This window comes from Hemiscyllium ocellatum, chromosome 33 (assembly GCF_020745735.1).
Source record: "Hemiscyllium ocellatum isolate sHemOce1 chromosome 33, sHemOce1.pat.X.cur, whole genome shotgun sequence".
Taxonomy (NCBI): domain Eukaryota; kingdom Metazoa; phylum Chordata; class Chondrichthyes; order Orectolobiformes; family Hemiscylliidae; genus Hemiscyllium; species Hemiscyllium ocellatum.
The window spans coordinates 18585388-18729566 of NC_083433.1; the positions used below are offsets into that span (position 1 = coordinate 18585388).

At 44.9% G+C, this 144179-nt stretch overlaps 1 protein-coding gene across 7 annotated transcripts; it reads right to left on the reverse strand.

Annotated features, from left to right (window-relative positions):
* Positions 1-5396: 5396 nt before the first annotated feature.
* LOC132831370 (suppressor of cytokine signaling 1-like) lies at positions 5397-77157 on the reverse strand. Of its 7 annotated transcripts, none has more exons than XM_060849471.1 (2): positions 76517-77157; positions 5397-10405 (listed from the first exon to the last, which is right to left on the reverse strand). In XM_060849471.1, the coding sequence occupies exon 2, from the start codon at positions 10343-10345 to the stop codon at positions 9752-9754; it is 594 nt and encodes a 197-aa protein (XP_060705454.1). In that variant the 5' UTR covers positions 10346-10405; positions 76517-77157; the 3' UTR covers positions 5397-9751. The 7 variants fall into 7 exon arrangements, with proteins under 7 accessions (XP_060705454.1, XP_060705453.1, XP_060705456.1 ...); XM_060849470.1 differs by lacking the exon at positions 76517-77157 and adding an exon at positions 26677-27054; XM_060849473.1 differs by lacking the exon at positions 76517-77157 and adding an exon at positions 26486-26636.
* Positions 77158-144179: the final 67022 nt, after the last annotated feature.

The window sequence follows — 144179 nt, forward strand, 5'->3', positions numbered from 1 at the left end:
CCTCTGAATCTATGGCAATGACAGTGACGCGTTACCAATCCGAATACACAGCAGCGTTTGAAAAGATGCCGATCCATTGCTGCGCATTTGCCGAACGGTGGGTCATTTTGGCCACATAATAAGATGGAGCAGGAATTGGACACGAGGAGTGTGTGATGGATTGTCAATGAGGTGAGCATGGTTAAATACAGCAATAAAAGGCACATGACCTCACAACAAAAACCCTCCAAAAACCTTTGGTGCAGCTTACACTTAGCCACAAAAGAGAATGCAATTTAGCCCAAAGGGTTGCTTTTGGAAAGACTGGGAACAAAAAGGCCAAAATCTTTTCATATTAAATAAAATCAACACAATGGTGCCTCAGTACACAACTGCTCACACGTACTCAAACTCCCACAAGCACAAATAGTAGTCAAATGCAAATTTCTCCTGAGAAATGTTCTACCTCTTTGTTTAAATTTCACTTACTTTGAAAGACCACATAATGAATTCATCGTGATTCGTCATCTATTATCAAGAATGTTTCTGGATGCTCTCCTCCCTCCAATTGATACTACGACTTGTTTAGGATCAGGGCAAGAATGTTGAGCACTCTCCTCTCAATAAGAAAACTTGTAGGATTTGGCAAACAGCCTATACCTCGCACCAATGTCACCCATACACCCATTTTTACATTGACAAGAGGAAACACTGGGAAATAAGCCAGACAGTAGTAGTCTGATATCAGGGACCAGATTTTCATCTTGGAGGAAGGATTCAGGATTCAGGAGATTTCCAGACATTGTGATCCCACCACATTCATGATGTAGAAAAGGGACAGTCTTTCTTTGGTAATTGACCTGTTGCAGTTATAGAAGGGGACACAATGTCAAGGTCAGGCTTATCTCAATTCATTGGGCCACTGACCTGTATCTGATGATGAGTGAGAGGCCGTTAAACCTCTACCCTGCTTATCCCACCACACCATACCTCCCAACTCCCAAAACCATTTACCTTGTACCCAGAATAGACAGAACTCAGAGATTGCAGAGTCTTTCAGAAGCTTATAATACTGTGAAAATAACCAAAAATATCTCATATCTATTTAATAAAGACAATTTAGCAGTTAATAAATCTCAAAATAATCATGAATTAATTTTGTTTTAAAAAAAGCCATAATCTTCCTTTCAGATCATTAATCTGTGAATCAGTGAATTTTGAAAACTAGATTTACTCCCTGAAAATTGAGGGAATTAAATATTCATGATGGCAGGGATGGAGACAGGAATTCTGGGTCACACCCACCATTTCTAAACCCTACCAGTAAATTCTAGCCCATCGCAGGATGAAAAGGTCCAACTTGAAACCCATTATACCTCAATGAGGTTTTGAACATCTCAATATTCATCCACATTGGCTCAGCAGTTAGCACTGCTGCCTCACAGTACCAGGGACTTGGGTTAAGTTCCTGCCCTGGGAATTGCCTGTGTGGAGTTTGTACATTCTCCCCATGTCTGCATGGGTTGCCTCTGGCACTCTAGATGTGCAGGTTAGGTAGATTGGTCACGTTAAATTGGTGTGCAAAGAGGTGTAGGTTATGGAGTCATAGAGATGTACAGCATGGAAACAGACCCTTCGGTCCAACCTGTCCATGCTGACCAGATATCCCAACCCAATCTAGTCCCACCTGCCAGCACCTGGCCCATATCCCTCCAAACCCTTGCTATTCATAGATTAGGTGGATCATCCATGGGATATACAGTATAGTATGGGCGTAGGGTGGATTTAGTTGGGATGACCTTCAGGGAGTTAGTATGGGCCAAATGGCCTGCTTCCATACTGTAGGGATTCTATGAATAAATCCACAGAACAATTTTGTTTTAAGAACATTCCCTCACATGCTCTTCATGGGAATAGCACGGTGGCTCAGTGGTTAGCACAATGGCCTCACAACACCAGGGACCTGGGTTCAAATCCAACCTGGGGTGACTGTCTACGTGGAGTTTGCACACTCTCCCTGTGTCTGTGTGAGCTTCCTCTTGGTGCTTTGGTTTCCTCCCACAATCCAAAGGTGTGCAGGTTAGGTGGACTGTCCATGCTGAATTGCCCATAGTGTTGGGTGCATTAGTCAGGGGAAATAATTAGATTAGATTCCCTACAGTGTGGAAACAGGCCCTTCAGCCCAACAAGTCCACACCGACCCTCCGAAGAGTAACCCACCCAGACGCATTTCCCTCTGACTAATGCACCTAACACCTATGGGCAATTTAACATGGCCAATTCACCTGACCCGCACATCTTTGGATTGTGGGAGGAAACCAGAGCATCCAGAGGAAACCCACGCAGACACGGGGAGAATGTGCAAACTCCACAGACACAGTAGTGCTAACCACTGAGCCACCATGCCGCCCTTAAATATAGGGAATGGATTTCGGTGGATTACTCTTCAGAGGGTCAGTGTGGACTTGTTGGGCCGAAGGGCCTGTTTCCACTCTGTAGGGATCCTCAGTTAACATGCAATTTTATATATTTATAAATTTTCCCCTATTGAGCAGGATCAGAATATTCATTTTATTAAGATAATGTTACATTCAGTATCTGGGACTGGGATGATTTTTCTGTTTGCGTCTCACCCAGTGAGATAGTTGCAGTCTAGATCACAGCATCCAATTCTAGGTCATTCTAAGCAGGTATCTAACCAGTACAATAGTACCACCCCTCCCCCACTCCCCCACCCTCCCCTCCCCTCCCCCGGTAGCCATGGGGGATATGTTCCAGGACCTACTGCGAAAGCCCCAAACCACGGATAGGAGTGAACCCATTCATTTCAATCAGCTCCCCACAGCCAACCTACCCAATTTAATTGAGGGCAAAATTATGAGGTTCTCAAGATTATGGAGGCCACTTTGCCATGGTAATGGGCAGCTGTCCAGTTCTGGTCACGGGTCAAAAGTCAAGACCAAGTCAAGAACGTAGCTTTCTTCCAGTTTCCTGCTCTCTGGTTCCCTATAAAATGTTCAGGCCGCAATAATCCGTGGGTAACTGAAACCGCAGAAAATGATTCTGTGGATATGGGGGTCACCCATTTTCAGAATACTTAAATGAAACTTTACTCTTAAATACAGCCACATCTCCACTGTGTATCGAAATATGCTTTTCTTCCAACATCTATTTCAGATTTGTGGTTGTCTTTTCTCATGTCGAGCTGCAATATAACGCTAGGCTGTTACGGTGGCTCAGTGGTTAGCCCTGCTGCCTCACAGCACCAGGGAACCAGCCGTCAATTCCAACCTCGGGCAACTGTCTGTGTGGGGTTTGCACATTCTCCCTGTGGCTGTGTGTGTTTCTGCCGGGTGCTCTGGTTTCCTCCCACATTCCAAAGTTGTGCAGGTTAGGGTGGATCGGCTGCGGGATGGAACGGTCTTCAGGGTTGGTGTGGACTTGATAGGCCAAATGGCCTGTTTCCATACTGTAGGGATTCTGTGATATTACGACTGAAGAGCTATGAAAGAGTGTGCATTCGTATGGATCCTTTCACAACACTGCAGCATCCCAAAGCACTTCAATATCCAACACTGATACCCCCTTGTAGGAAAGTCTAGGACCGGAAGGCATAATCTCAGAATGAAGTGTTGCATATTTAAGGCAGAAATGAAGAGGAATTTCTGCTCTCAGAGGAGGGGAATTGATTAAATTTCTAACCGCAGAGGGCTGCCGAGGCAAGATCATTGAGTATGTGCAAGGCTGAGGCAGACAGATTTTTAAACAGCAAGAGAATCAAACATTGTAGGGAAAGAGGAGTTGAGGATTATCAGATTGGCCTCGACCTCTGACCGGAAAAGCAGACTCAATGGGCTGAATGGCCTACTTCGGCTTCTACGTTTTATGGTCTTAAGACACTTCTTAAAGTGTTGTCAATATTGCACTGAAGGGAAATGTGTCAAATAAGCGGCACAAGGCATTTCCCCATGGACTAAAATAACATAAAGCAATGATTTAAACCTGTGTTCAATAATTGGCTGAATAATGAATGGTAACAATATACCTGAGGAGATTAATCCCTTGCTTCTCTCTGAATAGTGCCCATCACATTTGACCTCCAGCTAATCAGAAAAACCGAGGGTTAGTCACACATTGCAACTGAAAGGCAACACTGCATTCCTTCAGTCCCTTGGGACTTCAAAATGTCATCTCGACAAAGTAGTGGTCTTGACTTTTGACCCATGACCAGAACTGGACAGCTGCCCATTACCATGGCAAAGTGGCCTCCATAATCTTGAGAACCTCATAATTTTGCCCTCAATTAAATTGGGTAGGTTGGCTGTGGGGAGCTGAATGAGAGCTGGCCAAATTAAGGCCTCATTAAAGCCTCAACGTTGGGATTGGGGCGACGTTGTTAGTAGTGGCCCGAATGTCAGAGATCACTCCTCAGTTCCAGTTCCCTTCGCTTCTTTCCAAAATGGCAATCAGCCTCCCACTTTCAAAATATATTTCCCCACAGCATGTGAGGGCCACTGACAAGGGACAACATTTGTCACCCGCTTCCTGTTGTCTTCAATCGGAATATTTGCTCAGCCATTTCATTTAGGAATTCTGTGGATCTGGAGTCACATAAAGGCCAGATCAGGTCAGTAGACTTCCTTCCTTAAAGGGTATTCATGAATCAGATGGGTTTTTACAACAGAGGATAGGTCACCTTAATGAGATTATTTTACAATTCCAGATTTTATTACAAGAAATTAAGCTCCAACCACTGTCATGGTGGGTTTTGACCCAAATCCTTAGGCCTTTTAGCCCAGCGACATTACCGCTATATGTGATAGGGCCCCAATTTCCATATTCAAAAGGTTTCAGTCATCTGAAGCAAGTCACACTGAGAGTAAGCTACTTACAAAATTGAGCAGGCCCCATCACCATACCAACAGGGGGCCCACCATCAATCTGTTTAGTTAATTGTTGCTCCATTAAAACCAGGCAAAGATGATGGACAATCCACCCACTCAGGTGGGGGTTTAAACCCAGACTTTCTATCGCAAAAAGTGAAGGTGTTTCCCCACTAAGCTCCTTAAGGTTTTGATCTGAATGCATACATTGGAGTTGAACATAAGATCATTCACCATGGAGCAGTCTTCTGAATCATGCCAATAAGGGCAAGCTTTTGCTTAAAGAGGAGAAACATTCTCTCTGTGCCTCCCCAGAGTCTTTATTCCAAAGAGCCTGTGGCATTGATGAAGAGAAAACACATTTTTTATAAAACTAAGTTAGCCACTCCACCATCTGCTTCACAGAACCCTTCCATTGCCCACCATCCACCATTACATCATCAGGGAGGACACACCCAAAACAAACCAAAGGCAGCGAGACACTTTAACACAAATATCTTTATTTGGTTCACAAATAAATATTCTGTACATGTGTTAAATCACACAATAAAACAGAGCAGCTAAGTTGCACTTGGTGCAAAGGGAAACTTAATTTGTAATGAATTACAAATACATGTCAAACAAAACAATTGTGTTAAAATATTTGTTTCTGTTTTTGAACAGCAGTATCTGGTTTACGCGAGATTCGTAGTGTCTTTTGTGGAATTTGTCACACAACGTGACGGTTCGGTTTTAATGTGGCGCCAAGGTGGGGGAGGGGAGTGCAAAATCAGAAGTCACATGACGCCAGGTTCATTTAAAATTCATCACCTGATGAAGGAGCAGCGCTCTGAAAGCTTGTGATTTCAAATGAACCTCCTGGACAGTAACCTGATGTCATGTGACTCCTGACTTTGTCCACACCAGTCCAACACCAGCCTCTCCACATCATCAAGGGGTATGGGAAAGGATTTACTTCTATTCATAAACATGAACAATTTTGGCCTATATCAGATTAGGAAACTTGGGTGCAAATGTTCTGGGAAATGGAGGGTACAGTTCAACATCATCAAAAGAATTGGGGCTGGGCGAGGAAACTGGCTTCCCAATGGGTAGGGTTGTTCAGATGCAAATGTCCAGTCAGCCACACGGGTGGGAGTAGGCCCCAAACCAGCTTTCAAAGTGAAGGTGGATGCTTGAAGAATAAAACTAATTAACAGTTTGAGAAAAGGCAGGGGAATAAGTTGCCAGCGCTGTCCAAGAACAGACACAGACACAATGGTCTGAATAGACTCCCTCTTTGCTGTATGATTCTAAGATTCTTACCGTTTTAGGCTCATTTATCCACCCAGTCGTCCAATCAATGAATGACCACGATTCTTTCCTGTCACTCCGGGCCTATGCTTTTACTACCTCTAATCTCCATCCGACAACAGCAGAGTCAAAGTTACAAAAGCAGAAATTGCTGGAAAAGCTCTGGTGGCATGTGTGCAGAGAAATCAGCATTTCCCTTCCTTGGAACTGGAAAGGCAGTAGCTAAGATCTATGCCGACTGTCCTATCTGTTTCTTTCTTACATCCGTGAATGAGAGGTGGTGTGTAGTGGTAAAATCACGGGACTAGCTAATCCAGAAGCCCTCAGCTAATGTTCTGGGGATGTTGGGTTTAAATCCCACATGGCAGATGGTCAAATTTAAATTCAATAAAATGGGAATGAAAAGCTAGCAACCATGTACCATTCTCAGTTATTGTAAAAATCCATCTGATTCACGAATGCCTTTAACAAAGGGAATCTGCTGTCCTTACCTGGTCTGGCCTAAATGAGACTCCAGACCCATCACAATATGATTGCCTCATTAGGGATGGGCAAGTCAGCATCACCCTCATCCCATGAACCAATAAAAAAATACTAACTTACAACTAACTAACTAACTAACCTTAACTAAATTTCACCTCCTCAAGTTACCCATGTCAGTTCGAACATCTTACCTCCAACTATTATTGAAGCTAGCTCAAATCAAACCTAAGGGACCTCATTTATTGAGGGATGCATTGGGTGACTTTGGCTAGCAATGTATCATGGAAGGAAGCAGCTCAGGGGGACATGGTTAGATAAGAATCCTGAGACCGAGCCCTATCGATACTGAGCAGGTTGATATATTTTCTTGCTGGCTCGTCAATAGCCATTATAGAGCCCAAGCAGTATGCTGTCTGATGCTCACTGGCTGACAAGTTGGGTGCAAAGTTGGGTGCAGTTTTGCTTGATGGATATAGAATCAGAATGAGCACATGGTTGCTGAGCATAAAAAACGAGGTCTTCAGGAAAGCCGAAGTTTGTGGACATTAGAGGGGGAATTTTGAAACTGCATTCTGATTGTGTGCAAATTTGGTATTTAGCACACAGAAATGTCACAAATAAAAAAGGAGGAACCACTATGTAAGCCAGACACTGCCCTTTTCAAATTACATGAAATTATTAACCATGCTGATAAAAAAACAGCAACGCCTTGGGACAACGATACAAACTTCTACAGTATCAAAGCACACGTCGGAGAGAATTCTCACAAGCTCTTCTGTTATTCTTTGGTGGAACGTGAGCTTTTCTGGCAAGGCCACTGTCTGTCGACCATCCCTAATTGCCCTCGAGGCTAGCCCGTCACCCAATAGATGCCAATCATTCTCTCTCAAGATTGGCACCTGCTCAAGAGCATAGCAGTTTTTCAGCAGTCTGTCCCAGGAGTGAAAAGCGTAGAAATGATCTGATGTTTCTATTTAAATAGAGGTCCGATTGATTCAATGTGACTGAATGTAGAAGGGACACATTCTCACCCTGTAGATATTGGACCCCAAACCGAAATTTTCTTCCTACCTGGATTTAGATCTGGGTTGAATGGGGAACTAACATCCATGGGACATCAGTTGAGTTGTCCATAGATCATATCAGTGCCAAATGATAGGCTCCTGCAGCATTGATCTAGGCTGTCAGAAGCTAACTAGCTGTTGTTGTTCACTGCAATTGGCAATTATCACTTCCATTATTAACCTCGAAATTCGCAATAAATCATTAAGAAAAGACTTGTTTCATAAAACCTTTTACTTTCTTTATTAAGAAATACTATTCAAATAAAACCTTTAGGAGCAAAAAGTTGATTTTGATTACCAGTGTAGAAGTGCTTATAAACCTTGCTTATTAACTGGAGACAGCAGAGGTTAGGATTAATTTTCTGCATAGATTCTAACTGGGGCTTGATATAAACTCAGAATCAAGATGGGGGAACAAGGCTAGCTTCATTGTGAGAAATCAAAACTGTTCGACAGACTTGAATAAACAAACCACGAGAATGCAACCACAGAGTAATATGGTGGAATCGAATAAGGGTTCCGGACTGACAAACAACAGAGATCACAGAGTAAGTTTCAGCTTGGAATCCAATCAAAGGGATGGTCCATTGAACTGCATGGTGACCTGAGCAGATTTAGATATTTTCATTGGAATAATTAAGAGGTCATTGGGTGATCTTGTCTGTACGATAGATTCCTTTTTCCAACAATCTACATTTGTGGCAATGTTTGCTTTCCCGTTGTCCAAAAGGCAGGTTCACGCTGGGGTGCTTCACCATGGGGATCAGGGTGGCTGACAAGGCAAGAGAGGAGTTACTTGCTTATCCAGGCCACCCTTCTTTACGTAATAGATGGAGTAATGAGTGCAGGTGGGTTACATAGGGCTGACCCAATTCACCCCCACCCCCCCAACATACTTTGGCCTTGTTGCAAGACGCTTGCAACACTCATAATACACAATCAACATGGATCACAGAATCCGGCAGTGTGGAAACAGGCCATTTGGCCCATCAGGTCCAGATTGATCCCTCTGAAGGGCATCCCTCTCAGACCCAGTCCCCTACCTTCTGCCCGTAACCCTGCATTCCGATGGCCAATCCACCTCACCTGTACATCTTTGGACTGTGGAAAAAAACCAGAACACCCTGAGGAAAACCACGCAGATGCGGGGAGAATGTCTGTGCGGAGTTTGCACAGTCTCTCAATGCTGGAATCGAACCCGGGTCCCTGGCGCTGTGAGGCAGCAGTGCTAACCACGGTGCTGCCCTAATGGAGGGATGGGAGAGGCAACAGTACAGTTGCGCTAACACCACTGGGCAAACAATTCTAAAGCTTACAGTGACACCCTGGAGACATGGGTCCAAAGCCCACCACAGCAGCTGATGGAACTGGACCTCTTCTGGTGTGGTGGTGTGTCCCCACCGCTAAGCCAGGAGGCCCGGGTTCAAGTCCCACCTGCCCCAGACCTGTGTCATGACAGTAAAGAACAGGCTGATTTGAAGATTAATGGGGCCTCAGTAACTCAATTCTGACCAGTCTCTCCTTCTGTACCAGAACGCTGACAAACTGCATTCTAACAAATCAGTTCACTGTTTAATTACATATTAAAATATAGATATGAATATATAACATTAAAGTAATTGACAAAAATTCTGCAAACTAATGCTTTTGAATAACTAAGTACTCCTCAGTGCTGGCTCCAAAAGGAACCACAAGACAAGGTCTTCTTTGTAAGAATGAAAATGATGTCTCCACATCCTTCAGAAATGATTGACTGAAAATTCCGACGTCTTTTCCCAGCCTCCTACCTGAGGCAGTGCTCGGGAGCTTGCTCGGCTCTCGATGTGCACTTTTCCTGGCTGCACACTGCCCGTATGCATCCACTGGCCAATGGCACTCCTCCGTCTGGGTCACATCACCAGGGCAAAGGGAACACAGCAACCGGGAGGACGATAGTGGCATCCCCAGGAACCCTGGTGCTCCTCGCTGGGTGTGGATGCACTCCTTCCTCCAAACTCACAATCTCCACCAGCGATCAATTCCAAACAGAAAATTCCGGCGGTCCCTCAGTTACAGTTTGAACGGAAATTCCTCCATGTACTGCTGCAGCCGGGGCACTAAAGGAAGTTGCCGCACGCTTTCAATGCCAAAATGGCCGATTATGTTCTTCCTGCACAACTGCTTCAGATTCAGGATGGGGTTTTTCCTCAAAGGTTTGGAAAAGACCACAGAGACTCCACAGTCAAACCTGAAGGGCTTCACCTGGGTGCTGTCCACACAGTATTCCAGAAGTTTCACCACGCAGTCAAAGCAGGCACCGTTGAACCAGAAGTGCTCCTTCTCAAACAGGATCCGCATGCTGACCGGTCCGTTCTCAGCCCGGACGCTCAGGCTGAACAGGTGGTTGGCCTGAGAGCTGTCCCGAACTAGGAAAGTGCCCACCGGTTCCATCATCAGCAAGGCGTGAGCCTGAGCTACAGTGAGCGGGCCCCAGTAAAATCCACTCTCGTCCAGGAAGCGCAGGGTCCTGTTGACAATCTCCCGCTCCCGGTTGCGGAAGGGGCGGAAGTGCGTGGGCTGGTCAGGCGGGCAGTGCTGGAATCGAGGAGGCTCGGGTCGTCGCGCATTCGCCAGTGCATCCAGTTGCGTGCTCCCACCGACCATCTCAGAGAGTCCGCCAACTTCGAAGGGACTCCATCTTTAACCTCCGTGTGGATAGAATTCCTGCGGGGAGTGGGGGGACGAGAAAAAGAGAACAAGTTTAACACAGAGTGAGATTGTGAACTGAACTATAGCCATGGAGAAGTGCAGCACGGAAACCTTTCGGTCCAACTCGTCCATGCTGACCAGCTATCCAAAATTACATCTTGTTCTTCGATAATGCGTTCTCGTGCAACCCCATGTCATAGAAACATTGCGGTTTAGAAACAGCACTTAAAGTGTCAGCGATTTAATTGTGTCACAGCCAATACACATTTTATAAGTTTGTACTTTAGAAATAGTGTCCCCAAATCATTAATCGCGTTACAGCGAATTCACGGTAACGAAACAAGCATTATAGCAGAACGACCTGTAATCTAGAACCATTTGCCAGCATTTGGCCTATATCCCTCTAAAGCCTTCTGATCCATATACCCATCCAGATGCTTTTAAATGTTGTAATTGCCCCAGCCTCCACCACTTCCTCTGGTAGCTCATTCCATACATGCACCACCTTCTGTGTGTAAATGTTACCCCTTGGGTCCTTTTTAAATCATTCCCCTCTCACTTTAAACCTATGCCCTCTAGTTTTGGACTCACTTACTCTGGGGAGAGGTCCTTCACAATTCACCCTATCCATGCTTTCACACTTGTGCAGACACTAGTTTGAGCAGAGGCTGTAATGAGGTCAGGAGCTCAAGGTCCTGGTGGAACCTAAACTGGGCATTAATGAGCAGGTGCTACTTGATAGCAGCGTTGATGACACCTTCCGTCACTTTATAACTAGCTTCTGCTGCCTCCTGCAAGTGAAAATAAATGGAAGTTTAAGAAGTAATGGTTCTGACAAGTCAAAAGGATCATCTCACTGATGGGGATAAGGTCCAATGAACTGAATTCCTAGTCTTTCCCTCCATCTAGAACACCAATGTTGTTTTCCTGTCTGTATGTGTGTTTTGGGGTGGTTTACAAGGGCGTTAGAGTTTTAACCACTAGAGTTGTAAGCCAATGGTTCATAACTGTTTACCTGTAACTGATATGTCTTTATTTTAATAAATATTAATCCTTAAATATAGAAACCTGGTTGATGTTTTTGTCAGCTTGTATCTAAAAGGTAGGTAAATTGGAGACTTTTGTGTGATTTTTATGAATTCCTTACATTTGAAGGTGACTCCAGGAATAGTAAGGTTTGATTTCCAACATTTTACCCCAGTGAGGTGCAATATACCTCCCAAACCTATGACCCTCTATCACCTCAGGAGACAAATAAAGCCACATGGAAACATTCCCACTATCTAAAGGTTTCCCTTTAAGACACACAACCTCCTGACTAGGGACTCCAATGCCACTCCTTCACTGGCTCTGGGTCAAAACCCTGGAGCTCACCTCCTAACCCACAGTGTCTCCCTACAACTTGCGGACTGCAGCAGTTCAAGAATATAGCTCAACAGCATCTTCTCAAGGACAATTAGGAAGATCTTGGTCCAACCAGTGGCATTCATTTCTTCATGAATGTTTGCTTTCATTCCAAATCCCATGATGGCTCAGCAGTTAGCACTGCTGCCTCACAGCACCAGGGACCCAGGTTTGATTCCACCCTTGAGCGATTATCTGTGTAGAGTCTACACATCCTCCCTGTGTCTGCATGGGTTGCCTCCTGGTGCTCCGGTTTCCCTCCACAGTCCAAAGATGTGAGGTTAGGTGGATTGGCCTTGTTAAATTGCCAATAGTAATGGAGGCTAGGTGGATTAACCATGGAAAACACAGGGTTACAGGAGTGGGACGTTCTTCAGAGTGTATGTGTGACTCAATGGGCTGAATGGCCTGCTTGTAGTAAAAAGTGAGGTCTGCAGATGCTGGAGATCACAGTTGAAAATGTGTTGCTGGTTAAAGCACAGCAGGTTAGGCAGCATCCAAGGAACAGGAAATTCGACGTTTCGGGCCAGAGCCCTTCATCAGGAATGGAGGAAGAGTGCTTCTTCAAGGAAGGCATCCTTGCAAGAGGATTCGCAGTAGGTTAAAATCTTCGAGTAAAAAGTGAGGTCTGCAGATGCTGGAGATCACAGTTGAAAATGTGTTGCTGGTTAAAGCACAGCAGGTTAGGCAGCATCCAAGGAACAGGAAATTCGACGTTTCGGGCCAGAGCCCTTCATCAAGATGAAGAGCTCTGGCCTGAAACGTCGAATTTCCTGTTCCTTGGATGCTGCCTAACCTGCTGTGCTTTAACCAGCAACACATTTTCAACTGAATGGCCTGCTTCCATTCTGTAGAGATTCTATGATCAGCAAAGAGCTGCACTGTCTGAGGAGCAGCCTTTTAGATGAGATGTTAAACAGAGGCTTAATCTACTCCTTCCGGTGGGTCTAAAGCAGCACAAAAAGCAGGGAGATTGGGGAATAATAGAACAAAGAAAATTTACAGTCCAGGAACAGGCCCTTCGGCCCTCCAAGCCTGAGTCGATATTGTACTGGATATTTTTACCTGAACAGGTATTGAAAAATAGACAATACCATTATTAGCAAACCAATTTTTGCAAGATCTTGCTATGTGCAAGTTAGTTATTGCATTTCCTATATTACAAAGCCAGCCACAGTTCAAAAGTAATTAACTCCCTACAGAGTGATACATAAAATACAAATTCTTTCTTCATGGCTGCCTTTATTTCAAACTACTACCTGCTGATTTCTATCATATTAACAGTGTACACTGACCTTCTGCCCTAATCCCTTCATATCTCTACTATAGATGCGCCCATCACCTTTCCTGGAACTCATTTCTCCCCTTTCCTCCAAGTTCTAACAATAGGAATTTAGTTCAAAACAATCCTTGTTCTTTGTATAATCTCACAAGACCTGCTCACTTCCTTTCTCCTGCAAGACCAGTTGTAGCATTCAGTCCTCGGACCTTCTGAAGTCCATTACTGCATGTTTCACAGCCCTCAATCCTCACACTTCGAGCCTCCTACTTTTCAATGTTGCTTTCTCTAGTTTTGTAGTCTTCAGTTGAGCAAATTATCGCCCAGTTCACCTTTGTCAATTCTTTTAACCAGCTCCCCGCAATATTTTGCTTTTCTAACGAATGCAGGCTGAACTTACACCATCGCAGGGAAGAAAAAAGACTTCTTGAAAATACCTTTGTAAAAAGAATTTTACTTCCATGTACGTGCTTAAAAGGTACAAAACTTAAATGGTGCCTAAGAGAGAGACAAAGTTTCTCCACTTGTGTTCATCAGGACTGAAATACAAGAAAGCAACTGAAAACAGTTTACACAGCCTGGGAAGAAGATGCTGATTTCCCTTTTTAGCAATTCTTTCCACGTGACTACATGACCAGAATTGCACTTAATACAAGAATACAATTTCCTTACACTGGCCATCAATCTCTCTGAAAAGCAGCACCCTTAAGTGTTTATTTTCACTGCAGTTAAATATTGTGCGTGACAGTGTTGTCTATAACTCTGCTGAATAAGAGTTTGTACATCAACATTGAACTGGAGCTGCCTTTCTCTCACTCAGTTATCAAGGAATTGTTGAAGTCTCCTGCCTGAAACTGAACTTGATGCTTTGGTCATGGATGATGATGGATAGTGAAGGGGGACGAGCTGAGAATAGTTCACAGGTCAGCGCAACATTGAGGGCCGAAAGCCTGTTCTGTGCTGTATTGCTCTATGTTCTATGTCGCATATCCTCTCTCTCACTAGGACAGCCTACCTTGACCTTCGTCTACCTGAGTCCCTGAGTGCAAACTCTTGCCAGTGCCTTGTTCCATCTAAATTCAATTATTCCAATGCAGTCCTGTCAATCCTCCCATCACCCATCCTCTGTAAATTTAGCCAAATCTTCGCTGCCCCCACATTCTAATATTCAGAGTTGAGAGTGTGTTGCTGGAAAAGCACAGCAGGTCAGGCAGCATCCGAGAAGCAGGAAAATCGACATGTCAGGAATCCTGATGAAGGGCTCCGGCCCAAAATGTCGATTTTCCTGCTCCTCGGATGCTGCCTGACCTGCTGTGCTTTTCCAGCAACACATTCACACTCTGATCTCCAGCATCAGCAGACCTTACTGTCTCCTACATTCTAATATTCAGACATATCATCCATCCATCATCGCTATGCTCAATGATGCACACTGGGTGCGCTTCTATTAACATTTTAAAGTAAATATGACCATTTCTCCAAGCACCTCCATCCCACACTGGTTTCTCTAAACCCTTGGTACCCTGCTATAGGAAGGACTTTCTTAAATTGGAAAGAGTACAGAAGAGATTTAGTAGGATGTTGCAGGAACCAGAGGGTTTGAGTAATAAGGAGAGGCAGGGACTGTTTTCGCCCTTAGAGCATTGCAGGTTGAGGGGTGACATTATAGAGGTTTATAAAACCATGAAGGGCATAGATAAAGTGAACTAGTGAAGATCTTTTCCCCAGGATGGGGGAGTTCAAAACTCAAGGGCATAGATTTAAGGTGAGAGGAGAAAAATATAAAAGGGACATGAGGGGTAACTTTTTCACACGTGTCTGGAACGAACTGCCAGAGGAAGTGGCAGATGCAGATTCAGTTACAACATTACAACAGTGACCAGCAGCCACTCTCCATCATGGGTTTGTCCTCTGGGATCAGAGTAGGAGCGTCAGTCGGCGACGGATGAGGACCGGGGCAGGCCTCATCTCGGACACGCAGGTCAAGGCCGCAGGGGCAAGGGTTGAGGTTCCAGGGCCTGGCTAATGTCCAATGTCAGGAGAGAGAGCCAGGGAGATTGTGGCCCAACAAACGGGTGGGAACTGAGCCCTTAGATGGGTGTCATCAGCTGGAGAGAACTGGACAAATTCCAAATCTCTTGCTTCAATTTCTTACTTTTTATTTAAAAATCCAAGATGGTGCCAGTGAGTGTTGAATCTTTGCACTTTTCACTATATTCCAGAACACGTGATAATAATAAATCCCAACATTAAAAAGACATTCAGACAGGTAGATGAATAGGAAAGGTTTAGAGGAATATGGGCCAAGCGCAGGCAGATGGGACCAGTTTAGTTTGGGAATATGGTCAGCAGGGATGAGTTGGACTGAAGGGTCTGCTTCCACGCTGGATGACTATGTGGTCTCTTAGATCACTACATGTGTAGCAGACAATTTACATTACTATTTGAGAACTAACCCTTGACTCTGCATTTCCATATCCTAATTAATCAACACGTTCAGTGAGATTAGAAGGTGTTCCTCGCACATTTCTTTCACTAAAGCTACTGGTTATTTAGGCTGTTATTATCTGCATTTCCTTGGACACTTGTGTTAACATTCAACTTTACACACAGTACGAGATCTGGAATGGTTTGAAGTTGCTTGAGAGACATAAAGCACACTGGAGAGGCACGATGAGGTAAAATAGGATAGAGAGAAAGAGAGAGACAGACAGACAGACAGAGACACAGAGAGAGAGAGACAGAGAAAGAGAGAGAGAGATAGACAGACAGACAGACAGACAGACAGACAGACAGACACACACAGTCAGTTACATAGAGGGAGGGGGGCACGATCAAAAAGCAAAAAAAGTTGAAAATCTCACAACACCAGGTTATAGTCCAACAGGTTTATTTGAAAGCACTAGCTTTCAGAGCGCTGCTCCTTCAGGTAGCTGTGGAACAGGACCATACGATACAGAATTTATAGCAAAACGACATATTGAACAAACCCAGATTGCTGTTAAGACTTTTATCTTTTTGAAGGGGTTGCAGGTGAAATACTTAACAGTAATTTTTGTTCAATATAATGTTTCAGTTGCATGACACTGTGATATTTTGCTATAAATTCTGTGTCTTATGTTCCTGTTCCACAGCTACCTGACGAAGAAGCAGCGCTTTGAAAGCTAGTGCTTCCAAATAAACCTGTTGGACAATAACCTGGTATTGTGCGATTTTTAAACTTTGTCAACCCCAGTTCAACACCAGCACCACCACAGAAAGAGAAAAGCCACATTTAGATTGCCACCCTTCCTGCCCCACCCCACACATGCCATGGTCAAATAACCTACCACCATTCAATGCCTGGAGATCTAGTTGGAGAATATCTAACTGGAAGTTACCAAGCATTCAACCAGACTGCAGCTTGAGAAATATCAGCCAGCAAACCATATTTAAAAAAAACACAAGCAGATGCATAGAGAACACCACTAAAAGACTCACCAGTCCTAAAACAGCTCGATTCCCATTATTGTTAAATACGTATTTTTAAACTGTCAGCATGAACTGTGTGAGGGAGATATCAAGGGGTTTAAAATGTGCCATTAATCTTATCGCATTTTATTGCTGCACAGCATCCTACTTTGTCCTGCAAGTCTAGCTCCACCCTGACAAGAGCACTGCATAGATAACATGTCCTGTCAAAGGTACAAGTGCAAATCAGAGGGGACCACATTTGCTCTGCGGGAGAAAGCTGCCACCAATTCCAAAAATACAGCCTTCAGTCTAAGCGTCACCAGCTTCCTTGTTTCACATTGCTCTTATAAGCGGGACCTTCATCGCTTCCTTATGACAAAAGCAGTCAACATTTTGAGTTGCATCTCAACGTGCTACTTAAAAGGTTTCAGCCATGGTTAGTTTCAGGGATACAAGGTTCATGCCAGAGATTCATGCGTAAAACTTGAGATGGCACTCCAGTGCAGTACTGAGGGGGTGCTGTGTTACTTGGAGCTGTTGCCCTTTGCATGAGATATCAAACTAACCCTTCTCAATTTTTCCCCCCCTCTCCTTCCACTGCGATCTCAGTTCAAGGCTTGAAACTTGCTGTGACCCCCGTCGTTAAGAACTGACAGTAAAGGAGGGCAAAACTACAGCAGTCTTCAAAAATCTTAACTTTTTTCTGACTTTGGTGCAGCAGGAATCAGTTTTCAAAATAAAAGCAAGGTCTTAAAGGGACCTCGCAGCTGTGGACAACTCGTTCAGAGCTCCATGGCAACCGTTGCTACCTCGGAGCTCATAACCCCATAACCTCAATCACAACCCCCACTGGGTCTGCGGTCTACCTTTTGGGAAGTCCTGTATTAAACCAAAGCTCAAATCAGCCAATAAAAAAAAGTCTTGTACATTATCTGAAAACGTGCAGGGGGAACATCTCCTGGTGCCCGGTCTGACATGTATTAAATCACTTAATCACGTTTACTGTTTGTGGGATCATGCTGTGCACATTTGGTTGTTGCCTTTCTTAAATTATTAATTGCATTTCAAAAGTGCTCAATTGACTGCAAACACATTGCAGTCAGTGTTCGGAGGTCATGAAACCTCCTATGTACAACCCAGCCTCATGCAGTGTGTTTAGTTCCAACACCAGCTATTTCCTTTCTGACTTTGGTAAGCAAGACTACAAACTAGGAATCAATTTCAACACAAATTCACCTGCACCACCACACACATCATTTACTGCAACCGATGTGGCCTCCTCTACATTGGGGAGACAGACCGCCTACTTGCGGAACATTTCAGGGAACACTTCTGGGACAGCCGCACTAACCAACCCAACCACCCAGTGGCTGAACACTTTAACTCCCCCTCCCACTCCACCAAGGACATGCAGGTCCTTGGCCTCCTCCATCACCAGACCAAAGCAACACGACGCCTGGAAGAAGAGCGCCTCATCTTCCACCTAGGAACCCTCCAACCACAAGGGATGAATGCAGATTTCTCCAGCTTTCTCATTTCCCCTCTCCCCACCTTATCTCAGTCCCAACCCTCAGACTCAGCATCGTCTTCTTGACCTGCAATCTTCTTCCTGACCTCTCCGCCCCCACCCCCTCTCCGGCCTATCACCCTCACCTTAACCTCCTTCCACCTATCGCGTTCCCAACGCCCCTCCCCCAAGTCCCTCCTCCCTACCTTTTATCTTAGCCTGCTTGGCACACCTTCCTCATTCCTGAAGAAGGGCTTATGCCCGAAACGTTGATTCTCCTTGGATGCTGTCTAATCTGCTGCGCTTTTCCAGAAACACACTTTTCAGCTCTGATCTCCAGCATCTGCATTCCTCACTTTCTCCTAATCAATTTAGACAAATCAGGACAATTCTGTACAGCACAAGTGAGCTCAATGCAAACTTGTACACAATTGTCAAACTGATTTAATGATAAGTTGTTACTGAGGTGATTGCTAGTGAGGCTACAGAAGTGAGCACTATTGACACAGAGGAGAGAGACCCCAAAATAAGCAGCTATTCCAGCTCCCAATGTATCAGAGAGAAATCCATCTTTTGGTTGAAATACGATATCAAGTTCCCATCAGTGTGTCTTTTGGATATAAAAGGCCCTGTGGCACTGTTTTCAGAATTATTCTCAGTTTCCTGGCTAATATTTACCCTTCAACTAGCAACATGGAACACAGATTATCTGCTCATTTATCTTTTTTACTGCCTGAGAGAGCGTATGTGCAAATTGCCTGCTGACTTTCTTCCATTACAATTGAGAACTGGGAAGCACGTTGATGGTCATAAAATACTTGAGAGCATGCTGAGATCATGACAGATCCTGCACTTGCAAATATTTGCAAACCCCAACATTTACAAACTGCCAGTTTGTTCCTCACTCTCTTTTGGAAACCAATACAAATAATGAACTAAATAAACCAATGATAGCCCCTTAAAGGGCAGTGTAACTAAATGCAGATATTCAAAAGCAAGCTTACAAGGTTGAATTTCAATGTTGTGCCCAGAACTGATAACACACTCTAACCTCTGCAGTGCTCATTGGAAGATGTTCATAGTGTCCAAGTTTGTGCAGGCTAGGTAGATTAGCCATATGAAATGGAGGGTTACAGGGATAGGGTACAGGGGTGAGTCTGGATGGGATATGCTTCAGAGGGTCAGTGAAAACTCGATGGGCCAAATGGCCTGCTTCCACACTGCAGGGATTCCATAAAGACCTGAGATGTATCCACACTCCACTGGCGTAGAGATATGTTTTTCAGATGAGTTTCAGGTTATTACCTCAAAGTCAGATGAGTTGGTAGGACCAACGAACATGAGACTTATTGGACACAAATAAATTGACTAGCTGATCTTGTACAATATGGCACACAGGAGTCAAAATTTAATTTAGTATTCCAACTGTAAGTGGGGTTAGCAAACATTCAGGAGAAAGTGAAAACTGCAGATGCTGGAGATTAGAGTTGAGAGTGCGGTGCTGGAAAAGCACAGAGACGTCATGCAGCATCTGAGGAGTAGGAGAATCAATGTTTCGAGCATAAGTTCTTCATCAGGAATGAGGCTCGTGGGTGGGGTCTGAGAGATAAATGACAGTAGGGTGGGGGAGAAGGTAGCTGGGAAAGTGATAGGTGGATGAAGGTGAGGGAGAAGGTGAAGGTCAATGGGAGGAGTGATGGACTGGTCCGGAGGGTGGTGCAGAGTTCAAGGCTTGGGACTGAGATAATGTAGGGGATGGGGAAATAAGAAAGCTGTTGTATTCCACATTCATTCTGTGTGGCTGCAAGATTCCAAAGTAAAATATGAGGCATTCCCCCTCCAGGTGTCAGGTGATAAAGGTTTGGTAGTGGAAGAGGCCCAGGACCTGCATGTCCTTGACTGAGTGGGAGGGGGAGTTGAAATGTTGGGCCACGGGGCAGTGGGGTTGGTGGGTGCAGGTGTCCCAGAGATGTTCTCTGAAACGATCTGCAAGAAGGCGTCCTGTATCTCCGAAGTAGAGGAGACTGCACCGGGTGCAAAGGATGCAGTAGATGCCATTGGTAGAGGTAAAGGTAAATTTCTGATGGTAAACATTCAGTAAATTAGTCAACATTCAGACTAGTTAAGGTGGGCATTTCAAAACACTAAGTTCTGTCCTTGAGTGATGACACTGAAGTCATGACATGGGCAGGCTGTATAATGCAAAGCTGATCAGCTGTGGAGGAATATGTTGACTCGGACATAGTGTCAACTGTTGAAAGTGTAACAAAAACAAAAAAAAATGTAGATTCAAATGAATTTTAGACAATCGTAGATAGCAAACAAATCTATCACTTTTTGAATTTGGATAGAAACCACACAGTCTCAGGGGTTTTAGTCCCTTAAACGTTTCCAATACTTTTCCTCAGCTGATATTAATTAATCTCGGTCTTTTTTGTTTCCTAAAATAGTCTCAATTTCTTATGGGCAACTAGAGTCTTCTAATGTTAAGGCAGAAAAGTTATTTGTGCAACGTGTCTGCTATTTCCTTATCCCTCCTTATAATCTCTCCCATTTCTGCTCCTAAGGCACCAAACTTTACAAATAGCTACTCTCTTCCTTTGTATATGCTTATTTGAACTCATTTTTAAAAATTATATTCCTGGCTGGTTTACTCTCCCATTCTATTTTTGCCCCTTTTTCTCCAACCTTTGATGCCTCTTTGCTGATTATAATACACTGCTTATTATAATTTGCTACTGCTCTTTACATTATAATACTTTTCCCTTAATCTAATATCTTTTACATTCTGAGGGATGGATCTTGCTTGCTGAGTTTCTCTTTTGATGGAATGGATTTTCATTGTATATCTTGAACTGATTTTGTTTTACATGTTACCCATAGTTCATTTACCACCACATCCCGTGACGAATCTACCTGAGCCAATTTATCATAATTGAAAATGCGTTGCTGGTTAAAGCACAGCAGGTCAGGCAGCATCCAAGGAATAGGAAATTCGACGTTTCGGGCATAAGCCCTTCTTATGCCCGAAACGTCGAATTTCCTATTCCTTGGATGCTGCCTGACCTGCTGTGCTTTAACCAGCAACGCATTTTCAACTGTGATCTCCAGCATCTGCAGACCTCATTTTTTACCCAATTTATCATAATGCCTACATCATTGGTTTTGTTTCAGTTCAGCATGTCTCCTTGTGTTATATCAGTTTCAAACTAAACATGGTATCCAATGATATTGTGATCACTACTCCCCACAGGAACATTTATTATGAAACTGTTAATTAATTCTGCCTCATTACACAATATTAGATCTAAGATAGATTCATCCCTGGTCATTCATAATTATTGCTCCAGAAAGCCAACAAAATAAATATTTCACAAGCTCATTAACTAGACCGCTCTTACCAAGTTGATTGTCTGACTCTACATGAAGACTGTCCACTACAATTATTGTAAGTTCCAATACTTTATTACTGAATGCTGTACTGTTAAGTGTTGCCCTAAGGGGCAACTCTTTCACACAGAGCGTGGTGCATGTATAGAATGAGCTGCCACAGGAAGTGATGGAGCTGGTACAATTGCAGCATTTAAAAGGCATCTGGATGGGTATATGAATAGGAAGGGTTTAAAGTGCCAAGCGCTGGCAAATGGGACTAGATTAGGTTAGGATAGTTGGTCGGTATGGAAGAGTTGGACCGAAGGGCCTGTTTCCGTGCTCTATGACTCTAGCTGAGTGATGGAAAAGCATATTCATAAAGTACACAGCATTAACTGCATTGAATGTGGAATCGTTTGAAACTAATTTTGCTTTTTAAAAATGGACAGTAGTGGCTGCGATGGGTCACCTGACTCTTGGTGTGGTCATCTTTGAGCCGACTGACTATCTCAAAAGGAAAAAGACTGCAGGTGTCACTACTCATCTCCTAAAAGGTACTTCCTGACTCAAATGGATCATTCTGAAACAAGACACTGTCTGAATGTCTCAGTCCCCCAGCTGAATGTTTGGAAACAATAATCTCGTTACGGGCAATTTACAAAAGCTCAGCACCATATCTGGTGAGGAACCAGATGGTAAGGCACCCCCACATTGGTCGCTCAATGAGTGCTGGTCTGCAGAAAGACACAACTTTGCTGCCCCTGCTGTTTTAGCACTTATTGAGGCACAGAGTGATATTGCACAGAAACAAACCTTTCAGTCCAATCAGTCCATGTCGACCATAATCCCAAACTAAACTAGTCCCATCTGCCTGCTCCCTTTCCTATTCATAGACTTACCTGAATGTTTTTTAAACGTTGTGACTGCACCTGCATCCACCACTTGCTCTGGAAGTTCATTCCACACATGAACCACCCTCTCTTGTTAAAAAAAAATTTAAAATCTCTCTCCTCTCCTTAGTCTTGAAATCCCCCATCCTAGGGAAAAGACAATGACCCAAACCCCTCATTATTTTATAAACTTCTATAAAGCCGCCTCTCAGCCTCCCACGCTCAAGTGAAAAATGTCCCAGCCCATCCAGCCTTTCTTTATAACTCAAATAGACAATAGACAATAGGTGCAGGAGTAGGCCATTCAGCCCTTCGAGCCTGCACTGCAAATCTTCCAGACCGGACAACATCTTAAGAAGGAATTAGCATCTATCCCTCAAGAGTCAGACACAGTAAGATCATGAGGTTCCTTTACGAGTCCATTTATTAGCAAGAGTGGTGGTGGCATAGTCATTGCGTTTGTGATTCAGAAGCCCAGACACTGCTCTGGTGTCAGGTGTTCAAACCAGTCAATTTGGAATATAAAGTTAGTCTCGGTATTGGTGACCATGAAACGTTGCACAAAATCCGTCTGGTTCACTCACGCTATTTAGGGTAGAAAATCTGCAATCCTCACCTGGTCTGGCCAACACCTGACTCCAAACCCATTTATGTGACTGAACGGCAAACCGCCCCTTGAAATCATCAAGCCAGTCACTCAGCTCAGGAACAGTTAAGGATAGACAAAGCTTTCTGACACCACAAGGGATGCCCACATTCCATGGAAGAATAAAGAAAAACATTAACTCCATGACCCGCAGAAAGTCCATCTATTGAAAGGTTCCTGCAAGGACTCTGGCGTACATCATCAGATATTGAACGTATCCAGCTTGCTTTTCCCACATGATGTTGTCTACGGCACTGGGGCCAGCACCAAACACTTTCCAAAGACATGCATTTTGAACTTTTTTTTGTAAAACTGCAATATTCCCTTTAACTAGATTATGCTCAAGTCTCAAAGAATGCGGGTAAGTGAGTGAAAAGCTGCGTTAAGATTTTCATGGTTATGAAACTCAGAGACTTGCTGCTGGTTTTCAAGTGGTGTACACACTCAGGTGAAAAATGAGGTCTGCAGATGCTGGAGATCACAGCTGAAAATGTGTTGCTGGTTAAAGCACAGCAGGTTAGGCAGCATCTCAGGAATAGGGAATTCGACGTTTCGAGCATAAGCCCTTCATCAGGAATCAGGATTCCACGTCGAATTCCCTATTCCTGAGATGCTGCCTAACCTGCTGTGCTTTAACCAGCAACACATTTTCAGCTACACACTCAAGTGGTCAGAAATATATACGTCTTCCTTTCCAACAAAACAAAACCATTCAGTATTGGGAGAAAACAGTGCATTCAAATGTCTCATACCTTTGCATAACAGGGAGTTAACAATCTACTCCCACCAGCATTTTCTGATTTTGCTTTAATTTAGTCATAGGATTAGATTCCCTACAGTGTGAAAACAGGCCCTTCGGCCCAACAAGTCCACACGACCCTCCGAAAAGCGACCCACCCAGACCCATTCCCCTACACCTAACACTATGGATCTCTGGATGAGGATGGCAAGCCCGACATTTATTTCCAACACCTAATAGCCTAAAGGACAGCTAAGGTTTAACCACATTGCTGTAGATCTGTCGGCCAGGTGAGCACAGCAGATTTCCTTCCCTAAAGGACATTAGGGAACCAGCTGGCTTTTTATAACAGCTAACATGGGCACCATCAGGCTAATTCTTTTTTCTAAATTCCAGATTTTTACTGAATTCAAACTGAACAAACAGCCAGGATGAGATTTGAACTCACATTTGCTGGGATTCCAGAGGTTACCCGTGACAGAATCACTGTGCTAACACTTCCCTCTGAATCAGCCCCGATTCTTGACTTGCCTCGTTTCTGCATGTACAGATTCAACTTTTGAGGCCACGCTGTTTATCACTGAAGTCTTCTTGCTACCAGAGCCAACCATCTTCCTCTGCCATTCTCTGTCTGTCTTTCTGAAACATTTACACCCCTGGAATATTTGTTTCCAACTTCAATCACAATACAACCACGTCTCTGTAATGGCGATTACATCTAAAGCATTTACCTCTATTTGCGCCTATAGTTCATCAACCACACTGTAGATCCTTCCTGCGTTCAGATAAAGAACCTCTAATTTCACTTTTAATTACTTCCTGCATTGGCCTTATTTGCTGATGCACAACTAGTGCTAAACTCTTCAGCCATTCCTGTTCTTAGCGTACATCGCTGCTCAATCATGTTGTCCTTACCCCTCTTCACCCGAACCCACTCAACACCCCCTGCATGCCCAGTCCCCACTACATGCTTGAAGCCCTGTCCATAGCCCTAGTTATAGGATCAGCCAAACTACCAGCTCTAGCCTGGTTCAATGGAGCCTATCCCAACAGAATTGCTCCCACTTCTCCAAGTAGCAATGCCAGTGCTTGTGGAAGCACCTCTTCCCCATCAATACAGTGGCTCAGCGGTTAGCCCGGCTGCCTCACAACGCCAGAGATCCAAGTTCAATCCTGTCCTCGGGCTACTGTCTGTGTGGAATTTACACTTTCTCCGGGTGCTCCACAATCCAAAGATGTGAAGATTAGGTGGGTCGGCCATGCCAAATCGTCCAGAGATGTGCGGGCTAGGTGGATTACCATGGGAAATGCAGGATTATAGGGTGGGTCTGGATGGGGATGTTCTTCAGGGGGTCAGTGAATGACCTGCTCCCACACTGTAGGGACTCTGACCCTTTGAGCTCACACTTTAAAGTTTCCAACACAAAAAAAATTGCAAAATCCCAGCTGCCCCACCGCCCCCCAACTTTTGGTTTTGCTTGATTTGCTGTGAAGTCGATGTCATTTCTTTTGACCACTTCTGGCATAATGAGACATTCGCCGAAACGTTTTACAGAAGTAAGCGGGCTCAAGGGCAGTTGTAATGGAAGAACTCTGAGTTAGTCACACACGCTGCCGGGTCTGCTGACACAGGCAACTCATTTCTCCCACTCTTAAGTACAGAGCACCGGAGCAGGCCAGAATGATCACTGTGACAGAATCCCTGCTGATTTCATGCTTACCCACTTGGCATTGTAAGCATGTCTTGCTTTGCAGCTGGATAGTAAATGAAAACCCTGGATGCATTCTTGCTCTTGCAACCCAACTTGAACCTGTTAACCCCTTAATCCCCTCACAACAAGCAAAGTAGCATATGTGCAGGCAACAGCAGCGTACTGAGTATTGTTTCATCATAACAAGGTGCTGCACAAACACTTTCTTATTTAACACTTCCTTTAAAGAAAACCAACCACTGACAGTGCTAGCAAAACAGATATTTTGCCAGGATTTTTCTTCCCCTCTGTCTCACCCCCAAGATTTTCCAGCTGCTAACAGAGGTGTTGCATGAAAAATATTGATTTAAAATCATAAAAAGTGCTTACTATGTTCCACATCCAGTACTAGAACTTATTCTGCATGAATATTCATCCTACTGTGCAGTTATACAGTTTCTTGCAGATATTGAACCCAACGAAATGAAATTGTGTTAGGTGCAATTAATCACAGAAGCCCTACAGTGTGAAAGCAGGCCATTCGCCCCATCGAGTCCAAACTGACCTTCCGAACAGCATCCCATCCAGACCCACCCCGTCTCCTGCAACACTCCATTTCCAAAGACTAACCCATCTAGCCTGCACATCCCTGGAGACTTCAGCAATGGCCAATCCGCCCTAACCTGCACACTGTGGGAGGCAGCTGGAGCACCTGGAGGAACCTCACGAGACACAGGGAGTGAACGTGCAAACTCCACACAGCAGTCGCCCGAGGCTGGGATCAAACAGGCGCGGTGAGGCAGCGGTGCTAACCACCGAGTCGCCGTGCTGCCCCCACCAAAACACTTCCATTCGTCAAAGGCAAATGTGACATTCATGCAGTTCCACTGCAGGCAACACAGTAGCATTCCTCACAAAACCAGGAGAGACAATGCAGGGGCTAGGACCCTGAGTGAAAACCTCTTTTAAATGTAGAGTCAACAAATGACTTCAGCAGTAATTACTGACTTAAGGAAAAAGTGAGGTGAGAAAAGAGCACACTTCACTGACTTGAGTGTGTCTCTAGATTTTCACGCCATACTCCTTTATTCCATGCCATTCATCTGCTACACACCTGGATCGTCCCTGGCCACACATATCTCCCGGTGTCTGATTGCGTTAAACCTCACACAGATGCACAATCTTTCTCACAGGCTGAGATTGCCACATGAGTCAAGACAGTGTTTAAATTTAAACACTGTGGTGGCGTTCCGTTTTCTGTTCTACTCGACCAGCGGTGTTAATTAAATATCAGGCATTACTCACTGTCTCAGAGTCTAACCAGGCTGCAAGTGCGGGTGCACAGACACAAGCAAGTCGCAGCAACTCCACCTCCAGCACCAGCTGAGTCCAAGTCCGAGAAAGCTCATTGTTTGCAGTGCAGGCGCGATCCAAGTCTGCACGCTGCTCTCCCCACACCAGCATGTGCCACCCACTGAGCGAGAGTCTCACAGCAGCCTGGCACCATGCCAGCTACCCGACTAAAGGAAGCGTACTACTGACCAGCATGAGTCAACCCTCTTATAACTCCCGGAATAGCAGCTCAGCACCATGACTGGTGGAAAAAAAAACGCAGTTCAGCACAAAGTTAGTAAGTACACTGCTCCCGCCAACCGTTAGCCTCTTGCAAATAGAGCTTATTGCCATCAAACAATCAGGTTAGATACAGGGGAGGCTGCCTAATCAAACCCTTACAGTTAGAGGTGAACTCCCTTGTCTCTTTCACAAGCCAAGCACCAGGGTTCACTTCTACAGAGATTACTTTGAAAAGGACAAGCTGTGCTGCATGTTTTGCTTCAGATTCTTTACAAGCTGAGGTTCTTGCTGTTAAAGGCCAGCAACTGTCGCCTTTCCCAAACTGAAAGTGGTGGTGAATTGTCATCTACAACTGCTGCACTCTGTCTGGACGGACTGATGCCGCCTGAGTGGTTAAGTCAAATAGGATGCATTCGAAGGGAAGTGAACTCTATGGGGCAGGAAGGAATGGGTTAATAGGGCAGATGACAGCAGGTTTGAGTGAAGCAGTTGGAATACTTTTGAAATACTGCATTTAGTTCTCTCCCTCCTGTCGGAAAGATGTGAAACTCGAAAGGGTTTAGAAAGGTTTACAAGGATGTTGCCAGGGTTGGAGGGTTTGGAAGAGGCTGAATAGACTGGGGCTGTTTTCCCTGGAGCGTTGGAGGCTGAGAGGTGACCTTATAAAATTATGAGGGGCATGGATAGGGTGAATAGGCAAAAACAATGACTGCAGATGCTGGAAAACAGATTCTGGAGTACAGTGCTGCTGGAAAAGCACAGCAGTTCAGGCAGCATCCGAGGAACAGGAAAATCGACGTTTCGGGCAAAAGCCCTTCATCAGGATAGGGTGAATAGTCATAGTCTATTCCCTAGGATAGAAGAGTCCAAAACTAGAGGGTATAGGTTTAAATGTGAGAAGGGAAGGATTTAAAAGGGACCTAAGGGGCAACGTTTTCATGCAGAAGGTGGTACGTGTATGGCATGAGCTGTTAGAGGAAGTGGTGGAGGCTGGTACAATTATAATATTTGAAAGGCATTGGGATGCATACATGAATAGGAAAAGTTTAGAGGGATACGGGCCAATTGTCATGTGGGACTTGATTAGGTTAGGTTATCTGGTCAGCACGGACGAGTTGGACCGAAGGGTCTCTTTCACTGCTGTTCCTCTCTATGACTATAATTCAATACAATTTCAAACTCAAGAGTGCCCCCTGCTGCATCTGTGTAATGCTACCATCCTCATGACTCTGAATGCAAACATTAGAAACTATTTTTAACTCATCAGTGGACACTATCACTGTTCAACCAATTATCTCCAAAGGAGGATTGAGTGTAGCCCACTACGGCAGCAAGGTCTCTCCCTTCTCAGCAATCTCGCTTCACCAACTTGCAGACAATTCTTCAAACATCATTAGCAATTGTGGACAGAACCAATCTGACTGTGGAAACATTCTCACTATATTCCATTGATAGACAAACAAACAAAGACTGAATGTGACTGTGTGTTGGTCTCATGCAAAAGGAGCTCAGATTCAGTTCAGCTCATCCTCCTTCCCAAAACGTGGAGCTGCCGATGTTGGACTGGGGTGGGAGAAAGTGAGGACTGCAGATGCTGGTGACCAGATTAGATTACTTACAGTGTGGAAACAGGCCCTTCGGCCCAACAAGTCCACACCGACCCGCCGAAGCGCAACCCACCTATACCCCTACATTTAACCTTTACCTAACACCACGGGCAATTTAGCATGGCCAATTCACCTGACCTGCACACCTTTGGACTGTGGGAGGAAACCGGAGCACCCGGAGGAAACCCACGCAGACACGGGGAGAACGTGCAAACTCCACACAGTCAGTCGCCCGAGTTGGGAATTGAACCCAGGTCTCTGGCGCTGTGAGGCAGCAGTGCTAACCACCGTGCCGTCCACAGGGTCGAGAGTGTGTTGCTGGAAAAGTACAGCAGGCTAGGCAGCATTCGAGGAGCAAGGGAATCGATGTTTCGGGTCATCAGGGTTGATGCCCAGAACATCGATTCTCCTGCTCCTCGGATGCTGTGCTTTTCCAGCAACACACTCTCAACTTGGACTGGAGTGGACAACGTTAAAAATCGCACAACAGCAGGTTATAGTCCAAAGGTTTATTTGGAAGAACTAGCTTTCTGTGTGCACCTTCTTCATCATCAACTCCTTTCCAAAAGGCTGCACAGGGAGGGGGGAGACTAGATTGAAACGTGTTAGAATTCAACTTGTGAATCCACCTTTACTTCAACACACACTATCACAAACTGGATAAAGACTCCAATGAAACTACTGATGCCTCTTGCTAAAAAAAAAAGGCCAAAAACTAACATCACAAATCATTAAGCCCTCAATCAAGCACTCCCACTGTCTAGCGATTGACAATTCCTAAAGATTACAGACACACTGTAATGTAGGCTAACCTGAAGTTCCAGGAAGGCAAGGAATTTACCAGCAACTTCGGCAAGGGAAAAGAAAAATTCACCACCGGAACGGCAATAGGGAACCTCAGCAACCTCCAGACAAAGCAACCCATCCCAGCGCCAGCTGTTCCCATGAATGGCTCACCCAGCAAGAACTGTTCACTTATTCTGAATAAGCAGGTCATCAGCTCTGTCAAAGTAGGGAGGAAGGAGAGAATCAAACAATCTTGGGATAAAACTAGCAGTGGTTATAGCCTTAAGGCTAAAGAGGACAGAGAATTGTGCACTCAGTGTCTTTTAGATACATTGTAGCTACAAGCTGTGCAGTGGACTATAGGCTGAAAATGATAGGGGAAAGAAAATTACAGTGTTACAGATTGTTTTTCCCCTAAGGGACAGCAGTTACAGTGTTTCACAATGGCTCAACACATATTGCACTTTAGCACTGAATTAATTCTCAGGGTGTGAATAAAGAAGGCACCTGTTTCAAAGTTCTGTTGGAAAAGTGTGACTTTCTTAAATAGCTGCCGTCTGTGAAAGGTGCACCCACATTACTATTAGGTCAGAAGTTGCAAGGTTCTGAGCAGCAGCAATTGAAGAAACTTTACCAACTTTTTTGCCAATACGTATATGAAAAACACCGAAATGTAAAACGAATCTTGAGCTAGTCTGAACTGTGGTCCTTCCATGTATTTTGGCAGTCCCAACAGCTATCATTCCACATAGCACCATTTCACCTTTGTCTGCACTTACCTACACCATATTTCAGTTCTGCTTGCATCAAGCTACCTATCCAGATATTTTTCTCTCCATCTCAAGAATTCCAGCCTTACATCAAAGCATTTGCAGCTGCATCTCCTGAACACATAAATCTAACAAAACAACAGACAGAGACAGCAGAAACATGGCAATACGATCACCTCCAATAGACAATAGACAATAGGTGCAGGAGTAGGCCATTCAGCCCTTCGAGCCTGCACCGTCATTCAATATGATCATGGCTGATCATTCCTACTCAGGATCCATTCCCTGCCTTATCTCCATAACCCTTGATTCCACTATCTTTGAGAGCTCTATCCAACTCTTTCTTAAATGAATCCAGAGACTGGGCCTCCACTGTCCTCTGGGGCAGAGCATTCCACACAGTCACCACTCTCTGGGTGAAGAAGTTTCTCCTCATCTCTGTCCTAAATGGTCTATCCCGTATTTTTAAGCTGTGTCCTCTGGTTCGACACTCACCCATCAGTGGAAACATGTTTCCTGCTGCCAGAGTGTCCAATCCTTTCATAATCTTATACGTCTCAATCAGATCCCCTCTCAGTCTTCTAAACTCAAGGGTATACAAGCCCAGTCACTTCAGTCTTTCAGTGTAAGGTAATCCCTCCATTCCAGGAATTAACCTCGTGATCCTACGCTGCACTCCCTCAATAGCCAGAATGTCTTTCCTCAAATTTGGCGACCAGAACTGCACACAGTACTCCAGGTGTGGTCTCACCAGGGCCCTGTACAGCTGCAGAAGCACCTCTTTGCTTCTATACTCAATCCCTCTTGTTATGAAGGCCAGCATGCTATTAGCCTTCACTACATGCTGTACCTGCATGCTGTTCCTGATGAAGGGCTCTGGCCCGAAACGTTGAATTTCCTGTTCCTTGGATGCTGCCTAACCTGCTGTGCTTTAACCAGCAACACATTTTCAGCTCGTACCTGCCTGCTTACCTTCATTGATTGGTGTACAAGAACACCCAGATCTCTCTGTACTGCCCCTTTACCTAAATTAATTCCATTGAGGTAGTAATCTGCCTTCCTGTTCTTGCCACCAAAGTAGATAACCATACATTTATCCACATTAAACTGCATTTGCGATGCATCTGCCCACTCACCTAACTTGTCCAGGTCACCCTGTAATCTCCTAACATCCTCATCACATTTCACCCTGCCACCCAGCTTTGTATCATCAGCAAATTTGCTAATGTTATTGCTGATACCACCTTCTATATCATTAACATATATTGTAAAAAGCTGCGGTCCCAGCACGGATCCCTGCGGTACCCACTGGTCACTGCCTGCTATTCCGAAATGGAGCCGTTTATCACTACCATTTGTTTCCTATCAGCCAACCAATTTTCAATCCAATCTAGTACTTTGCCCCCAATACCATGCGCCCTAAGTTTACTCACTAACCTCCTATGTGGAACTTTATCAAAAGCTTTCTAAAAGTCCAGGTACACTACATCTACTGATCTCCCTTGTCCATCTTCAGAGTTACATCCTCAAAAAACTCCAGAAGATTAGTCAAGCACGATTTCCCCTTCATAAATCCATACTGACTCTGTCCTATCCTGTTACTACTATCCAGTTGTGCCGTAATCTCATCCTTTATAATAGACTCCAGCATCTTTCCCACCACTGAGGTCAGACTAACTGGTCTATAATTTTCTGCTTTCTCTCTCCCACCTTTCTTAAAAAGTGGTATAACATTAGCCACTCTCCAATCCTCAGGTACCGATCCCGAATCTATCGAATTCTGGAAAATCATCACCAACGCATCCACGATTTCTCGAGCCACCTCCTTCAGTACCCTGGGATGTAGACCATCAGGCCCCGGGAACTTATCATCCTTTAGACCTAACAGTCTCTCCAACACCAAATCCTGGCAAATACAGATTCCCTTAAGTTCAGGTCCTTCAGTCACTGTTACCTCAGGGAGATTGCTTGTGTCTTCCCCAGTGAACACAGATCTGAAGTACCCATTTAATTCTTCTGCCATTTCTTTGTTCCCTGTAATATATCCCCCTGTTTCTGTCTTCAAGGGCCCAATTTTAGTCCTAACCATTTTTTTGCCTTGCACATACTTGAAAAAGCTTTTACTATCCTCCTTTATATTATTGGCCAGTTTACCTTCGTACCTCATTTTTCCTCTACGTATTTCCTTCTTAGTAATCCTCTGTTGTTCTTTAAAAGCTTCCCAGTCTTCTGTTTTCCCACTTATCTTTGCTATGTTATACTTTTTCTCTTTTAACTTTATATGTTTCTTAACTTCCCTCGTCAGCCATGGCCACCCATGCTTCCTCCTGGGATCTTTCTTTCTTTTAGGAATGAACTGATCCTGCAACTTCTGCATTATACACAGAAATACCCGCCATTGTTCCACCACGGTCATCCCTGCTAAGGTATTGCACCATTGAACTTTGGCCAGCTCCTCCCTCATAGCTCCATAGTTCCCTTTATTCAACAGAAGTACTGTCACTTCTGACTGTACCCACTCCCTCTCAAATTGCAGGTTGAAACTTATTGTATTATGGTCACTACTTCCCAATGGCTCCTTCACTTCGAGGTCTCTGACCAATTCTGGTTCATTCCACAATACTAGATCCAGAATTGCCTTCTCCCTGGTCGGCTCCAGCATCAGCTGCTCTAAGAATCCGTCTCTGAGGCACTCCACAAAGTCTCTTTCTTGAGGTCCAATACCATCTTGATTCTCCCAGTCTACCTGCATGTTAAAATCCCCCATAACAACTGTAGTAACATCTTTACCACAGGCCAATTTCAGCTCCTGATTCAACTTACATCCAACATCCAGACTACTGTTAGGGGGCCTGTAGATGACTCCCAAGAGGGTCTTTTTACCCTTAGTATTTCGCAGCTCTATCCACACTGACTCTACATCCCCTGACTCTAGGTCCCCCCGCGCAAGGGACTGAATATCCTCCCTTACCAACAAGGCCACTCCACTTCCTCTGCCCGTCAGTCTGTCCTTACGATAGCACGTGTAGCCTTGAATATTCATTTCCCAGGCCCTGTCCACTTGAAGCCACATCTCAGTTATCCCCACAATATCGTATCTGCCAATTTCCAAAAGAGCCTCAAGCTCATCCATCTTATTTCTAATGCTTCGTGCGTTCATGCACAGTATTTTTAATTTGTTACTGCTCTCAGCCTTCCCATCAACCCCTATTCCACTCAACCTTACATGATTCAACTTGGACAGACACTGTGATTTCTTTCTCATCACTGGGTTAAGGTCCTGGCATTCCCTGCTTAACATTGTTGTAGAAACACATTTCAGAATGCCTCATTAGCAGAACTTTCTAACAAGCACCAAGACATTACTTGACTGATGGTCAGAATATGGAGGTCCTTCATATACGCCCAGTCGGTCTGCACCAGCGCACACTGCCCTCAAAGTGCCCGGGTGGGGGGAGTAGAGACTGTCACACATCTCCTGTTGGAATGTGCCTTTGCAAAGGACGTTTGGAGAAAAAATGTAGTGATTTTTGTCCTGTGCAGCTCCATGATGCAGGACTTTGTGCTCTGTGTGTTCCCCGGAACACACGCAGAGACAAACATCGACTGCGCCTGGGGACCATCAACTCAGTGAACGAGGCTCTCTGGTCTGCCTGAAACTTGTTGGGATTTCCAGAACATTCCTGATGAAGGGCCTATGCCCAAAACATCGATCCTCCTGCTCCATGGATGCTGCCTGACCTGAAGCGCCAGACATTTCGACTCTGATCTCCAGCACCCACAGTCCTCACTTTCTCCAGAACAAGGCGCTGACCCAGACTGAGTGTTACAGACTGACACATTCCAAGGTCCAGGACTACATGCTGAGGGATGCTCTAAAGCTTGGGGCAGCTGCCACCAAGGCACAGTGGGAAAAGGCCACCATATGAGGTCTTCCTGCTGAAGTTAAATATATGTCCATTCAGATATCGGACCCTCCTAGTGCCTCAAATGCACATAATATAATCTGGTATGTGTAAGAGACTTATTTGGTTTATTTGGATAGCATCAAACTCCAATGTTTGTTTGTTTCCTTGAAATGCTATTGTATAGAATAGAACTGCGTTTGTGACTATGTACTCATAAAGAAATCTTCATATATAAAGTAGACCTTTGAAATAAAAAAACACATTCACCACATTATGAAGCCCCACCAACTGCACAGAGGCAACTGGGATGGCCGCACTCTCGGGTAAATGTTAAAATCAAGCTGGCTTCCACATTCATTGGTTGGAAGTTCCTGCATATTGCATGATCCCAGCTGATGGCAATATTGGACAAGTCAGACCCCAGAGTGAACCTAGGCCTGATAGACCATAAGCTTTTTTTTTGTTTATAGGGGAGGTCAGTCATTGAACAAATGCACAGGAGGCTGCCAATGTACTTTTAACAAAGTTTACTTCATGCAAGAAAAAGATCATTGAAACAAAATCATTAAAAAGTCAGAAAAAAAGTCAACCTTTTTACCCTAACAACAACCTTACAGACAGTCAATCCCCCATGAGGAGTCACCTCTATCACCATGCCAAAGCTTTCTGTTCAGCTGTAACTGGTTTCTCTCTTGGCAAATGTCTCTGCATTCACCTAATGCTATTTTCTTTCATTGACATTTCTCCCTGAAACTTTTAAACAAGTCGCTGTCACACCTCATTATTACAATATAACATGGGCTCATTAAACTGAAGCCTTACAACAGCCTTGCAGGATATCTTCCAACACCTTCTGCTTTTGGAGTTCTTGTCTAAACAACTGACATCTCTCCAGCTCTGACCAATGGGAGGCTACACCAACAGAGACTACAACTCTATTGTCATGGGATTCTCTCTGAGAGAACCTGCAATAAGATTTGGTGTGGAGATACTTTTAAATCGACCTGCTCAAAGATGTTATTACACACCTCTGGAACAGGTGGGACTTGAACCTGAACTCTTTGGCTCAGTCTACAAACATCTGAGCAATTATCTCCCCAGAGATAAAGTCACATGATTTATTGAAACTTCAGTTTAGCTGACTGCTCTAAAAAATGCTTTAACCTTTTAGAAGACAAACTTTAATAGAGTTAACAAAAGGTTAAAAAAGGTGAAAACTAAACATATTTTTCCTCTCTTTTGAATGTAAATTTGTAAATAATGAAAGCAATATTACAAGGCCCCAAACTATATACATATTGTATCCAACTGTCTGGTGTAACCCACACCACGTTCAAGAAAATTTTGTTGTGTGAGTCCTACATCCCCTACTCAAACCGGTCTAACTTAGAGGATGTGGTTAGATCTCTTCAGAGATGTTGTTACCCACCTCTGGAGCAAATGGGACTTGAACTTGGGCCTCCTAGCTCATAGGTAGGGGCATTGCCACTGCACCACTAAAACACCAACAAATAAAACCCTCTCAAGAAACTTTAGCAGAGCCCAAAAATCTGCATATCTAGGTCTGGGTCCAATTCATACAGAGGGCCTGTAGATTTTCAAAGTCTTCTGTTTGCCCTACCACACGTGAAGGTCAAAGGTCAACGCTGTTCTGAAAAGAGCAAGAAATCTTGACTGTAGTGTCCAAGATAATATTTATCCTTCAAGCAACATCAATCAAGCACATTTCATTGTTGCCTGTGGGATTATACTGTGCACAAATTGCCTGCTACATGAAAGCAGTGACCACAAACTTGAAAGGTACCTCAGACTAGAATGACTTTATGAGCTGTGAAAGGCAGTGTATAAATGCCTCTTTCAATTCACACTTATGCTCTGCCAGCCTTCATGGCTCAAGAATTGTCCACTTGGATAATTTGACATCTTGACGTCGTTCAGCTACCAGAAATGTTGTGCCCATTTTCAAAATGAGGTGTAAACTTTGAATTTATTGCTTCCAATTGTTCATGGAAATGCCACAGGAGGCAGATATTTCACTCTGGTAACAACAAGGACTGAAGATACTGGAAACCAGAATCTAGGTTAGAGTGGTGCTGGAAAAGCACAGCAGGTCAGACAGCATCCAAGGAGCAGGAAAATCGACATTTCGGGCAAAAGCCCTTCATCAGGAATACCTGATGAAGGGCTTTTGCCCGAAATGTTGATTTTCCTGCTCCTTGGATGCTGCCTTACCTGCTGTGCTTTTCCAGCACCACTCTAATCTAGACCCCAGATATTTCACCCTATTGCTTTTATCCTCAATATACTTTGAGTTTGAAAATCCAAAATTCATAATTGTACTGCCAACTTTTCGCCTTTTAACCAGAACTCTGACAGTCCCATATCCTGTCTATTTATTTGCTTCAGTTTCATACTTCAGTCCCAGTGACCATTCCCTTTAACAGGCTGCATGTGATTTGCTCTGTCATGCACTTTTATCAGTTTGGGGGGGGTGGGGGGGGAGTGGAGGAGGTGTTGCTGACCACAAAAGAGCATGACATTTCTGCTTGATACAATCGAGCAAAAAATGCCACGCTCACAGCAACATTTTCCAAAATAACTTGGCCAATTGCACTGCACAGGTCACATTTGCAATAACACTGGAGCTCAGGTGAGTAGTGGAACATGTCTATTCCTGTCCACAATTCTGAAACTCACCCTTCTCCCAAATACTGGGGAGCTGTTCCAGGAATTAGCAATGAATTTGATCAAAGGGAGAGGAAGTGGTGGAGGCTGGTACAATTGCAACATTTAAGAGGCATTTGGATGGGTATATGAATAGGAAGGGTTTGGAGGGATATGGGCCGGGTGCTGGCAGGTGGGACTAGATTGGGTTGGGATATCTGGTCGGCATGGACGGGTTGGACCAAAGGGTTTGTTTCTGTGCTGTACATCTTTATGACTTGATATGAGAACGAAGGCCTAAGTATCGGACACAGATCACTGAAAGTATGCAGAATGACACAATGAATAAAATTGAAAATAGCACAAGGCAAAACTTGGAGACCAGAGAACCAAGAATAATAGCACACTGCCCACATTCAACATCAGCAGAATGTGGTAAAGGATCTTAAGGCAATAAGCTAAAATGTGCTCTACACAATTTATACAAGTCTATGGAGGGGATGCAAAGACTTTGGTGTATTCCAATTAGGCCACACCAGAGCAGTGAGCACATGTCTAACTACTGTGACGCAAAAGGGCAAATGATCTTTAGAGTAGATTAGATTTTATTTGTCATGTCTACCATATACAACTGATACAGTAAAAAATGAGACAGCAGTTGGAATACTTCTGGATGAAATGAGAAGCTAAAGACAGAAAATTGTGGTCTGTCAGCCGACGAGAAGGGAGGCATTGCCTTTCTGAACAAGTTCGGAGGGATAGCCAACTGTTAGTTCAGGCATGTAGCTTACCAGGAGGTTTATTTTTGTTTGAACGGCAGGGAGAGATTTTGGGGGGGGGGGGGGGGGGGGGGGGGGGGGTGTCGAAGTTCAGCACTGAAGCAGCTTGAAAGCTTTGTCAATGGTGTTGGTGCCAGAGGATAGGGTGGAGGCACGGATAAGGTTAGATTCGGGAATTCACCGTGCAAGAAAGAAAGGATATAGTGCTAGAGGAGATCGCTAAAGATCGCAATGGATTTTTATCACCTTGAGGAGGGTTTGTAGTGGAGTTTCCTAGGGGAATGTGTTGGGACCCTTGCTTTTCCTGATAGATATTAGTGATCTAGGTTCATGGTGTGTAGGAAACAGTTTTGAAGGCTGCAGATCACACAAAACTTGGAAGAATGTTAGATATATTCTAATAAATCTGTTCAGGGATGTTGTTATGCAACTCCGGAGCAAGTGAGATGTGAACCCATGCCTCTAGTTCAGAAAGAGGCAAGCCCCCTTTGAAAAATTGTAAACCATGATGAGAATAGATTAGATTAGATTACTTACAGTGTGGAAACAGGCCCTTCGGCCCAACAAGTCCACACCGACCCGCCGAAGCACAACCCACCCATACCCCTACGTTTACCCCTTACCTAACACTACGGGCAATTTAGCATGGCCAATTCACCTGACCTGCGCATCTTTGGATTGTGAGAGGAAACCCACGCAGACACGGGGAGAATGTGCAAACTCCACACAGTCAGTCGCCTGAGTCGGGAATTGAACCCGGGCCTCAGGGGCTGTGAGATAGCAGTGCTAACCACTGTGCCACCATGCCGCCCACTGTAGAACTCCAAAAGGACAGACCTATTGGGAGAGATAAGTGGCAGATGGAGCTCAATGCAGATGAGTGTGAGGTGATACATTTGAAAGGAGGAATATTGAAAGACGATATAAAATGGGGGTGCCACACGGGAGGCTGCTGAGTAAGGTGAGGGCCCATGGTGTGGCTGTCTGGCAGAAGGCAGAGAGTTGGGATAAAAGATTCTTTTTCAGAATGGCAGCTGGTGACAAGCGGTGGTGTCCCGCAGGGTTCAGTGTTGGGGCCGCAGCTGTTCACCTTATATATTAATGATCTGAATGAGGGGACTGGGGGCATTCTAGCGAAGTTTGCCGATGATACGAAGTTAGGTGGACGTCAGGTAGTACTGAGGAAGTGGGGAGGCTGCAGAAGGACCTAGACAGTTTGGGAGTGTAGTCCAGGAAATGGCTGGTGGAATTCAATGTGAGCAAATGCGAGGTCTTGCACTTTGGAATAAAGAATACAAGCATGGACTACTTTCTAAACGGTGAGAAAATTCATAAAGCCAAAGTACAAAGGGAATGCTAGTCAAGGATTCTCTAAAGGTAACATGCAAGTTGAGTCCGTGATTAAGAAAGCAAATGCAATGTTGTCATTTATCTCAAGAGGGTTGGAACGGTAGCACCGTTGTGCTACTAAGACTTTATAAAGCTCTGGTTAGGCCCCATTTGGAGTACTGTGTCCAGTTTTGGTCCCCACACCTCAGGAAGGACATACTGGCACTGGAACGTGTCCAGCGGAGATTCACATGGATGATCCCTGGAATGGTAGGTCTAAAACATGAGGAACGGCTAAGGATCCTAGGATTGTATTCATTGGAGTTTAGAAGATTAAGGGGAGAGATAATGGAAACTTACAAGATAATATATGGCTTGGAAAGAGTGGACGCTATGAAATTGTTTCCATTAGGCTAGGAGACTAGGACCCGTGGGCACAGCCTTAGAATTAGAGGGGGTCAATTAAGAACAGAAATGCGGAGACATTTCTTCAGCTAGAGAATGGTGGGCCTGTGGAATTCATTGCCGCAGAGTGCAGTGGAGGCCGGGACGCTAAATGTCTTCAAGGCAGAGATTGATAAATTCTTGATGTCACAAGGAATTAAGGGCTACGGGGAGAATGCGGGTAAGTGGAGTTGAAATGCCCATCAGCCATGATTGAATGGCGGAGTGGACTCGATGGGCCGAATGGCCTTACTTCTACTCCTATGTCTTATGGTATAATTTTAAAAGGGGTGCAGGAGCAAAGCAGCCTGTGTGTATTTGTAAATAGATCATTGAAGACTGCAAGATAAGCTGAGACAGTTAAAGTATGCAGTAACCTCAGCATTACTAATAGAGGCATAAAAGTACAAGAAGCTGATGTTGAATGTGTACAAGACACTTGTTCGGTCTCACTTGCAGCCTTATCTACAGTTATGTACGTGGTATTATTGAAAAGATGTGAAGGCATTGGACAGAGTGCAGAAGTGATTTACAGGAATAGTTCCAAGGATGAGAAACTTATGGGCAGATTGAAGAAGTTGGGACTATTCACCTTTTGTGAGAAGAAAAGTTACAGGAGAAGGTTATCTCAGACTCTAATGGGATCTGGACCAGATGGACCAATGACTGAGAAGTGGGAGATGGAGTTTAATTCAGCTAAATGCGGGGTGCTGCATTTTGGGAAAGCAAACCTTAGCAGGACTTATACATTTAATGGTAAGGTCCTGGGGAGTGTTGCTGAACAAAGAGACCTTGGAGTGCAGGTTCATAGCTCCGTGAAAGTGGAGTCACAGGTAGATAGATAATGAAGAAGGCGTTTGGTATGCTTTCCTTTATTGGTTAGAGTGTTGAGTACAGGAGTTGGGAGGTCATGTTGTGGCTGTACAGGACATTGGTTAGGCCACTGTTGGAATATTGCACGTAATTCTGGTCTCCTTTCTTTCGGAAAAATGTTGTGAAACTTGAAAGGGTTCCGAAAGGATTTATAAGGATGTTGCCAGGGTTGGAGGATTTGAGCTATAGGGAGAGTCTGAACAGGCTGGGGCTGTTTTCCCTGGAGCGTTGGAGGCTGGGGGGGTGACTTCATAGAGGTTTACAAAATCATGAGGGGAATGGATAGAGTAAATAGACAAGGTCTTTTCCATGGGGTGGGGGATTCCAGAACTAAAGGACATAGGTTTAGGGTGAGAGGGGAAAGATGTAAAAAAGACCTAAGGGGCAACGTTTTCACACAAAGGGTGGCATGTGCTTGGAATGAGCTGCCAGAGGAAGTGGTGGAGGCTGATACAATTGCAACATTTAAGAGGCATTTGGATGGGTATATGAATAGGAAGGGTTTGGAGGGATATGCTGGTAGGTGGAACTAGATTGGGTTGGGATATCTGGTCGGCATGGACGAGTTGGACCGAAGGGTCTGTTTCCATGCTGTACATCTCTATGACTCATTCCTTCAGGACCAAGGGTGCTACATGGACGGCACAAACTGCGCAATCATAGCACGGGCAGCATTAAATGCATAAACACAGAACACACAAATTACAGTGTAATAAAAGAATAATTAACAGACATTGTTCTAGCAGCAATTTAAAATCATGCAAAGAATTTCAGATAGACAAGAGTCTGAACATACTGTGTTAAGGAACCTGATGGCTTGGGGAAAGAAACTGTTGCACAGTCTGGCCGTGAGAGACCAAATGCTCCGTTATCTTCTGCCAGATGGCAGGAGGGAGAAGAGTTTGAATGAGGGGTGTGTGGGGTCTTCCACAATGCTGCTAGCCTTTCGGATGCAGTGTGCGCTGTAAATGTCTGTAATGGAGGGGAGAGAGACCCCACTGATCTTCTCAGCTGTCCTCATGATCTTATGGTGTAGTGGGGTGCATCTCTACCTCTGGGCTACATGTTCCAGGTTCATGACCCATGCCAGGACTTGTTGGTCATGGAAGATACAACTGTCATTCTCTAAGCTCTTTCAGTGTGCCTGGTGGCAAGAATGAGAAACTCCCCCCAGTCAGCCACCCTGCAAGTTGCTGCTAGAACAATGTCTGTTAATTATTCTTTTATTACACTGTAATTTGTGTGTTCTGTGTTTATGCATTTAACGCTGCCCATGGGATGATTGCGCAGTTTGTGCCCTCCATGTAGCACCCTTGGTCCTGAAGGAATGAGTGATAGAGATGTACAACATGCGTCGCTCCAAAAGCTGGTGTGCTTCCAATTAAACCTGTTGGACTATAACCTGGTGTTGTGTGATTTTTAACTTTGTACACCCCAGTCCAACACTGGCATCTCCAAATCATCACCCTGCAAGTAGGCACCCTGTAGCATGGTCATCTCCCATCTAACTTCAGATTTATTTTAATCAACCTGTTCAGAGATGATTTGGAGATGCCGGTGTTGGGCTGGGGTGTACAAAGTTAAAAATCACACAACACCAGGTTATAGTCCAACAGGTTTAATTGGAAGCACTAGCTTTTGTAGCATCGCTCCTTCATCAGGTAGTTGTGATGATTTTTAACTTTGTTCAAACAGAGATGCTATGACAAACGATTGGATCAGGTGGGACCTAAACCTGAGGCTCCTGGTTCAGAAGTAGGGATATGACCACTGCCCCCCTCCCTCCCCCCAAAAAGAGTCTCCCCTTTGTTAATTGTATATTAATTGTACGCAAGTGAAGGTCATTGTTTGGGGTTCCATCTGCACAGATAAAGGGGCTCTTGTGGTGTGGTGGTACTGTGCTTACCTCTTAGTTAGGAGGCCTAGGTTCAAAGTTCCACCTGTTTCAAAGGTATGTAATGACATCCCTGATGAGGTTGATTAGAAAATATTTTCAGTACACAATAAAAATATTGTTCAATTCTACACTTGAGCTCAGTAGTTAGCACTGCTGCCTCACAGCGCCATGGAACTGGGTTTGAATCCACCCTCAGGTGACTATCTGTGTGGGGTTTACACATTCTCCAGAGTCTGCATGGCTTTTCTCTGGCTGCACTCCGGTTTCCTCCCACAAGCCAAAGATGTTCGGTGAATTGGTTATGCTAAAGTGCCTGTAGTGTCCAGGATTGTACAGACTAGGTGGATTAGCCACAGTAAATGAGAGGTTATGGAGATAGGGTGGATGGGTTGGTCTGGATGGGATGCTCTTCAGAGGGTCAGTGTTGACTCTATGGGCTGAATGGCCTGCTTCCACACTGTAGGGATTCCATGATTTGCAAATGTTGGATTTCACAGAGAGCTGGAGTGCATCATCCTACCCCACAGCACAAAATCTTAAGCTTCATTTGAACTTCTGATTTTGCTATGTGCCTCTTTAAGGCTCCCACCTCTTATTTTGATCTAACTTGATTAATTGCTTTTCAAAAAGAGTACAATGTAATGCTTATTGAGACTATGGGGTGGTTGTAATGATGGACTCTAAGTAAATGGAAGACCGTGCAAAGACTGGCTCCAGTTTGACCCTTCATAGCCCAACTGTCTGGAATAGAACAGCTAATGTAGCACCAGCGAGATGTCTCAGAATACACAGCTAAGTGTCCATCAAGAGCTGTATTCAAAACCACCAAGACACCTTCCATCTCCTACTTGTCATAAAATCATAGAGATGTACAGCACGGAAACAGATCCTTTGGTCCAACCCATCCATGCCGACCAGATATCCAACCCAATCTAGTCCCACCTATCAGCACCCAGCCCATATCCCTCCAAACCCTTCCTATTCATATACCCATCCAAATGCCTCTTAAATGTTGCAATTGCACCAGCCTCCACCACTTCCTCTGGCAGCTCATTCCATACACGTACTACCCTTTGCGTGAAACAGTTGCCCCTTAGGTCTCTTTTACATCTTTCCCCCCTCACCCTAATCCTATGCCCTCTAGTTCTGGACTTCCATACCCCAGGGAAAAGACACTATCTATTTATCTTATCCATGCCCCATATAATTTAGTAAACCTCTGTAAAGTCGCCCCTCAGCCTCCGAAGCTCCAGGAGTCTTAAATATATAGCCAGATCTTTTTCAACAAGCATTCTACAATTTAATTCCCTCAAACACTGCAGTTGATGCATCAGTGGAAACTTTTGATACAAGGAGTTAAAGACTGTTGTTTAGCAAAACACTTGTGTTAGTGTGGCCATGTGGTCTAAGGTGCTGGATTTAAGCTTCAGTCTCTTTTGAGTTGTGGGTTCGAATCCCACTGCTACCAAAGTAACAGGTGGGGCTGGCCAACCTTTGGAGGGCTTCTTGTGGCACATGAAGCATCTCCATTTCTGAGCCAGAGGACCTGGATTCAAATCTCACTCATTGCAGAGATGTGTAATAACGTCCTGGAATGGATTGATTAGAAAATAGTGATTTGTTTTATTTTAAATCAAGGAATTATGAAGGAAAGTCAGGAAACCTCAGCTGAGGAGATAACAAAATAGAACATAACGTGACTGAATGTCTCTCTGTTTTAAGTGTCGACAGATTTTGAGAGGTTAGACTCAGAGTACGCCATCTCCTGACAACACTGATAGCCACACCAAATGGCCAGTTGAGGTTGCTAGGGAACCAGCTGCAGGAAGGAGTTTACTTAAAGTGGGTTCGGTACTAACTTTCAGAATTGACACTTCTTTAACGCCTCCCTCCACCCCTTCCCACTTTAGGAGTTTCAAGGGCTATAGAGGCATTGCCTCCCTTTTCCCTATCAGCGTCACAGATGGGATTTATGATGTGAAGGTCCCAGCTCCGATTTTTTGGAGAATAATGTAATCATAATTAGGGAAGGATACAGGTCAAACCACATCTCCCTGGTGCGCACAGAGTCATAGAAATGTGCAGCACAGACCCTTCGGTCCAACTCGACCATGCCGACCAGATATCCTAAATTAGTCTAGTCCCATTTACCAGCATTTGGCCCATATCCCTCTAAATCTTTCTTAATTATATACCCATCCAGGTGCCTTTTAAATGTTGTAATTGTACCAGCCTCCACCACTTCCTCTGGCAGCTCCTTCCATACAAGCACCGCCCTCTGTGTGAAAAGGTTGCTCCTTAGGTCCCTTTCAAATTTTTCCCCCCCGTCTTCAACCTATGCCCTCTAGTTTGGACTCCCCTACCATGGAAAAAAGACCAGGGCTATTCACCTTATCCAACCCCTTCACAGTTTTATAAACCTCTATAAAAGGTCACCCCTCAGCCTCTGATACTCCAGGGAAAATAGCCCCAGCCTATTTAGCCTCTTCCGATATCTCAAACCCTCCAACCCTGGCAACATCCTTGTAAATCTTTTCTACAGGAGGATAAGTGCACGTGAAGGCTTTGCAAAATAACATTCCCCCCTCAACCTGAAGTAAAGTAATATTGAACCAACAGGAGCAGGTTTTCAAATAGTCAAATTTCAGATGGGGTGGAGGAGCAGGGAAGCCTGATGTGTGGATACTCAGGCTTTTGCAAAGAGGAAACAAAATTATACAAGGCCACAAGACAGGATAACTATACGCCTGCTGTTTTTTTTTAAATCTGAAGACAGATAGTGAGGACGCAATGAACTCCATACAGACAAAAGGCCATCAACCTGAAATGTTAACAATGTGTCTCCCCACACTACAGCTTCCTGGCCTTCTGACTGTTTCCAGAACACACTGTCTTCATTTCATCTTTAGATAGTGATATTTTAATAGTGATTAAGACTTAATCCTGCAGTGGTTTGGTTATTTTTTTAGATTCCCTACAGTGTGGAAACAGGCCCTTCAGCCCAACAAGTCCACACCGACGAGCAACCCACCCAACCCCATTCCCCTACATTTACCCCTGACTAATGCACCTAATACTAGGGGCAATTTACCAGAGCAAACCCACGCAGACATGGGGAAAATGTCCACACAAACAGTTGCCCGAGGCGGGAATTGAACCTGGATCCCTGGCACTGTAAGTGCAGCAGTGCTAACCACTGAGCCACCGTGCCGCTCATAATTGCTGTAGCTTTGGTCATTTTATGACTAGAATGCGATAAATGAAGAAGCTGTAGTGGCAATTGTCCAAGAGATTGCCCATAATGAAAAATTACTGACGTAAAAGAATGAAGACTCACCAAAACTGCGGGTTTGTACAGAAGAAACAACCCACAGGATTGTAAATGGGCCCACAACCAAATGTGGAGAAAGTGAGGATTGTAGATGCTGGAGATCAGAGTCAAAACGTATGGTGCTAGAAACGCACAGCCAGTCAGGCAGGCAGCATCAGAGGAGCAGGAGTCAACGTTACGAGCACAAGCTCTTCAACAGGAATATGCAGGTAGGGGGTGGGTGTGCGAGCCTGAGAGATAAAAGGGAAGGGGTGGCGCTGGGGGAATGTAGCTGGTAGTGTGATAGGTAGATGAAGGTGGGGGGGAGGGAAGTGATGGTGATAGGTCAGACTGGAGGGTGGAGGCGATAGGTGGGAAGGAAGATGGACAGGTGGGATAGTTCAAGAGGGTGGATTTGGGATAGGGTGGGGGGGGAGAGGAGATGAGGAAACTGGTGAAATCCACATTGATCCCATGTGGTTGAAGGGTCCCAAGGCAGAAGATGAGGAGTTCTTCCACCCGACGCCTCATCTTCCGCCTTAGGACCCTCCAACCACACGGGATCAATGTGGATTTCACCAGTTTCCTAATCTCCCCTCCCCCCACCCTATCCTAGATCCAACCTGGCTCTGCCCTCTTGAACTGCCCTACCTGTCCATCTTCCTTCCCACCTATCGCCTCCACCCTCCAGTCTGACCTATCACCATCACCACCACCCCACCTTCATCTACCTATCTCATTCCCAGCCCCATCCCCTTCCCATTTATTTCTCAGTTTTCCCCCCCACCCACCACCATATTCCTGATGAACAGCTTATGCTCAAAACATCGATTCTCCTGTTCCTTGGATGCTGCCTGACCTGTTGTGCCTTTCCAGCGTCATACTTTATGACTCTGATCTCCAGCATCTGCAGACCTCACTTTCTCCTCAAAAACACCAATAACAAGTCGTAAAATTAATTTGCATATGCAGATATTCACAAATATGGCTTTTGCTGTTCTGAGTGACTGAATGTGAGCTACAGTCCAGAAAGTAATCATCAGCATCAACCTTAACCCCACTCTCCATGATGGTGTGGTAAGAAGTCATATTTCTCTATTGATTTAAGAGTAAATTCATCAAGACACAAAGACCTTATTCAATTGCCAATTGAGCTGAGATTTCTAGAGTGGCCATTGTCATGTTTGGATCGAGGTGCTGTGTAACATGCACCTGTGTAACATGAAGGTAGTTCCAAATTCAAACAGGTGACAGTATTTACAAAATACATAAAATATCTTCGAACATTACAGAACACTTGTCATAGCTGGGAGAAGGCATAGTCTCTTTCCAGCTGTGTTCTCAATTAGGAATCAATCAGTCACTTGATTCAATCAAGCCAAACCAATTGAGCACTGTGCGAGGATCTGTAAATCAGACAAGATTAATCAAAAAGCCACGGTTGATGACTCCTCATTCCAGGCATCAGTGCCATGCAGGGGAAGAGGACAATGGCACCGTATAACTGAGATTCATCGCAGTCTGAAACACAAGTCGCAGGCGAAATAGAGAATGAAAACCACTGGGGAGACAGGCCGCCTACTTGCAGAACGTTTCAGGGAACACCTCTGGGACACCTGCACCAACCAACCCAACCACCCCATGGCTGAACACTTTAACTCCCCCTCCCACTCCGCCAAGGACATGCAGGTCCTTGGCCTCCTCCATCGCCTGACCATGGCAACACGACGCCTGGAGGAAGAGCGCCTCATCTTCCGCCTAGGAACCCTCCAACCACAAGGGATGAATGCAGATTTCTCCAGCTTTCTCATTTCCCCTCCCCCCACCTTATCTCAGTCCCAACCCTCGGACTCAGCACCGCCTTCTTGACCTGCAATCTTCTTCCCGCCCTCTCCGCCCTCACCTCCTCTCCAGCCTATCACCCTCACCTTGACCTCCTTCCACCTATCGCATTTCCAACGCCCCTCCCCCAAGTCCCTCCTCCCTACCTTTTATCTTAGCCTGCTTGGCACACCCTCCTCATTTCTGAAGAAGGGCTTATGCCCGAAACATCGATTCTCCTGCTCCTTGGATGCTGCCTGACCTGCTGCACTGTTCCAGCAACACATTTTTCAGCTCGGATCTCCAGCATCTGCAGTCCTCACTTTCTCAGAGAATGAAAACCATCCCCTGTTTTCTGTTGTCCCATCATTTAGAAGCTGCTGCAGGTGGGGAAAGGAATGAATTCGGGTCCCCATTTCAGGGAGCTAAGTTAATAGTAAGACAGAGGCAAAGCCATTTGTACTAGAAAGCAGCTAGACTAGATTAAAATCAGATTATCTAGTATAAAACCCAATGGTTGGCCACCCTTCGAGAATCCTGACCTTCATTAGGACCTGACAGTTGGTCTCAGAATCCAAACAATTGCACTTCATTTCGACTTCTCCCACGGCTGAAACCCGCTGTCCAATTTCATGCAGTGAGAGTGACTCCTTTTGGCAATATATTGGAGGCTGGAGTCTCCATGGAGCTACGATCCAGCAAGAGAAAAAAAGTACCAGAGGAGTTGTCAGCTAATTTGTGGGCAGTGAAATGCTGGCTAAAGGTGCATTTTATCAGAGCAACAAAACTACAGCACACCCAGCTACAGTGGGCCTCAGAAGTTAATCAATTAGCCTTGCATTTTTTTGAACTGGATTAATGCAGCCATTCAGAACTACATCGAGACTCATTTCCCATGGAATTCTCTGCCAGAAATGACTCTCATCCCATTATTCATTATGGAACTAAACCCAGATGCTATAAGTAAAAGAAAACTCAGTGGTTAGCACTGCTACCTCACAGCGCCAGAAACCCGGGTTCAATTCCTGCCTCAGGCAACTCTCTGTGTGCAGTTTGCATATTCTCCCTCTGCTTGCGTGAATGTGCTCCGGTTTCCTCTCACAGTCCAAAGATGTGCAGGTTAGGTGAATTGGCCATACTAAATTGCCCCTAGTGTTAGATGAAGGGGTAAATGTAGAGGAATGGGTCTGGGTGGGTTACGCTTCAGCGAGTCAGTATGGACTTGTTGGGCCGAAGGGCCTGTTTCCAGATTGTAAGTAATCTAATCTAAAGCAAATGCAACCCCTTTGTTTGTTAATTCTTTCATGGGGTGTGGGTGCCGGTGAGCATTCATAGCCTCATCCCAAATCACTTTTGAGAAAGGCATGATTTATTATTTTATTTAGCAAATGAAACTCCTGGAAATCACAAAGTCCCCATTTGCTGAATTTAAGATGGTGAAGCTTTTACTTAGTCTGGAGAGGGGGCATTCCTCTATAATGTACAGCATTGCTTACGTTTTTCCACAACTGCAGAAAGTGATCCTCTTGACGTCCCAAAGTTAGAGGCTGCAGGGACAACGGATCAGAGCTCACATCGCAGCAATGCCCCTCGGGAAGCAAGGGGACCCAATTTCAGAAGAAAATTAAAGAGATCTGGAGGAGCTCCTTTGCAGAATCCCAGCTCTACACCAGAACCAACAATCTCAACACTGAGCAACCCTCTGGCCTCTTGGCAACCAGGCAGGCTCTCCAAATCTTACAACTTAATATGGAGGGCTACATGTTCACTCAAGCAATTCCTCATCCGATATCATAGAGATGCACAATGTAGAAACAGACCCTTTGGTCCAACATGTCCATGCCGACCAGATATCCTAGATTAATGTAGTCCCATTGCCAGCACGTAGCCCATATCCCTCTAAACCCTTCGTCTTCATGTGCTCACTCAGATGTCTTTTCAATGCTGTACATGTACCATCCTCCACCACCTGCACTGTCTCCTCCAAACCTTACAGTCAAATCCTCATGGACTTCACTTGCCTCCAAAATTATGGAGGGAACAGATAAAATAGAAGCAGGAAGGTCATTTCCACTGACGGGTGAAACTTGAACTAGGGGGCATAGCCTCAAAATAAGGGGGAGGGGAGGGGGAACAGGTTTAGGCCTGAGTTGAGGAGAAACTTGTTCACCCAAAGGGTTGTGATTGTGTGAAATTCGCTGCTCAGTAAAGCAGTTGAGGCTAGCTCGTTGAATGTTTTTAAGGCAAAGATTTTTGAACAGTAAAGGAATTACAGGTTATGGTGACCTGGCGGATAAATGGAGCTGAGTCCACAAAAGGCTCAGCCATGAACTTATTGAATGGGCCAGATGGCCTACTCCTGCTCCTATGTTCTTCCTGTTCTTAAAAGTGGTGATGAGGCACTTTCTAGAATACAGCTGAAAAGCTCACTATACCACAAAGTGGAGGAGCTGGTGTTGGACTGAGGTGGACAAAGTTAAAAATCACACAATACCGGATTATATGGGTCTGGCCTATATGTTTATTTGGAAGCACTAACTTTTGGAGCGCTGCTCCTTTCTTTTTATGTTCGTTCACAGGATAAGAGTCTCATTGGCCAAGCCAGCATTTATTGTTCATTCCTAATTGTCCAGAGGGCAGTTAAGAGTTAACCACATTGCTGTGGGTCTGGAATCACATGTAGGCCAAAACGGGTAAGGTTGGCAGATGGGTTTTTCCAACAATGGATTCATGGTCTTCATTAGACTCTTAATTCCTGATTTTACTGAGTTCAAATTACACCATCTGCCATGGCAGGATTTGAACCCAGGTCCCCAGAACATTGCCTGGGTCTTTAGATTAACAGTCTAGCGATAATGCCACTCGGCCATTGCTTCCCCAGGATCAAAAGACACAGACCTTATAGCAAAAGGTTACAGTGTCATGCAACTGAGATGATATATTGAACCAACCTAGATTGCTGTTATAAGTTTTTCATCTATCAGAATGGGCTGTGGGTTTCGGTTCATTAATATGTAAATCTCAGGTGTCGACACATGGACACCAGCATTACATGTGAGAACATCACCCACCATGTACGCGATAGGAACTCATGTGACTCAGCCAATGTTGTCTATCTCATACACTGCAGGCAAGGGTGCTACAAAGGACAATTAAGAGTCAACTACATTAAGAAAGTTATATATAGGCCAGACCCATTAAAGATTAATCCCTAAATAGCATTAATCAGCTGTGCTGGGATTTCTGGATCATTATTTCAAGCCATTTGATCACTATTCCACTAATATAACCACTTCTTTTTTAACCGTACACTGTGCCTGGGCAACACATTTCACAATTCATAAGATTCAAGCTGCACACAATCACCAGTGTAGAATGCATTGAGCTCATTTCGTTTACTTTCAAATGTCATCAACTTGAAAGGTTCCACATATTGTGTTCATTACTCATTCTCATGAACTGCAGCCTCCTCCATTCCTGCTTGGCGCCCTGACAGAGCCACATCAGCTGAGCTCCACATCTCCAGCACGCTGATCCAGACGGCAAGCACACACTTAGATGATGGAGAAAAGAGGGCCTCTCCATCAGGATGTACCGAAATATGAAACATATTAGACGAGAAACAAGATCCTACCACTGGATGGAATGCAGAGTCAGCTAGGAAGCATTCCTGCAGATGTTCAAGGTTTCACTGAGCTGCCACATAATCACAGATGCTTATACCTCTGACCTTTCAGTTATTGCTCATTGCCTGTTTCACCATCAACTCCTTGAATTAATCTGCGCCTTTAGCAAAGATTGGAAGGAAAGGGGAAAAGAACGATGGTGAGGATTAGATGAAGGGCCCTGTGAAATAATAACCTTTCAAAGGTAATACATCTCCTTTGAGTGTTGTCCTAGCAACCACAGGGAACCAAGGCTGGGTCCTACCTGACCTGAAGAAGGGCTTATGCCTGAAACATCGAATCTCTTGTTCCTTGGATGCTGCCTGACCTGCTGCGCTTTTACAGCAACACATTTTCAGCTCCTACCTGACCATATGGCTGAATACTCTGCTGTGAGAATATTCTGCTTTTATTGAGCCTACCACTAAACCTTTCCCTGCATTGTCTCCCCAACAACATTTGTGAATAAGGAAGCAAGAGTGTTTGCTCTTCAGAGGGATGACACACCAGCTGGTGTCGTCCTGTTACAGACTTCCAAGTCAACTCTATGCTAAGATGGTTAACCTTGCTCATAGGTCACAACCAAATCATTGCATTAAGAATGAGAGAACCCTACTCAGTCCCTTGCTGAATCTATTGTTCAACGAGTTGGAATCTTAAATACCTGTTTTCACATTTAACTCATACACCTTCATGGCCTCCTATTGATGGCAATATCAAAATCTCCAATTGACGACAAGAGATCCACAGTCATAAAAAGGAGCAAATTCCAGATTCCCATGATCCTCTGCATCATTGGCCTATTGTGAACATTATGCCTTTCATTTTGGATTCCATTGCTTAGGCCCACCACCCCAGCACCACCATCACGATCTCCTCAGCCAAAACAAAAGAGGACTGTTTCTCTGTATTTAGAGTCATAGAATATACAGCACAGAAACAGACATTTCAGTCAAACTCATCCATGCCAACCAGATATCCTACATAAATTGAGTCCCATTTGCCAGCATGTGGCCCATATCCCTCTAAATCCTTCCTATTCATATACCCATCCAGATGCCTTTTAAATGTTGTAATTGTACCAGCCTCCACCACTTCCTCTGGCAGCTCATTCTATACACGTACCACCCTCGGTGTGAAAAATGTACCCCTTAGATCCCTTTTAAATCTTTCTCCTCTCACCTTAAACCTATGCCCTTTATTTCTGGACTCTCTCACCCCAGGGAAAAGACCTTGTCTATTTATCCTATCCATGCCCCTCATGATTTTATAAACCTCTACAAGGTCACCCCTCAGCCTCCGTTGATCCAAGAAAAATAGCCCCAGCCTATACAGCCTGTCCTTATATCTCAAACCCTCCAACCCTGGCAATATCCTTGTAAATCTTTTCTGAACCCTTTCAAGTTTCACAACATCTTTCCTCTAGAAGGGAGACCAGAATTGCATACGATATTCCAGTAGTGGCCTAACCAATGTCCTGCACTGCCGCAACATGATCCATCTACCAATTGCGTTCCTTTTAATTCATTCACAATATGAAGGCATTGCTGACTAAGCCAGCATCTATTGCAAATCCTTAGTTGCCCAGAGAGCAATTGCTATGGGTTTGGAGTCACATGTAGATCAGACTAGGCAAGTTTCCTTCCCTAAACGGCTTTACTGAACCTGATGGGTTTTTCCAACATGGTCACCATTAGACTTGTAATTCCAGATTTTTTTTTTAAAATGTAAATTCAAAATTCCACCATCTGTCCCAGCAGGATTCAAACCTATGTCTCCATGATATTACCTGGGTTTCAGGGTTAACAGTCCAATGATAATACCACTAGACTTTGAATATTAAATGTTATCGACACCTCAATTAGATCACCCCATAACCTTGTAAACTCCAGCCAAATTTAGAGTCAGAGAGCAATACTGCACGGAAACAGAGCCTTTGGTCCAACTCATCTGTGCCGACCCAATATCCTAAATTAGTCGAGACCCACTTGCCAGCATTTGGCCTATATCCCTCTAAACACTTCCTACTCTTAAACCCAACCAGATTTATTGGATTTGATGGAATTTGAGGCCTAAGCATAATGTTGAAAGATCTCCTGTCTATAATCTCTATTCATCGAGCATTGCTGGGGACTGACTGCATGGACAGCAGGCAAACCTAAAAGTAGTGTCTTCCTGTGATACCTTCCCCATTATTCACCCCTTCCCGCCAATCACCACAATATTCAGGCCCATTGTTGCTCATTGTTAGAGCAATAAACCATAAACAGTAATGGCTCTCAGTTTCACCAACAGACCTGAATACTCTGCCCCTGATACAGACCAGAGAATGAACGGATCTGCAAAGGCAATGGACTCGGGTCCCAACTCAAATAAAACAAAACAAGAGGCAGCTGAAACTTTTGCTGCTAACACCACACTGTCAGCTGTTGTGAGAATGCAAGATCGGAGCCCCAAACCCAGCCTTCCTGAAAGGAAACATGACAAACTCAAAAGGTCTCTGGAGACGTTAGCAGGAAGGCAGATTTGCTGAGGACATGAGAGTGCTTCTCTGAAAAAAAACCTCTGCATTCATGCCATCGCTATCTCATCTACAGTTCCCCTTAATCCGCTGATAAGCAATTACGGTATGACCTTTCATTAACTAGATAATCTCTTGATCTCTCCTCGCGGCCAAGGTTTACACTGTTCTCAGAACACGGAGATCTAATGTGCAAACGCAGTGACCTTTAGGAACATATGAACTAGGAGGAAAAGTAGGCCAATCGGCCCATCAAGTCTGCTGTGCCATCCAATCAGATCAGGACTGCGCTATTTGCATTTCAAATTCCAATTTCCTGTCAACCTTTAATTCCCTTGCTTAAAGGCAAGACCAGAATACGGAAACTTGGGAATTTCTGACCCTTTAACAGCAGCTAGTAATTTTACACAGCCTTTAACAAAGTAATTCTTTGAAGAGAGAAACAAGGTGTTTCACAGGAGCCTTATGAAGCAAGATCTGACAGAGACATGCAAGGCAATATTCCTGCAGATGGCCAAAAACCTGATTCAAAGAGACAAGCTGATAGCAGCACCTCGAAATGTGGCAGATAGGCTCCTAGGGAAATTCCAGAACTTAAGAGTCCAGGCAATGGAGGTTATGGGCACACGTGGTGAAATAATTAAAACCTGGGATGGTCAAGACAAGAGAGCATAGCCACATTGGGCAGGTTATGGGGAGGAAGAGGTTCACGAGATAGGGAAGATTGAGGCAAGGGAAAGAGTTGGGAAAGTAAGGATGAGAGTTTCAAAAACTGAGGCCATGAACCGACGTAGGTCAGCAAGACGAGAGCTTGTTGCAAGACAACACACAGGCTGCAGAATATGAGTCACAGAGACGTACAGCACAGAAACAGACCCTTCGGTCCAACTTGTCCATGCCGACCAGATATCCTAAATTAATCTAGTTCCGTTTGCCAGCACTTGGCACATATCCCTCTCAGCCTTTCCTTTTCATATACCCATCCAGATACCTCTTAAATGCTTGTGAATAAGCTCAAGGCCACGCACACAAGTTAAAGGACACGACTGAAACTTCATCACAACCGAGTTGCGACTTTCACTGTGACTGTGCTGTGAAGTGAGAAAGTTTGAAACACTCCACGCCTGTCCAGCAGAGCTCCCACCTAAACGCCCATATCAAGTTACCCACCCTTTACTACAAGTAGGCTTTGATGATTTCAGAACATCAGCATCACAGAAAATCTTGCATTTTTAATTGCGTCTTTCATATCCTCGTGACATCCTCACACACCCTGTAGCTCACCAAGTACTTTCAACCTATTTACATACATCAATGTCCCACAAGCAGCAATGAGACAGTTTCCAGTTAATCTTGTTCAATGGTGCGAATTGAGTGATAAGGGATGGCCAGGTTATCAAAAGGACTTCTTTCTCAACAAATTGAATGATGTTATCTATTACCCCACCAGAACAAACACACAGGGCCTTGGCTGAGCAGTCCCTCTGAATGCTGCGTCCATTCAGTGCTACATTCACATCTCAGGTTAGAGTGGGTGCTGAAGGTTGGGATCATGAACATAACATTCTGACTGAGAGCTAAGCCAAATTGCCAATTAAGCTTTCATCCTGGAACACTTGAAAGACATGGCTGTGCAACAAACACACACCATTTCTGCTGTTATTTTTCAAACATTTTACAAAGCCACTATTGAAGTTACTTATTATAGAACCATTGAGTCATACAGCACGGAAACAGAGCCTTTGGTCCAACTCATCCATGCCGACCAGATATCCGAAATTAATCTAGTCCCATTTGCCAGCATTTGGCTCATATTCCTATTCATATACCCATCCAGATGTCTTTTAAATGTTGTAATTGTACCCATCTCCACCATTTCCTCTGGCATCTCCATACACACACCACCCTCTGTGTGAAAACATTACCCCTCAGGTCCCTTTTAATTCTTTCCCCTCTCACCTTAAACCTATCCCCTCTAGTTCTGGACTCCCCCTATCCTAGGAAAAAGACCTTGACTATTCGCCCTTTCCATGCCCCTCATGATTTTATAAACCTCCATAAGGTTATCCCTCAGCCTCCGATGCACCAGAGAAAATAGCCCCAGCCTATTCAGCCTCTCCCTGAAGCTCAAACTCTCCAACATCCTTGTAAATCTTTTCTGCACCTTCTCAAGTTTAACAACATCCTTCCAGGAGAATTGTACGCAGTATTTTAAAAGCGGCCTCACCAATGATTAGAGTAGAGCAGTGTAGAATGGACTGGCGTAGCATAGAATAGTGTAGCTTTTTATTCGTCATTTCTCCCATATACAACTGATACAGTCAAAATGAGACAGCGTCCCTCCAGGACAGTGTGCTACATGGGCAGCACAACCTACACGATCGTACACAGCATAAAGTGCATAAGAAGTACAAAACACGCAAGTTACAGTGGAACAGAAGAATGATAAATAATATACATTTTTGTGGCAACAACACAAAATCGTGCAATGCATTTCAACAGGAAATGTCCTGTAAAACTGCAACATGACGTCCCAAACTCCTAAACTCAATGTTCTGACCAATGAAGGGGGCAAGTTCAAAGACTGAGGAAGCAATGGGCCAGTAACCCTGAGACACAAGCTAATGTTCTGGATTCAAACCCCACCATAGCACACAGTGAAAGCTGAATTCAGTACAATTTGATACAAAGTTAATGGTGACAATGTAACCATTGTCATAGAAACCCTTCCCAGCTCTTGAGGGAAGGAAATTCTATCCGTCTTGATCTGGCCCACAACCGACAGCAATGTGGTTGATGGTTAACTGCCCTCTGAAATGGCCCAGGGAGGCAATCTGTTCAAGGGCAACTGGGAATTGGCAAGAAATGTCAGTCTTGCTAGTGTCGCCACATCCCCACAGAACGAGTACAAAAACAAGAAAGCAACAGTGGATGAGGGGACGTGGAATTAGTCCCATTCACGAATCCACGATACCAACACTAACTGAAAGACAAAGGCACACCTTGATGCAGTCTGATAATCAGAATTAGCATCTCCCTTTCTGGTTCCCTGAGCCTCGCCAGTGTTGAAGGTACATGTGCCCGGGCCGTGTGAGATTCCAACCCCATGGCTCGGATTAGCAGCAACGTCCTCTGCACGATCCAAAACCCGCCACAAAGCTCTCCGCTGCCTCACTCATATAATCCTTCTCATGCACGAGTCATGCAGAAGAGCAACGACTGGACAGCACCCCGCTCGCATTCAGAGAGACTCACAAAAACTTGTAGGCAGCTTCCAAGTTCAGATTATTCTTAGAGTTAGTTGAAACAGTGTTTCTTTAAAACCTGCATGGGTAATTTTGGTCAGAGTCAGTGCTGTGAGGCTCACATGGTTACAGTTTTGCACCTCACACCCACTCACATTTGGGACTGAGTTACTGACAACATGAGACTTTGCCCTTTTCGAGACTTGCTATACGGACTCGCAATCCTAAATTTTAATTTGAGCTTTTGGTGTCTCATTAATAATCAATAAGCTGGAATTAAAGGTTCTGCTGTGTTTCAGCAGACATCATTTGACACAAGGGAGTTTTTTTTTAGATTAGATTACTTACAGTGTGGAAACAGGCCCTTCGGCCCAACAAGTCCACACCGACCCGCAACCCACCCATACCCCTACATTTACTTCTTACCTAACACTACGGGCAATTTAGCATGGCCAATTCACCTAAACTGCACATCTTTGGATTGTGGCAGGAAACTGGAGCACCCGGAGGAAACGGGGAGAACGTGCAAACTCCACACAGTCAGTCGCCTGAATCAGGAATTGAACCCGGGTCTCAGGCGCTGTGAGGCAGCAGTGCTAACCACTGTGCCACCGTGCCGCCCACAAGTTTGTGCTGTTTGGATCTCAACAGAGAGAGAGAGAGAGAGAGAGAGAGATACACAGTGGCTCATGCAAGTGAGTGATCTCCGAGCTGACAGAGAACATCCCCTCCGTCCAATGCCCAAAGGGATAACTACAAGATGAGGCCACCCAAAATTCAATCGTTCCTTCCCTCACGACAAATTTAGTTCACGTCCCCGGTGAACAGAATTGTTGACAACCTCACGAAACTCAAATTGCTGTGCGTCCTTCCAAAACCTCGACTTTACACCTCAATTTCCCCCCCCCCCCCGCATACAAGATTCCTCCAGCCCCCTTCAAACATCCTGCAAATTACGTGACAATTTCTAACCACACAAATTCGGTGTCATTAATAAAGATGGAGTATCCAATGGTGACTGGTGATTGAACCCGGCCCTCAGACAAGTCAGTTGGTTGTGGCTACAAAACCCACTCCAGCATGCAAAGACTCAGGTTTCCATCTGCATTAGTCCCATCTCTTTTGTTAGTTCACCTTAGAAACACCCTCTTCACACACAAATCTCCCACCACATGGCCCATGCGGCCACTGTATAGGTGTTGAGAACAAACCTTGCAAATTCCAGTCTCACTCTAGACTGATGTTTGAGTCCAATGCCCATGATCTAATATAACCATCCCATCGATGAAGGTAGAGTTCACATCTGTCTGATCATATGACACAGGAGTAGGACTTTTCCATTTGGCCATTTGAACCTGCTCCACATTTCAATAGAATCATCTGATTATGATCTCAATTCACTTCCTTTCCTAATGCCCCCCTCCCCTCTTGCCACACCCCCGCCTTGACTTCCCTATTAGAATCTCAGAATCCTACACTGTGGAAGTAGGCCATTCAGCCCATCAAGTCCACACTGACCCTCCAAAGAGCATCCCACCCAGATTCATCCCATCCCTGTAATCCTGCATTTCCCATGGCCAATCCACCTAATCTGCACATCTTTGGATTGTGGGAGGAAACCGGAGCACTTGGAGGGAACCCACACAGACACAGGGAGAACTTGCAAACTCCATACAGAAGTGAACCCAGGTCCCTGGCAGTGAGATGCAGCAATGAAAACCACTGAGTCACCGTGACCCCCCCATTTTATTCATCAAGAATCGATCTACAGCTGTCTCAAATTTAATGACCCTGCCTCCACCACTCTCTGGGGAGAGACAGCTCATGACCTTAGAGAAAAAGACTTCTCATCTCAATCTTAAATGGGAAATTCAAAGTCTATCCTCTAATTCGAAGAGTGAGTTAAGGGGACATCGTTTTAACATACACCTTTCACACCTCCTCAGGATTTTATAAGTTCAATATCACTGCTCATTTCTCTGACCTCCAATGGATACAGACCCAACCTTTCCCATTAAGACTCCCCTTTTCAAGCCAGTCCTTTGAACAGAATGGGAAAGAAATATCCCGATAATGATTGAGATCCCACAACACTGTTGGAGAACAGACAGTCCTGACAACACATCCCATTCAAAACCAACTCCACAGTAATAGATGGTCTATCTCACTCCTATTTTCAACTTGCTGCATTGCCAAATGATCACTGCACTTTTTCAAACAAGCACGTTTCATATATCACATGGGCGGCACGGTGGCACAGTGGTTAGCACAGCTGCTTCACAGCGCCTGAGACCCGGGTTCATTTCCCGACTCAGGCGACTGACGGTGTGGAGTTTGCACGTTCTCCCCGTGTCTGCGTGGGTTTCCTCCGGGTGCTCCGGTTTTCTCCCACGGTCCAAAGATGTGCGGGTCAGGTGAATTGGCCATGCTAAATTGCCCGTAGTGTTAGGTAAGGGGTAAATGTAGGGGTATGGGTGGGTTGCGCTTCGGCAGGTCGGTGTGGACTTGTTGGGCCAAAGGGCCTGTTTCCACACTGTAAGTAACCTAATCTAATCTAATATCTGTGGAAGCAAGTAACAAATGGAATCAGCTTTAAGACAATTGGTATGTGAAAAACAAGGAGATTTATTCTCAATGTAGCGAATTAAAATGAATTGGAAACATTGCCCAGCTGGATTTTAGAAGCAGAGTTACAGAAACTTGCCATAGGCAACTGCATGTATACTTGGAAGCAATGAATACAGCTCCAAAGCAGCCTCGAAAGCTCAACACTCATCCAGGACAAAGCAACTTGCTTTGATTAGCACCACATCAACATTCACCCCCTCCACTGCCAATGCATTGGCAGCAGTAGGCACCATCTACAACTTATACTGCTGCAAGTTACTCAGGTCTCTTCAATAGCACCTTTCAAGTCTGTAACATCTCCACCACCTGGAAGGACATGGACAGCAGACATATTGGAATGGCACCACTTGTAAGTTCCAGTCCAAGTCTCACACCATCTTGGGAACTAAAATCACCATTCCTTCACTGTTGCTCGGCCAAAATCCTGGAAGTCCCTATCTAACAACACTCGGGGTTTCCCTCCAACCAAAGGAAAGTAGTACTTCCAGAAGGCAACTCACCACCGTGTATTCAGGAGCAAGGTCAATAAACTCAGGCCAGCAACACTCACATCCCACCATTGAGAAAGAAATGGTTTGGGACTACAGTAAAAGCAGGGAAGTGGGACTTTCTCAGATATCTCTCTTCAATCAATGTGGGAGACCTCACCTTGTGGAGACAATAGGTCATCAAAATGTAAACACAGGCATATTCTATCACCTTTGGTGGTCTCCAGTGCCTTTGTTAGCTCTGCACATAATTTTATTAATTGGAAACTCAGGTGATTTAGCAGTGGTGGATAATGGATGAGAAGTGAACACAGGTGACAAAAACAAACAGACATTCAGTTGGGTGCAAAAGCACATTGGGATATTATAACATAAACAAAAGCACAACTAAGTATCTTGGGAGTCAGTGCAAAATGGGAGAGATATTCCATTAAACCATCATACCCTTCCACCTCAGCCTTCCTTCCCCATTAACGAGATAACAGAACTCGTAATTAGGTGGATACGTAAACAGAACTTGCTGGAAAAGCTCAGTTGGTCTGGCAGCAGCTGTGGAGAGAAATCTGGGTTAATGTTTCGGGTTGAGTGACCCTTCCCCAGAACTGACACCCTCCCCCCGAAACATCATCTCTGACCTCCCTCCACAAATGCTGCCAGACCTGCTGAGCTTTTCCAGCTATTTCTGTTTATGTTTCTGATTTACAGCGTCCGCAGTTCTTTTGGATTTTATTTAGTAATTAGACGGAATGCCTAATGAATGACTTTACACTACTCTACAGTGACTGAACAACCCAGCACCTACAACAAGAGTGACAATCAGTCAAAGAGCCAGGAACAAAGGAAAGCAGAGTTTGACATAGGGAGAGACACAGTGAGGGAAACCCCTCCACACAACACTCCAGCACTGCACTCAGCACAGGGCCTGATCTAAGAAAAATACAAACAACCCCTGGACCCTGGAAGAAACCAGATGCTCGGACAGCCATGAGTGGAAAGTGAGGACTGCTGATGCTGGCGATCAGAGTCGAGACTGTGATGCTGGAAAAACATAGCTGGTCAGGCAGAGGAGGATTCTTGATGAAGAGTTTATGCCCAAAATGTTGATTCTCCTGCTCCTCGGATGCTACCTGACCAGCTGTGCTTTTCCAGCACCACACTCTCAACGCAGAGAACCATGTAATTGAAAGCAAACTTAGTTATATATATTACGTCATTTTATAAAATTTTGATGACTGTTAAGTGACAATTGCATCCTATTAATTTTTAAAAGTACAATTTTCACCTAGAGGGTGAATGCTGTGCGTTAGTGGGTCCCCCCGCAGCCCTATCCAACCTTATTTCTTCCTGAAAAGACCAATTGTACATCATTATAGTTAAACAATCCTGGAAATTCATTGGCAGCAGGTAATTTTGGATATTCCTCATGCTTTGGTCGTGAGTTACAGATGGTTCACCCTAGTGACATTATCAGTTAGATCTTAAAATCACCTTCAGCAACTTTCAGTTTTACAGAGTGGATGCAGAGAGTGTTCCAGACTATCTCTGAGCAACAGTTCCTGCACTGCAGCATTCACATTAGTCCCAGAGTGGAGAGGCAGAGACACAAGACTGAAAGATCAAAGTCCCCTGAACAACAGGAGAGAGAGAGGCGCACCGGGTAACCCAGCACCTTCAAGGACAGAGAGGAGAAAACCCGAAAGGGAGAGAGCACAGCAGAACTATAATTTCCAGGGTTTCCCACATGAAAAACATCTGTGTTAAAAAAATTAGTCTTGGCTTCTTGGATTACTTCCAATTTCTTTAGCAATAACAGAAATTTCTGACAATATCGGGAATCCTCTCAGAAACTTTTTTTTTCCCCTTTCAGCCAAAAAGGCAGATCGTAAACAGAGATTAAACTTAATCTTCTTCAAAATATGTTAGGAATATAAGGAGTGTTACATTTATGATGAACTGCAACTGAAGTTTAAGTGTAGTTTGGTGAGGATGACTGGTATATTTTATCTTATTGCATTCTAGCCGGTAACTTGATGTATTTTGGGAGAATAGGGTTGAACATAGTGTGCTTGTCCAGTTGAAAAAAAACTGATCAGCTACAATTCAATGGCATAGGAGACTTGATGGGCAGAACAGCCTAATTTCTGCTCCTATATCTTTTGGTCATATGGACTGCATTTTCGCAGGTCATTAGATTGTACTGTGAATACTTCTTTTAGATACTATACAATGGCAATTCTAGGTTTCTTACCAGAATGTGGCTTACTCCTGTAATTAAACCTCATGGACTGTGTTACAGTTGGGACGTTCAGCTGCTAAAATAGATCTGTATTTGACATGGGCCTGTACCTTTAAGACGAGAGGTCTACTGCTTTCTGGGGAGAAAAAGTGTTTCATTTTATTTTCTATTCAATATGTTCAGACATCAATCGTGAGGTGGCTCAGTGGTTAGCACTGCTACCTCACAGTGCATGGAATCCGCGTTCAATTCCAGGCTTGAGTGACTGTGTGGAGTTTGAACATTTCCCGGTGTTTGTGTGGGTTTTCTCTGGGTGCTCCAACTTCCTCCTATAGTGCAATGATGTGCAGGTTAGGTGGACTGGCCATACTAAATTGCCCAAGTGTCCAGGGATGTGCAGGCTAACCATGGGGTTATTAACTTGGCCAATCAAGGATCTTGTAGTCAACAAGGTCCAGCTGGTTCCTGTCACTACAAAGAGTTTCTTTGTCTCTGCACATTCAGTTTTTGGGGCTGTAATACACTATGCTGAAAATGTGTTGCTGGTTAAAGCACAGCAGGTTAGGCAGCATCCAAGGAACAGGAAATTCGACGTTTCGGGCCAGAGCCCTTCATCAGGAATGAGGAGAGGGTGCCAGGCAGGCTCAGATAAAAGGTAGGGGGAAGGGACTTGGGGGAGGGGCGATGGAGATGTGATAGGTGGAAGGAGGTCAAGGTGAGGGTTATAGGCCGGAGTGGGGGTGGGGACGGAGAGGTCAAGGGATCCTTCCATATCCGCCACAAATTCACCTGCACCTCCACACACATCATCTATTGCATCCGCTGCACCCGATGTGGCCTCCCCTATATTGGGGAGACAGGCCGCCTACTTGCAGAACGCTTCAGGGAACACCTCTGGGACGCCCGAACCAACCAACCCAACCACCCCGTGGCTCAACACTTTAACTCTCCCTCCCACTCCACCGAAGACATGCAGGTCCTTGGACTCCTCCATCGCCAGAACATAACAACACGACGGTTGGAGGAAGAGCGCCTCATCTTCCGCCTGGGAACCCTCCAACCACAAGGGATGAACTCGGATTTCTCCAGTTTCCTCATCTCCCCTCCCCCCACCTTGTCTCAGTCGATTCCCTTGGACTCAGCACCGCCCTCCTAACCTGCAATCCTCTTCCTGACCTCTCCGCCCCCACCCCCTCTCCGGCCTGGCACCCTCTCCTCATTCCTGATGAAGGGCTCTGGCCCGAAACGTCGAATTTCCTGTTCCTTGGATGCTGCCTAACCTGCTGTGCTTTAACCAGCAACACATTTTCAGCTCTGATCTCCAGCATCTGCAGACCTCACTTTTTACTGTAATACACTATCAATGGATTATGGTTTGTGCCACTGTAATGCCGTCTCAGTTCAGGCAGAGGGGGAGGGAAGTACCTGGTGATAACAGGAATACTGAATGGTCATTATAGAAGGAGAGGAAACACTAGAGGACAGACATAAATGGATAGCCATGGTAAATGGTTACGGTTGTGGGGGGGTGGAAATAGTGTGGACTCGATGGGCCAAATGGCCTGTTTCCACACAGCAAGGATTCTGTGATCCTTGATTCTACGAGCTGTCGTTACACGGCTCTGAAAGAAGTGGGATGTGAATGTGGACCTTCTGGCTCAGAGGTGGGGACACTACCACTGTGCCTCAGCAGCCCCAAGAAACAGTTCGAATGGGAAAGTCTAAACAGGAACCTCATTGGGGGGTAATTTGTGTGGCATGTTTTTGCAGGTTGGGTAACTGCATGTAAATTCACTGAGGTCAGAATACCAAGAACAGAAAAAACAAGCGAGGAATGATGGATTCGCTTTCCCTTTTTCAAAAAAACTTGCTCTGCCTTTAAATCTTATATATAATGGCAGACAAAAGCAGAGCACCCATGGTGTCACTCAAGTTAGTCTGGACTCAGATTTTTTTCCAGAACATTAGTCAAATATGTAGATGAATTTTAAATGAAATAATGCTTATAAATGGAGATTGCTAGAAGTCGTGCATGAGAATTACTGGATTCACGATGAAGTATCGGTTTTCTCTGCTTTTTGTTTAAAGCAAGAAGTTAATTCAACATTGCTAACAATGTGTAGATGGAACATCCTAGAGTGATTGAATCATAGAGATGTACAGCACGGAAACAGACCCTTCGGTCCAACCCGCCCATGCTGAGCAGATATCCCAACCCAATCTAGTCCCACCTGCCAGCACCCAGCTCATATCCCTCCAAACCGTTCCAATTCATATACCCATCCAAATGCCTCTTAAATGTACCAGCCTCTACCACTTCCTCTGGCAGCTCATTCCACATACGTACCACCCTCTGTGTGAAAAAGTTGCCCCTTAGGCCTCTTTTTTTTATCTTTCCCCCCTCACCCTAAACCTATGCCCTCTAGTTCTGGACTTCCCGATGCCAGGGAAAAGACTTTATCTATTTATCCTATCCATGCCCCTCATAATTTTGTAAACCTCTATGAGGTCACCCCTCAGCCTCCAATACTCCAGGGAAAACAGACCCAGCCTGTTTAGCCTCTCTCTATAGCTCAAATCCCCCAACCCTGGCAACATCTGATATATCAGTCTACCTTTCACGCATTTGAACAGCATACAACATTTGACAGATGATGTGTTGTAAAATCCTGCCTGCAACTTCCTCTTTATTGTAATCTTTATATACCCCTGCGCTTTCCTCTGAATATTTGCGTCAATAGTCCTCTGGCATTCCCTCTCCTTCTATCTTGACCATTCAGCACTCTCCAGAATGGTATAACTTCATTATCACCAGACACTTTCCCTTGCTGCCTGAACTGAGACAGCATTACAGCATCACAAACCATCATCGATTGATACGAGTATATGACAGCCTTGAAAAACAAACGTGCAGAGTTAAAGAAACTGTCTGCAGTGACTGGAACCAGCTGGACCTTGTTGACTACGAGATCTTTGACTGGCCCAGGTTAATGACCCAAATCAGGAAGCCCTGGCTAACCAATATAAGCAGGGGATTCAGAATCTTCTCAGTTCAGGGGATTGACTCTGAGCTGGCCAAAGCAAGTATACCGTGCCAAAGTTAAATAAGGGTGATGGGATACTAACCCAAGTGCAGTTATCTCACTCTCTGCATTTCATTCTATACAAGTGACATGCACCTCATTGCACAGAATTAATAAATCTCACAGAATAATGCCCCGCTCCTCACTTTATCTCACCCAATCCTTGGTTCCTAGTTTACCCACAAACATCTCTGCCTTTTTATTCTGCTATGGCATCACCGATATGACCAGCATCTTTCGCCCAATCCCTTGAACTATCTGGACTGTTAACACTCAACCACATCGCTGAATCAAGTGAGGATGGCAAATTTCCCCCAATGTATATTAGTGAAGCAGATAGGATCTTACCACAAGTGACGACAGTTTCAAGATCATTGTTGCAGTAATTGGCTTTTAACTGCAGATTGTTATTGATTGAATTTAAATCCCACCAGTTGTCAGGGTGGAATTTGAATCCATGTGCCCAGAGCATTAGTTGGACCTCTGGAGAACATACCTCATTACAAAACCACAGTGCTATGGAATGCTCTGTATCAACTGCAGTTAACTCAACTACAGCACAAGTGTCCAGTTTGACACTTACACTACCTGGTCCATCCCAATTTTCAGAATTTAAATTCAGGTTAAAAAGCAAATTTAGGAATAAAGAATTGGCATAAATTGACTATGAAGCTGTCAGGTGGTCACTGGACTCGTAATCCAGAGGCAAACTAAAACAGAAATTGTTCTTCTTCAGAACAGGAGACATTGGTCTCTAAATGTTATCTCGGTTTCTCTTTCCACAGATGCTGCTGAGTTTCTCCAGCATTTTAGAGTTCCAGTATCCACAGTTCTTTGTTTTACCTTCGTAATCTAGAAAGCCTGGCTCATAACCTCGGGACCTGGGTTCAAATCCTATCACAACAGCTGACACAATTCAAAATTCAGGTTATGGAACTAGATTATCAGAAATGGAGACCACCATTAATTGTTGTAAAACACCCATCTGGTTCGCCAATGTCCTTTAAGGAAGGAAATCTGCCTTTCTTAACTGGCCTACATGGGACCCACAGCAATATGATTTACTTTTAACTGCTGTCTGAAATGGACTGGCATTCAGTTCAAACACCCCAGGAAATGGCAGCCCTTTGCAAATTCAACAGCATTAATTCCAGTAGAACACATCAGCAGCTTCAACTCATCCACAGACCCAATTTGCTAATTTGAGGTTGAATGCACATACCTGTTACCAAATATGGTTCAACTCCAAGTTCCACAACTCACAAAAGACATTCTTCAGTTATTAACATCAAGACAAAAAGCAACCTAGAAATATTCAGATTACGTTCATTTACGTCTGAAATAGAAACTTGGGGGCAGGAGTTGGAAAACAGCAAACGTTCCCTCCCCGTTTCATTGGTTGGATTATTTATACACCGGAACAAATTGTTCCTTTTTAAATGTTTCTCCAAGAACGTGACAAGTTAGCTTGCACAATAACCTAAAACAATATGATCAAGACTCAGAAACACAGATTATTCGCTGGTATCATGTCAATCCATTCGGATTTCTTACACCACCTACCCACTGGAATTTGACTGGTTACTAGCCCAGCCTGTAGGGAGAAAGAACAGTTGAATTTCCCTTGAACCAAGTCTCAGAGTGAATATGAAATACATTTCTCGTTACACTAATGGATTTTTGTTGAAGTGAGGAATGTCAGTACTGGGAAGTGGAACTGTTTTCCTGTTTTTTGTCAAAATTCCAGCACCTCTACGCCAAATCTACCAACTTGCGTTGTGGTACATATTCCACCAACTGTTGTCATGTGTTCAGTCAGTGAGGATCAACCTTAAGATTGTCATAATAGGGCCCACTTCTCACAACTGCACACAAATGTTTCCCAACTGGGATCACTGAATAACATTCAGGAATGTCAGTTCTGCCCAGTTTTACATTGCTAAAATGCCTCATAACTCAGAGCATTTTCAGAGTGCTGAAGCAAGAGAGGTTGATAGATTTCTCATCACTAATGCATCAAGGGATATAGGGATATGACAGGAATATGGCGTAGAGGTTGATGATCAGCCATAATCTAGTTTGTCAGAGAGGCTGAATGGCCTCCTGTTGCTCCTGTGTTCTGATCAACACCACCTTTGCTGTCGGTGTAATGGTAATGTCACTGGATTCTTAGTCCTGGTGTCGAAGTTAATCCTTAAATTTAACCACACACCCTCATCCGATCTTCCGCATATAAACTGACATTTTCCTAGCTACCATCAGTTCTGAGGAAGGGTTACTGGACCCGAAACATTAACTCTGATTCCTCTCCACAGATGCTGCCAGACCTGCTGAGCTTTTCCAGCAATTTGTGTTTCTACTCCTTTAGAAGTGCAAGTTTGAATCCCATCACAGATGTTGATGGAATTTAGATTCAATTAATAAAATCTAGATTTAAAACAATAATTTCAGTAGTAGTGAAGAACTATCAATTGTCTTAAAAGCACATCTTGTTTGCTAATGTCCTTTAAAAAGGAAGAAAATCTGCCACTTTACCCAAACTACTCGGGTTCAACTCCCCGCCCCCCCCTCGGGCGACTGTGTGAGGAGTTTGCACATTCTCCCCGTGTTTGCGTGGGTTTCCTCCAGGTGCTCCAGTTTCCTCCCACCATCCAAAGATGTGCAGGTCAGGTGAGTTGGCCATGCCAAATTGCCCCTAGTGTTAGGTGCATTAGTCAGAGGGAAATGGGTCTGGGTGGGTTACTCTTCAGAGGGTCGGTGTGGACTGGTTGGACCGAAGGGCCTGTTTCCAGACTGTAGGGAATCTAACCTAAAAAAAAATCTAATGTGACTCCACAGCAATTTGGTCAACTCTCAACTTCCCTTTGAAATGGCCTGGCAAACCATTAAACTCAAAAGGAAGAGCAATAAGGGACAATTAGTGAAGAACATCCCATGGAAGATTAAAACTAACTTTCACCAAATGTGGTACAGCATGAAACACTTTGGGTCAGATGGAGGATGAGAAACTCTATCAATTGCCTTCCTCTAAAAGGATACCTTGTAAAATTCAACTTTCAGAAAGTGAATAACGCTTTCATGTTCTCACTTCAGTGAATCTGGACAGATCTCAAGGAGCTACTGAGATCATAAATACCACAGGGAAATCTCGAGGGGATTGGCAGATGTATCAGGTAGAGCAGGACAATGAGCGAAAAGGAAGTCAAGGGAAAGGTTGTGTCCATTAAGCAAATTTAAGACTGTACTCGCATACATAAATCAGGCAATGTCTGTGCATTATCAGACCAGCTTAAAAAAACAAAGCAGGGGTCGCTTCAGAATTGACACTCATGGGTTAATGTGACATTCTAGTGTTGGGTAATTCAGACAATAGAATTTCTAAAAAAATAGCTGTTTGTTTGTCTTGTGCTTAGGCCAGGTTAAAATGCAACAAATAATCAGGGAAATGAAGGAAAACAAACTTGTGGTTTACCGTAACTTTGGACTGGTGTGATTTGGCAACAGGAGGTCCTGACAGTGAGGTGACTGCACTGTCAGTCACTGCTCTAATATGCATTTCAGGTCAAACTGCAAAAGGTAAATCACCTCTCTCAAACCAGGATTGTGTGCCTGCAGTGTGACCAACTGCTCTCAAGTGATTTCACATTGATTTTCACACATTTACAATGCCATGAGTTCCAGGAACTTAGACTTGTTTACACTACGAGTGCAGTTATGGAATGAGACCCACGTGTTTGAACTTGGCCTCGCTCTCGTGACACTAAAACATCAGCTGAGTCTGTGGCTTGATCCCCGATCTCTTTTGAATAGGCTCTGCTTCGTGAATCATAGGAATGGATCCAGCTGGTTTTAGCTCCCTGAAATGGAGAGCAATCAGCGAGGGTTCCCAGTGCTGGTCGCAATCTAGTGAAATTGATTTGACATTTCTTACATGTGGGCATTATTCAGTCATGGTAACATCTTGCCCCAAAAAGTACATTTACCTCGCACATGAGGAATCATCATTTGGACAGCAGTTGGGGGCATCCTGGAAGCTAGTTCAGAACAGTGCCTCCAGAGGGAAGAATTTCTAAAACGTGAGCTGCTTGAAACATACAAATCCTTTAAGGTCTCCATACAGGCTCTGGATGGTTGAGGGTGAGGGCAGACTAGAGTCAGTATCGAATCTCAGCATAAGGAACGCGCCATTTAGAACTGTGGGTAGGAAATGTCTCTTCATTCAAAGGATGGCAAATTCTCTACCCAGTCATTGAGTTATGTTTAAGAGAGGGCTTGCTCAGTACCAAAATATAATCAGGAGACCTTGGGCGTCATGTGAGATAATGGCACTGATACAGTAGATCCAGAATAGCAGAGTGACCTCACGAGGCCAAATGGCTTCCTCTTGTTCTTCATGAATAGAGGATGATTTGGAGATGTTGGTGTTGGACTGGGGTGTACAAAGTTAAAAATCACACAACACCAGGTTATAGTCCAACAGATTTAATTGGAAGCACTAGCTTTCAGAGCGCTGCTCCTTCATCAGGTGGTTGTGGACAACAAGATTGTAAAACACAAAATTGATAGCAGACGTTTGTAGTGTGCTGCAACTGAAATCATATATTGAAAAAAATCTGGATTGTCTGTTAAGTCTCTCACCAACAGAATGATCATGCTGGTTTCAGTTCTTTCATATGTAAATCCCAGAACATTTTTTTAAAAGTTACATTCTCAAGTGAACTTTTACAATAGGTGCCATTTCATCTCAGATACTGCATTGAAGGTGTGAGGTGTCCAGTGTGTTCAAAATGATTCTGTTTCTTAAAAAAGGGATTTCAGAATCTTACATGGAATCATGCAGTTTTTGAGCAAAAATCAAATATAATTCTGCAAGTACAAATTCATCCCACAAACTTACATATCTGTGTGTGTGTGTGTGTGTGTGTGTGTGTGGGGTGGTGGTGGGGGAGGGGGTGGGGGCAGCATGAGTGTCTGTGAGAGAGTATGACAGTAAAGAGGTATAAGCCTGTGAGAGGGTGCATGTGTGGGTGTGGGTGTATATGGGGAGAAAGTGAGGTCTGCAGATGCTGGAGATCAGAGCTGAAAATGTGTTGTTGGAAAAGTGCAGCAGGTCAGGCAGCATCCAAGGAACAGGAGATTCGACGTTTCAGGCATAAGCCCTATATGGGTGTATATGTGTGAGCTTATGAGAGAACTTATGTTTGAGAGGGGTCTACGTGTGTGTGTGTCTGTGCGTGTGTGCGTGTATGTATGTGTGTACGCACACATGTGGGTGTGTGTGCGCCAGGGGAGTATGAGTATCTGTGAGAGAGCATGTGTATTTGTACGTGTGTGTGTGTGTGTGTGTGTGTGTGTACACAAAGGAGTATATGTCTGTGAGAGGGGGTGTGTGTGTGTGTGTGTGTGTGTGTGTGTGTGTATATAGTGCAATGGGACCACCTGTAATGTGACATGAACCCAAGGTCCCAGTTTAAGCCATCCCCATGGATAGCAAACTTGGCTATCAGGCTCTGCTCGGCCACTTTGCATTGTTGCCTGTCCCGAAGTCCGCCTTGAAGGATGGTCACCTGAAGGTCCGAGATCAAATGTCCCGGACCACTGAAGTGTTCTCCAACTGAGAGAAGGACAGGCAGGAGTGTTCCCTCTCAGTCAGAGGACGGACAGAGTGTTCCCTCCCAGTCAGAGGACACTTCAGTGGTCCGGGACATTCAACCTCGGACCTTCGGGTGACCATCCTTCAAGGTGGACTTCGGGACAGGCAACAATGCAAAGTGGCTGAGCAGAGGCTGATAGCCAAGTTTGGTATCCATGGGGATGGCCTCAACAAGGACCTTGGGTTCTTGTCACACTACACATGACCCTAATGCACCACACACAGACAGACAGACAGACAGACACACACACACTCTCTCTCTCTCTCTCTCTCTCTCTCTCTCTCTCTCACACACACACACACACACAAAGTTTGTGGGGTGAATTTGTACTTGCAGAATTATATTTGATTTTGCTCAAAAACTGCATGAATCCATGTAAGATTCTGTAAATCCCTTTTTTTAGAAATAGAATCAGTCTGAACATTGGGGCACAGACAGCCTCACACAGGGCACCTCACACCTTCAATGCATTATCTGGGCCAACATGGCATCTATTGTTAAAGTTCACTTGAGAATGTAACTTTAAAAAAAATGTTCTGGGATTTACATTTGAAAGAACTGAAACCAACGTGGTCATTCGCAAAGATGAGAGACTTCACAAATAATCCAGGTCTTTTTCAATATATGATTTCAGTTGCATCACACTGTAAACTTTTGCTATAAATTCAGTGTCTTACAATGTTATACTCCACAACCACCTGATGAAGGAGCAGTGCTCTGAAAGCTAGTGCTTCCAAATAAACATATTAAACTATAACCTGAGGTTGTGTGATTTTTAACCATGAATAGAGGAACCACATGATTCACGTACCTGACCAGACAGAGTTGCAAACAAAAGTTCAAGGTTACAATTCATAGCAAATAATTTGGGGCTCATTTTAACTTTGGGTAGACTGAGTGCTATTAGACAAACCAAGTGTTCAACACCTGCCCCAATTCCTACTTACACCGACGGATAATCTATTAACCAATGTAGCAGCAGCTGAATTCCGTTAACACATTCTGAGCAAAGAGTTAATATTTTTTGCACAAAATACATATTAATGACATTTTAACCCAATCATATCCCCAGCAAACTCTCACATCATGGTTTCAGGCAAATACATCAGACCCACACAGTAAGAAAACCCACGACTTCAAACAAAGAGACAGAGTTACAGTAACTGGAGCTCACTTTAACTTTCAGAATGACTGTTCCCTGTTTCCTTTTTAAATCTATGGGCAACTGAAATGTTGGTGGTAATCCCATTTCAGAGGTTAATTTCACAGCACTTTGGTTTGATTTGATTTGATTATTTACAGTGTGGAAACAGGCCCTTTGGCCCAACAAGTTCACACTGACCCTCCGAACAGCAACCCACCCAGACCCATTCCCCTACATTTATCCCTTCACCTAACACTACGGTCAATTTAGCACGGCCAGTTCACCTAATCTGCACATTTTTGAACTGTGGGAGGAAACTGGAGCACCCGGAGGAAACCCACACAGACACGGGGAGAATGTGCAAACTCCACACAGACAGACAGTTGCCTGAGGCGGGAATTGAACCCGGGTCTCTGGCGCTGTGAGGCAGCAGTGCTAACACTTGTCTGCAGGGTTTAGAATGCAGATGTCCACGAAATTACTCAGACCATAGCAGTCAACAATGTGTTTGTTTGATATCTGTTTGTTTCCCATCAGGAGTCCCTACTTTTTTCTGTATCAGCTTAATTACTGCATGCCATTCCCCATTGTTATTTTGCAATTAAAGTCATATTCTGTAGCACAATTTTCTTTTGGTCTTTAAATATTGATGCAAGGGAATGGCGGGGGTCTCATTTTATCTTTCTCCCTGGAGGCGCCCTGCCTTCATTCCTGATGAAGGGCTTTTGCCCAAAACGCTGATTTTCCTTCTCCTCCGATGCTACCTGACCTGCTGTGCTTTTCCAGCACCACTCTGATCTAGACTCTGATCTCCAGCATCTGCAGTCCTCACTTTTGCCTAGTCTGGAACTAAGTCAGTTTTTGCTGGAGCCCCCTAGATAGAGAGGGGCATTATTTGAAGGTGGTATTGAGGCAATGCTGGCACAGAGTTCTGCAGACTGTGGAGTTTGAAGGCCCCACAGGTTTGTCAGTGTTTACTGCCAAGTGTGTGGCGCTGGAAAAGCACAGCAGGTCAGGCAGCATCTGAGGAGCAGGAAAATCGACATTTCAGGCAAAAGTCCTTCTTCGAATGCTGCCTGGCCTGCTGTGCTTTTCCAGCACCACACTCATGGCTTTAATCTCCAGCATCTGCAGTGCTCACCTTCGCCTTGTCAGTGTTTACAGACTGTCCCAGGGGCTTTTCACTGTTCACAGAGGGCGGCCTAGAGGAATGCCTGTTTTCACTAGGTGGTGCGGGAGGCATCCCAGAGGCATGTCAAAATTTTCAAGGGGTCCTGGAGTTGTTTGTGAGCAGTTGCCGAGCTCAAAACCCAAAAAGGCCTCTACTTTAGATGAACAGTTTGTGTTCACACGTAAAACAGCCCTGGGAAATCAGTGCATCACCATAGTCTTACCAGACTGGAGCTGCTGACTCATGAGAGATGGACAACTGGTGGTGATTTAACCAAAGAGCTACCATACCTCAGGCAAGGGGAAAGAGGTTGAGAAGAAGAGTCCTTCATGGTTGCTTCAGCCAGTGTGGGTATGGAACCCACACTGTTATAGAGTCATAGAGAGGTACATCATGGAAACAGACCCTTTAGTCCAACCTGCCCATGCCGACCAGATATCCCAACCCAATCTAGTCCCACTTGCCAGCACCCAGCCCATATCCCTCCAAACTCTTCCTATTCATATACCCATCCAAATGCCTTTTAAGTGTTGCAATTGTACCAGCCTCCACCACTTCCTCTGGCAGCACATTCCATACACATATCACCCTCTGCGTGAAAAAGTTGTCCCTTTTATATCTCTCCCCTCTCACCCTAACCTATGCCCATATCCCTCCAAACCCTCCCAAAGGCCTTTTTGTTCAGCAACATTCCCTAGGACATTACCATTAAGTGTGTAAGTCCTGCTACAATTTGCTTTCCCAAAATGCAGGTTCACCTTTTGTTCACCTGCACCCTGGAGTACAGGTTCATAGCTCTTTGAAAGAGGAGTCGCAGGTAGGTAGGATAGTGAAGAAGACATTTGGTATGCTTTCTTTTATTGGTCAGAGTATTGAATACAGGAGTTGCAGCTGTACAGAATATTGGTTAAGCTACTGTTGGAATATTGTGTGCAATTCTGGTCTCCTTCCTATCGGAAAGGTATTGTGAAACTTGCAAGGGTTCAGAAAAGATTTACAAGGATGTTGCCAGGGTTGGAGGACTTGAGCTATAGGGAGAAGCTGAACAGGCTGGGGCTTTTTTCCCTGAAGCATCGGAGGCTAAGGGGTGACCTTATACAGGTTTACAAAATTATGAGGGGCATGGATAGGATAAATGGACAAAGTCTTTTCCCTGGGGTCAGGGAGTCCAGAACTAGAGGGCATAGGTTTAGGGTGAGAAGGGAAAGATATAAAAGAGACGTAGGGGGAAAGTTTTCACACAGAGGGTGGTACGTGTGTTGAATGAGCTGCCAGAGAAAGTGGTGGTGGCTGGTACAATTGCAACATTTAAAAGGCATTTGGATGGGCATATAGGAAGGGTTTGGAGGGTTATGGGCCGGGGGCTGGCAGGTGGGACTAGATTGGGTTGGGATATTTGGTCGGCATGGACAGGTTGGACCGAAGGGTCTGTTTCCATGATGTACATCTCTCTGATTCTATGACTCAATGCAGCACCTCGCATTTAACTGAATTAAACTCCATCTGCCACTTCTCAGCCCATTGGCCCATCTGATCAAGATCCTGTTATAATCTGAGGTAACCTTCTTTGCTGTCCACTACACCTCCAATTTTGGTGTCATCTGCAAACTTACTGACTATACCTCTTATGCTCGCATCCAAATCATTTATATAAATGACAAAAATGGCATCACACTGCTTAACAAACCAACCATCCAGCCAACTGAGCTGAAGAAAAACTTACAAATAGCAGCACCCAGTACAAAACGCTTCTCTAGCAACCTCTGAGTTGTGTTTCAAATTTCCAGCATCCACAGGTCTCTGTTTCATTATAAAAGCAATTAAGTTTTCATGAACTCAACTGGAGCAGTGTGTCATTTTCTGGGCACCAGACTTTAGGAAGCTTTTGACGACTTTGAAAAGGTTCGGCACAAAAGCTTCTGGGGGTGAGACTGGAATGGATAAAGAGAGCAACATTCTCCATCAGCAAGGGAACATTTTACAGGGACTTTCAAGATCACGAGACATCTGGTCTGTGTACAGAGAAACCCCATTATCTGAAGGACACGGGCCAGGAATATTTGGTTTGGTTAATTGAATGTTGGATAATTGAATGCCAGATAACACAGTTAGCCAAGCATCGGGACCTTGTGATCTTGTTCGGATAATCCAGAATTCGGTTAATCGAATGCTGGATAATCAAGGTTCCTCCGAAGATTATCCCATTAGTGGAAGAGTTAACAATCAGAGGACAGTTTCAAGGTAGTTGAGAGAGAGAGAGAGAGAGACAGACAGAGAGAGAGAAAACCAGACAAGAGTTGGAGATAACATGTTTCTGCGATGATTGACTAGGTTTTGGAACACACTGGGAGAAAGTGAGGACTGCAGATACTGGAGATCAGAGTCAAAGAGCGTGGTGCTGGAAAAGCACAGCAGGTCAGGTAGCATCCGAGGAGCAGGAAAGTTGACATTTTGAGCTAATGCTCGAAACGTTGATTCTCCTGCCCCTCGGATGCTGCCTGACTGGCTGTGTTTTTCCAGCGCCACATTCTTCGACTTGGAACACACTGTCCAAGAGTGTGATCAAGGCAGATTCCATCATCGTTTCCGAAAGGGAACTGGAAAGACAACAGAAGAAACACAAAATTGAACGGCAATGGGGAAAGGCTAGGGGAGGGAGCCTAACTCAGTTATCTTTGAGATAAGCTGGCACCAGTATTTTGGGCCGATTGGCCTCCCACTGTGCTGCAAACATGCAGGTAAGCCAGGAGAAAGCACGGGCCGCAGATGCTGGAGATCAGAGTCGGGGGGGGGGTGCTGGAAAAACACGGCAGGTCCGGCAGCATCCGAGCAGTAGGAGAATCATTCCTGATGAAGGGCTTATGCCTGAAATATCAATCCTCCTGCTCCTCGGATGCTGCCTGAACGTGCAAGTATACCAGTCAGGATCCAAAAAGAGGCAGGAGAGCACAATGTTTCAGTTGGAGGTCCTTGGCCAGCCTGGAAGGGTGCCACTTTTGTTCAGTCCCATTCCATGGAGGGGACCTCCTGCTGATTGAGAGATGCCCAATAGCTGCCATACAGCCCTCAATGCCCTCACTTGGGCAGCACAGTGGCACAGCGGTTAGCACTGCTGCCTCACAGCGCCTGAGACCTGGGTTCAAGTCCTGACTCAGGCGACTGACTGTGTGGAGTTTGCACGTTCTCCCCGTGTCTGCGTGGGTTTCCTCCGGTTTCCTCCCACGGTCCAAAGATGTGCGGGTCAGGTGAATTGGCCATGCTAAATTGCCCATAGTGTTAGGTAAGGGGTAATTGTAGGGGTATGGGTGGGTTTGCGTTTTGGCGGGTCGGTGTGGACTTGTTGGGCCGAAGGGCCTGTTTCCACACTGTAAGTAATCTAATCTAATCTAAACCTAATCTCTTCATCTGCCCTGGCACGCTTTCAGAATCATGGCATATTTCAGTCTGGGTCTAATCAAAATGAACAATAAGTAAAAGGTGGCTTAAATCTGTTTGCTAAATAGTGCGGTGGAGTTGTTCAGTTAACAGCAGGAACATGAAACATTACCTCGTGTTGATGGGGTTCTGTTTGGTCTTCTTTCCAAGCCTGGAGTCAAAAAATGCACCTTAAACAAAGTTGTCTGTAAAACTGTAAATAAAAGTGTTCTGAGGAAGGGTCACTGGACCCCAAAACCTTAACTCTTGATTTCTCTCCAGAGATGCTGCCAGACCCGCTGAGCTTTTCCAAGCAACTTCTGTGTTTCTCTTTGGTTCGGCCAGCGTTAAAGGATGTTGAGGCTTGGCAAGCCACACACAGATCAGCTGTACAAACAGGGTGACTTCTCCTGGAAAACTTTTGTCCGTCCCAACCGCAAGGTTTACTCACCGCCACCCCGACCACCCCCTCCTCCTCCTCCTGCTCCAGCTCATGAACTCATGCAGCTGCCGCTGCGGAGTTTCAGAGTCCCGCGAGTGGTGGAGCGGCGGTCGCACAAGTCCTGGAGACGCGGGGGGTCATTCGAGTGCTGGAGCACTTGCAGGCTCGGGCAGTGGGGCGCTGCTGTCTCCGGCGGTGTGGGCGCTGCGCTGGTTTGGCGGAGCATCGCCGCTTGTGTGCGCCCGGGCTCGGCTGCAGCTCCCTCCCTCCCTCCTGAGGCTGAGCCCAGCACAGACACACACTCTCTCTCTCTCTCTGTGCTGCTGCCCCTGACTTTCTGCAGCACTTCCCTCCCCCCTGCCTCACCAGTTTCGCAAGCGCTTCCAGCTCCTTTCTTTAACTTTTTCATTTTTTTAAAAAAAAACAACCCAAACCCCGCCTCCTTACCCCTCATTTCACAGAAACCGCGCCGTTACTTTCCAAGAAATTTGCAAACCCTGGTTTCACTTTCGCACACGTCACTCGCTGCCCCACTTCACAGTTAACCCTCAAATCCGCGGAGGTTTCCTCACGCTGCCCAACTCAAACAGCATCCTGGCAGAGCGGGAGCAGGCCACTCGGCCCGTCGAGTCCGCGCCGGGAGCCTCATTGGTAGCAGAGACCGGGTCTGGAAAAGTTGTTGCTGGAAAAGCGCAGCAGGTCAGGCAGCTATCCCAGGAGCAGGAGAATCGACGTTTTGGGGATGTTTCATCATCCTGATGAAGGGCTCTAGCCCAAAATGTTGATTTTCCTGCTCCTTGGATGCTGCCTGACCTGCTGCGTTTTTCCAGCAACACACTCTCGACTCTGGAGGCTTGAAGAACACAACAAGCCAGGCAGCATCAGGAGGTGGAGATGATTCATTCCTCCCACAGCGCAAGCCTCCACCTGAGTTCACCTATCCCTAACTTACCCCCTCCTCCTCTCTCCACCTCTCCACCTTCTCCACCTCCTGATGCTGCCTGGCTTGCTGTGTTCCACCAGCCTCCTGCCTGTCCCTCCTGATGCTGCCTGGCTTGCTGTGTTCTTGCAGCCTCCTGCCTGTCCCTCCTGATGCTGCCTGCCTTGCTGTGTTCCCTCAGCCTCCTGCCTGTCCCTACTGATGCTGCCTGGCTTGCTGTGTTCCCCAGCCTCCTGCCTGTCCCTCCTGATGCTGCCTGGCTTGCTGTGTTCCCCTAGCCTCCTGCCTGTCCCTCCTGATGCTGCCTGCCTTGCTGTGTTCCTCCAGCCTCCTGCCTGTCCCTCCTGATGCTGCCTGGCTTGCTGTGTTCTTGCAGCCTCCTGCCTGTCCCTCCTGATGCTGCCTGCCTTGCTGTGTTCCCTCAGCCTCCTGCCTGTCCCTACTGATGCTGCCTGGCTTGTTGTGTTCTCCCATCCTCCTGCCTGTCCCTCCTGATGCTGCCTGGCTTGTTCTTCCAGCCTCCTGCTTGTCTACAGAAGGTTGTGGAGGCCAGGTTATCAAGTATATTTAAGACTGAGATAGATGGGTTCTTGATTGTCAAGAGGATCAAGCATTATAGGGACGTGGGGATGAAAAACATATCAGCCATGATCAAATGGCAGAGCAGACTCGATGGGCTGAATGGCCTAATTTCTGCTCTCCCTTTTGGTCACACAGACCTATCCCTCTACCCTATCCCCTGTAACCCTGCATTTCCCATGGCTAATCCACCTAACCTGCACATCCCTGGACTCTGTGGGCAATTTAGCATGGCCAATCCACCAAACCATAGAGTCACAGTCATGTAAATGTACATCACGGAAATAGACCTTTCAGTCCATGCCGACCAGATACCCTAAATAAATTTAGTCCCATTTTGCCAGCATTTGGCCCATATCCCTCTAAACCTTTTCTATTCATATTCCCATCCAGATGCCTTTTAATTGTTAAAAATCACACAGACCAGTTTATAGTCCAACAGGTTTATTTGGAATCACTAGCTTTCAAAGCACTGCTTCTTCAGATGGTTGTGTGATTTTTAACTTTATACACCCCAGTCCAACACCAGCACCTCCAAGTCATGCCGTTTAAATGTTGTAATTGTACCAGCCTCCACCACTTCCTCTGGCAGCTCATTCCAAACGCACAACACCCTCTGCGTGAAAAAATTCCCCTTAGGTCCCTTTTAAATCTTTAAACGTTAAACCTATGCCCTGTAGTCCTGGACTCTCCCACCCAAACAGTTTGACAAAGGGTTACTTAGCTGCCAGAGGATGTGGTGGAGGCTGGTACAATTGCAACATCTAAGAGGCATTTGGATGGGTATATGAGTAGGAAGGGTTTGGAGGGATATGGGACGGGTGCTGGCAGATGGGACTAGATTGGGTTGGGATATCTGGTCAGCATGGATGGGCTGGACGGAAGGGTCTGTTTCTATATTGTACATCTCTATGATTCTATAGACCCAAAATGTTAACTCTCCAGATGCTGCCAGATGTGCTGAGCTTTTCCAGCAATTTCTGTTTTTGTACCACCTGACCTGCCCATCTTTGGACTGTGGGAGGAAACTGGAGCACCCGGAAGAAGCCCACTCAGACACGGGGAAAACTCCACACAGACAGTCGCCCGAGGCTGAAATCGAAGCCAGGTCCCTGGCGTTGTGAGGCAACAGTGCTAATCACTGAGTCAACCTTCCCAAGCTGAGTTTAAAATTCATTTCATTCATTGGCGTAAAATCAGCGAAATCAGCTTTTTATTTTCTAAAAATCCTTTCATGAGTTGTGAAGATGGCAGATTTCCTTGCTAGATGGATGAAGGGCTTATGCCTGAAACGTCGAATTTCTTGTTCCTTGGATGCTGCCTGACCTGCTGTGCTTTAACCAGCAACACATTTTCAACTGTGATCTCCAGCATCTGCAGACCTCATTTTTTACTCAGTACCAAACAAGAACCAGATTTCTATTTTTGGCAGGGGGGTGTGGAAGTTCACAACATCCCTAATTGCCCTTTCAAAGGGTGAGATTGCTGTTCCTGGGAGTCACGTGTTGGCCAAACCTGGTCAGGACACATTTCCTTCTAGAAAGGGCCAGACAGGCCTTTACAGCAAATAATTGCTTCTCACGATTCAACATATTTAATTGGAAACACTAGCTTTCGAAGCGCTGTGTCTTACAATTGTGTCCTCCACAACTACCTGATGAAGGAATGGTGCTCTGAAAGCTAGTGCTTCCAATTAAACCTGTTGGACTATAACCTGGTGTTGTGTGATTTTTAACTTTGTACACCCCAGTCCAACACCGACCTCTCCAAATCATTCTCACGATTCGTGAGACTGCATTTCCCATGGCTAATCCACCTAACCTGTTTTCAAATTCCAGAGTAATTGATTCAATGTTACACTTGACCGGCTGCAGTGGTGAAATTTAAACCAGGTCCCTAGAGCAATCCTTTGGGCCTCATCTGAATCCCTAGTCCAGCAACATTTTCACTATGGCACCATCTCCCCAACAGGCTGCTTATTAGGTCCAGTGTCCAATATCAAACTCCCTTCCCACACTGACTAATTGCACGGTGGCTCAGTGGTTAGCGCAGTGCTAGGGACCTGGGTTCGATTCCAGCCTCGGGTGACTGTCTGTGTGGAGTTTGCACGTTCTCCCCCGTTTCTATGGAGTTTCTTCTGTGTGCTCTTGTTTCCTCTCACAATCCAAAGATGTGCAGTTTAGGGTGGATTGGCCATGCTAAATTGCCCAGAGCATCCAGAGTTGTTTAGGTTAGTGGGACTGGCCATGTTAAATTGACCTTAGTGTCCAAAGATAGGTGGGTTAGCAATGACAAATGGTTATGGGGATAGGGTGAGATGCTCTTTGGAGGGTTGGTGCAGATTCAATGTGCCAAATGGCCTCTGTCCCCATGAGCAAACTTAGGCCTCAATGGCAGTTGATCACAATGACAGCACTTCATCAGAAGTCTTCAAATTCCCCTTACAGGCATATAACTTTAAAAAGAAATAAATAGGAACTGCCCATTGAAACAATGAAAGTTGAAACACATTGCAAAATTTTTAATGTAACAAATGACTAAGAGTACTGTTCACTAAACTCTTTTCATAAGCAACTTTGACTTTAAAATCAAGACAGTAAAAGTCTCTTTTTAGAGTTATCAAACATCACACTCTTCCTGTCTGTGTAACAAATTGTCCCCAAATGCTCCTAACGTCTGATAGGTTTCTGTATCCCACTGTGTAGTGACTGCAAGTGACTATCACCGGGCACTTTACCCTCCCCTCCCCCGCCCCACACGCACACCAGAAGAAATCTTCAGTTAGGTGGGTGCAGGAGACATCTCTTTGACGGTAGACCTTTTCCCTCCCACATCCGGCTGTGGTAGTTGCAAAGCCAAGATTATTTTCTCTGCTGACTACACAAAACTGCTGTCTGACTGGGAAACTCAGTTATTTGTGGGGAAGCCCCGTAACAACATCATTTTGAAAAATGGCTTCATCTGCCTTTCACATGGCAACATGAAACACATTAGATTTTCATCCAGGCAAAAATATTAATATAACTACACTTGATGCCAACTTTCTTTCATCCTATAAGTAAATGTACAATTATAGTACAACTATTTACCACCTACACCTTCCTCGGACTTTGGGAAATGCATAGATATGGTAAACTCAGTGTCTTCATTGTCTTCAAGAATAAATACCTTCCCCTGAGGGAAAATGGGATGAAACCAGATCTACTGGTATATACTGGTTTTGCCCTGGTTGGATCTGGATTTGTATTCGAAGTGACCACAATACTGGTCATTCTGTTGCTCTGAAATCTGGCACCAGTAGTGTTCATGAATTTTTGACACAGGTACAGATTATGTACACTTAAACCCCATGATGCTTTTCTGCATCATTCATTTGAGTGATTGCAACTTCTCACACAAACAATTTAAGCTTTCTTGTGATCTGTAACAATCAAACCGTTCAGGTCTACTGTCAGGCAGACTGCAGAACAGTCCCTTCTTAATTTACCCTAAATGTAAGGATACAATCTCAAAACGTAGTAAACTTACAAACCCTATGCTTGCAACACCTCGCTCTGAAAAAATAAAAAGGCATCCACTATAGTGATGAGTTTTCATAAACATTAACTAAAAATGCAACAGCTTATGATATTCTGTTCATTTAACAACTAAGTTAAAATTGAGTTCCCATTTACAGTACAAGTAGCACACAGCGACCACACCTCTCTACCCCCACCCATGCTCCATAAAACAGTCCATTGTGGCAGCATCACAATGTTTAAACTGTATCAATCAAATACTTGAAACAGTTAAAACATGAAGTCCTATTCAGACTGATCTTTACTGACCTTCCTCTCAAATGACAAAGAAATAGTTTTCCTTCTGTATTGCCTTTCTCATTGTGATTGAAGTTCACATTGTTTCCATGTCTTTCTTTAAAAGATGAAATGATTAATTTAGTCTAGAATGGTACAATGGCTCAGCAGTTAGCAATTCTGCATCACGGCGCCAGGGACCCAGGTTCAATTCCAGTCTTGGGTGACTGTCTGTGTGGAGTTTACATATTTGCATGGATTTCCTCTGGGTGTACTGCTTTCTGCCCACAGTCCAAAAATATGCAGGTTAGTGGATTGGCCATGGGAAATAGAGGGATAGAGTGGGTCTGGGTGGGATGCTCTTAGGAGGGTTGGTATGGACTTGATGGCCTACTTCCACACTGTAGGGATTCTGTGAAACCTTATCATAGAGATGTACAGCACAGAGACAGACCCTTTGGTCCAACTTGTCCATGCCGACCAGATATCATAAACTAATCTCGTCCCACTTGGCCCATATCCCTCTAAATCTTTCCTATTCATATACCCATCCAGATACTTTTGGTAATGATGCTGGCACTTTAACAAGATTATTTTGTCCTTGGGTTTTTTTCTAGGAGGGGTTGTAAAGGCAGAGGTGCCAAGGGGTCCAGGAAGAGCCTGATTTAATAATGGTAAGGGAGTGGCCAGTTCTCCCAGTTCAGGTTTTGTTCTAGTTTGGTTACGTTGTGGCAGTCACAGGATGCTGGAGTCCAGGAAGGTTGCAAGCTTCAGAAAATGTTTCCTGACTGACTTACTCAATGAAATCTCTTCGGATGTTGTTCCCACCTGCCTGTAAAGAACCTATGTTTCAATTGACCTTTTGGCCAAAGGGTGTTGCTTGTGGGATGTCATGGGAATTGAAACAGCTCCTTAGTTAAGTTGCTATGTCAGGTCAATTAAGTTTACCAATAGTTAAGTTATTCTAAATTTCATTTTCTTTCATTCATGTTTCAACTTTAGTGTTTGAATAAATTCTGTTTTGCTTAAAGCCAGTGGTTTGTTGCATCCCACCTGGAATATCCACTTCCCATTTGCCTTTTAAATGAGAAAACGTTAGAGTCTCGGCTACCTTCTTAAAGTATCTTGAGGGGGTCTGGCCTGGTACATAATATTTTTAAATGTTGTCATTGTACCAGCTTCCACCACTTCCTCTGGCAGCTCACTCCATACACGCACCACCCTCTGCATTTAAATCATATGCCCTCTAGTTTTGGACTCTACTACCCTGGGGAAAAAAAACACTTGACTGTTTACTCTATAAGAACAATATTGCTGACTTCTGATGATCTTATGTGTGTTTATTGAACACTAGTTGGAGTAAGTTGTAGATTCAGAACAAATTCTCTGTCAGAATGCTTTGTAACCCCTGAATTCAATAAATCCTTTCACTTTCATTTTAGATCAGTCTTCAAATTATTTAGCGTTGTAGAGTCATAGAGATATACAGCATGGAAACAGACTCTTCAGTCCAACTCATCCATGCCACCCAGCTATCCCAACCTAATATAATCCCATTTGCCAGCACTTGGCCCATATCCCTCCAAACCCTTCCTATTCATATACCCATCCAGATACCTTTTAAATGTTGTAATTGTACCAGCCTCCACCCACTTCCTCTGGCAGCTCATTCCGTACAAGCACCACCCTCTGTGTGAAAAAGTTGCCCCTTAGGTCCCTTTTATATTTTTCCTCTCTCACCCTGAACTTACGCCCTCTAGTTCTGGACTCCCCCATCCCAGGGAAAAGACCTTGTCTGTCTATCCTATCCATGCCCCTCAGGATTTTATGAACCTCTATAAAGTCACCCCTCGGCCTCTGATGCTCCAGAGAAAGCAGCTCCAGTCTGTTCAGCCTCTCCCTATAGCTCAAACCCTCCAACTCTCGTAATATCCTTGTCATCATGATTTAGCGATGCCGATGTTGGACTGGGGTGTACAAAGTTAAAACTCACACAACACCAGGCCACCTGATGAAGGAGCAGCGCTTCGAAAGCTAGTACTTCCAAATAAACCTGTTGGACTATAACCTGGTGTTGTGTGATTTGTAACATCCTTGTAAATCTTTTCTGAACCCTTTCAAGTTTCGCAACATCCTTCCAGCAGGAAGGAGACCAGAATTGAATGCAATATTCCAAAACGGCCTAACTATTTTCGCTATTTTCTTTCATGGTTTTAATGCCTAAATCTGTGAAGGGAAATGTTTTAGTGAGACAATCACTTAAGTCAACTTTCTCCTTTTTATACGTTATCCCATTTCTGTTTTTATTGCCTATGTATCTATATTCAGCTGAAAAAAAGTCTTGATATTCATTTTTGATTATCTCCCCCAGTTTTCTGCAGGTTCTGTTTTTTATGTACCCATGCTGAATGAACTTTAGCCAATTCATAGTTCCTTCCTTTCGGAGCTTTGTTTTCCACTCGAAACATCAATGCAGCCTCATGAATTCACAGTGTGAACATTATCTACAAGCAAGTTCTTTGGCTTTCTCTTATTGTGGAGCAGCTTAGAGGTGTGTGTTGTTTTTGACACCCGGAGCTTAGATTCTGCAGTTAGATTCAATTCGTTTGCACTTAATTTTAACCCTTTGTCGGGAGAAAGTGAGGACCGCAGATACAGAGATCAGAGTCAAGAATGTGGTGCTGTCGGCCCATATTTACCTGTACCTTGACCAATGTCATCTAGTGCACCCATTGCGGTCTCCTCCACATCAGGGAGACAGAAAGCCAACTTGTGGATTGTTTCAGAGAGCATCTCTGGGACACCCACACCATCCAACCCCACCGTCCTGTAGCTGATTACTTTAACTCCCCCTCCCATTCCACAGAGGACATGCAGGTTTTAGATTACTTGCAGTGTGGAAACAGGCCCTTCGGCCCTACAAGGCCACACCGACCCTCCGAAGAGCAACCCACCCAGATCGATTCCCCTACGTTTACCCCTGCACCTAACACTATGAGGCAATTTAGCATGGCCAATTCACCTAACCTGCACATTTTTGCACTGTGGGAGGAAACCAGAGCACTCAGACGAAACCTAAGCAGACACGGGGACAATGTGCTAATTCCACACAGACAGTTGCCTGAGGCGGGAATTGAACCCGGGTTTCTGGCGCAATGAGGTAGCAGTGCTAACCACTGTGCCACCATGCCACCCACCTGGGCCTCCTCCATCACCAAACCCTTACCACCCGATGCTGGAGGAAGAACGCCTTGTAGTCCGCCTTGGGACCCTGCAACCAGATGGGATTAAAGTGGATTTCACCAGTTTTCTCATTTCCCATCCCCCCACATTATTCTCTCATGCCTCCAACTCAGGACCACCCTCCTGATCTGTCCATCACCTTTCCCATCTATCTACTCCATCCTCCTCTCCGACCTATCACCTTCTCCCTCACCTTCATCCACCTATCACCTTCCCCCCTCCAGCCCCACCCCCGTCCCATTTATCTCTCAGCCCCCTGGCCCACAAGCCTCATTCCTGATGAAGTGTTTACGCCTGGTACGTCGATTCTCCTGCTCCTTGGATACTGCCTGACCTGCTGTGCTTTTCCAGCACCACACTCTCGACTGTAATTTGCTGATGCCAATTAAAGGATTCAATGAATTTTCACTCTCAGAAGTCTATACTTTTAACTCTCTAGACATAGCTTTGGTCAAAACAATATTTCCTGCAGTAGGATTAAGGAGAAATGTTTTTCACCCAGAGAGTGATGAGTTTGTGGAATTCGCTACCATGGAGAGTGGTTGAGATCAAAACATTGTATGAATACAGGAAGGAGTTGGATATAACACTTGGGGCTAAAGAGATCAAAGGATATAGGGGAAACACAGCACGTGCCGTTGAGTTGGATGAACAGCTAGGATCACAATGGTAAGGTCCTGGTAGTGTAGCTGAACAAACAGTCCCTGGAGGGCAGGTTCATAGCTCCTTGAAAGTGGAGTCGCCGGTAGGCAAGGTAGTGAAGAAGGCGTTGGTATGTTTGCCTTTATTGGTCAGTGCACTGAGTAGAGGAGTTGCGAGGTCCTGGTGCGGCTGTATAGCACATTGGTTAGGCCACTTTTGGAATATCGCGTGCAATTCTGACCTCCCTCCTGTCGGAAGGGTGTTGTGAAACATGAAAGGGTTCAGAAAAAATTTACAAGGAGGCTGTAAATCCATGATTTGGAGATGCTGGTGTTGGACTGGGGTGTACAAAGTTAAAAATCACACAACACCAGGTTATACTCCAACAGGTTTAATTGGAAGCACACTAGCTTTCGGAGCGACGCCCCTTCACCTGATGAAGGAGCGTCGCTCCGAAAGCTAGTGTGCTTCCAATTAAACCTGTTGGACTATAACCTGGTGTTGTATGATTTTTAACGCTATAAATCCAGAGTTGGAAGGTTTGAACTATGGGGGAGGCTGAATTTTCTAGGGCTCTTTTCCCTGGAGAGTCAAAAGCTGAGGGGTGACCTGACAGAGGTTTATAAAATCGTGAGTAGCATGGTTAAGGTAAATAGACAAGATCGTCTCCCTGGGATAGGGGAGTCCAAAACTAGAGGGCATAGGTGAGAGGGGAGACACTTAAGAGGGACTTAAGAGGCAACTTTTTCATGCAGAGGGTGGTGCGTGTTTGGAATGAGCTGCCAAAGGAAGTGATGGAATATGGTACAATTACAACATCTAAAAGGCATTTGGATGGATAAATGAATAGGAAGGGTTGAAAGGGATATCGGCTACATGCTTGCAAATGGGACTAGATTAATTTAGGATATCTGGTCGGCATGGACAAGCTGGACTGAAGGGTCTGCTTCGTGCTGTACAGCTCTATGATTCTATGACTTAATGACTCTATACTGAATAATGGAGTCGGTTCAAGGCCTGATTGGTCATTCCTGCTCCTATTTTCTGTGTTTTTACCATTATAAATAGTCTTTGAGTCTGTGAGCATATCGTGAATTTTAGCAGACTTCCCTCCCATCCCAGGAGGTGCCAAAGCCTTATTCCCCACCAACCCATTTCCTAGCATGAAATCAACATTATACATAGGCAATTTCAACATAAGAAATAGGAGCAAAATTAGTCCATTCAGCCCCTTGAACCTGCTATCCTATTCAACGAGATCGAGGCTGATCTGCCACAGACCTCAACTACTTTTGTGTTCCTTCTCATCATGATCATCAACTACCCAATATTAAAATATTTGTATATTTATCTGTTCATTCAATAATTTCAGTGATCTAACCTCCACAACTCTCTGGGAAATACAATTCCAGATACCACCCTCTAGGGGAAGAAATTTCTTCACATTTGAATTTTAAATGAATGTCCCCTTCTTTCTGTAAGTGTGTCCCTCACTTTTGAGGTTCCTCTACAAGTGGAAACATCTTCCCAACACCATTTCTACAATAACAAACCCATTGACTAATGCACAGTTTATTCTCATTCAACACATTGGAGTAAGAGGACAATTTCCATCAATGCTCTGTATGAATTTATTACTGTTTAATGAACTCTTGGAGAAATGTTCCTACCTTTTGTTAACAGCAGGATCTGTTTGCCTAAGGATAATATACTTCTTGGACTCTTCATTGGACAAAAACTAGAGTTAATTTATCCCCAACTATGAAACTCCCAAAGCTCTGATGTTCCAGTTTAAACACTTGACAAATACATTGGATTGAATTGGGTTTTGTTTTTAACCAGCTCCACCAATTGATACAGCACTGTCTGAAGAAATATGAGGCACAGTCCCAAAAGCAACTGAATTTAAGTCTTAACTTTCAGCTGTCTGCATTTACATATCCTTTCTCATGACAATAAAACCAGACCCCCTAACCCTCCTTTCCTACTTTAAGGGGCATCTCCTTTCTTCCTCATTTATATCATTCCCTTTGTGGTCATTTGTGTTCTGTTCTTATCCACCTGTTTACCTCTCCATGGGATTGGAAGCAAAGGTTTGTTGTTCTCATTGTGTTTGTGGAATTGTTCATAATCAGTCAGAGCAGCTATTTCCCTTATCTTTAAACATTTTTAAATTTCTGGGACTGGGTGAAGGTAAAGTCATAAGAGTCATACAGCACGGAAACAGAACCTTCGTTCTAACCAATCAATGCTGAACATAATCCCAAACTAAACTAGTCCCACCTGCCTTGCTCCTGGCTCATATCCCTCCAAATCTTTCCTATTCATGAACTTACCAAATGTCTTTTAAACATTGTAACTGTATCACATCTACCACTTTTGCAGGAAGTTCATTCCACACACGAGCCACCCTCTGAGTAAAAGATTTACCCCTCGTATCTTTTTTAAATCGCTCACCTAAAATATCTGCCCCCTAGTCTTGAAATCCCCCATCCTCAGGAAAAGACACTATCATTAACCCTATCTATACCCTCCCATGATTTTATAAACTACTATAAGGTCGCTGCTCAACCTCATATGCTCCAGTGAAAGTCCCAGCCTACCCAGCCTCTCCTTATATCCCAAACCCTCAATTCCGGGCAGCATCCTGTTCTAAACGTCTTCTAAACCCTCTCCAGATTAATCATATCCTTCCAATAACTGGGCAACCAGAGCTGGACAGAGTACTCCAGAAGGCTCCTAATTAAGGTGCTCTCTCTGCCTTGGCTCCACCTCTGCCTGTCTGCCCACTTCAATCCCTGTCACTCACTTCCTATGTTCCATACCACCTTTTCCTCGCTGATATCAGTTCTGAGGAAGGATCACTGGACTGAAAACATGAACTCTGCTTTCTCTCCGCAGATGCACCTAACCTGCACATCTTCTGACTGTAGGAGGAAACCAGAGCACCCAGAAGAAACCCATGCAGACACAGGGAGAACGTATAGATAGTCACCCAAAGTTGGAATTGAACCCGGGTCCCTGGCGCTTTGAGGTAGCAGTGCTAATCAAAGAGCCACTGTGCCACCCATTGAAATGCACATCATTACATTCATTCGGGAAGCCTGCAGCCATGGTCAGTGGATCTATGACCTTGGTATTGTTAGCACTATGCTCTCACCACCTCAGCTACCAACCAAGGCAAGCAGTTGAAATATTTTCTGTCCAGTTCAAATTTCCTGGCCTCCCACTGTCTTTGCAATTCACAACTTTATTCGCTAACGGTTCAAAACTCGCTGTCTTCTAAATACATTTCCTCTCGATACTTTTTCTCATTGAAATTCAAATTCATTTAAAAAAAATTCTTTCATGCCTCTCTTTCAAATTCATGTTTTGATATCTTTCTTTCTTTTTCTTCTTCCTCTTTTTGGAGTTCGCATTTTTGTCATTTATAACTGAATCCTAGTTATCGCAATCTGTATTTTAATTGGATTTTCTTTTTTTGTCATAGAGTCATACAGCACAGAATCAGACCCTTCAGTCCAACCAAGCCATGCCAACTATAAACTAATCCCACCTGCCTGTGCTTGGCCGATATCCTTCCAAACATTTTTTATTCATGTACTTATCTAAATGTCTTTTAAACGTTGTAACTGCACTCGCACACCCCACTTCCTCTGAAAGTTCATTTCATTTACAAACCACTGTGTAAAATAGTTACACCTCGTGTCTTTTTTAAATCTTTCTCCTCTCCCCATTTTAAAAATATGCCCTTCGACTTGAAATCCCCTACCCTAGGGAAAAGACATCTGCCCTTATCTATATCCTTCATGATTTTATAAACCTCTACAAGGTCACCCCTCAACCTCCTGGGCTTCAGTGAAAAAGGTCCCTGCCTATCCAGCCTCTCCTCATAACTCAAACCCTCTAGTCCTGGCAACATCCCTGGTAAATCTTTTCTGAACCCTCTTCAGTTTAATAAAATCCTTCACATAACAGGGAGACTGGAACTAAACACAATACGTTAATGTGGTTGATATTTATTAGATTACTTACAGTTTGGAAACAGGCCCTTTGGCCCACCAAGACCACACCGACCCACCGAAGCGCAACCCACCCATACCCCTATCTTTACCCCTTCACGTAACACTACGGGCAATTTAGCATGGCCAATTCACCTAACCTTCAGAAGAGACCTCACCAACATGCTGTACAATCTCCACATGGCATCCCAACTCCTATACACAAAGGTATGAGCAAGCATGCTTGCTCTGAAGGCAAGCATGCCAAACACCATCTTAACCATCCTGCTCTTCTTCAAGGTTCAATTATTGTGCGAACTCTTCACCTATCTCTGCTTTTATAGTTTCTGGATCAGTGGTGCTGAAAGAGCACAGCAGTTCAGGCAGCATCCGAGGAGCAGTAAAATCGACGTTTCGGGCAAAAGCCCTTCATCAGGAATAAAAGCAGAGAGCCTGAAGCATGGAGAGATAAGTTAGAGGAGGGTGGGGGTGGGGAGAAAGTAGCATAGAGTACAATGGGTGAGTGGGGGAGGGGATGAAGGTGATACGTCGGGGAAAGGGGGAGGGTGGAGTGGGTAGGTGGAAAAGAAGATAGGCAGGTAGGACACGTCATGGGGACAGTGCTGAGCTGGAAGTTTTGAACTAGGGTGAGGTCGGGAAAGAGGAAATGAGGAAACTGTTGAAGCCCACATTGATGCCCTGGGGTTGAAGTGTTCCGAGGCGGAAGATGAGGCGTTCATCCTCCAGGTGTCTGGTGGTGAGGGAGCGATGGTGAAGGAGGCCCAGGACCTCCATGTCCTCGGCAGAGCGGGAGGGGGAGTTGAAATGTTGGGCCACAGGGCGGTGTGGTTGATTGGTGCAGGTGTCCCGGAGATGTTCCCTAAAGCACTCTGCTAGGAAGCGTCCAGTCTCCCCAATGTAGAGGAGACCACACCGGGAGCAACGGATACAATAAGTGATATTAGTGGATGTGCAGGTAAAACCTTGATGGATGTGGAAAGCTCGTTAAGGGCCTTGGATGGAGGTGAGGGAGGAGGTGTGGGTGTAGGTTTTACAGTTCCTGCGGTGGCAGGGGAAGGTGCCAGGATGGGAGGGTGGGTTGTAGGGGGGCATGGACCTGACCAGGTAGTCACGGAGGGAACGGTCTTTGCGGAAGGAGGAAAGGGATGGGGAGGGAAATATATCCCTGGTGGTGGGGTCTTTTTGGAGGTGGCGGAAATGACGGCGGATGATTTGGTTTATGCGAAGGTTGGTAGGGTGGAAGGTGAGCACCAGGGCTTTTATAGTGCCTACCTCGAACTGCATTACCAACCTTTTCCGCCATCGATGTTCAGGGTTCACAGACATTTGATACCTGTCTTAGTTTCATTGCTGAGAGTGTGTTGCTGAAAAATCACAGCAGGTCAGCTGCATTTAAGCTGCGTTTAAACTAAATAGCAGGGGGGAGGGGACAAGCTGGAAGTTTAAGAAGGAAGTTAAAGGGAAAGTTAGAACAAGAGAAATCAAGAAAGACAACGGAATCAATGGAGCAGAAAACTCAAAAAAGGATCATGCCGTAAGGTCAAGTGAAATAGGGATTGATAGGAAGGGTGAGGGGAGAAACAAATTAAAAATATTATATATGAATGCACGAAGCATTTAAAATAAGGTGGATGAACTTGAGGCTCATTTGGAAATTGGCAGCTACGATATTGTGGGGATAACTGAGACGTGGCTTCAAGTGGACTGGGCCTGGGAAATGAATATTCAAGGCTACACGTGCTATCGTAAGGACAGACTGACGGCCAGAGGGGGTGGGGAATGATATTCAGTCCCTTGTGTGGGAGGATCTAGAATCAGGGGATGTAGAGTCAGTATGGATTGAGCTGAGAAATTCTAAGGGTAGAAAGACCCTAATGGGAATTATCTACAGGCCCCCAAACAGTAGCCTGGATGTAGTGTGTAAGTTGAATAAGGAGCTGAAATTGGCCTGTCGCAAAGATATTACTACAGTTGTTGTGGGGGATTTCAACATGCAGGTAGACTGGGAGAATCAGGATGGTACTGGACCCCAAGAAAGGGAGTTTGTGGAGTGCCTCCGAGATGGATTCTTAGAACAGCTGGTGCTGGATCCTACCAAGGAGAAGGCAATTCTGGATCTGATGTTGTGCAACGAACCAGAATTGATCAGGGACCTCGAAGTAAAGGAGTCATTAGGAGGTAGTGACCATAATACAATAAATTTTAATCTGCAATTTGAAAGGGAGAAGGTAGAATCGGAACTATGGAGCTATGAGGGAGGAGCTGGCCAAAGTTCAATGGTGCAATACCCTAGCAGGGATGGCAGTGGAGGAACATTGACAGGTATTTCTATGTATAATGCAGAAGATGCAGGATCAGTTCATTCCAAAAAGGAAGAAAGATCCTAAGGGGAGGCAGGGATGGCCGTGGCTGACGAGGGAAGTTAAGGACCATATAAAGACAAAAGGGGAAAAAGTATAACATAGCAAAAATGAGTGGGAAATCGGAGGATTGGGAAGCTTTTAAGAACAACAGGGGATAACTAAAAAGAAAATATGCAAAGGTAAAATAAGGTACAAAGGTAAACTGGCCAAAAATATAAAGGAGGATAATAAAGGCTTTTTTAGGTATGTGAAAAGAAAAAAAAAGGTTAAGACTAAAATTGGGCCCTTGAAGATAGAAACGGGTGAATTTATTATGGGGAACAAAGAAATGGCAGAAGAGTTGAACTGGTACTTTAGATCTGTCTTCACTGGGGAAGATACGAGCAATCTCCCAAGTGTAATAGTAGCTGAAGGACCTGAACTGAAGGGAAGTTATATTAGGCAGCAAATGGTGTTGGAGAGACTGTTAGGTCTGAAGGCTGATAAGTCCCCAGGACCTGATGATCTGCATCCCAGGGTACTGAAGGAGGTGGCTCTAGAAATCGTGGATGCATTGGTGATCATTTTCCAATATTCTATAGATTCAGGATCAGTTCCTGCGGATTGGAGGGTTAATGTTGTCCCACTTTTTAAGAAAGGAGAGAGAGAGAAAACAGAGAATTATAGACCAGTTAGTCTGACCTCAGTGGTGGGAAAAATGCTGGAGTCAATTATAAATGACGAAATTACACATCTGAATAGCAGTAACAGGATAGGTCAGAGTCAGCATGGATTTATGAAGGGGAAATTATGCTTGACTAATCTTCTGGAATTTTTTGAGGATATAACTCTGAAGATGGACAAGGGAGATCCAGTGGATGTAGTATACCTGGGCTTTCAGAAAGCCTTTGATAAAGTCCCACACAGGAGGTTAGAGAGCAAAATTAGGGCATATAGTATTAGGGGTAAAATTGGTTGGCTAGCAGTAAACAAAGAGTAGTGATAAACGGCTCCCTTTCGGAATGGCAGGTGGTGACCAGTGGTGTGCTGCAGGGATCAGTACTGGGACCGCAGCTTTTTACAATGTACATTAATGATATAGATGAAGGTATGAAAAGTAATATTAGCAAATTTGCTGATGACACAAAGCTGGATGGCAGGGTGAAATGTGAGGAGGATGTTAGGAGAATACAGGGTGACCTGGACAGGCTAGGTGAGTGGACGGATGCATGGCAGATGCAGTTTAATGTGGTTAAATGTGTTTATCCACTTTGGTGGCAAGTACAGGAAGGAGTCTAGTTAGGTAAAGGGGCAGTACAACAAGATCTAGGTGTTCTTGTACATCAGTCAATGAAAGCAAACATGCAGGTACAGCAGGCAGTGAAGAAAGCTAACAGCATGCTGGCCTCCATAACAAGAGGAATTGAGTATAGAAGCAAAGAGGTCCTTCTGTAGCTGTACAGGGCCCTGGTGAGACCACACCTGGAATATTGTGTGAAGTTTTGGTCTCCAAATTTGAGGAAAGACATTCTGGCTATTGAGGGAGTGCAGCGTAGGTTCACGAGGTCAATTCCCGGAATGGCGGGACTATCTTACGCAGAAAGATTGGAGCGACTGGGCTTGTATACCCTTGAGTTTAGAAGACTGAGAGGGGATCTGATTGAGACATATAAGATTATTAAAAGGTTGGACACTCTGTAGGCAGGAAGCATGTTTCCAGTGATGGGTGAGTCCCGAACCAGAGGACACAGCTTAAAAATAAGTGGTAGGCCATTTAGAACTGAGTTGAGGAGAAACTTCTTCACCCAGAGAGTGGTGGGTGTATGGAATGCTCTGTCCCAGAGGGCAGTGGAGGCCCAGTCTCTGGATACTTTCAAGGAAGAGATGGATAGATCTCTTAAGGATAGTAGAATCAAGGGTTATGGGGATAAGGCAGGAACAGGATACTGATTGAGGATAATCAGCCATGATCATAATGAATGGTGGTGCAGGCTCGAAGGGCAGAATAGACTACTCCTGCACCTATTGTCTATTGTCTATTGTCAGGCAGCAGCCGAGGAGCAGGAAAATCAACATTTCAGCCCGGAGTTCTTCATCAGCCATTTCTGCTGAAGGGCTCCGGCCCAAAATGTTGATTTTCCTGCTCCCTGGATGCTGCCTGACCTGCTGCGCTTTTCCAGCAACACACCCTCAACTCCGATCTCCAGCATCTGCAGTCCTCACTGTCTCTTAGTTTTATTGCTTTACTGCTAGCACTATACTATATTGAAAATATCGGGTTTCGCTAACTTCAGTCTCCCAAGGATTTCTTGAGTCCAAGGTGTTTTTCTTTAACTTCTTTATTTACAGCAAGGTAGTTACGAACATTCCCTTAGACACTGGTGTAGTCACTGCCTCCTTCCAGGCCGTTTTACATAATTATGTGACACTAACATCATTGCTTACATCATTCTCCACCATGTTCTGCCGGTGATTCACTCCTCTACAGAGCAGCTTCCAGCACACAATGTTGGGAATCTCACTGTGCCTCAACTTCCCTCCATCATTTGTGAACTCCCAGACTAAGGAACAATAGTTGAAGTGTAGCAGCAAGATGGGAACCTAATGGTTCTTTGCCCAATTAGCTGGACACCACAGCACTTCACAGTTGTTTAGACAAGAACGAGAGAACACTGCACTTACTTCGCCAAGGTAACGGTGAGCATTTAGAATTAGAATTAGAATTAGAATTGGAATTGGAATGTCCCAGGTAGACAGGATAATGAGGAGGATGTTTAGTCCGCTTGCCTTTATAGGTCAGTGCATTGAGTATACGATTTCAGATGTCATATTGCAGCTGTACAGGACATTGGTTAGATTACGTTTGGAATACAACGTTCAATTCTAGGAAAATATTTTGTTAAATTTAAAAGGGTTTCTCAAAAGATTTACAAGTATATTGCCAAGTTTGAAGAGTTAAGCTGAATAGGCTGAGGCTCTTTTCCCTGGAGCACTGGAGGCTGAGGGTTAAACTTATAGAGGTTAATAAAATCATGAGGGGCACAGATAGGGTAAATAGTCAAGTTTTTTTCCCCCGGGATGAGGGAGTACCACACTAGAGGGCATAGGTTTAAGGTAAGAGGGGAAGGATTTAAAAGGGACCTGAGGGGCAATGTTTTCAGGTAGAGAGTGGTGTGCGTATGGAATGGATTGCCAGAAGAAGTGGTGGGGGCTGGTACAATTACAACATTTAAATGGCATCTGGATGGGTATATGAATAAGAAAGTTTAGAGCGATGTGAGCCAAATGCTGGCAAATGGAACTAGATGAATTTAGGATATCTGGTTGGCATGACCAAGTTGGACCAAAGGGTCTGTTCCCGTGCTGTACAGATCTATGACTAATTAGAATTGAGTTTATTGTCACACATACTCAAGTACAGGGACAAGAGTAGAGCAAAAAGCACCATCTTAGATACAAAGATTTCTAGATTCAAAATCTTGGGTATGAATTAAAAAATAAAGAAATAAAAGTAAAAGATCAGCATTGCAATCATAAAGTTTAAAGCAGGCAGTGTGCACTGGGCTTCACCTCAAGGCCAGGACACCATCGACCCTGTCAGAGGAATGGACATAAGTAGAGAAAGAAAGGAAAAAACATGACTAGAGGAGAAAAGAAGGACAGGAACTGATGGAGCGGATGAGCTCCAGTTTAAAAACCCTACTCTGTCGCCATCTTGCACAGGAACATAAAAGTGTGGAGTTCACCACATCAGATAAATCACTGAAAAGGTTATTGTAGTGTTTGGATCATATACATAGGGAGAGGAAAACTTTCAGAAGTATTTGTACCTTAAACTAGAATGTTTTATGCAACGATCTGTAATCTGTTTATATCACTCAGAAGAACTGCTGCATATCAAGTTTTCACATACGCATGGAGACTGCAGCTGGTGCATCATTGAAATGTGCCAACCACATTAGGAAGAATGCTAGCCTCTTTGCCATCCCTGTAAAAGCTTGGTCCTCAGCCAATGCACTGTCACCATCTCCTCCTAGCAATCACTCGACTGAAATGTTGTTGAATGAGGAGGTTCCTTGCAGATTTCGCAAAATTTGAGGCCTCCTCAGTCCACCTCTGAGCCCATCATCCAACACGCCTCCATCCTCAATCCCAACAGCTCTGCTCCTTCAACCTCAAGTGTCCACTAAGATTCCATTTCCACTTCAGAGGGGGGAGTGGTGCCTTCCTTCCCTTCTCCTGTACCGAGTGCCACGATCCTCCTCTGTGCCAGGTTGGGCAACATGCGGTTGCAAAGGAAACCCCAGCTGCTGTCAATTGGAGAATACCCTCAAGTCAATTGAAACATCTTCATCTAATGTTTAGCAGGTTTATAGCCTGCCCAATGAATGCCCTTATTTGGGAATGACCTTTATTGCATTGGCACCAGGGATCTGTTTAAGGATGCCTCAGTGGTCTTAGAATTTACCTCCTCAGAGGGTGGCCCTTGCTTCCCAGAATCCATCTGGAGAGAAAAAACTTGGCGCTGTGAGGGGAACAGTTGAGTCAGGGCACCTTGTAGGAAAATGGGTACATAGGCATGTGAGATGGTCTTGCGACGGTCATATACCAACTGCACACTGATCGAAGATTACCCTTTTCTTTTCACAGATCTCTCCCCAGTCACCATCGGTACGCCAATTTTACTTTAATTATCACAGATATTCAAGAACAGAAGTACAGTGAAAGTGTACAATGTTGCCACACAAGGTGCCATCTTGATGCAAGTACCAAAGTACAGAATCATAAGAACAAGATAGGAAGAAAGAACAAAGTTAAAAGTTCAACATTGCAGCAATCATAGTATACAGTCCATGATGCTGTGGACCTGGGCTCAGCTAACTGTAGAGGTGAGTTGAGAGTATGATGCTGGAAAAGCACAGCAGATCAGGCCACATCCTCAGTGCTTGGGAGCCTCCTGTGAAGTGCTTCTGTGATGTTTCCTCCAGCATTTATAGTGGCTTGTCTCTGCCGCTTCCGGTTGTCAGCTCCAGCTGTCCATTGCAGTGGTCGGTATATTGGGTCCAGGTCAATGTGCTTATTGATTGAATCTGTGGATGAGTGCCATGCCTCTAGGAATTCCCTGGCTGTTCTCTGTTTGGCTTGTCCTATAATAGTAGTGTTGTCCCAGTCGAACTCATGTTGCTTGTCATCTGCATGTGTGGCTACTAAGGATAGCTGGTCGTGGCTAGTTGGTGTTTATTGATGCGGATGGTTAGCTGTCTTCCTGTTTGTCCTGTTAGGGAATTCCTAGAGGCATGGCACTCATCCACAGATTCAATCAATAAACACATCGACTTGGACCCAATATATCGACCACTGCAGCGGACAGCTGGAACTGACAACCGGAAACGCAGAGACAAACCACTATAAAAGCTGGAAGGAACATCACAGAAGCGCTTCACAGGAGGCTCCCAAGCACTGAGGATGTCACCCAGACAGGGGACGAAACGTCTGCAACACAAATTCCCAGCTTGGCGAACAGAACCACAACAACGAGCACCCGAGCTACAAATCTTCTCACAAACTTTGAAGATCAGGCAGCATCTGAGGAGCAGGAAAATCGACTTGAAGCTGGGTCCCCACTGTTGGCTTGAGAGGCTGTATTGGTCTCGTAATCTGTTCAATCAGACACCCTAGAGAAGGTGGTTATCAGACATAATATGACTACCCTGTTGAGAAGACAACTGAGAGACCCCCCCCGGGAGTCTGCAGCTGAGACCTGGAAGGATCCCGAGGCAAAAAAGTTGACATTCAGAGGGCAAATGATGTGAACATGATTTCTTGCAGCCAAGTCATATGAAGAAGGACACAGAGGTCAGCGACTATTTCCATTAAGTGTGAAAGTCTCCCCCTGGACTGACACTCATTGTCTCCAGGTAGTTGACTCACATTTTATGTACGGGGCGACCCCCCGTATCCGCGGAACCATTTTCTGCGGTTTCAGTTACTCACGGTTTACTGGAACAGATTACAGTTCTGGAAAAGTCCGGAGCCAGGAACCAGGGGCTGCCGGGAAGGCATGTTTCCCATTGAATTGAATGGGTTCACTCCTATCCGCAGTTTTGAGCTTCCACGGTAGGTCTTGGAATGTATTCCCAGCTGGTATGGGGTGGAGGGAACTACTGTATTTGGTGTTCAGTCCATTTCCTTATCCTTTCTCATGCCTTTCGTACTGTCAAAAAAGGTTGTGCCTCTTGGTCCCTCAACATCTGTCTCTTGTTGCCGAACATAGAGATTTCGGACTGCAGGTTCTTAGTTCCTTGAAAGTGAAGTTGCAGGTGGACAGGATAGTGAAAAAGACGTTTGGTATGCTTGCCTTCATTGGTCAATGCATTGAGTGTAGGAGTTGGGTGGTCATGTTGCAGTTGTATAGAACATTGGATAGGCTACTCTTGGAATACTGCATTCAATTCTGGTCTCCCTGCTATAGGAAAGATGTTGTTAAACCTGAAAGAAAAGATTTACAAGGATGTTGGAGGGTGGGGCGGCACGGTGGAGGGCGGCATGGTGGTACAGTGGTTAGCACTGCTGCCTCACAGCGCCAGAGACCTGGGTTCAATTCCTGACTCAGGCGACTGTCTGTGTGGAGTTTGCACATCCTCCCTGTGTCTGCGTGGGTTTCCTCCCACAGTCCAAAGATGTGCAGGTTAGGTGAATTGGCCATGCTAAATTGCCCATAGTGTTAGGTAAATGTAGGGGAATGGGTGGGTTGCGCTTCGGCGGGTCGGTGTGGACTTGTTGGGCCGAAGGGCCTGTTTCCACACTGTAAGTAGTCTAATCTAATCTAATCTTTGTGGTATAGAGAGAGGCTGAATAGCCTGGGGCTCTTTTCTCTGGAATGTCGAAGGGGTAATCTTATGGGGGTTTATAAAATCATGAGGGGCATGGATAGGCTAAGTAGACAAGGTCGTTTTTTTTCCCAGGGTAGGGGAGTCCAAAACTAGAGGACATAGGTTTAAGGTGAGAGGGGAAAGATTTAAAAGGGACCTAAGGGGCAGAGGGTGGTACAATTCCAGCATTTAAAAGGCATGTGGGTGGGTAGATGAATAGGATGGTTTTAGAGGGATGTGGGCCAAATACTTGCAAATGGAACTAGATTAATTTCGGATATCTGGTCGGCATGGATGAATTGGACCAAAGGATCTGTTTCCATGCTGTACAATTCCATGCTGGCAGAAGCTTGCTCTGTCATGAATTATTTGATGCCATGTTGGAGCTACACCCACTTCCACTGGTGGACTCATACTTGGGTGGGCTGGTTTTGGACCTGCTCTGAAAAGACTAATTCTCATTGGAGACAGATGTGTGGCCAGTATCTGCTGCTCAGGGTCCTCTCCTCTTCCCCACATCCCGGTGCAGATTCCAGGGGGCGACATTTTTCCAGCCTCTCCAGAGTTTCCACTACTGTGAGCAGGGGAAGCGATCTGGGGATTAACAGAAAAGGAGGAAAGAGAGGCAGCCTGGGTGGAAAAGATTGGGCCTTAAAGGAGTGATTGTTGAGGGTACTGGAGAGACCTTGGAGAAAACTCAGATGCACAAGGGAAGGTACCAGTCGTAGGAGCAAGAAGGGTGGGAACTGGATCTTAAGATGAGATTCCCGACAGTGTGGAAACAGGCCCTTCAGCCCAACAAGTTCACACTGACTCTCCGAAGAGTAATCCACACAGATCCATTTCCCTCTGAACAATGCGCCTAACACTATGGGCAATTTAACATGACCTATTCACCTGACCTGCATATATTTGGACTGTGGGAGGAAACCAGAGCAAACCCACGCAGACACAGGGAGAATGTGCAAACTCCATACAGCCAGTACCAAGGCTGGAATTGAACATGGGACCCTGGTGCTGTGAGGCAGCAATGCTAACCACTGAGCCACAGTGCCACCCAAGGTGGGTGGGCAATACAGTAAGATAAATTGGTGTGCTAGGGAGGGAGAATTACTAAATGGGCGATGGGCTGTAAGAGCAAGACTAGGCACAGAGATCTCAATAGGAGCGGCACCAGGGGAAGAGCAGGAATAGTGATATAGTGAAAAGGCCAATAGTTCATGGAGGTATTGAGAAGGACAGAGGGGATGGAAGACAAAAGGAAAAATCCAGCAAAAGTTAGGAGGGTGAAATATGCTTGCTAGTTAGAGTTAGAGTTAACAATCAGAACTAACAATCACCATCTTTTGATGTGTTGTTTTGTAAAGCAGGGTTTGCGTGTGTATAAGCGCAGAGATCATGGAATTAGAGGAAGCTGAAAGTGCTAGAAGCTATTGCACAGGCAATCCTTTGGGGCAATTGTATTGAAGATAAACAGCCACTGAGTATTAAAGGAGAAAGTGAGCACTGCAGATGCTGGAGATCAGAGCTGAAAATGTGTTGCTAGAAAAGCGCAGCAGGTCAGGCAGCATCCAAGGAGCAGGAGAGTCTACGTTTCGGGCATGAGCCCTTCTTCAGGAATGAGGAGACTGTGCCAAGCAGGCTCAGATAAAAGGTAGGGAGGAGGGACTTGGGGGAGGGGCATTGGAAATGCGATAGGTGGACGGAGGTTAAGGTGAGGGTGATAGGCCGGAGTGAGGGTGGGGGCGGAGAGGTCAGGAAGAAGATTGCAGGTTAGAAAGTTGGTGCTGAGTTCGAGGGTTGGGTCTGAGACAAGGTGGAGGGAGTCGAAGGAGGGTGTCAGTGGAAGGGTACTGGTTGGTACGGTGGGAAAGGAAGAAGCGGAGGGCTTTGAGTCCTTCGTGATGGGAGATGGAGGTGTACAGGGACTGGATGTCCATGGCGAAGATAAGGCGTTGGGGGCCGGGGAAGCGAAAATCATGTAGGAGGTGGAGGGCATGGGTGGTGTCCTGAACGTAGGTGGGGAGTTCTTGGACTAAGGGGGACAGGACCGTGTCAAGGTATGCAGAGATGAGTTCAGTGGGGCAGGAGCAGGCTGAGACAATGGGTCAGCCGGGGTAGTCAGGTTTGTGGATTTTGGGCAGGAGGTAGAAACGGGCGGTGCGGGGTTGTGGGACTATGAGGTTGGAGGCAGTGGGTGGGAGATCCCCTGAGGTGATGAGATTATGGATGGTCTGGGAGATGATGGTTTGGTGTTGGGAAGTGGGGTCATGGTCAAGGGAGCAGTAGGAGGAGGTGTCCGCTAGCTGGTGTTTAGCCTCAGTGGTGTAAAGGTAGGTGTGCCAAACTACCACAGCGCCTCCCTTGTCTACAGGCTTTTCTTCCTTTCCCGCCGTACCAACCAGTACCCTTCCACTGACACCCTCCTCCGACTGACTGAACTGGTCCGCACTCTGAACAACTTCTCTTTCCAATCCTCCCACTTCCTCCAAACCAAAGGAGTAGCCATGGGCACCCGCATGGGCCCCAGCTACGCCTGCCTCTTCGTAGGATATGTGGAACAGTCCATCTTCCGCAGCTACACTGGCACCACCCCCCACCTTTTCCTCTGCTACATCGATGACTGTAACGGCACTGCCTTGTGCTCCCATGAGGAGGTTGAACAGTTCATCCACTTTATCAACACCTTCCACCGCGACCTCAAATTTACCTGGACCATCTCAGACTCCACCCTCCCCTTCCTAGACCTCTCCATTTCTATCTCAGGTGACCGAATCAACATGGACATTTACTATAAACCGACCTCCTCCCACCCTGCCCCTGTAAAAACACCATCTCATATTCCTAATTCCTTCGTCTCCGCCACATCTGCTCCCAGGAGGACTAGTTCCAATACCGAACAACCCAGATGGCCTCCTTCTTCAAAGACTGCAATTTCCCCCCAGACGTGATCGACGATGCTCTCCACCGCATCACCTCCACTTCCCGCTCCTCCGCCCTTGAGTCCCGCCCCTCCAATCGCCACCAGGACAGAACCACACTGGTCCTCACCTACCATCCCACCAACCTCCATATACATCACATCATCCATCGTCATTTCCGCCACCTCCAAACGGACCCCACCACCAGGGATATATTTCCCTCCCCTCCCCTATCAGAGTTCCGAAAAGACCACTCCCTCCGCGACTCCCTTGTCAGGTCCACATCCCCCACCAACCCAACCTCCACTCCTGGCACCTTCCCCTGCAACCGGAAGAAATGCAAAACTTGCGCCCACACCTCCCCCCTTCCCTCCAAGGCCCCAAGGGATCCTTCCTTATCCGCCACAAATTCACCTGCACCTCCACACACACCATTTACTGCATCCGCTGCACCCGATGTGGCCTCCTCTATATTGGGGTGACAGGCCGCCTACTCGCGGAACGTTTCAGAGAACACCTCTGGGACACCCGGACCAACCAACCCAACCACCCCATGGCTCAACACTTCAACTCCCCCTCCCACTCCACCAAGGACATGCAGGTCCTTGGACTCCTCCATCTCCAGACCATAGCAACACGACGGCTGGAGGAAGAGCGCCTCATCTTCCGTCTAGGAACCCTCCAACCACAAGGGATGAACTCAGATTTCTCCAGTTTCCTCATTTCCCCAACCCCCACCTTGTCTCAGACCCAAGCCTCGAACTCAGCACCACCTTCCTAACCTGCAATCTTCTTCCTGACCTCTCCGCCCCACTCCCACTCCGGCCTATCACCCTCACCTTAACATCCTTCCACCTATTGCATTCCCAACGCCCCTCCCCCAAGTCCCTCCTCCCTACTTTTTATCTTAGCCTGCTTGGCACACTCTCCTCATTCCTGAAGAAGGGCTCATGCCTGAAACATCGACTCTCCTGCTCCTTGGATGCTGCCTGACCTGCTGCGCCTTTTCAGCACTGTGTATTAAAGGCAATTAAGGCCTAAAGGAAGTGAACAACTATCTCGCAATCATTTCCAGGCACTCAGCAACCTTTCGCAAGAAGGACAACTGAGATCCTCCAGCAGTTAGAAAGTGAAGTCTGCTGGAGGTCAGAGTTGAGCGTGTGGTGCTGGAAAAGCACAGCAGGTCAGGCAGTATCTGAGGAGCAGGAGAATCGACGTTTCGGGCATAAGCCCTTCATCAGGAACGGCTTCATCAGATCCTCCAGCAGTGCTGATGTTGGAGGGGAGCATCAATACAGGACCATTCACATTGACCCAAGCCTCAGCAAGTGACGTTAAATGGCTTGGGACAAAATCATTGTACTAGGCTAGCATTTCTTTGCCCATTCCTAATTGCCCAGACTCTGTTTCTGTGTTGTACAACTCTCTCTGCAGGTTAAGTGAATTGGCCACCGATAATGCAGGGTTACAGGGATAGGGGAGGGAGGTGGGTGGGGCTGGGATCCTGAGTTGGTGTGGTCTCGATGGACTGAATGGCCTGCTTCCCCACTATAGGCATTCTATGATCCTACAGCAACTTAGCACACCTTCTGGATTTTCTACAGTTCTTTATTTTAAAAAAAAATCACATAAGACTGATAAGCAATCACAATAGGTTTTGAGCAAATTAGTCGCAGCAACGACCAATAAACAATACATAAAAATGGATGGAGGGTTATTATGGTGATTCATGTGTAATACATGCTGCCATTGGCTGCATGCCTGTTTGTGTGGGTGGGAGATTGAAGTTCATAATCTCTACTGAAGGCTGCCAATCCTCTTAAAGTACTGGTGAATGCATTGTGGCTGCAAATTGAGGAGCTGGTGGTATAGTAGTAATGCTACAGTGATAATGTTAATCCTGTGGGCCAGTCTCAAACAGCATGGGTTCAAACCCTACTGTAGCTGTAGGTGGAATATAAATTGAATTCATAAATATAAAGCTAATCCCATCATGAAACCATGTAAAGCCTATCTGGTCTCTGAAAATCCACTTGGAAAGAAAATCTATCGCTCGTGTGACTCCAGACCCACAGCGATGTGGTTGACTCTTAAGTTTTCTCTGGAACAGCCTAATAAGTCACTCAGAAGCAGTGGATGTGGGTACAGTTCCAACATTTAAAAGTCATTTGGATGAGTTCATGAATCAGAAATGCTTGGATGGATATGGGCCATGAGCAGGCAGGTGGGACTAGTTTGTTTGGGATTATGGACTGGTTGGAATGATGGATCTGTTTTTGTGCTGTATGACTCTATGCCAATGTTTGTACACAGAATGGTTCGCATGTGGAATGAGCGTTCAGAGAATGTGGCGGATGACAGTACTATTACAATGCTTCAAAGACATTTGGAAAAGTTCATAATTAGGAAATGTTTGGAGGAATATGGGCCAAATGCATGCAGGTGGAGCTAGTTTAGTTAAGGATTATGGTCAGCATGGACTGGTTGGACTGAATGGTCTGTTTCCGTGCTGGATGACTCCATAACTCTATGACTCTAAGTAGAAAGACAGAGTGATCTTCTGAGGCAAACATTGAAGTATAAACTGAATCATTAACACTGACAACAACCTGATGAGCCTTTGGCTAAACAATTAAACATCACAATGCGTTTACCACCTACAGACAACGCACCCCTTACCCTGGCTCAAAGTGAATTGTGGTTGGGACAAGGGATAAGGATTGGTGGCAGTCTCCTATGTGAAATGAAGGAGAATTTGGATAACATCCAAAGCATTTACATGCTTCACGAAATGTGGAGACCAAAATTGCACACAACATTTGAGATGTGCACTCAACAGTGCTCTATATAACTGACGAGGTGTTCATTTCTTCTAACGTGGACACCAATGCTTACAGAGAGATGGCGAGGATGAAAGCTGAGCATGCTGAGATACCCTATTAAAATGAACAGCGATCCATACTTTAGAGATTTTTTGCCAGACTTTCCACCAACCAGCCTAAAGTTAAGTGGCGAGTCTGCAGCACAAAGTTGAAACTGGAAAACATAAAAGGGTGAGGTAGGAAATAGGGATAAGTGGGTTCAGTGATCTTGGGATATTACAGTGAATGCTATGGGGTTGGCAATTGTGCATGGAATTCAATGAAAATGGGAGAGAATAGATTAGATTCCCTACAGTGCAGAAACAGGCCCTTCGGCCCAACCAATCCACAGAAGAGTAACCCACCCAGACCCATTTCCCTCTGACTGACACCCGTAGCACTATGGGCAATTTAGCATGGTCAATTCACCTAACCTGCACATCTTTGGACTGTGAGAAGAAACCAGAACACCCAGAGGAAACCCACACAGACACAGGGAGAATGTGCAAACTCCACACAGACCGTCACCCGAGGCTGGGATCAAACCTGGGACCCTGGTGCTGTGAGGCAGCAGTGCTAACCACTGAGCAACCGTGACGATTGGTGAATAGTTTGGGGTGGGCAATGGTGGAAAGGACATTTGTATTCACAGGGGTTTAACGTTCATGAGCAGTTCAGTGACTATGGGGTTCAATCATCATGGAGGGGTTGACATTTTCTGGGTGTTGATTGTTATAGTTTGATTTTACTGTCACCAACCATCCTTTCTCTTTGCTAAGGCTAGGACCGGTCTAATTATCATGGTAGAGTATATACTCCTAGTGAGCCGAGAGACAGGAGGCACTTGCATAACAATGTCATTTGTAGTGTAAGATCATAGGATGTAGGAGCACAAGTAGGCCATTTGGCCCATTGGGTCTGTTCTGTCATTCAATGCGATCATGGCTGATCTTATAATCTTCACATCCATTTTCCTGCTTTTCCCCTTAACCCTCGATTCCCTTGCTGATTCAGAATCTGCCTAACATAGCCTTGAAAATATTTAACAATTCAGCCTCTACAACCTCTGTGGTGAAGAATTCCACAGATACACTCCTTTCTGGAAGAAGAAATTCCTCCTTATCTCTGAGTTAAAAAATGACTCCATATTCTAAGACGATGTTCCCTTGTTCTCGACTCTTCCACAAGTGGAAACAACCTCTCTGCATCTACCCTGTGAAGACCCCCAAGGATCGTTTATGTTTAAATAAGGTTGCATTTCATTCTTCTGAACATCCACTGAGTACAGCCACCCACCAACTCAACCTCTCCTCCTAAGGCAGTCCCTCTGTACCCAGGATCATTCCTGATGAAGGGCTCCAGCCCAAAACATCGATTTTCCTGCTCCTCGGATGCTCCCAGATCTGCAGTGCTTTTCCAGCACTCTTGTACCCAGGATCAGCCCAGTGAAATTCCTCTGGACTATCTCCAATATCTTTCATTAGATAACTGGCCCAAAACTTTTCATTGTGTTCCAGCTTTAGTCTGACTGGTGTTCTGTATCGTTTTAACAAGGCCTCTCTATTTTTATCCTTCATTCACATGGAAATAAAGGCCAACATTCCACCTGATGTTTTGACATGATAGCAATAAGTACAGGTTAAAATAATTTGCTGGATATATCCATGGCCTAGAGGTGTTATTGCTGGACTCTTAATCCAGAGACCCACATAATGTTTTGGGGATCCAGGTTCAAATTCCATCAAGCCAAATGGCAGAATTTGAATTTGAATAAAATTCTGGAATTATGAATCGAATGATGACCATGAAGCCATTGTTGGTAAAACACATCTAGTTCACTGATATCCTTTAGGGAAAGAAATTTCATTTTTACCTGGTCTGGCCTACATGTGACTCCAGACCCACAGCAATGTGGTTGACTCTAAACTGCCCTCTGGGCAATTAGGGATGGGCAATAAATGCTGGCCTAGCCAGTGACAATTTCTTCCTGTGAATTAATAAAGAAAGAAAAAGTCAGGGGCTGTGCAGAATGCATTTGCTCTTCGAGAGAACTCACAGAGATAATAACAAGTGCCACCACCCAAAGACTATTTGGCATTGCTAGATTTGATGGAGCTTACTGTAATATGATGGTCAACGCCTTTAGTACTTTGAAATGATTAGACACTGAAGATCACAGAAGCTCAGTGGGGTCATTGATGGTTGCAGGGAGAGTGTTGGACCCAGGGCAGGGTTGGGTTTCAGTCATCAGATGGAGGGGTGGAATTCTCTATGTTCGCTGTTGAGCAATGACCATGCGAGGTGTCCTGTTGTCAGTACCTACAAGATGGAATGGTAACCGAGTTTCTGTGGGAGGAGGTTCCTGTGACAGACTTGTTCCTCCTAACCCTAAAGGAGCAGCTTTCTACATAAGGACTAGGAGCAGGAGTAGGCCATCTGGCCCATCAAGCCTGCTCTGCCAGTCAATGAGCTCATGGCTAATCTTTTCATGGACTCAGCTCCACTTACCCACCCGCTCACCATAACCCTTAATTCATTTACTGGTCAAAAATCTAACTACCCTTACCTCAAAAACGTTCAATGAGGTATCTTCAATCGCGTCACTGGACAGGAAATTCCACAGATTCACAACCCTTTGGTTGAAGAGGTTCCTCCTTAACTCAGGCCTAAATCTGCTCCCCCTTTATGTTGAGGCTAATCCCCCTAGTTCCTGTTTCACCCGCCAGTGGAAACAATCTCCCTTCTTCTATCTTATCGATTCCTTTCATGATTTTATGTTTCTATAAGATCCCCCCTCATTCTTCTCAATTCCCATGAGTATAGTCCCATTCTACTCAATCTCTCCTCAAAGCCAACCCCCCCAACTTCAAAATCACGTGAACTTCCTCTGCACCCCCTCCAGTGACAGTACACCCTTTCTCAAGCAAAGAGACCAAAACTGTACACAGTACTCCAGGTGTGGCCCCACCAGCACCCTATACAGCTGCAACACAACCTCCCTGTTTTTAAACTCCATCCCTCTCGCAATGAAGGATAAGGAATATTGTGTCCAGTTCTGTTCGCCCTACTATAGGAAAGATACAGAGGCTTTGGAGAGGATGCAAAGAAGGTTTACCAGGATGCTGCCTGGACTGGAGGGCTTGCCTTATGAAGAAAGGTTGAATAAGCTCAGACTTTTCTCTCTGGAGAAAAGGAGGAAGAGAGGAGACCTGATCGAGGTATACAAGATAATGAGAGGAATAGATAGAATCAATAGCCAGAGACTTTTCCCCAGAGCAGGATTGACTAGTACGAGGAGTCATAGTTTGAAGATATTAGGAGGAAGGTATAAAGGAGACGTCAGAGGTAGGTTCTTTTACGCAGAGAGTTGTGAATGCATAGGATGCGTTGCCAGCTGTGGTGGTGGAAGCGAAGTCATTAGGGACATTTAAGTGACTGCTGGACATGCACATGGAGAGCAGGGAGTTGAGGGGTGCGTAGGTTAAGTTACTATGTTTTACGTTAGGATTAAGTCTCAGCACAACATTGTGGACCTAAGGGCCTGTTCTGTGCTGTACTTTTCTATGAACCTGAAATAACATTTCTCCTATAGAAGCGACTAGAACGATGCCTCTTTTGAACTGATAGGTTTTTCTGAAGCCTTGAATCTTGGTTGAAATAGGGGAAAATATAGAAGTGAACACTGCCTCCTTAAAAAGATTTCATTGATGACAAACCTGCTAGTGGAGATTGGTTGGTGCCTCATTAAATCTGGTATTGGTTAGGTTGAAGATCTTAAAAGGGTATGGGATATCATGTTGATTAGATTAGATTAGATTACTTACAGTGTGGAAACAGACCCTTCGGCCCAACATGTCCACACCGACCCGCCGAAGCACAACCCACCCATACCTCTACATTTACCCCTTATCTAACACTACAGGCAATTTAACATGGCCAATTCACCTAACCCGCACATCTTTGGACTGTGGGAGGAAACCGGAGCACCCGGAGGAAACCCACGCAGACACGGGGAGAACGTGCAAACTCCACACAGTCAGTCGCCTGAGGCGGGAATTGAACCGGGGGTCTCTGGTGCTGTGAGGCAGCAGTGCTAACCACCGTGCCGTCCACATTTCTCCTATTGAAGATTATTCTTCAATAGGAGAAATCCCCCCTTAAAGTCTGATTTTGGGTTAGTGTGTTTTATTTCCTGTACTCTTCCGTGTTCGTAATTGGTCCCATTCATTCTCCATAGCCTCTGGCAGTTCCCAGAGTGATGTGGTGGCTCAGTGGTTAGCACTGCTGCCTCACAGCTCCAGGGACCTGGGTTCAATTCCAGCTTTGGGTGTCTGTCTGTGTGGAGCGTGCGTCTTCTCAATGTGTCCTCTGGGTGCTCCAGTTTCCTCTCACAGTCCAAACATGTGTAGATTAGGTGGACTGGCCATGCTAAATTGCCCATAGTGTTCAGGGATGTGCAGGCTGGGTGGATTAGTCATGGGAAATGCTGGGTTACAGGAATTGGGTGGGATTCTCTTCAGAGGGTTGGTGTAGACTCAGTGGGCTGAATGGCCTGCTCATACACTGCAGCAATTCTATAAAATGCTACCCATTGCTGTCATACAATGCTTTTGACAGTTGCAATAAAAAGCCTCTTATCAGAAAGCAGGATCAAATAATAGAAGTCAGAAGGTATATAAAAGTGTCAGCAGCCTAAAAGGACAATATACGAGCATTTAATTTAGGGGTAGGCCTTTCAGGCCCTGAAGCCTGCTATGCCATTTAGTAAGATCATGGCTGATGTGACTGTGGCCTGAATTGCACGTTCTTGCCAACCTAATACGTTTTGACTCTGCATGCACCACTCGCTAATGAAGAGCGTGGTCTCCCAGTTTTGAGGTGACACCAGAACAGTCTCCCAGCCTCATGATCCTTGAGGTGAAGCCTGGCACAGTCTGGAGGTCAGGTGCCAGCTCGGTCTGGGTGGGAAGGCTGATGTTCTGAACTTTTATTTCTACAATACTGGATATTTTATCTCTCTATTTACTAAGATTTTGTAACAGAAGAAGTTGCACCTAGGGATACATTTGTACCTAAGATGGGCCCTGTCAGTGGTGACGTATAAACTTGTCACTGTACTCATTTGTGTGCATGTGACAATAAAGCTAATATCAGGCTGGGAGACTCTATACCAGGCTGGAAGACAGCTACACAAGGCTGGGAGGCTGCTCTGCCAGGCCGAGAGGTTGCTTCGCCAGGTCAGGATCTGTTAGATCTGTTCGAGGAGGAGTCCACATAGACTATGTAGCCCTTGAGCCTGCTTCAATATTCAATGTGATCATCACTGGCCTGCAGCCTCCACTACACTTTCCCACCCACTTCCCATATCCCTCAATTCTCTGTGATCAAAAATCTCAGTCTTTATTTTATTAAGTATAAGAACTTTCACAACAACTGGCGTTGATCATTCCAACATCCACTACTTCCTTTGGTGCTTTTGGTAGGATGGGAGGCTGAACTTGAAGGAAGCAAGCTGTGGTATTAACAAGGCATTTATCGAATCCAATTCTTGTCAATGGCATCTCATCACCCAGCAAGAGTGCCTCAGCTTCTGGGTAGCATAAAGGATGGAGAAAGATTATCTTGACGTCAAAGATGGGCCTCGCTAGATTTGATGTCAGACTCTTCAACACAACTCATCAAAGCCCACATTGCACAGATCCCAGTAAAATTCCACCCTGTATGCTACCCATGTTTGCATGTATTAATTCTGAATATCAGAAATAGGTGATAGATGTATTGTAGGTTGAATTACTGTTCTAACATTGCATAGTGAAACCACGTTGTTTCCTCAGAGTTGTGGATTCATGTGGCTTTATTCTCTGGATCTCAACTTTTCTCTACTTTAAAGGTAAAGGTTACTGGTCCCCAACTATATTGTAACGTAAATTGGTGTTCTCATTTGGGGCCATCGCAGAGAGTTGGTGGGTCTGATCTGGGATGATAACACAATGGTGAGAGGTTGTGTAAAGTGGGCCTACGCTCACTGGTGTTTAGAAGAATGCAAGAGGCTTTGCTTCAACAAAGCTGAAAGGATTCTCAAGGGTTAGAAGTGCCACTAGCTGGGCAAAGCAAAACATGGGAGCCTGTAAGGTAAAGTGGTTGATCATTATCGACTGAGAAATTTCTTCATTCAGAGGCTTGTGAATCTGAGGAGTGCTTTTCCGGAGGCTTGTGGATGTACCATCGTTGACTATGTTCCATGCGAGCATTCATCTCCTTGACTCTTCTCCGCTGTGTAATCTGTTAGTGGCTGATCTAAACGTAACCCCACATCCACCTTCCTGCCCATCCCCTCATAATCTATACAAACCGTCAAAGGTTCAGATTTTCGGTCACGCATGCAGTCAAGGGGAATGGGTAGGAAAGTGGCAAAGGTCAGCCAATATTGTGTTGTGTGTCTGAGCAGGTTCAAAATATAGGAGGGTTCAATTCCTGTCTCTATTTCTTATGAAGTTACCACTTCAGGGAATGGGGCAGACCAATTGCACAAAAGGATCCTTCAGCCTCTTTAATAGAAACATTGAAAACAGGTGGTAGTGTAGACCATTTAGCCCTTCAAGCCTGCTCTACCATTCAGTATGATCATGGTTGAACACCCAACTCAGTCCCCTGCGCCCAGTTTCTTCCTATATCCTTTGAAACCTTAAGCCCTCAGTATCTAACTCCTTCTTGAAAACATTCAATGTTTTGGCCTCAACCACTTTCTGTGGCAGAGAATTCCACAGGCTCCCCACGGTCTGGATGAAGAAATCTCTCCTCACCTCAGTCCTAAATAGCCTACCCTATATCCTTATCCTGGTCCTGGACTCGCTGATCATTGAGAACATCTTTGCTGCATTTCCAAGTATAGCCCTGTCAGAATTTTATAGGTTTCTACGAAATTTCCACCTCATTGTTCAAAACTCTAGTGAGGGTAATCCTAACCCATCCAGTCTCTATTTAAATACTATGAAATACATTAATCATTCAGATGCATATCCCAGACTCTCATGGTCCAGCCAATCTAATAGACAGACAGCAAAACCTCTAGTGCTACCACAGTGGACATTAAGACGCTTGTTCATTCTTGTGATTTCTCGGCCATTGACACAGCTTCCTCTTCGCAGGTGATTTTTAAAGCCGTTTTTGCTCTTACTTCAATACTTTTCCCCATGTCATTTCACTTTCCAATACCTGCACCTTATTTTTTGATAATAACAGGTAATGTGGTCAGGGGAACTGGGGAATTTCCAAAACTTAAAGGGACGCGGCAAAATGTAAGAATAACTATCTGTTATCTACCTCAGCTCACCTACCATATCTCTTTGATACAAATCAATGGTGTCTGTCTCTCTTTCTCTCTCTCTCTCTTCCTGTAACTGTCTTTCATTAACTCCCACTCAGTAAAATATGGCTCTTCCTTCCTGTGAATTTGTTTTTATTTTCCCTGTTTTACCTCTTTTCTCTCTCTGTCTGACTCACACACTCTCTCATTTCTGTATTTGTCTACACAATTTTTTTTCTTTCAGCCCCTTCCTGTAAGTCCCTCCTTCACCCTGTCGCCATTCTCTTGTGTAGATCTCCCAGACTCTCGCCTCTTTGCACACACATTTCTCTACTGCAACAACTCACATTTGTACAGTGACACTTTGATGTAATGAAACACCCCAAGGTGCTTCACAAAGTATGAACAGCAAAAGTGAAATAGAGAGGCAATGAACTTGGGGCTTAGGTAACTCAAATCAAAATCACTGATGGTGGATTTTTGTTGAGGATGTACACGAGACAAAAGCTAGAGGAATGCTGATTTCACAAGAATTATGGAGTGGAGGACATCACAGAGATAGAGAGGGGGAGGATTTGAAAAATAGGATACATATCTTAAAATGCCAGGAATTCCCTCCCTAAGGGCATTATGGGTCAACCCACAGCATGTGGACTGCAAGAAAGCACCTCACCACCAACCTCTCAAAGGGTAACTAGCGACAGGCAATAAAAATACTGGCCAGCCAGCGATGCCCACATCCCACAAGTGAATACATTTTTAAAAACGGAACCGATATAGGTCAAACTCCAGAGAAACAGGACAGCAGCTGACCTCAGGGTTTAAGGAGCACAATATGTGGCCAGGCGTGTTAGTTGAGTCTAGAGGTATCAGAGACCTGGATGATGACTTCAAGACTAGCTGAACTGACACAGTGGTAAAGTTGAGTGATGTTAACAGGTCAATCCATTTATAACTGCTATTTTGTGAAGGGACTGGTTTCACTGCAAGATGGCTAACATCATGGACCAGACCGGAGTGGTGACAGGAGCAGGTGGTGAGATGCCATCTTGGACTGGTAGCAACATGTTCAAAGGAGAAGATAGCTAATGCCAGGACCTGGCATCTAAACTTGGAGGGAGATAACAGCCCAAACCAAATGGGGTACGGAGACTGGAACCTGGTTGGAGAGCAAGTCCTAGCAATACGCAAAGCCTGGGCAGGGGAGTCAGAGACTGCAAATGTAACATAACAGGACATGGCAAAACCCTATGAGTCTTGGTGCATCTGGTCTCAATGAGAGGTATTTTTCCCAGGTTTTTGGGGACAAGTATGGAGACAACTTGCCAAATATGATCTGTAGGAGAAAATGAGGACTGCAGATGCAGGAGATCAGAGTCAAGAGTGGGGGGAAGAACAACGGGTCAGGCAGCATCCGAGGAACAGGAGAATCGATGCTTTGGGCATAAGCCCTTCATCAGGAAAGAGGCTGGAGGATTGGAGGGGGAGGAGCTGAGAGATAAATGGGAGGCGAGTTGGGGCTGAGAGGAAGGTAGCTGAGTGCATGATAAGTAGATGAAGGTGGGGGAGAAGGTGATAGGTTGGAGAGGAGGTTGGAGCAGATTGGTGGGAAGGAGGATGGACAGGTCAATAGGGCAGTGCCAAATTGGAGACTTGAGACGGGATAAAGTGGAGGCAGGGGAAATGAGGAAACTGGTGAAATCCACATTGATCCTGTGTGGTTGCAGGGTCCCAAGGTGGAAGGTGAGGCGTTCTTCATCCAGATGTCGGGTGGTTAGGGTTTGGCGATGGAGGAGACCCAGGACCTGCATATCTGTGGTAGAGTGGGAGGGGGAGTTCAACTGATTAGCCACGGGGCAGTGAGATTGGATGGTGTGGGCGTCCCAGAGATGTTCTCTGAAACAATCCGCAAGTAGGCGTCCTGTCTCCCCAAGGTAGAGGAAACCACATCGGGTGCAATGGATGCAGTAGATGACGTGTGTGGAAGTACAGGTAAATCTCTGTCAGATGTGGAAGGATCCTTTGGGGGCTTGGATGGTGGTGAGGTGGGGAGGTGTGGGCACAAGTCTTGCACTTCTTGCAGTGGCAGGGGAAGGTGCTGGGAGTGAGGTGTGGGCTGGTGGGGTATGTGGATCTGACAAGGGAGTCGCAGAGGGAATGGTCTCCGCAGAACGCTGATAGGGGAGGGAAATATATCCCAAATGGTAGGGTGCATTTGTAGGTGGCGGAAGTGGCGGAGGATGTTGCGATGTATAGAGAGGTTTGTGGAGTGGAAGGTGAGGACCAGGAGGGTTCTGTCCTGGTTACGTTGGGAGGTGTAGGGTTCAAGGGCAGAGGACATCATCAATCACGTGGGAGGGGAAATTACAGTCTTTGAAGAAGGAGGGCATCAGGTTTGTTCCACATTCCCAGCTACATTCCCCCAGCTCCACCTCCCTCCCATTTATCTCTCAGCCCCCTTGGCCCACAAGCCTCATTCCTGATGAAGGGCCTATGCCCAAAACGTTAATTGTCCTGCTCTTTGGATGCTGCCTGACCTGCTGTGCTTTTCCAGCACCATACTCTCGACAAATGTGATCTCTGCCAGCTTAGTGGAGTAAGTAATTTAAAAGTTGTTGAGAAACCACTTGATAGGACATTTAGCTCTGAAACCCAGATTTCACAGCCATTCAAGCTGTTCCTCAGGCAGTCAGTGTTGCCAGGGTTACCAAGGGAATACTGTGGCAAGTCACTGTTCTTCCAGAGGGTATTTTTACCACTTGAGTGTGAGGCAATTGCCAGCTCCTTGGCAAACAGACCATCTGCCTGGCACTTCATTCTCCTTCAACAGCACTTCTCCACTGCCAATCTTCACCAGGGCGTGCCAGTGGTTGATGTAGCTCCACCTTCCAACTCTGCTGGAGGGCAAGATCCCACAATTCCACCCATTGATCCAGCAGCATCTGCCCTCTCCACTGCCCCTTCAAAGGGCGTGGCCAGTGAAACACTGGGCATGAGAACCCCCTAACACAGGGTTTATAGACATTCTTTGATACTCTAAGTTGTTCATCTGTATTGGGTAAGGCCTGGATTTATTGCCCATCTTCAATTGCCTTGGGAAAGACGCTGACTTCTTGACCCACTGAAAACCTTGACACGAAAGGCTGTTGAGGAGGGAGTTCCAGGATTTTGATCTTGAGGCAGTGAAGGAGCAGTGACATATCTCCAAGTTGTGATTGGGTGTGCCTTGGAGGGGAACAGTAGAGGTATCCCGAAGTGTCTACTGCCCTTGTCCACTCAGACGGGAGAGGTTACAGATTTTGAACGGGCAATCGAAGGAGCACCAGAGACTAAGACCATAAGATGGCACTCACTTGGTCCAATACTGTCACCCTGGCCTGCACCCAAAGCATTGCCATCTGTACCCAGTCACACTCATGGATCATACATCACCCGTCACTTATTCATTGTCTTTTCCTTCGCCTTCTTCTCTGTGATAATTCCAAGTAGCTACATTCCCATGAGGAATGGCCTGGCAATACCTGAGAAATATTTGTGGGGAAGGGTTAACAAAACTAACTGGCTGTCATCTCTCTTTGGCACTCCAAGCTTTTTATTTCTATTCTTTAAGTGAGGTGGGATTTGCCGGTATTGGCCAATGTTTGTCACCCTGAAATGGCTGGGTTGCTAGTCCTTTTCAGAGGGCATTTAGAGGTCAGCACTCTGGTCTGAAGTCGCGTGTCAGCCAGATAAGGACGGCAGTTTTCCATCTCGGAAGGACATGGGTGAAGAAGATGGGATTTCACAACAATCTATGATCACCACAGCTGAGGCTGGTCTTCAGTTCCAGATTCTCATGAATTGAATTTGAATTCTACCAGCTCCCCCATTGTGTGGATTTGAACCCATATCACTAGAGCTTTAACCCAGGTCTCGGTGTTACTCCTCCAGTGTCATTGCCACTCATTATCATCGACATATCTTCCTCACAGCCTGTTTGGAGATGTTATTACTGGGGCAGGTGAGACTTGAACCCAAGCCTCCTGGTTCAGAGGTAAGGACACTACTACTGACATCACCAGAGCCCTTATGCCATTGTTTATGCTGAGGACAGGCAAAACCCCAACTGTAATAATTACTGCAGCTTTTAAATGTCTTCAGGATCAGCAATTCCTCAGCTCTCTCTAACCCCAACATGATCATACAATCCCTACAACGTGGAATCAGGCCACTCTGCCCAGTAAGTTCACATGTACCCTCCAAGAGTATCCCACCCAAACCCATCCCATCTCTGTAATGCTGCATTTCCCACAGCTAATCCACCTAACCCACACATCCCTGGATACTAAGGGGAATTTAGCATGGCTAATCCACCTAACCCACACATCCCTGGATACTAAGGGGAATTTAGCATGGCTAATCCACCTAATTGACACATCCCTGGATACTAAGGGGAATTTAGCATGGCTAATCCATCTAACCGTCACATCCCTGGATACTAAGGGGAATTTAGCATGGCTAATCCATCTAACCCACACATCCCTGGATACTAAAGGGAATTTAGCATGGCTAATCCACCTAAACGACACATCCCTGGATACGAAGAGAAATTTAGCATGGCTAATCCACCTAACCCACATATCCATGGATACTAAGGGGAATTTAGCATGGCTAATCCACCTAAGCTACATATCTGGATAATAAGGGGAATTTGGCATGGCCAATCAACCTAACCGACACATCCCTGGATACTAAGGGGAATTGAGCATGGCTAATCCACCTAACCCACACATCTTCAGGCTGGAGGAGGAAAACAGAGACCTGGAGGAAACTCACACAAACACAGGAAGAATGTGTAAACTCCGCACATACAGGCACACCCTGAGGGTGGAATTGAATCCCGGTCCCTGACTCTGGAAGGCAGTAATGCTAACCACTGAGCCACTACATAATGATTTTAGCAACAACTCTTCCTTAAGACTCATGTGCATATGTGACCAATTCGAACGGGCCTCGGGAGCCAAGGTAAACCGGGCAAGAGCAAGGCCATGCTCTTTGGGAACTGGGCCGAAAAATCCTCGATCCCCTTCACCGTCAGGACCGACCACCTGAAGGTGCTGGGTATTTGGTTCAGGGGGGCTGGGGGTGTGCCAAGACTTGGGAGGAGCGTATCAGCAAAATGAGGCAGAAACTGGGCAGATGGAAGCTACGATCGCTCTCCATCGTGGGAAAAAACCTGGTCATCAGGTGTGAGGCACTGTCATTACTGTTATACGTGGCATAGGTCTGGCCTATTCCCAGAACCTGTTCCGCTGCAGTCATCCAGGCCATCTTCCAATTTATATGGAGATCAAAGATGGACTGGATCCAAAGGAACTCGACGTATAAAGATCTGGGCAACGGGGGGATAAACACACCAATGCCACCCTCACCCTGATGGCCACCTTTGTGTGTGGCTGCATCAAGCTGTGCGTAGATCCCCAGTACGCAAACACCAAGTGTCACTACGTACTGAGGTTCTACCTGTCCCCAGTGTTGCGAAGGATGGGCCTGGCCTCGCTGCCGCGGAACGCTCCAAGTAGTTGGACCGTTCCGTATCACCTGTCCTTCGTGGAGAAGTTTATGAAGAAAAACACCCTTGACCACAAGTCCATCAGGAAGTGGTCAGCACGTAGTGTCCTCGAGACCCTTCAGGAAAAGGAGAGGGCGGATCCTATCGAGCGGTTCCTTGAGCAGACTGTCAAAGCCATTTGATAGAATGCCTCATCGCCAGAACTTTCCAACAAGCACCAAGACATGGCTTGGCTGGTGGTGAGAAGGGCTCTGCCTGTGAGATCCTTTATGCACGCCCGGACTCTCAGCCACACTGCACGCTGCCCTCGAAGCGGCTGCGGGGGGGAAGAGACTGTCACACACCTCCTTCTTGAATGTGCCTATGCAGAGGAAGTCTGGAGAGGAATACAGTGGTGTTTGTTGAGGTTCGTCCCGAGCAGCGCCGTGACGCGGGACTCCGTGCTGTACGGCCTGTTCCCCAGGACGCACACCGAGACGAACATCAACTGCGCCTGGAGGATCATCAATTCGGTGAAGGACACTCTCTGGGTGGTCCGAAACCTGCTGATCTTCCAGCTGAAGGAGTTGACCCCGACTGAGTGTTGCAGACTGGCACATTCCAAGGTCCAGGACTACGTATTGAGGGACGCGCTGAAGCTTGGGGCAGCTGCCGCCAAGGCACGGTGGGGAAAGACCACCAGGTAACATCTGCCTGCCTAAAGAAGATCAGGGGGCCCATGCAGTAAGTGGGCTCTGCTGACGCTTCAGCAGAAGAGCTGGATAGTAAATGTACAGACTTGTACATAAAAATGATTAATTCCGATCACTGTATGTAAAGAAATGGAATGCATACGTATGTATGGCATCACCAATTGTATAAATTTCAAAATAACTTTATGAATCAAGCATATTTTTGAAATTAAAAAAAACTGTGCCTTACTCGGAGTAAATCACAAAATTGTTGGAATGCAGAAGGAAACATTCAATCCATCTCCAAGTGCATCACAAGTTACAAGTCAGAGGAAAACACAGTGCTCATTTGAATACTTTTAAATTAGATAGCTGGCAAAGTTATGAGTGAATAAAGATGGGGGAGTGGGGAGAAGGTGGTTCTGACATGTTTTTTGGAAATCAGGAATCAAGTCTTGGCCAGAAAATTGGCAAGCAAGGCAATTTCTCAGCCAGTTTTCTGCCCAGAAGATCAGGTTTGGCCTAATTTCCACATTTGGCAGAACACAAAATGGTGTGAAATTTCAGGAGCCCATTCTTTGCTGTTGCTTTATCACGTGTGGACTCACATATCATTAAACGGACTGGAAATCAGAATCCTAAAGAAGTGAGTGTTTTAAACCACAACACTGAAGGAGATTATTAAAGCAAAGTCTATCAGATGCCAGAGATCTGAAGTACAAGGGGAAAGTGCTGGAGAAATTCAGATTTTGCCTGTGAAGAGAGATACAGAGTGAGCGTTATCTAGTCTGATATGACTCTTCTGGAGGAGACTGCAAAAGTGATGGGTTTTCTCTCTGTAGGGTAAAGAGGGGGGGGGGGGTCAAGTGAAACAAATAGCAAAGATGCAAAAGTGACAAAAGGAAAAGGGTGTGCTAATGTGAGTAGCCCTTTTAAGCTGTGTCTTTGTCGGCTGAATAAGTGAAAGAGCAATCCTTTGTTCCATACTTGAAATGAGAGTGGCCATAACTTTACAGTATATTATGTTACACGAGACTGAAAGTACTAAGAGGAGATGAAACCTTGCGAGTGTCCCAGAAGACTTTTTCATTTTTACCAAAGTGTTTCTTTTGAGAAGTGTCTGACTCGATGCATTTAATTTCCCTGGGGTGGGGTGGGGGGAGTCCAGATCAAGAGGGCATAGGTTTAGGGAGTTGCCAGATGGAGTGGTGGAGGCTGGTACAATTGCAACATTTAAAAGGCATTTGGATGGGTATATGAATAGGAAGGGTTTGGAGGGATATGGGCCGGGTGCTGACAGGTGGGACTAGATTGGGTTGGGATATCTGGTCAGCATGGACAAGTTGGACCGAAGGGTCTGTTTCCGTGCTGCACATCTCTATGATTCTATGACTCTAATTGTGTTTCTTCCACTCATGAAAGCCAGATTTTTTTGTTTGCTTCACATCTCTGACTCACTGTAAGTAAATGTTTCTCTTTGTTTTCTACCAATCTGTTGTAAGATAGCAAAATATACAATTGAATTATAGGTTAATACAAAAAAGAGGTGATTGTTCACAGTCAACTGATTCAATTGAAAAGAGATTGCCAATAATGTATAACTTCATGTTGTATAAGTTAGTCATTGCACAATTTCAGAGTTCAGCTGAGTTCTTGGTATGATAATCATTAAAAATCTATTAAATCAAGAACTATTCCTGTAAAATATGTATGAATTATCACTCTAGTGCTAGTAATTTGAGGGGGGGTTTCACGTCTCTGCTTATCGTTACAGAACACATGAACCAAGGTTAATGCTATATCAGCTGACTTCCCTCTTCTGCTTGTTATGAGTCAAGCCATTGACAACTTATTTAAGAATGAGACCAGACTTTGTTATCATCTGCTATTCACACGCATTCGTAAGGAGGAGACATCCTGATTGCATTATCTCCTCTTAGGGGTCAGGAAGGACCAATTGATTCGTCCGGTCGGCCACAGAGCACAAAGACAGAATGGTCAGCTACGACATAGAACAGAGAACAGTGCAGCACAGTACAGTCTCTTCGGCCCTCGATGTTGTGCCAGCCTTTCATCCTACTCTAAGATCAGACTAATCTACATACCCTTCATTGTGCTAACTTCCATGTGGGAGAAAAATGAGGACTGCAGATCCTGGAGATCAATGAAGAGCTTATGCTCAAAACATCAACTCTCCTGCTCCTCAGATGCTGCCTTACCAGCTGCCCTTTTCCAACACCATACTCTTTGACTCTAACTTGCATGTGCCTATCCAAAAGTTGTTTAAATGTCCCTAATGTATCTGACTCTACTACCACTGCTGGCAGTGCATTCCACGCACCCACCACTCTCTGTGTAAAGGCCCTACATCTGACATCTCCCCCAAACCTTCCTCTAATTACCTTAAACTTATCCCCCCTTGTGATAGACATGCCTGCCAAGGGAGAAGGTCTCTGGCTATCCACTCTATCTATGCCTGTCAACATCTCGTACACCTCTATCAAGTCACCTCTCAATGCTTCTTCATTCCAATGACAAAAGCCTTAGCTCCCTCAACCTTTCTTCATAAGACATGCCCTCCAGTCCAGGCAGCATTCTGATAAATTTCCTCTGCACCATCTCTAAAGCTTCCACATTCTTCCTATAATGAGGCGACCAGAACTGAACACAATATTCCAATGCGGTCTAACCAGGGCTATAGAATTGCAGCATAACCTCGCAGTTCTGAAACTCAGTGCCCCTGCTAATGAAAGCCAGCATACCATATGCCTTCTTAACAACCCTATCAACCTGGGTGGCAATTTTGTGGGATCTATGGACTTGGACCACAAGATCCCTTTGTTTCTCCACACTGCCTAGAATCCTTGCTTTAATCCTGGATTCTGCATTCAAATTCGACCTTCCAAAGTGAATCACTTCACACTCTTCCAGGTTGAACTCCATCTGCCACTTATCATGCCAGTTCTGCATCCTGTCAATGTCTCATTGCAACCTACAACAGCCCTCCACACTATCCACACCTCCACCAACCTACATGTCATCAACAAACTTACTAACTCACCCTTCCACTTCCTCATCCAAGTCATTTATAAAAATCACAAAGAGCAGAGGTCCCAGAACCGATCCCTGTGGAACATCACTGGTCACCGAGCTCCAGGCTGAATATTTTCCATCTACCACCACCCTCTATCTTCTATGGGCCAGCCAATTCTATATCCAGACAGGTCTCCCTGTATCCCATGCCTTCTTACTTGCTGAATGAGCCTACCATGGGGAACCTTGTCAAACACCTTGCTAAAATCCATGTACACCACATCCACTGCTCTACCTTCATCAACTTGTTTTGTCACATCTTCAAAGAGTTCAATAAAGTTTGAGAGGCATGATCTGCCCCTTACAAAGCCATGCTGACTATCTCTAATCAAACCATGGTTTTCCAACTAATCATAAATCCTGTCTCTCAGAATCCTCTCCAATACTTTGTCCACCTGTAATTCCCTGGATTATCCCTATTCATATTCCAACTGATGTTTCCTCAGCAAATGTCTGTATGAGTCCCCATTAAAATTACCGATACTGTGAGCTCTGGCAGAGGCAGTGATAATGTCACTCTTGAGTTCGGCAGATGTGAGGTTCAATCCCATCATGGCAAGTGAATTCAGTGAAATCAGTGAAAATCTAGCCTAATTCCAACTATGAGATCATTGTCATTAAAATCCCATCTGGTTTACTAATTCCCTTTAGGGAAGGAAATCTGCTATCCCTTCCAGGGCTGGTCTCCTTGTGGTTCCAAACAGGCAGCAATCTGATGGACTCTTAATGCCCTGTGGGCAATTAGAGATAGGCAATTAATAACACACTGATTCTACTTTCCGATCCTCTGAATCCCTTATGAGTGGTTTGTACTGCTGCCACACAGTGCCAGGGACCCTGGTTCGATTCCAGCCTCAAGGGACTGACTGTGTGGAATTTGCACATTCTCCCCATGTGTGATTAGATTAGATTCCCTACCGTGTGGAAACAGGCCCTTCGGCCCAACCAGTCCACTCCGAAGAGTTATTCACCCAGACCCATTTCCCTCTGACTAACGCACCTAACACTATGGGCAATTTCCCAAGGCCAATTCACCTGCATATCTTTGGACTGTAGGAGGAAACCAGAGCACCCGGAGGAAACCCACACAGGCACGGGGAGAATGTGCAAACTCCACACAGACGGCCGCCCGAGGCTGGAATTGAACCTGGGACCCTGGTGCTGTGAGGCAGCAGTGCTAACCACTGAGCTACAGTGCTGCCCCAAACAAGCTCTTTTCCCACCAGCTTACCCCTACCAACCCCACTCCCCACTTCAAGTGGTACACTTGAAATAACTCCATAGAGGCTGGAATCCATCACTAAGTCACCATTTATACACACAGGAACAGTCCTTGACTTCAGAATCAGCTACATACTTTTTTTCCCGAGTCAACCTATTGAGTGATGTTATCAAACACCTCCGGAGCAGGTGGGACTTGAACCCAGGTCTCTCATGCCAAGGGTAGGCGCACTACCTCTGCACCACAAGAGGGTCCAGGTGGGTCTTCTCCGGGTGCTCCAGTTTCCTCCCACAATCCAAAGATGTGCAGGCTTAGGGTGGATTGGCCATGGGAAATTGCCTTGTATTGTCCAGGATATGCAGGCTAGGTGGGTTTAGCTATGGGAAATGTGGGATTAAAGGGTTGGGTCTGGATAGGATGCCTTTTGGAGGGTCGGTGTAGACTTGATGGACTGAGTGGCCTCTGTCAGCATTGTAGGGATTCTATGATTGTCCTCTAACATCCAGAATACCAAACCGTTTTAGTCCATTCTTAAGTTATTTTCAAAGAGTTGTGCACCCTGGCTATTTCGATCCCAGACTTGGTCACTTTGTAATTCTGGACTGAATCTTACTTCTTTCCTTTTGGCTGTCAGCTTCATCGAGTCTCCTGGTAGGTTTCTCACCTCAAGTTGTATCTGTACCTCCCTCACCTCTATATACCTCTCTTACCTGATTCAAGTCCCATTTTACCACTCTCAGTTCCCAGAAGAACTCAGCAAGCCCCCACCCCAGCAACCAACAACAGGGTGTGCCTGGCAGCCTCCCCTTGAAAGTGAAGTCACCACCCTCTCGGGCCAAACAGCAGGCTGTAAGTGGTCACTTAATAGCCTCAGTCAAGAGTGTGGTGCTGGAAAAGCACAGTAGGTCAGGCAGCTGCCAAGGAGCAGGAAAATCAATGTTTCTAGCCAAAGCACTTCACCAGGAACCTTTACCTACTTAATAGCTCCATTTGGTCCCTGGGAGGGTAGATTATTCAACAGGTGCCCGCACCTGTGCTTAAGTGAAGAGAGGAGGGAAAGCAGTGGGATCTATTCCCTACCCGAACACACAACTCCCTCTCATGTCCCTAAACTCAGTCTGTGTGGTGGGAAATGATTAAATTCCACCCACAGATTAAGAACCCTGAACATTCTCTAACTTCACACAGTTACAGAGTTATAGAGCTGAAAATGAGTTGCTGGAAAAGCGCAGCAGGTCAGGCAGCATCCAAGGAACAGGAAATTCGATGTTTCGGGCATAAGCCCTTCATCAGGAATGAGGAAAGTGTGTCCAGCAGGCTAAAATAAAAGGTAGGGAGGAGGGACTTGGGGGAGGGGCGATGGAGATGTGATAAGCGGAAGGAGGTCAAGGTGAAGGTGATAGGCCGGAGTGGGGTGGGGGGCGGAGAGGTCAGGAAGAAGATTGCAGGTTAGGAAGGCAGTGCTGAGTTCGAGGGATTCAACTGAGACAAGATGGGGGGAGGGGATATGAGGAAACTGGAGAAATCTGAGTTCATCCCTTGTGGTTGGAGGGTTCCCAGGCGGAAGATGAGGCGCTCTTCCTCCAGCCGTCGTGTTGTTATGGTCTGGCGATGGAGGAGTCCAAGGACCTGCATGTCCTTGGTGGAGTGGGAAGGGGAGTTAAAGTGTTGAGCCACGGGGTGGTTGGGTTGGTTGGTCTGGGTGTCCCAGAGGTGTTCTCTGAAACGTTCCGCAAGTAGGCGGCCTGTCTCCCCAATATAGAGGAGGCCACATTGGGTGCAGCGGATGCAATAGATGATGTGTGTGGAAGTGTTATAGAAACAGACCCTTTGGTCCAACCAGGCCACGCCAACCATCTTCCCAAACTAAACGAGTCCCACTTGCCTGCTTCTGGCTCAAATCCTATTCATTACCCACTACCACATCCACCACTTCCTTTGGCAGTTCATTCCACACATGAAACACCCTCTGTGTAAAAATGTTGTCCCTCATGTTTTCTTTAAAACGTTCTACTCTGATAAATGTGCCTCCTAGTTTTGAACTCCCTCACCCTAGGAGAAAGATCCTTGCTATTCACCTTATACATGCCCCTCATGATTTCATAAACCTCTCTATAAGGTCACCCCTCAACCTCCTATGTTCCAACCTATTTTTCATAACTCAAACATTCCGTTCTAGGCAACATCCTGGTAAATCTGTTCTGAACCCTCTCCAAGAGGAACATCCTTCCTATAGCAGAGTAATCAGAACTGCACATTGAATTCCAGAAGAGGCCTCACCAACATCCTATACAACCTCAACATGACATCCCAACTCCTGTACTCAAAGGTCTGAGCAATAAAGACAAGCGTGCTAAATGCCTTCTTAACCACCCTGCCTTCCTGTGATGCCCGAGGTCCCTCTGTTCTACAACACTACCCAGGCCCCTACTATTAATTTACAAATCTTGTTCTTGTTAGTTTTGCCAAAATGCAATATCTCGCATTTCTCCAAATTAAACTCCATTTGTCACTCCTCAGCCCATTGACCCAATTGATCAAGACCTCGTTGTAATCTTAGAAAACCTTCTTCATTATCCATTTCTTTTTTAAAAAATTCTATTGTGGGGACAAATTTCTGTGTAATGTAAAGTATCATATTCTGCAAAGAATGTTTGTGGAAGAATTAAAGAAATAAGTTAGGGTTACATTCAACCAATTGATCCGTTACCCATATCTGTAATTCTTGTCTATGTGCTAAATATAGTTGCTGGCGTTTGTTTGAAAGAATGGCCTTACAAAATTGATGAGGGACTCCCATGTTTTGCATTTCATAAAAAAGGCTGAGATAGAAATGGCAGCATAAATGTGTCGGTCTAATTTCAAGACAGTAAATCTCTGACTTATGTTCTTTTCAAGTGAATCTTTAGTCAGAGAAAAGTCCTCCAATCTGAATAAAAATTCATTGTTTAATGCAGGGATAAGAAGGCATCCACACAAACCTGTTGAGAGATTGGAATGTGATTTCCTGGGAGAGAAGTAATCCCGAATCAATTGCACCAGCAATTCATCGAAACGTTTGGGATGCTAAATGAGTGCAGAAACCTGCATTCACTTGTTGGAGACTCTGTATTGATTCTCAGAAGTTATCCTTTGATTGGTATATCAACCGTAAAGGGAAACTGAAGCTAATGACCTCAATGCTAGTTTTCTGCCCAATCCCTGTATCTCTTGATATTCATAAAGTTCCAAACATATCAAACTCTATCTTAAATATATTCAAAGACTGACTATCAAAAACCAGTCATTCAGCCATGCACTGATATCTTATTTACCGCATGTAAATTTGTTCATGGCTCAGTCAGAACTGCAGAGGTTATTGACCTTTGTGGTTCTGCTTTTTTAACTTAGCTCCTGTATTCATGCACTTTCTTAATTCTACCAATCTCACTGATGCTCTTGTGGGCCAAGATAACTCACTCACACTCCTCCAAGGGCTGGACTTTACAGGGTTCCAACTCCCCCCTCCTCTCAGCCATTATGTCAGAGACGTTTCCCCACTAATTGCTGTCCACCACCACTTAAAAGCCAATTAACTACTAATAGGCTGGTGCCAGGACTTCTACCCTCAGTTCCACCTCAGAGAGGGAATATTAACCAATGTTGCTACTACACTCGGAAAGAAGGAGCAGCACAGCCTTTATTTGCATTTGGGATCTCACTGGGGTCATGTTTGAAGGAGTTAGCGGAGATGGGTGGGTGCAGAGTGAGTTGGGGTTTGAGAGGCCATTAAGATGGTTAGAGAAACCTGGGGATGGGTAATCTTTCATTGTGTGGTTTGATGCCACACTATGAGTTTGGATAAATTGGTAAAGATGTAAAGCCAAGAACTGCTTTCAGGTTTAGACAGTATTTATTATGCATCAGTCCTAAACACAGTTATATATGGTAATTATAGATATACCAGGTTCTGACATCAGATGAAGATTGATCTATTTTCTTCATACATATGTCCATGTGCTCATAAGACTCAATAAAGTTCTAGCCTAATGTAGTGTAGATTATTCTTCCAGAGAGTTCAAACTTCACCCACACTATGCTATTTATGCTCAATGATGTGCAGCTTAAGGATTAAGGGAAGGCAATGGCCGAGAGGTATTATTACTGGACTGTTAAATCAGAGACCCATGTGGGGACCATGGCAGATGGCTGAATTTGAATTCAATTTTAAAAATCTGAAATTAAGAGACCATAAAGCCATACTTGCTTATCAGAAAACCTATCTGATTCACTAATGTCCCTCAGGGAAGGAAACTGTCATCCCCAGCTGGTCTGGCCTACATGCGACTCCAAACTTAAGCAATATGGTTGACTCTTAACTGCTCTCTGGGCAATTGGGATGGGAAAAAAAGTGCTGGCCTAGCCAGTGACACTCATGTCCCAAGCAGTGCTTCAATCATAGAATCCCTACAGTGTGGAAGCAGGCCATTCGGCCCATGATATCCACACTGACCCTGAATGAATTTTTAAAAAGACATGACTGTAAGATTGTTCTTATTGATAACCTTCAATGCGGAATCTATCTAACTGAGCAGAGCTTCAAGAATACTCAGGCAGAGATAAAAGATCTGAATTACATCATTCAGAGTATAAATATGTCATATTTCACCCAGTCAAAATCACTGAGTGTTGAATGGTACATAGGTTGCTGATATTTAATTTTGTCACCATGTAGCTGAGATGATCCAATTTCCAATAGCTAGGAATACCAAAGCATCACCGATTGCCAACGTTTATCTCTCTGCTGGTTTGTAAGCTGGGAAACCTCCTGTCTTCTCCCACTCCCTAATTTCCGCATGTCCTGCCTCTTCCTCCAATGGGATAAATGATATGCGACTGTAATAACATGCTCACCCCATAGATCCAATGTATTTCTTGAAGGTGACAAAATGAAAGAAGTCTAAATGGTGTAGGAATTGAATGCAGGATCATGGATGCAAACTGGATAATGGATAGAAAATGGAGCTGTGGCCTTTATTTCGGAGTGGAGTGAAATCCATCATTGTGTTTTTCAGGGAACACTGCTGTTTTGTATCAATATTAACTGCTTTGGTTTGGAGTAGGCCCCTTGTGGTGTAAGTGGCAGTGTCCCTTCCTCAGAACTAGGAGGCCTAGGTTGAAGACCCATCTGCATGTACTAACAACTCTGAGCAGGTTGAGTAGGAATATCCAGACTTTGGGGCTACAGGCTGCAATGGTCGTTAATGTTGGCTCCATTAGCACCTCTCAGTCTGCGGATGTCACAAACAGACTTTGGGGGGACTTTGTTCACTGGAGCTTAGGGGGCTGAGGGGCAACCTTATAGAGGTTGCACGGAGGAGCACCGATATGATAAATAACAACAGTCTTTTTGCTGGCGTAGGAGAGATTAAAAAAAGGGCGGATAGCTTTAAGGTGAAAGGAGAAAGATTTAAAAGGGAGCTGAAGGGCAATCTTTTCACACAGAGTGTGATTGACATATGGAATGAACTACAAGAGCAAGTGGTAGATGCAGGTACAGTCACAACCTTTAAAAGCCATTTGGATAGGTACGTGAATCAGAAATGTTTGGACGGATATTGACCAAACACAGGTCAATGAGAATTGTTTATTTTGGGAAATTTGGTTGGCATGGACGAGTTGGACTGAAGGATCTGTTTTCATGCTGTATGACACTATGATTCCACTGGTCTACAGAGGATGCAGATGTATTCCGCACAGCTCCTCAGTAACTCGACCTGGCTAATAATGGAGATATTTTTAATTGACACGCCCAGAGATGTTATTACACAATTCAGCAGTCGGTAGGACTTGAACCCTGGCCTTCTGGCTCCGGTTTAGGGACATTACCATAGCGCCACAAGAACTCCTGACTAATAATGTAGTTATACTTACTCTTATCATTGCAATGAACCATGTTGTTGACTAAGTCCGTAAAGTCTCCATGGTGATGCACCCTGTATCACTGATCATTACCTAAGTCTTAGATACACTGCATTCAAGGGAGGATTGGTGACAGCAAACAACATCTAAACCCTTGGCTGGTGCCAGATACTGGCAGAGGTGGCAGAAAGGTGGCAGTGGTGTCAATCAGGACAAATAACATAGCAACCAGTTAGCATGCCCATTTGAGATTCAATTTCCGAAACTGGATGCAGTTACCATAATGGTATTGCTTTGAAATGCTTGTAGCTTGGCACACTGATTAACATACTGTGAATGTGTAAATAATTTAGTACTCACTGTCGCAGGAAGTGATGCAAGTGATCATGTGATATCGTCATTGGAGCAACATTGATCAGCAGCCAACACATAAATAACAAGCTCTCTTGGAGTCCTGTTATTGTTTATTTAAAAGATGTTTTTTTGGATTACCAATCACTGTAATAGGGTTTGGTTCAGGACCTCAGTTAAACCAGGTACAGTCTAATCTGAGCCATTTTCAAAGGCACTTTAACTGGAATTGAAACTAGACTTAGTGGGTTTAATACTCCTGACTGTGTCACAACTCACAGTCTGTGTTGTTAAAATATGGATATGACAACAGTAATGACTAGACAAAAGAGCTCCAGAGAAAATGAGGTGACTAAAGTTTGTGAATTAGTCAAAAAACCAGCTCTTAAATAGTGGGCAAACAATTAAATAGTAAAATTTAATAAGGGAGATATGTACAGGGATTCCCCAATTTACAAACATTTGACTTACGAATGCAATCCTATACAGGGGTATATTCGTATTAATTTTAAAGATCCAACATAAAGATCTCACCCTTACAAATGGTAATTTTATATTGTCCTGTATCATGTTCTGACTTGCATACAATTCAACTTACAAACGGACTCAAGAGCTGAAACAATTTGAAAGCCAGAAACTGGAAACTAAACAGTAACACAAGAATTTTAATCAAATATCAGCCTTTTAAATTATTTTCGTACCTATCTAATATAGTTTAGTGATTTCAGTATATGGTCCCATGCTACTCTCTCCTCATCTACAGTTTCCATCTTCTTGGCGTTTGGAGAATATTCTGATTACCTTTCTTCAATCCAAAACTGAGAACCTCACACTTCCCCACATTCAACTCCACCTGCCAGAATTTTGCCCATTCACTTCATCTGGAAAAGCACAGCAGGCCAGGCAGCATCCAAGGAGCAGGAGAATTGATGTTTCAGGCATAAACCCTTCATCAGGAATGAGATGACTGATGAAAGGGTTCTTCCCGAAACGTCGATTATCCTGCTCCTCGGATGCTGCCTGACCTGCTGCGCTTTTCCAGCACCACATTCTCGACTCTGATCTCCAGCATCTGCAGTCCCCACTTTCTCCTCCTCCATTCACTTCATCTATCAATGTTTATTTCCAAATACCTGTTATCAGCAACATTATTTACCTTGCTACCTAACTTTGTGTCATCAGCAAATTAGGATATACATCCCTGTATTTTTTCATCTAACTGAGTGAAAAGCTATGACCCCATTCCATATATTTGAAGCATGCCACTACTTACATTTTGCTAATTTGAAGTCACATCCACTATTCTGATAGTTTGTCTCCTACAATCTACTCAAAATCCTCAGCTCTTATTTTTGTTAAAGATTTCTCATGTGGAATCTGACAGTCCATATAGGTTACATCCACATATTGTCAACTCTAGTTACTTCTTTATTAAATTCATTGAGGCTTTTTTTTAATCTTATATTACTTAAATCCCTACAATGTGGAAGAAGGCCATTTGACCCTTCAAGTTCACATCAACCCTTTTGAAGAGCATCCTACCCAGACCCACCTCCCTACCCTATCCCTAAAACCCCACATTTCCCAATGACCAATCCAGCACATCTTTGGACTGTGGGAGGAAACCAAAATATCCAGAAGAACTCCATGTAGACATGGGTAGAGTGTGCAAACTCCACGCATATAGTTGCTCGAGGGCGGAATTGAACACTGCTGTGAGGCAGCAGTGCTAACCACTGAGCCATCGTGCCACCCTTGTTTACTTTAGTATGTAACTGATGTCAGAGTGACAAGAGTATATTAAATATTCACATGTATAAACACACACACACACAGAAAATGAGGACTGCAGATGCTGGAGATCAGAGTAGAAGGTGTGGTGCTGGAAAAGCATAGAAGGTCAGGCAGCATTAGAGGAGCAGGATGATTGATGTTTCTGATGAAAGGTTTAAGCCTGAAATGATGATGGTCCTGCTCCTTGGGTGCTACCTGACCTGGTGTGCTTTTCCAGCAAAAAAAAGACACACACACACACACACACACACACACACACACACACACACACACACACACACACACACACACACACACACACACACACCCCATCAGTCTAAACCTAGTTTTGATTAAACATATCATACTTCCTTCAGTAAAATAACCCCTTATCATCCCTTTTTTGTTTCAAATATAAATCAGATCCAAAATCATCAGCAAATATACAATATATGCATTATGTTTTGATTCACTGCAATTATTCAGAACTATAACAACATATAATTTGCCAGTGCATAAAATTAAGAATCTTGAAAATGTAGTGATGATTTTCTTTGACCAGTTGGCACACATATCATGAAACAATCTACCAATTTATTACAGTCCATTATTGGAGATATTTTTTCTGACATTCAAAAAATGAACTGAAACACACTGGTCAACACAACCAATATATCTACTGCACCTCATAGCTATTTGATGATCAAGTATTTAGTGAAGGAGTGCACCACAAGCACAAAATCATTCCCTTCGATGTAAAATTAGCTATGTCAATCATCGCCAATAAATGGAAAGGAGTTCCATGTGGATTTGAAGATCCTTCCTGTTGATTTGATTGATAACTTTGATGTAACTCACAGAATTTTATCACTTTCTGTTGATTTTTGGCTGATGGGTCATCTTTCTGCCAAGATACCTGGTGTATTCAACTCCTAAATGCCCCTAAATGCAATTGAGTTAAAACATAAGAGCACAGATCTGTACCTATCACTCTTTGAAATAATTCAGGATATACCAATCTGATCTTGATTAGGACAGAAACAGCAGTTACCTCCTGCTCAACAGTGTGAGGGAAAGAAATTAGAAATTGTATCAACATTATCCATGGCCCCATGGAAGAGGATTGATGGAAAGGGTTTGCAGCCAAAGTCTCCTGGGGGAGACAGTTGGTTTAATAGTTGATGGACCTCAGCTCTTGGTTCAATCCCAGTTCTGGCTGTGGCAAAGTTGGGACCTGTGTCCTTTACCCATCTATAGCAGAGACTGTGGTACTGTTCGTTAGATTTGCCCTTGAGCAGAAACAAATCTATGTTGGCTGTCTCTTTGTCCAATGCTCTGTCACACTGTCCCTAATGAGAGATTCTAGTATAAGAACATAGGACATTACAGCATAGAACAGGCTCTTCGGCCCTCAATGTTACGCTATGGAACCAATCTGAAACTCATCTAACCTACACTATTCCATTCTCGTCCATGTGCCTATCCAATGACCATTTAAACACCCTTAAAGTTGGTGGGTTGCTTCTATAGTAATTTCCCTATAATAACTGACATTAGAGTAAGAAATCTAAAATTTCTGAGATTGCCTCATTTATTCTTCATAAAGAGCGGAGTGACATTGGCTACTTTCCAAGCAATAGAATTGTAGAGTACAGAAGAGGCCCTTCAGCCCATCAAGTCTGCACTAACAAGAACTCCTCCAAATCTACATTAGGCCTCCTTATCTGCACTAGGCCCATAGCCTTGAACGCTTCAATTGCTCATCCAAGTACTTTTTAAAGGCCATAAGGTTTTCAGTCTCATCCATCATCCTGGATTCTCACCATCCTCTGCGTGGGAACATTTCTCCTCAAATCCTCTCTAAACCTCCTGCCTTACATCTCATTATTGACCCTAAATGTTCTCTTTCTTCATATTTTCTGATTAACCTGTTCAGAGACGTTACGACACACCACTAGAGCAGGTGGAACTTGAACCCAACCTCCGAGCTCGAAGGTAGGGACTCTGTGCCACAAAAAGACCCCAGTTCTCTTTCTTTTTAAATTTAAAAAGTTCCTTTTTATATCTGAAAGTTCTATTACCCACAACCAAATGGCTTCCTTCCCACCACCAGTGCTAATTTAATCTGAATAGATCTTTTCAGAAATGTGATTACAAATCTTTGCAACAGGTGGGACATGAACATGGAGTTCCTGGCTCAGAGATAGGGACACTACCACTGTGACACAAGTGCACACTGATTTGTATTTTCCTTCTGTTTTGCAGATTGAGCCTAAGAGTCAGTCCAATTATCAGCGGTATAAACCTCTTTAGAGCCTTAACAAGAAGGGACACTTGCCTTATGCAACTACGTATAATCTATTTATTTTAGTCAACCTTCCAGGATGTGCTCTGACACACCGCGAAGGAAGTGCAATTAGCCCTGGACCTTCATGGCTCAAACGTAGGGACACTACCACTTTGCCATGATTCTCTTTCTCTCCTGTGAATACTGATCAAAGTTCCTGTTAACTTAGTTTATCGTTTTCTGATTTCCAATTGCACTGTCACCTACCTCTGTCACTTAGGTAGCCAACGTTATCCTTATGACCACACTCTTTCATTTCATATAATTTGTGAAAACCTGTCACACTTAATCAATCAATCTTATTTCTCCGAATCCCTCTTTTGTAGCTCCTGTGGTGTTCTGCATATCTCCCTCAGCCTGGGAAATCTAAACTGTTCTTTGCCTTTGTGTTAAGTCTTTCTTTGAGTATTACACTACCTCTCTTCCTGTTGATCAAAATAGTTCAATAAAATAAACATATGTCTTTCCTTTGTGGGGAATGCATATATTTATGGGGGATTGTGGGAATTGAATATGGATATATTTGCACATTATTGGACTACAAAGGATTTCTCGCGTGCTTTCTTGGAATTGGAAAGTTAAACGTTTCGAGGAGTTTATGGCCTATTAGCTGTTTACTGAAATGAAGTTGACTTTGGAAAACAGTTTCCAGCAAAGACTTTGAGAGAGATAAGATTGGAGTCTTATTGCGTTAATTATTGAGCACCCTGGAAAACTCTAATGGTTCTAGCAACAAGCCTTTTAATTGAAGTAATGTGCTTTTGTTTTTCAGTACACGCCTGGGAGCTGTGGGCAATTACTCAGGACATTTGCAAGGACCAGCAATACAAACCTCACTGCCTCACTCTGTCAGAGTCAAAGTTCAAAGTTGAAAGCAGCACTTTTGACATCTGCCTCGGTGAAGTAGTTTGAAAAAGAGCTGATGAGGTTTCAAACTTCGAGACGTCTAACTCTCTCACAGCTGGATCTGGAATCTAGACTGAGAAGTTTCCATTACTCTGGGACTGTCAGCGAGTAGATCTCATCAACAGTAATTCAGAGGAGCCATGACAAGATACCCCATTTTTGTCAACTGAATTCAGCCCTTGATGTAAAATGTTGTCTCATTATTGTTGCTTCTGCACAGCCATCTAAGTCCTTGCCCTGTCTGTGAATAAACGTGTATATGACTAAGGAGATAAAGTTTAATTCACATAGTAACTCAGTTAATAAACAGTTTGCCACTTGTTCGAAGAATAATCTTGACTGGAATAAACATGATGTTTTAAAGTTTGTTTAAAAACTTGGTTGATGTCTCCTTTGTTCTCGTAATAAAGAGATGCAAATTGTCTGTTTTTGGTGATTAATAAGGCAGTTATATCGTGGATTAGTGGGACCTGAATTCCAGCGCACTGTTCCCATCAGATTTATACTATCCTATAATGCTGATACAAAGTTTTTACTTTACCAAACACTTTTTCTAAACATCTCCCAATGAGGCACAGTAGCTCAGTGGTTAGCACTGCTGCCTTACAGCAGGGACCCAGGTTCGATTCCAGCCTCGAGTGACTGTCTGTATGGGGTTTGCACATCCTCTCTGTGTCTGCATGGGTTTCCTCTGGGTGCTCAGGTCTCCCCCCAGAGTCCATCAGTGTGCACCTTAGGTGGATTGGCCACGCTAAATTGTCCACAGTGTCCAGGGTTGTGGAGATTAAACGGATTAGCTATGGGAAATGCAGAGTGATCGGATAGGGATGTAAGTCTGGGTGGAACGCTCTTCAGAGGAGCTGTATGAGCCCAATGGCCTGCTTCCACACTGTAGAGATTCTATTATGCAATGCTTGCTCACAAATGATCAGTTAATAGCTCTACCCAGCGTATTGCAATCAATTTCTGCCTCTTCATTGTCAGGTTCACCTAACTTAGTCATTCACTTTTCTCCTTCTCAAACACAATATCAAATTAGAAGGCTGATGTTTGCTGAGTTTCCCTGACCATTAAGCTATTGAATATTTTAGATTCAGATGCATTGAGTGGAGGCAGCAGTGAGGGTTCTGAATTCTCAGATTTGCTGAAATCCTTTTATGAACGTGTACATTCCTGGCGTATTGTCCATTCTTAATTACCCTTGAGAAGATAGTTGAATCCATTTTTGAATGATTGCGGTCAATCTAATGTAGATGTAGTGTCTGTTAGGAAAGGGGTTTCAGGTTGTTGACCGGCACAGTGAAAGAACTTCAATGTATTTCCAAACTGCGTCAGTGAGTCGGTTGGAGAATTACTTGAAGTTGGTGGTGCTCCCATGTGTCTGCTGCCCTTGGTAGCACCACTCATGAATTTGGCATGTGTTTTCAACAAGGAAACTTGGATATACTGCAGCATATTCTGTAGCTGATACACAATGCTGCCACTGTGCATTAGTAAGGGTTGATAAGGGATAGTCAGTGTGGCTTTGTGCGTGGGAAATCCTGCCTCATGAAATTTATTGGGTTTTTTGAAGTAGTAACAAAGAGGATTAATGAGAGCAAAGTGGTGGATGTGATCTATGTGGACCTCAGTAAGGTATTAGACAAAGGTCCTCGTTTTGGACCGGTTAGCAAGGTTAGATCTTATGGAATACAGGGAGAACTAGCCATTTGGATACAGAACTGGCTCAAAGGTAGAAGACAGAAGGTGGTGGTGGAGGGTTGCCTTTCAGGCAGGAGGCCTGTGACCAGTGGAGTGCCACGAGGATTGGTGCTGGGTCCACTGCTTTTCATAAAATCATAGAATCCCTACAGTGTCAAAACAGGCCATTTGACTCAACAATTCCACACCAAACCTCCAAGGAGTAACCCACCCACATCCATTCCCGTACATTTCCCTTGACTAATGCACCTAACCTATACATCCCTAAACATTATGGGCAATTTAGCATGGTCAATTCACCTAAACTGCACATCTTTGGATTGTGGGAGAAAACTGGAAGATTCGGAGAAACCCCACGCAGACAAGGGGAGAGTGTGCAAACTCCACATAGACAGTCACCTGAGAGTGGAATCAAACCCAGGTCCCTGGCGCTGTGAGGCAGCATTGCTAAACACAGCCACCATGTCAACCTTTTTTTATTAACCATCAACACTCTACAACAATTCCCCCCAAACTATAGCATAAATGTTGTCCCCTCCACATTTCACTTCAACTTTGATGAAGAGTCATCTAGACTTGAAACATAAGCTTTTCATCATTTATATAAATGACTTGAATGTGAAAAGAGGAGATATAGTTAGTAAGTTTGCAGATTACAACAAAATTGGAGGTGGAGTGGGCAGCAAAGAAGGTTACCTCAGATATAATGGGATCTTGATCAGATGGGCCAATGGGCTGACGAGTGGCAGATAGAGTTTAATTTTGATAAGTGTAAGGTGCTACATTTTGGAAAGTCAAATCAGAGTAAAACTTATACGCTTAATGGTAAGGTTCTGGGGAGTGTTGCTGAACAAAGAGATCTTGGAGTACTGGTAGATATTTCCTTGCGAATGGAGTCGCAGGCTGATAGAATACTGAAGAAGGAGTTTGGTCCTTTATTGATCAGAGTATTGAGTACAGGAGTTGGGAGGTCATGTTATGGCTGTACAGGACATTGGTTAGGTGACTTTTGGAATATTGTGTGCAATTATGGTCTCTTTCCTATCAAAAGGATGTTGTAAAACTTGAAAGGGTCCAGAAAAGATTTACAAGGATGTTGCCAGGGTGGGAGGGTTTGAGCTATAGGGAGAAGCTAAATAAGTTGGGGCTGTATTCCCTGGAGTGTCAGAGGCAGAGGAGTGACCTTATAGAGGTTTATAAAGGCATGAGGGGCATGCATTGGGTAGACAGACAAGATCTTTTCCCTGGTGTGGGTTAGTCCAGACATCGATGGTATAGGTTTAGGGTGAAAGAGGAAAGATTTAAAAGGGACCTAAGGGGCAACATTTTCACACAAAAGGTGGTATGTGCATGGAATGAGCTGCCAGAGGAAGTGGTGGAGGCTGGTACAATTACAACACTTAAAAGGCATCTGGATGTGTACATGAATAGGAAAGGTTTGGAGGGATTTGGGCCAAGTGCTGGCAAATGGGACTAGATTAGGTTAGGCTATCTGATCGGCATGATGAGTTGGACTGAAGGGTCTGTTTCCATACTGCACATCTCTATGATTCTATGACTCTAGTGGGAGAAAGTGAATGTTTAAGGTCATGGTTGGGGTCTGCATCAAGTGGATTGCTTTGCCTCAGACTGATATCCTGAGGAATATTCACATCCAGAGGTTTCAGATGATCCTCTGGGCGGCACGGTGGCACAGTGGTTAGCACTGCTGTCTCACAACGCCAGAGACCCGGGTTCAATCCTCGCCTCAGGTGACTGACTGTGTGGAGTTTGCACGTTCTCCCCGTGTCTGTGTGGGCTTCCTCCGGGTGCTCCGGTTTCCTCCCACAGTCCAAAGATGTGCAGGTCAGGTGAATTGGCCATGCTAAATTGCCCGTAGTGCTAGGTAAGGGGCAAATGTAGGGGTATGGGTGGGTTTCGCTTTGATGGGTCGGTGTGGACTTGTTGGACCAAAGGGCCTGTTTCCACACTGTAAGTAATCTAATCTACATCATATTGGTTGTGGGAGCTTGTAAAAAAAACTCAGCCTCTTTGTAGTCTGCTAGAATGGAAGGAGCCTTTGTGTGATGGTCTGTCAGCCCTTGAATAAGGCCATAAGACCATAAGATATAGGAACAGAAATAAGGTCATTCAGCTCATTGACCCATCAATCCTCCCAACATTTCAACTATCTTCAAAGGGGAAACACATAGCTACAATCAATCCCTCTGCAACTGCTGATGCTGGGATTAGTTATAGCATCCTTATCATTGTCTCAGTAGCAAAACCCCAAGCCTGACCCTAAAACCTGTCAGGTCACAGTGCCATACTGAGGGAATGTGTTTATACAGTATGCAGTCGGGACGGTCCCTTACAGTGAAACACTTTTAAAACTGTAAAGTCTGGCGGATTTGAAAAGTCCCTGCCGATTTTGGGAGTTTGATGTTACAATCAGATACACATCATCTTTATTGTAATTATTGCTATGACTCCACAGATCTGGAAATGGCTGAGATCACAAAGTCAACAGGAGCCAAATTTCCACAAACGTCAACTGAAATTTCCCGCGGCTTATTTTAAGGCAACCTACAGGGGCAGTTTGTTTTTCACTTTGGCTTGTATTTTGTCCGGAATCACACAACAAAACTCTCAAATCGGTGCAAACAGAATTAGTCATAAAAGCTCAGTTTCTGAGTTGATGTGTCATTTGCCTCCACAGACACTCAGGACTTTCCCAGCAAGGTATCTGACAACTTTATTGTGTCTCTCTGACGTACAAAGAAAAGAACACAAACTCAGTTCTCTATTTTACTACTTACGGAGCTGAAATAACCTCGAAAAACCTGGCAGCTTTCAGTCAGGTATTGAAATTCTGATCATTGCAAGAGAAATGGATATGCTGATTCAGGGAAGTGAAATGTAACTAGAGAGGGGTACAAAACAGATTAACAGATTGAGCACCCATTATACACTCCACTGATATTGTACCCTGTCTGCTTTATATACCTGTCCTTTATTTTGTTCCAGTTAATGGAATTAGTTGGGAGCATAATATCTGTGAGCCTAATGGGAGACGGCCAGTTAACTAGGCAGCTGCTTGGCACTGCACTAATACCACCAACTTGGGTTCAATTCCTGCACCAACTAAAGTTACCATGAAAGACTCTGTTTCTCAGCCTCTCCCTCATCAGAGGCACAGTGACCCTCAAGTTAAACCATCTCCTGTTGTCTCTCTCCATTCCAAGAGCAGCCCAACGATCTGGTGAGACTAACTTCACCTTTTTTCTCACAGTAGGTGGGTATTATCACTGGCTATCCAAAATTACATTTTACCCACATTATGTTTTCACATCCACGTTTGGTATGGGTGAATGTTTTCTCTCTCTCTCTGTAGACTGTGAGGAACAATGGATCCTGTGACAACAAATGGATCGGATAAACAGACACGGTTTTTTCCCTGGGGTGGAGGAGTCCAGAACTAGAGGGCATAGGTTTAGGATGAGAGGGGGAACATTTAAAAGGGACCTAAGGGGCAATGTTTTCACACAGAGGGTGGTGTGTATATAGAATGAGCTGCCAGAGGAAGTGGTGGAGGCTGGTACAATTACAGCATTTAAAAGACATCTGGATAGGTATATGAATAGGAAGGGTTTAGAGGGATATGGGCCAAGTGCTGGCAACTGGGACTAGATTAGATTAGGATTGTTTGGTTGGCATGGATGCGTTGGACTGAAGGGTTTGTTTTTGTGCTATACACTTCTATGACTCTATAATGGAGGTGATGGCCCAGTGGTATTATTGCTAATCCGCAGACCCAGGTAATGTTCTGGGCACTTAAAGAAAATTTACAGCCCAGGAACAGGCCCTTTGGCCCTCCAAGCCTGAGCCGATCCAATCCTCCCGCAGCAGTTGTTGGAATTTGAAATTAATGGAAAGAAAACAGGATTAAGTTTCTTATGATGACCATGAATCCGTTGTTGGAAAAACCCATCTGATTCACTAAATCCCTTTAGGAAAGGCAACTGCCATCCTTACCTGGTCTGGTCTACATGGGAGCTCCAGTCCTACAGCAATGTGGTGGACTCTTAACTGCCCTCGAGGATGGGCAATAAACACTGGCCTAGCCAACAACATCCTCATCCAGTGAATGAATTTAACACAAAAGCATCCTTACCTATGGATCAGGAGCTCAGCTGCTGCCCATGGAACATGCCAATGTAACATGGCCAAATAGATTGATTGCCAGCCTGAAAGTCCTTCCGGCATACATGATGGCATGCAGTGAGCGTGGCAGAGTTTCGTGTGTTATGGATCAGGCCAGACCCCCTCAAAACATTTTCAACAAGGTAGCCCAGACCTTAACGTTTCTCGTTGTTTCAGGCAGATGTAAGGTGGATATCCCAGGAGGGATGCAGCTGGTTGGACCACTTGGCTAAAACAGAATTCACTGACACATCACCAAAGGAAGCACAAGCAAAAGAAAACACAATTTAGAATAACAACGATTTGAAACCCAAATCCATAAGAACCCTGCAACGCAACAAAGAGCGGCTCCAATTTCCTGCAACATCCCCATAAACACACCCCTTAGCCAAGAAAAGGGAAATTCAAACAAAGGTTCTTATGGGAGCAATGTCAGAGAGAGAGAAGATCAAGTAGGAATCATCTGCTGAAGCATGAAACTTCTTTTACTCCAGCAGCTTCGCTGGGCCCCCAGGTAAAACTAAACCAAACTAAGAAAAGTCTGGGAAAACTGGCCACTCCCCTATCAATGTCCCATTGTTTTAAAAAAAACTGAAAAGCCATCTCCCTAATTGTTGCCTTAGGCAGAATCTGTTAGGTCCCTAATCCCAGACAATTCAGAACCTCTGCTTCTTACAACCCCTCTTGTAAACATAACCTTGTTAAAGGAGCAGCATCGTCACAGCTGAGCAGTCAGCTAGCAGAGGGCGATGGCAAACAACTGCAGCCCTTTGACCGTAAGTATGGACTGATCCAATGGCACCCTTCAGAAACGAGGACAGGGGAATAGCCAGACTGTGAGGGGGCCTACATGAAATTATCTGAGATAACCTCAATCCGATTTGTAATGACTAACCCTCTGGGCTTTCTTTGATGGTATGTCCAACTCCCAAGTCTTCCATTACCAAGAAGGTGAAAAACAATACCATGATCTCTAAGCTCTTCTCCAGGTGGCACAGCTGCCCACCTCAGGTATCGAATGCCAGTCTTGTCTCACTAGTGAGTCAATGTCCTAGCACTCCATACCTAACAGCATTGTCCCCATTACCACATGTACCACAGTGGATCAAGAAGAAGACCCATTACCATCAGGGACACTGAGGAATATGCAATAAGTCATGGCTTTTCTATATGCATGACCTGTGAACACTTGAAAATATTATGAAATGAGCACAGAGAAAGAACGCATTCATAGACTCTTTGGGCTGAATCTGACATTATTTTTGGATAAGCGCAGGTTCATTCAGCTTATTGGAAGCTTTTCTCACAGTTCAACCTAGCAAGACCTCTCACAGGATCTTACCGAATTCGCATCATTAAGTACCCAACCCACCCCAACAGTGCCCTTCTCACATGATTCTAGCTCCATCTCACCACACATGAGTCATGGAAGAGCTCACCAAGAGATCCAGCACCATGGCATTGGGACCATAGCTATAAGGATACCATGCACCTGCCTGGGAACAGGCATTCTGAAGCTGCCCTGTTCAGTGATGGATATTCTTTTAGACAATGTCACAGAAAGGAAACAATGGTGCCTCAATTCTCTGATGGAATATCAGTTCCTATTTCTGGCAGAGGAGGACATGCCACTGGACTTGCATAACCGCCTTGGTCAATGCAGTCTCCACAGTCCAGTAATGGTAACACCAATTACCATTACTGTGACTAGTTTTCAATGCCATAGTTTGGAAATTGAATTTAAACTCTACCAGCTACCTTGTACTCTCAACCTGGGTCATTAGTCCTGTGACAGTACTGCTATGCCAACATCACCTCAATGTTCTCTGTGGGTAACTGCTTCACCTCTTTCTGAAGGCTCACTGATATCCTGTTAAGACAGAGAAAGAATATCGAAAATAATATTCTGTCGTGCCATCACAATGTCAGGACACCCCAAGGCATTTCACAGAAATTTTTTTTAGGTTTATGCTCATGGGACATCAATGTTGTTCGCTGGATCAGCGTTTATTGCCAGTCCCTAGTTGGCCCTTGTGAAGGTGGGGGTGAGCTGCTTTTTTGAATCACTGCAGTCCATGTGCTGTGGATCGACCCACAAAGCCATTAGAGACAGAATGTTGGAGGAGCAGCGCTCTGAGAGCTAGTGCTTCCAGTTAAACCTGTTGGATTATAACCTGGTGTTGTGTGATTTTTAACTTTGTACACCCCGGTCAACACCGGCATCTCCAAATCATGTCCGTCCATCAGGATATGAAGGAATCTTCCTTGGGGTCGGGAGCATGGGAGGTGAACCAGTTCTGTGTTTCTTAGCAAAGATTTGTGAGAATCTTTCAATCTCAATAGCGTGATTTCACTCTTAAGTTGTATCTCAAGTTGAGGCCATCATGATTCACTGGTAATGTTGAAAAGGAATCAGATAAATGTTGAAGGGGGAAAGCAAAATGCAGGATGATGTAGGAGAAATGGGGGAGTTGTAAATGTCAACGTTGTAGCAGAGAGCAAACACAATTGGTAAATAGTCTCCCTCAGAGATGTAGATCTCTGTGATTCTATAAAGAGAGTGAAGAAGTGCTTCTGGACTCCGTACCCCATTGTGATTCACAGTGAACACCGAACGCGATTTGAGGAAAATGTGAGGGGAAAGGGATGGTAAGCACTCTGAGCTCAATGTGCTAGCAGACTTGACAAAACAAGTTAACTTCTTCCAGCATTCCTCAAGCATCCAGCTTGTATTCATTGGTCAGAGCGTTGACTATATGAGCAGCTGTGCAGGACAGTGGTGAGGCCACATTTGGATATAGTTTTGGTCGACCCGGTATAGAAGAGATGTGACTGAATTGGAAAAGGTGCAGAAAAGATTTACAAAGATGTTATAGAGGGCTGGAGGATTTGAGTTATAAGAAATGGCCGGATATGCTGCACTTTTGTCTTGGAGCGTTTGGAGCCTGAGGGGTAACTGTATAGTAGCTTATAAAATCATGAAGTGTATAGATAAGGGGACTAGCAAAGGTCTTTTCCCTACAGTAAGGGGGAGTTCAAAACCAGAGGGCATAGTTTAAGGTGAGAGAAGAAAGATTTAAAGAGACTTGAGGCGCAGTTTTTTCACACAGAGGGTGGTTCGTGTGTGGAATGAGTTGCCAGAGGAAGTAGTAAATGCAGGTACAGTTATAACATTTAAAAAACATTTGGACAGGTACATGAATAGGAAAGTGTTGTGATTGGAACCAGGTTGGCCAGGTGGATCTAGTTGAGTATGAGATCCCTAACTGGGGTTGTTAACCAGGGCCAATCAGGGAGCCCTGGCTGACAGAGATAAACAGGAGTGAACTTTATGTCTCTCACTGTGTCTCACAACTGCTCACACACACCATGGGTGCTGGGGAAAAATAAGCACTACCGCAGTTAGGTGGTAGTGTGGGGGTTAATATAAAGAAAGAATAAAAAAGAAAAAAAAGAAAAAAAAACATGAGTGCCTGCACACACACAACATGGGTGCTGGGGGAAAATATAAGCACTACCGCGGTTAGGCGGTAGTGTGGGGGTTAAAAGAAAAAAAAAAGAAAAAATAAATAAACAGGAGTGACAGAGAATCTCATCACTCTAAGGACTGGCTCTGAGCTAGCTGGTCAGGATCCACGTACTGTGCACTGGTAAATAAAGTCAAAAAGCATGGCCCTTATGGCTGAAATGTCGATTCCTCTGCTCCTTGGATGCTGCCTGACCGTCTGTGCTTTTCCAGCACCACACTTTTTGGCTCTGATCTCCAGCATCTGCAATCCTCACTATGTAAAGAAAGGGTGACTTGGTGACAGGAATGCAGCCTCTATGCAGTTATTTCAGAAAGGTTTAGAGGGATATGGGCCAAATGCAGGCCACTGTTGGAATATTGCGTGCAATTCTGATCTCCATCCTATTGGAAGGATGTTGTGAAACTTGAAAGGGTTCAGAAAAGATTTATAAGGATGTTGCCAGGGTTGGAGGATTTGAGTTATAGGGAGAGGCTGAACAGACTGGAGCTGTTTTCCCTGGAGCGTCAGAGGCTGAGAGATCATCTTATAAGGTTTATAAAATCATGAGGGGTAAATATTCAAGGTCTTTTCCCTGGGGTGGGGGAGACTAGAACTAGAGGGCATA

What these genes read in the sequence shown, in the direction of transcription:
- LOC132831370 (XM_060849471.1), bottom strand. Translation starts at nt 10,345, where the DNA reads ATGGTCGGTGGGAGCACGCAACTGGATGCACTGGCGAATGCGCGACGA.